General features: G+C 42.8%; 7 protein-coding genes, 1 long non-coding RNA gene and 1 pseudogene across 11 annotated transcripts; 2 read left to right on the forward strand and 7 right to left on the reverse strand.

The window, feature by feature from the left end:
- Window positions 1-4,962: 4,962 nt before the first annotated feature.
- Window positions 4,963-11,655, reverse strand: LOC115594680 (von Willebrand factor A domain-containing protein 7-like). Its single transcript, XM_030438882.1, has 15 exons — window positions 11,427-11,655; window positions 11,044-11,313; window positions 9,535-9,628; window positions 9,286-9,405; window positions 8,913-9,099; window positions 8,639-8,805; window positions 8,241-8,353; window positions 8,013-8,129; window positions 7,672-7,878; window positions 7,450-7,582; window positions 7,010-7,159; window positions 6,773-6,865; window positions 6,414-6,688; window positions 5,626-5,919; window positions 4,963-5,541 (listed from the first exon to the last, which is right to left on the reverse strand). Exons 1-15 carry the CDS (start codon window positions 11,637-11,639, stop codon window positions 4,963-4,965), a joined length of 3,012 nt encoding a protein of 1,003 aa, XP_030294742.1. The 5' UTR covers window positions 11,640-11,655.
- A 14,037-nt stretch (window positions 11,656-25,692) lies between these two features.
- LOC115594681 (von Willebrand factor A domain-containing protein 7-like) lies at window positions 25,693-32,887 on the reverse strand. The gene is made up of 15 exons (XM_030438883.1): window positions 32,672-32,887; window positions 32,287-32,559; window positions 30,114-30,207; window positions 29,873-29,992; window positions 29,537-29,723; window positions 29,268-29,434; window positions 28,857-28,969; window positions 28,639-28,755; window positions 28,279-28,488; window positions 28,057-28,189; window positions 27,632-27,781; window positions 27,395-27,487; window positions 27,038-27,312; window positions 26,224-26,517; window positions 25,693-26,139 (listed from the first exon to the last, which is right to left on the reverse strand). Exons 1-15 carry the CDS (start codon window positions 32,885-32,887, stop codon window positions 25,693-25,695), a joined length of 2,889 nt encoding a protein of 962 aa, XP_030294743.1.
- Window positions 32,888-43,201: 10,314 nt separating this feature from the next.
- On the reverse strand, window positions 43,202-51,353 carry LOC115594383 (von Willebrand factor A domain-containing protein 7-like; annotated as a pseudogene).
- Window positions 51,354-55,938: 4,585 nt separating this feature from the next.
- LOC115594382 (von Willebrand factor A domain-containing protein 7-like) lies at window positions 55,939-63,973 on the reverse strand. Its single transcript, XM_030438440.1, has 16 exons — window positions 63,862-63,973; window positions 63,391-63,658; window positions 62,860-63,132; window positions 61,630-61,723; window positions 61,380-61,499; window positions 61,042-61,228; window positions 60,767-60,933; window positions 59,863-59,975; window positions 59,636-59,752; window positions 59,319-59,525; window positions 59,097-59,229; window positions 58,678-58,827; window positions 58,440-58,532; window positions 58,090-58,364; window positions 57,217-57,510; window positions 55,939-57,129 (listed from the first exon to the last, which is right to left on the reverse strand). The coding sequence occupies exons 2-16, from the start codon at window positions 63,628-63,630 to the stop codon at window positions 56,749-56,751; spliced, it is 2,844 nt and encodes a 947-aa protein (XP_030294300.1). The 5' UTR covers window positions 63,631-63,658; window positions 63,862-63,973; the 3' UTR covers window positions 55,939-56,748.
- Window positions 63,974-66,268: 2,295 nt separating this feature from the next.
- LOC115594218 (protein ABHD15) lies at window positions 66,269-72,085 on the forward strand. The gene is made up of 4 exons (XM_030438121.1): window positions 66,269-67,046; window positions 67,915-68,144; window positions 68,239-68,957; window positions 71,489-72,085. The coding sequence occupies exons 1-3, from the start codon at window positions 66,321-66,323 to the stop codon at window positions 68,942-68,944; spliced, it is 1,662 nt and encodes a 553-aa protein (XP_030293981.1). The 5' UTR covers window positions 66,269-66,320; the 3' UTR covers window positions 68,945-68,957; window positions 71,489-72,085.
- Window positions 69,787-92,839, reverse strand: LOC115594217 (serine/threonine-protein kinase TAO1-like). 3 transcript variants are annotated; one of them, XM_030438118.1, is made up of 21 exons: window positions 92,223-92,839; window positions 84,026-84,284; window positions 83,338-83,409; window positions 81,832-81,933; window positions 81,686-81,731; window positions 81,466-81,562; window positions 81,260-81,373; window positions 80,818-80,909; window positions 79,978-80,071; window positions 79,671-79,752; window positions 77,715-77,882; window positions 77,249-77,455; window positions 76,869-77,003; window positions 76,466-76,702; window positions 76,182-76,310; window positions 75,715-75,798; window positions 75,391-75,510; window positions 75,073-75,312; window positions 74,772-74,984; window positions 73,982-74,164; window positions 69,787-73,692 (listed from the first exon to the last, which is right to left on the reverse strand). In XM_030438118.1, exons 2-21 carry the CDS (start codon window positions 84,155-84,157, stop codon window positions 73,192-73,194), a joined length of 3,048 nt encoding a protein of 1,015 aa, XP_030293978.1. In that variant the 5' UTR covers window positions 84,158-84,284; window positions 92,223-92,839; the 3' UTR covers window positions 69,787-73,191. The 3 variants fall into 3 exon arrangements, with proteins under 3 accessions (XP_030293978.1, XP_030293980.1, XP_030293979.1); XM_030438120.1 differs by lacking the exon at window positions 92,223-92,839 and adding an exon at window positions 91,928-92,056; XM_030438119.1 differs by lacking the exon at window positions 92,223-92,839 and adding an exon at window positions 91,644-91,863.
- Window positions 92,840-95,354: 2,515 nt separating this feature from the next.
- smg6 (SMG6 nonsense mediated mRNA decay factor) lies at window positions 95,355-108,637 on the reverse strand. Of its 2 annotated transcripts, none has more exons than XM_030438117.1 (19): window positions 108,523-108,637; window positions 104,839-107,230; window positions 104,469-104,661; window positions 103,998-104,108; window positions 103,617-103,723; window positions 103,135-103,213; window positions 102,792-102,902; window positions 102,181-102,396; window positions 101,195-101,256; window positions 100,913-101,058; window positions 100,593-100,706; window positions 99,910-100,066; window positions 99,026-99,245; window positions 98,709-98,885; window positions 98,428-98,595; window positions 98,131-98,275; window positions 97,666-97,922; window positions 97,470-97,551; window positions 95,355-97,379 (listed from the first exon to the last, which is right to left on the reverse strand). In XM_030438117.1, the coding sequence occupies exons 1-19, from the start codon at window positions 108,611-108,613 to the stop codon at window positions 97,249-97,251; spliced, it is 4,959 nt and encodes a 1,652-aa protein (XP_030293977.1). In that variant the 5' UTR covers window positions 108,614-108,637; the 3' UTR covers window positions 95,355-97,248. The 2 variants fall into 2 exon arrangements, with proteins under 2 accessions (XP_030293977.1, XP_030293975.1); XM_030438115.1 differs by having other exon boundaries at window positions 99,910-100,069.
- A 10,198-nt stretch (window positions 108,638-118,835) lies between these two features.
- On the forward strand, window positions 118,836-123,865 carry LOC115594219 (uncharacterized). The gene is made up of 2 exons (XR_003986440.1): window positions 118,836-119,012; window positions 122,053-123,865. It is a non-coding gene; the product is annotated as an uncharacterized LOC115594219 (long non-coding RNA).
- A 7,533-nt stretch (window positions 123,866-131,398) lies between these two features.
- Window positions 131,399-133,403, reverse strand: ovca2 (OVCA2 serine hydrolase domain containing). Its single transcript, XM_030437151.1, has 2 exons — window positions 132,998-133,403; window positions 131,399-132,152 (listed from the first exon to the last, which is right to left on the reverse strand). The coding sequence occupies exons 1-2, from the start codon at window positions 133,137-133,139 to the stop codon at window positions 131,635-131,637; spliced, it is 660 nt and encodes a 219-aa protein (XP_030293011.1). The 5' UTR covers window positions 133,140-133,403; the 3' UTR covers window positions 131,399-131,634.
- Between the last annotated feature and the right edge of the window lie 9,261 nt (window positions 133,404-142,664).

The raw sequence follows: 142,664 nt of genomic DNA on the forward strand, positions 1-142,664 counted from the left end.
AAAGTGGGATTAACTGTACGGTATATGTCTACTAGATTAAGAGATGACAAAAAGTCCTGCAGTTCCCTAGAAGCACATAATTGTGTGGAGGTGGAGTATTGAGAAGATTTATCTAATACTACATTAATGCAGGCATTCATATCTGCTCCTATGATTAGTGAGAAATCATGGAGGTGTCACAACACTGTAGTAACATTGGAGAAGAAATCTGGTTCATATTGAGATGGAGCATAAATAGAGATAAATGCAAATTTGCGTCCTGAAATAACAGTTTTGATGTATGCAACCCTGCCATCTTCGCTGCCAAAAGTATCCAATATATTTAATGAGAGATTGCGTTTAAGTACTATTAATGAACCCCTAGTTTTGGAGTTTAGGGATGCAGAGGCTGCGACATAGTAGTGCTTGTTTGCAAAGCGATGGGAATCTGCAGTTCTTAAATGGGATTCTTGTATGAAAGCAATATCCACAAGTTGCCTACGTAGGAAATCTAAGCAAGCAGTTCGTTTAATTTGGCCGTTAAGCCCATTAACATTCCAGCTTATGATATGTAAATTAGCCATGTTTAACTATATCAGAAAATAAGACGTAGCATATGGGACTGGAAATAGAAAGACATAGTAATAATAAAATACAATATGTCAAGCAGTGCAACAGTGCAAGTGTAAATAATCCAGTAAGTAGAGAAGGAGAGATAGAGACCCATACCCACCCTAATAACCCCGTCGCCATAAACCCAGTCCTCTCCAAAGAACAGGAGAGAGCATTAAAACACACACACCAAACCTTATCAGAACTATAACAAACCCCCCTATTAGAAACCACTCCTAGGTGTAGTGTACATGTATCCCTAAACGTTGGACCCGTAATCCCTGAGTAGAGCAACATTCCCACCTGCTCGCAGTCCACTCCCCATTATCGATATCTTATCAGATACCGCAGTATATAAAAGAAAAAATGAATATTTTGGTCAATAAGCAATGTAAAAGCATAGGCCTAACGAAAAATTGTTATGAAAATGAAAGAAACACAAGAAAATAAGAGCATGTTTTCGCCATGTCAACTCACTAGATGAACACAATATTCCGGCTCATGGCATTAGTCAGTACAGCCTCAATTTACCATATGGCAGTTATGTAGCAGCCTAAGTAAACATTTATTGAATGGAAAAAAAAAAAAAAAATACCTTGCTTTTAATGAAGAACGAAAGATAAATAATGTTCTTAGTCAGCATTGAGAGACCCCATGAAATCTTTAGCCTCTTCTGGAACACTGAAGAAGTGGCTGGTCCCTCCACGCGTTGCTTTCAGGCTCGCAGGATAGAGGAGAAAAGTGCGGAAGCCAAGTCTCTGAAGAGCATCCATCGAGTCGGAAAAGGCCAGCCTGCGTCTGAAGGTCCGTGTACTGTAATCTGGAGCAAAGCGAATAGCCGTCCCGTCCACCTCCACTGTAGTCTTCCTTGCAGTGCCCAGGATTCTGTCTCTATCGGTGAAACGTAGCAACTTCAACAGAAGGGTGTGAGATGTAGGTTTGCTGTTAGCATCCAACTTTTCCGCGCCAACCCGATGTGCACGCATTATCTCAACTGAGCCCAGCTCTGGGAACCACTTTGGGATGGCGCTGGATAGATAAGCTAGCGGATTTGACGTCTCTGTGCTTTCGGGGATCCCGTGTACACGCACATTGTCTCTGCATGATCTGTCTTCCATGTCGGTTAGCTTATCTTCCAGGCTGGTGCACAGTGCTGTTAGCTTGCTCACCTTGGCAGAGAGGTGGCTATCCAATGCAGACAGCTGGGTTTCATTCGTCTCCACACACTCCATACACCGTGCACTATCAGCTCGCATGGTCAGCATTTCACTCCTAAATTCTGCCATTTGCTCAGCCACCATAGCTTGCGTTTTCGCTGAGAGTTGAGCCACCACATCCTCCACGAATTTAGGGATCGCCTCCTTCATAGCTTTTGCGACCGCTAGCTTAACAAGCTCAGCTAGCTCTTCATTGTCGACCAAACGCGAAATTGCCTGCTTAGAACCAGTCTTCTTCGATGAAGTCACCATAATTGAGAGTTGAATACGTTTAGATAAACTAAACAATCGACCAAAAGGTAAAATATGCGGTTAAAATGTTATAATATTGGGGGGATCTGCAGAGCTGTAGTGAGAAACTACCGCATCCCTCACGACGATCACGTGACTCCAACAAAAACATTTTATATGGTCAACCTGAACTTATACATAGGACCGCAAGAATCCGCAGTGGCAGTGACCCTGTCAATTGAACTGCAACCATGGTCCCAGGTCACAAATCACGTCGCCTTGGACCCATGATGAAGTCAGTAACACAAATGCAGCAATGGCTGCCAGCACAAAATACGTATACAATATATGAGAATATATCATTCAGGACATGTGATGAAAACTGTTAGTGAATAATCATCCTCCCACACAGATTATGGCATTGATGAAACAGGCTCAAACATATATCACAGGCAGTATGGTCACAGCGCAAAACAGATGTGCCTCGTGAGGTCAGCAAAACCCATCCAAATCAAAACTTGGATTGTGCTGCCTTATCAGGGACAATATCCTCTAAGACAACAAGCTGTAGACGGTATCAGGCCAACAATTGAAGGCCTGATAAAGGCAGGAGTACTCATGAAGACTTGCGGTCCCTGCAATACACCAATCTTTCCAATAAAAAAGCCACACTCAGATGATTATCGATAAGTACGTGATCTGCAACCTATCAACTCCATTGTGGATGTTGAAAGACCCATTATCCCAGATCCACGTACACTACTGTCAAACATCCCACCATCAGCTCAATGGTATACAGTGATTAATTAGCCTTCCGCATTTTTCAGAGTCTCATAATGTGCACGTCTCTGATCAATTTGAAACTAGTAGCAAAAACAAAACAAGAACAATGGATGGAATGTGCACTTGCAATGGTAATATCTGCAGCAGAACAGAAGAAAATACCCGTGGACACAGTGATAGAAATCACATATGTAAAATCAGCTACGCATAACCAAGCACTGATCACAAACCTAAACAATGAATGGTAGCACGTAGCTTACACAACAAATCTCTTCCCTTAAAATTTAAAAGAACAGTTTTCTGTAATTTCAGTTTTTTTCCTCTTCATTTAATTATTCAAAGGTGCAACTCTATCAGAAGAGAACGATCTTCATTGTCTGATTTGTTATGCCTAAACATACAAAATATAATTATTCATTTCATTCATGACTGAAAAAACTGTACAAACAAACTAGTAAGTTTACGTACTTGTTGTGACAGTACTTTTACAATTATGCAGAAATATGACGTAGTTTTTACCCTCTGATGATGTAATGTGGCACTGCGAGGCCACCGTACTCCCAAAAAATACAGTGAGTGGACACAACTTTTTTTTCAGCTTTATTGTCTTATCCTTTACATTTATCTGTGAAGCAAGCCTCAAATCAAAAGTATCTGTGATTTTAAAAGGGGCTTTGCGGAAGTTATTTATACATGTTAATTGCTCAAAATTGTCACACATGCCCCTCTAAATGATCAAAAACTTTTAAATCAACAATAGCAGTACACAACTTAATGTCAGAGAATCTTGATTGTTACTTGATTATAATCGACAACTGACATGATCACGTGACTAATGTCTTAATCATTACATAATCACAGCCCCATTATGCTTTTTATGATTGCATCAATCACCTTACGATACGTAGAGTACATGCCGTTCACATTTCATAGCATAAGCATTGGTTTTACAGTAGTATTATTCACCTGGTTGTACATACACTCAGTTGCCAGGTTATGAGGTTTACTCATAAATCAATTTATTTCAAAAAAGGAAGGCCAAATATTAATAAACAACTCTCTGTCTAACAATAAAACACATAAACAACAGCCCCGTGCATAGAAACCGTGAAGGGTAACTCCACCAATTTTACACATTAAAGTGTTTTTGCAGGGTCTTGGGGTGGAACCTGAATGTGTGGAAAAGTATCATGGAGCTGTTTGTGGCTCCTGAGGAAGCTGACAGTAATCTGAAAAGTTGCCTCCAGTGATGCCTCTCAGTGGTTGAGTTGCACTGTTGGTGTGGAATAGCAGTCTATTAACCATATGTACAAAGTGGCCACTTTCCTCTGACATCCCACTGACAACCAAATTCTAGCTAAAGTTACTGTTCGATGCAACTGTTTTGTAGTGATATAATAACAAAAGGTAGAAATTAATTCAGAATTACCAACGCAAGTCTCAGAGACATTTGTCAAAACCTGGAGGTGAAACACAAAGGGTATAATAATGAATCTGTAATGTTAGCTAGGAAGTTGTTTAATGCCGACATCTACTAAAGCATAACAAAATATGTTGTTTTACCTTGAAATATTTCTGAATCTGCCTTCAGATATTTACTATCCTTTATCTATCAGTTGCTGATCAACTGGGAGGCTGTAAAATAATAACAATTTGCCCGATTACCTACGCTTGTTTCCCAAGCTTTGTGGCCTCATTATGGGCGGTTTTAAAACAAATGATTCAAACTAAACCAGAATCAGAGATCACCTTTTTAATTATGTACATTCTTCTTCATTTTCAAATCCTGGTTCTTACATTACCCACAATGCAACTTTGAGACTGAGTGACATCACTGGAGGAAATGTATCAGATTACAGGCAGCTTCTTCTGGTGCCACAGAAGGACTTATACTACTCTTCAAAAAACGTAAACACATGGTTATGTATGAAACTGGTGGAGTTACACAATTTAATGCTTTGCCATAGTACACTTTCATCTCCAGCAAACTAATTCATAGGGTTTATTGCAGTGCTTTTGTATAAGACTGCATTATTTAAAGCTACGTATACCTAATAAACTGGCAACTGAGTATGTATTTGATTTTCCAAAGTCAAGAGAGCTTCTAAACGTAAGTCTTGCAACATTAATTTGTCGACATTCAGTTGATTCCCATCTCAAATGGTAAATTGAGCCCAAGGATCGTGATTCCAATGCAAAGAAGAAAAGACTGAACCGCTTTGGTAGAGAAAGACCCAACAGATGCTGCTGTCGGAGTCTGTGAGGGGGCTTGTGAGGGGGCTTGTGAGGGGGCTTGAGAGGGGGCTTGTGAGGGGGCTTGAGAGGGGGCTTTTGAGGGGGCTTGTGAGGGGGCTTGTGAGGGGGCTTGAGAGGGGGCTTTTGAGGGGGCTTGAGAGGGGGCTTGTGAGCTGTTGATGGAAGTTTGCCGGACACTGTAGGAACAGGAGCCAACATTACCCACTCCATCAACAATCAGCAGCTCCACATCAGGAGAACAGCAAGATGCAGTGTAGGACACCAGCGTTATGCTCTCGTTGCCAGCGGCCAGGCTGGTGTTCATGGTGCCATTGCCCTGGCTGAGGCTAACACGGTCGATACCTGTCCCGTTAGCCCCATCAGTCACTTGAACTGAGAGCTTCCATGTGGACAAGCTACAGTTTTCAGTGCAGTTAGACTGCAGGCTGGGCAGCTTACACAGCGGCTCAGTGAAATCAGTCACCTACAGTATGAGGAGAAGAAAAAGTCAGAAAACAAAAAGCTAGAATTATTATTCACTGCCTTCACATTTCAACTGGAGACTTACCGTTTTAAGGACAGCGAGACGCAGCACAAGGTAGTTGGTGTCTGCTCCACCTGGAGATTCGGCTTCAATAGTCAGGGTGACGTCGGTACCAGACGTAGTGTTAACAGGTGCTGTGAGGTTCACTGTACCGTTAGCACTACCTCCAGTGCCCAGGACTAAACTGGATGGGAAGGCTGAAGTAAACCCTCTGTCATTAGTAGCTTGGATAGTGAAGTTTCCTCCTGCACCGCTGGTCTTCACAGAGAAGGGAACTGATAATGTTTCTCCTGGTGCAAAGACGCCATTTGTATCATCCTCAAATGGAAGGAAGAAGGGAGAACAATTAATTTTTTAACCTACCTGCTGCAAGAGCAAATTTTTCTCGCCTACTCAGTCGTAATAAAAAATAATTATCTAGCATTTTTTTTTAACTGTAGCTAGACTTGCTCAAAAGGCTGCCATCTCTTAGCTGTGTACCTTTTATTATAAATAGACTGTGCTTGTGAAAAGGTATTTTTCAGTGGAGTTCTTCCTTATTCAAATACAGGATCTAAGGAGAGAGGGAGTGTCGCTGTACAGATTGATAAGCCACCTGAGGAAATGAGATTTCTGATTTTGTGCCACGTAAATAAAATTGACTTGACCTGACTAGAAAGCGCAACCAAATCATTACCCCTGATGATAATTAATTAAAATAAAGCACTACAAATGGTGTTAGTGTACTGGTAGCAATCATATATTCATACTTGACTTGAAAGGGCACCCAATTTTAAAAGTCATATCTGGTTTTTAGATGAAGTTTTACTTACAACAGTAACAGTCAAAGTCGAGGCTTTGATGCTGCTGGTTGACTGCCTCTGAAAGGTCCCCGAGGATCTGGAGGAACTGTTGCTGTTCTGCCCCTTCATGAGCACAACAAACTGCTCTGATGGTACCCCGTTAAACACCACCAAGTAGTCTCCTCCACCTATAGCTGTCACATTGCCATTGACATTTCCTGACCCTGATGATTCAACCAGAGTCACTTCTGTCACCATGGCGGAGGTACTCCCGGTGACCGTCAATAACAGAGTACCATTAGAACCTTCAGAAAAAAAGTGAGAATGGGCTGAAATATACTGAAGTTAATCAAATGTCAAATGCCTGGCGCAAAGTCTGTTTCCTTTACCAGCTCTGGGACGATGGTCTATGACATCAAAACCTCCAAATAGGCCTTCGGATACTTCCAGAAAATCAAACAGGAAATCAATGGAACTCTCACCTGCAAAAAACCAAAAGTCACAAGAAAGGACAATCAACCAATGAGGGTACATGCTGAACATAAACATCAGCTTGATCAGTACTACATCTGGAGGGACATCAGTATCTCTCATGTGATTCATCAACGTTATCATGGAAATCTCACCTACGACCTTCAAAGTGTAGGGACTTGTTGACATCATTTTCATTTGCCACAGTCCCACTTCTGTTTTTAGCTTCAGAGTCTTGAAATTCCCCACTGTCTGGGATGCAGTGATCAATGATCCTGTTGTGTTGGTGCTTTGCTGAGAGACACCTGATTGCAAAATCAGTCAAAAAATTAGGCACACTGGTTAAAAGACTGAGAGTTAAACTAACTTCCATTCTTTTTTTAACAATTAAACATTTTATGAGATCAGTTGTAAATTAGTAGCATGCATTATTGCAACTGTACTTAAGTGTGACACTGAGTACTACCACCAGATGGTGCCAAAGTCAGTAAATTCCAAAGCTTCCATAAAATGGCTTCAAAATACCTATTAATGGTTATTGGCCATGACACAATTAAAATATTTTAAAAGATTTAATCTCCAAAAGCAGTATCACCTGATGGACTGATGAGAGTAAAGGTGACTGATCTCCCAGTGATGTAAACTGTGAGGTTTTTTACTGACTCATCAACTGTGAAGGTGAAATTGTCAGCCTTTCCTGGACTCCTAGCTGCCTGCAGGAGGGTCACCTAGAGGGTTAAAAGAAACTGGTGACACAACTGAATATCTGAAACAAGTAGAAATGTCAGTAATTGCCAGTGAGAGCATTACTTAATACCAGAGAGGAGCTGGATGACTCTGTAATGATGCTGACGGCCTCAGGGAGCTCACTCTTTGTGACTTCAATAGTCTGACCTCCTGAAGTCTGAGCCAGGTCTCTGTAAAGCTGGGCATCTGATGTCGCCAACCGACTCTGTTGTTGTTGATCGTTACCAATCTGTCTTCTACGACGAAATAGCCCTCCACCTGTAATCATGAAGTTCACCTGAAAAGAAATAAATTGAATACAACATAGAGTTCACTATGTAGTTTTTGGGAATAAATTTGCTTGGATTAGATTGGATAAAGTGGGAAAGATGACATGTCTGTTTTTTTAACACTGATTCTAAGAAAACTCACCACTGTCTTGGTGCGCTCTATGAGTGCAATCACTGTGCTTCTCAGGTGTCTGTCTTTAGCAGCTGCATCCGTGAAGAGGAAGATCTCAGAATTAGGAGGAGCACCAGTTAAAGCCAGCTATGAGAGGAAGAGACGATCAAAATTATCCATTAGTTTGACTTAACTTTTTTCACATCATTTCATTTTGCAGAGGCTGATTTTGACGTGGCATCAAAGACATCACTGCACCTGCAGCCCTGATAGACTCATTTCAGGAGCATCTCCTCCACCAGTTGCTGATAGTGAATTTATAGCGTTCTTGAATTTGTTTGGGTCTGTAGTCCTCGTCAGCGGCCCAAAATCTGGGTGTAGAGAAAACCATTGTATTTCTCACGTTGTGCTTGTGCTTTCCAAGTGATTTAGAGACACTGATTTTTTGTGCACATTATTAGAGCAATCATAATTGTCCAACAAGTTTTTAGCACATCAGTCAGCATACAACAATGTGCGGGTCATTTCAGTTAATTAAAGTTCAGAAGGCAAGCAGATAAAGAGCAAATTCATAAACTTCACAGCACAGATATCCATTTATTTCACTTAAGAGGAAAATAAGGATTAAAACTCTAGTTAGGGACTATTCATACTACCTGGATCATTGAAAGGTACAAGAATGTAAACTGAGGGCTCATCTTCTGTTCCCACTTTGCTGTTGATTATAGAGGAAGTGACAGTCCTCACTGCTGCAATGTCATCACTCATGCTTCCTGTTGTGTCGATCACAAAACAAAGAGCTTTACCGGAAATTCCCATCATCCTGAGGGGAGGACAGAGACAAATAAAACAGACATGAAATACATAAAAAACATTTGCTTTGCCTCCTTCAGTACATAACTGAAACAGAATGCAGAATAGGTTTCTTACTGTAAGAAAGTTCTGTCACCAGCAGCCCCTCGAATGTCCTCCAGTAGCTCACTGGTTGCAGCTACCGCCATGTTTGCTGCTTCCGTATGGAGATGTCCATGCTCAGCAGTCATCTTGTCTTTGTTGATCCCACCTTTAGGCTCGATATTTTTTGTTTTATCAAAAAATCCTCCATGGCTGCATTTTCCTGTGCAAGGAGGGACAACATGTCAATGTGTGCTTTTTGAAACTAGCAACAGTTTTTTTTTAGCTGTAGAGCAGTGATTTATAAACGGTTTATTTACAAGCCTAAAGACAAAGTGACATTTTCTTAATAGTCTTTGTACTGTAAATTAAATCCAGTTCTTATGGTAGGCACTGGCAGGACATTTACCATCTGGTTTACTAGAACCAAAATATCCAGAAGTAAGAATCTTTTCCTGTTTGATATCCTCCAAAATGTTGTTCGTGCAGTCATCTCCATCACAGTTGCGACAGGTTTCTTTGCCTAAAGCTGTGGGAGATAAAATCCACCAGACATTTTGAGTCTTTTCAGAGTTTTGTTTTGAAAATTATCTCTTTAATCAAATTTCTCACTCTTTTGGTAACACAACCAAACACTGACATTGCGTGAGCTCTTTACCTGCTAGGTTACCAATGCTGGTCCGTGATCTGATCAGATTGGTATTTGGGAGAGTGTTTCCCAACTCCACCCAGTTACTGTGACTGTAGAAATCCTGTTGTTTGAAAAGAAGAACAAGGTACATATCTGGAATAAGATATTTAATTGTTTTAATAGGACATTGAAAAGTACATAAACTGCAGAGCATACACTGTAAAGTCTAATCATCCTTACTTAATGATAATAGATTTGATCTATAATGTTCTTAACAACATTAGAAAGTGCTGTACAAAAAAAACCTTTAAACAAGACCGAGTGCCATAAAAACAGTAAAGTAGAATAGAATTAGGCTTCTTTTTTCAAACGACCATGTAAACATAAGTTAAAAATGTGTGCAATCCAAAAAAACTCCAACTGGAAAATCCATCCCCTTCCATTGCATACAAGTTACAACACCGATGCTGTTGCCAGTTTGTAGTAGCTAATGTTGCTAACGCTAGCTAGATATGCCGGCACATACTGTGCTGTAGAAATCAGGCATTCTACATCATTTTTTCACAAACGGGGAACTACCAAGACTTCTGATGCTACATGGTACAAACAGTAGTATACTATTGGCTGACAGACCTTGTTAGAAGCTGAAACTAAAGGCAAGAATTCTTACACAGAAATAAATGAAAGAATCTTGTTGGACCTGTCAAACATTGTGAAGTTACTGATTCACAATCATAACTATGGTCTTTAGAAAAAAAAATGTGTGTTGCACTTTTCTACAAGCTCTGTACATGTATTTAGAAAAAGAGAGATTTGTCTACATGGAAATTTTAGCAAAATGACATTCAAGTGCTTAAAACAGGCGTCATTCATTAATGATAAATAAACAATCTTAAAGTGGTTTTTTTTTACAATCTTTGTGGAAGGGGCACATTTTAGAAGAACCCAGCCCTCATAGTTTTCCTTTGCCTTCGCCTTCTTCTAGCTACACTTCAGTGCATCACAGCCTCACACTTGTGTCACATTAATTTTTCTTCTCTCGTCACTTAAATTTTTTGAAGTTAGCGTCACTCAAAAATAATGACTGAATTGTTTTATTTACCTTGATACCTGTAACTTGATAAAAAAATACATTTATATATTAAGGAGCAGTACCAGAATTGTACGGAGCCCTGGAGGTGACATCGATGTGTTTGTTTGTTTTTTTTACTTTTAAGATAGTGAGTGGCACTCGCGAGATAGCAAGTATTAAGTTGACATCTCCTCCATCATCATGTGTAGCATAATTACACAATGATAATAATTATAATAATAATAATGATAATAATAATACACTTATTAATTTTTATTAATCAATTAATACAAATTATGAGATGGTCTCAATCCATGATAATAGTCCTGCATTTAACCGACCACAACTGTTTAATTACATCAAAGGGCACATGAAGTTGCATCTTAACAGCGTAAAATTAATTAAAAAAAAAATCTTTTTTATGGAAAAATAATGTTATGCTGCTGAATGATAACAGACAGTACCTGTAAAGGGTGTGTGATTTCTCCAAGTTTTTCTCTTGCTGCCTCAAAGTTCATTTCCTTGTTGCTGGCCTTCACTATTGCCAATCCTCCTGTGATGATTCTCCTTCCCTCTGCAAACTTTTCATTGTCAAAATGGTATTCAGGGTCAAAGACATGACGAGCATCTACGAGCCGATTCATTCGTTGAATTAATTTGATGCTTTGGTGAAATCTCTTGGAGGATTTTGATTGACAGGCAGCAGCAACGGACTCAACTGTAAAAGGCTGAGGCTGCACGCACACACACACACACACACACACGCACACACACACACTTGTAGTGTCAAATCACATAAATTAATTATTGATCTGAAATGTATAATTTATTCAGACTGAACACTTACAGGAAAACTGAAGTCTTTGCCATCAGCCAGGGCCAGAGCACGACATGCCTGCAAGGTGGTATTTAAGATCGCTCTCTCAGTGATGTGTTCATGCTTTTGATTGGCTGGTTTACTGCGAAACAAATCTAGAATTAACTGAATACGATCAATTTCAAACCCATAAATTCCAGTCTGCATGAGCAGGAGACACAATGCCACCGAGCCAGGAGACATCACTGCTCAAGCTGTGTCTGTTTCAGTGCTGAAAGATGAAAAAAACACAGCATTAGTAAAGGTCATTGAGATCAGTACTTACCCAGGTCATCTATCTATGTAAAAAACATTTAACATGTATTTTTACACCCTGAAGAATCAAAAACACAAAAAGTTGACTAAATTGTTTTATACAAAAAAAAATTCCATATATTCTTGAAAAAAATCTCTGCACAGCAAAAAGAGAAATGTGGTGTGGAAATTCTTCTCATAAAAAAATTAAAAATCTTACTTACATGAAATTGTATTTTTGTAACACAATAAAATGTTGTTAGATGTGAGAATATTGTATCGTAGGTCCTGATTTTGTCTCATATGCGATTTATTGTTTGTGTCAACCTAATTTATAATGCTCCACATCCAAGGTGGAGTCATTACTGTGCAGAACCTGTTGGACTTGTTGCATGTTGTTGTTTTTGGTACTGGCCTTTACGTCAATTTTGGACATGATTTCAAACCCTGATAACCCTGTGTTTAATGTTACAACACTATGAACTGTGGCTATTTCTCTCTGGCAAAGTCTGCAGAAATGTGGACTTATAAAGTGTCCAGAAAGGGCTCAAAATGTCTGTGAGGGAGCCCTCATGCCCTTTACCATTTGACAGATGGACAGCACTCACACACAGTGGTTATCTCTGGAAACCAGAGCTTGTTTTTTTGAGGTAACAAGAACAAAAATTTCACAAGAAAACAGATCTTTGTGATCATTAGATGATAGCATTAATAAAGGTATTGAACCTATGACCATTAAGGGCTTCAGTTTATAATACAGTCAGCTCATCTGCCATTTTTTATGTGGCTTGTGCAAATGTGTTCAGAATCTTATGTGTGGGAGAAACTGTTTTATAAAAGTAAAAGTAGTTGTTGGTTTGTCATTTGCACATCTCCACATTCATTATTTTGAGAAACTGATATGGAGAGGGGTTTGGAGAAAAACATAAAATACACCAAGACATAAATAATATCAACCAGAGGCAGATATTGAGATGTAGTCCTCCTGTAAGATCAAACAAGCGAAGCACAAATCCTCCTGCTGTATATTTGAGTTATTTCACCTAATGTCTCATGCTCGCAGGTCGGATGAGATGACTGCTTTGCATTAATTTTGTCCCGACAGCAGAAGCTGATGTGTGAAATATGTGTTGAATTTACAGAAATCTGTCAAATTCTCATGCTTACAAGTTGGGTGACCTGAACTTTTGGTGCAGTTGGTGCGGATGTATAGGAAGTGACTCATGTGGGAGGATATACAGAATATAAATTTACACTTGTGAATATTCTCATTTAAATGTAGTGTTGTGACATTTCGGCTCACTTGACCATTCAGGAGAGATGAAGTTAATTCAGAGACACCGATGGCTTACGTTGAAGTAATATATAAAAACTTGCAAGTAGGAACAACATGACAACACATCTGTCTGCACAGTGTGATGCAATGTGAATCCTTTCGAGTCTCTGCAATGTTCAGATTATATCTACAGCTCAGAAAACATCCCTCCTGTAGCAGGATAAGCATTTTGTCTTGTTTCCCCTCTTGCCCTTTGTTTACATTTGGTTACTATGGTTTCCGCTATGCATTGGGGTGGGCCAGTATAAAAGCGGTAGTCTGCCCACCGGTTCGTCCTCTCATCATTTCCGGGTCGGCGGTTGTGTGCCCGACAGGTATGGCTGCACGCTGCTTCACCTCGCTGCTCGTTTTATTTCGATCATTATGTTTTAGGCATTTGTGTTGTGTTGTAGGGCGATCGTGTGCTGCTGTGTGCTTCCTGTCCGTGTGCGCCGCTGTGATTGTTTGGCGGTGGTGAGTGTCATCTCTCTCTCTCCGTTGTGGTTGATGCTGCTAGGTGGCTAATGCTAGTGTGGTCACAGGTAAATGCTGGCGGTTGCCTGGAGTCCTTTCTCCCTCCCTCCTCTCATGAGTGTGTGAGTGTCTGTGCTACTAAAAAGGTATGTAGCCTATACGTTAATGCATAACCTCATCATTTTAACTTAGCCAATGCTAATGATGGTTTTCCTTAATTAGGTGTTACTGTAGCCACCTCCCTGGGCCGCTGCTGCTTTGAGCGTTGTTTACTACGTTCATCTCGTTCATATTTGCTGCTGCTGCATGCCGTACGGTGTTGTCCTGCGGTCATCGGAAGTGTCGGCTTGTACAGGACAGTTGGTCGGCCGCACGCTGCTGGGCCCGACTATCTGTTTTACTGGGGACTGGTGCCCCTTATGTGAATGAGTGTATCAATGTGTGGATCCTGTTTCATTATTTTTGAGTGTGTGTTTGAGTTCATTTTGGATTCTGTTTATGTAAATCTATTTTGTAAATCTCGTTAATTGAATTTGGTAACTGAGTTTTGTTTTCTTTCTTTTTTTGGTTATATCAGCAGTTAAGTGATATATTGTGATTTTAGGGAAGGGGTCTGTCTGTTATGGTTTTGTTAGGTTTTCTTTCATTTTGTGTGTGTGTGTGTGTGTGTGTGTGTGTGCAACCCCACTAATTTGTTGTTTCCTCCCTTTTCAGTTGCTGTAGGCCGGTGGTGGCGTTGCTGGTGACCTGGTGGTGGCATCCTCCCTTGTCTTGTCTTGCTGTGTCCCTTGGAGTGGGTTTTTCTTCACTGAGAGTGTGTCTGCCACGTGTGCCCGGTGACTTAAGTTTGTTTCTTTATTTTGGTGGATTCCTCCCCTGCACTAGCCTTCGTCCATCCACTTCGGCCTCAGCCCTGATTAGGTTTGTCTTTTGTGTGAATGAGTTAATTGATTTTTAAGAATATATTAAAATAAAATGCATTTTAAAACTTTGAACCACGTCTCTCGCCTTTAAGTAACTACGAACCTGTGTGCCTTGCGTAAGAAAATAATTCTCTGGGTGAAATTCCCAGGGTGGCGTTGTTGAGCTTTTAGTATTTTTCCTTTCTTTTCACCTCCTCCTTGCCACAAACTTGGCGTTGTCGGCAGGATAGTTACTGTAGTAAAAGGCAGAGACGTGTGTTTCATTGTTGTTTTCTTTTGATTTATACAAAGCAGCAGCGGTTCTTTATTCAAATCTGCACTCATGGAGGAGGAATTGCAAGAGCTGCGAGACCTGGTTGCACAGTTGAAAGCGGACAATGAGAAGCTACGTCAAGAGCAGGCCCCTGCTGGACCCGCCCCTAGTGCCATACCTTCAACCTCATCAGCGGTCCCTATTGCCAGTATCCCTGTAGCAGAGAGGTTGGTGTTTGTGCCTCGTGACAGGAAGTGTCCTATGTTCAGAGGAAGATCAGGGATAGCGCTGGTTGAATGGGTTGAGGAAGTGCAGGCATGTATGAGGGCCCGTCATTTATCCCAAGCTGATCAGGCTTTCTTTCTCTTCGATCATCTAGAGGGGGAAGCACGTGAGGAGGTTAAATACCGCCCCAGTGTAGAGCGTGGGGATCCAGCTAGGATAATTGCTATACTTCAGGAACTCTATGGCTGCTCTGAATCCTATGTAGTCTTACAAGAGGCTTTCTTCTCCAGAAAGCAACATGAGGGAGAAACGTTGCTGGAATTCTCCCTCGACTTGATGAGTCTCATGGAAAGGGTTAAGCAGCGTGCACCGACCAGAATGCCTAATGCTGAGGTTTTGTTGCGGGATCAGTTTGTTGAGCAGGTTGGAGATAACACCTTACGACGAGAGCTTAAACAGTTTGTGCGTAGACAGCCCACAGCTACATTGCTTGATGTCAGGGGGGAGGCAATTAGGTGGGAACGCGAGGGTCTATCAAGTGTTGTGAGAGGCCGCAGTAACTCTGTCCCCTCCATTAGTGGTATTCAGTATGGAGTTCAGGGTGCTCACCCAGTTGCTTGTGTTCCTCCGTCATCTGAAATGAGTGAAATGAAGGAAATGTTGAGACAGCAGCAAGAACAGCTGAACCAGTTAACTCAAACCATTGCTCTGATACAGCGTCCTCTTCAACATAGTCTTTCAAAGCAGCATGGGCCTGTAATATGTAGACGCTGTCAGCGACCTGGCCATTTTGCTAGGGAATGTGATGGTGTGCGTGCTCCCTCTCGCTCTCAGTTCTCCTCGCAAGCCTCCCGGCCCTCAGCTAGGCAGCCAGAATCCGTCCCAGCTCCGGAAAACTAGCACCCACCAAACTTCAGAGCCACAGTTTGGGTGGGGTCTCTACTGGCTCAAATGCAGTGCAAGGTGAATTGGCTGTGTCAAAACTGGTTTCGTCTTGTCCCCATTTAGAGGTTAACATGGGGGGAGTTAAGGTGCCATGTCTAATTGATACTGGTTCTATGGTTTCCACTATTACAGAGAGCTTTTTTCGCCAGCATTTTGAACCATGGGGTCAAGAGCGCCTTAAATCATGTAACTGGTTGCAGCTTAGGGCAGCTAATGGGTTGGATATTCCTTTCCTTGGTTATCTGGAGTTAAATGTTGAGTTGTGTGGCAAGTGGATCTCGCAGTGTGGTATCTTGGTAGTGAGGGATCCTCCTGGTGATGTTTCCCTTCAGGTCCCTGGTGTGATGGGAATGAATGTGATCCGGAAATGCTACCAAGAGCTTTTCGTGCAGCATGGTTTAGCACTGTTTGAGCTGTCTTTTGTCACTCAGGCCCCTCGACCCATCACACAGGCGTTACAGAAGTGCCACCAAGTGACCACGCAGATCCCTCCAGAGCTGATGGTAAAGGTAAAGGTCAGAGGTAACCGTGCACACCGCATTCCAGGTGGTGTAATTAAAATAGTAGCAGTCACATGCTCAGAGCAGTGTTCTGATACTACTGTGTTGTTTGAACCCCTGGACTGTGGTTTACCTGCTGGCCTGCTGGCTTCTCCATCTTTGGTGAGGGTGGTTAGGGGTACAGCATACATACCCATTGTCAATGTTGGTTCCATCGAGGTTCTGTTATACCCACGTACAGTTGTTGGCACTCTGGAACAGGTGAATGTAGTGAGCTTGCCTACAGGAGTCACAGAGGTTCCATCCACAGTAGCCACTGTAGCATCTCAGACTGCTCTACCTACAGTACAGGACCAGATGGAGGGTTTAGATCTGTCGTCGTTGTCCTCAGAAGAGCAGGGTCAGGTGAGGGCCCTCCTGAGGAATTATATATCTGTTTTCTCTGCCCATGACAGTGATTTAGGTTGCACCAATCTGATCTCTCATGACATCCCTCTTGTAGATGAGACCCCTGTCAAACAACGCTATAGACGTGTCCCTCCCTCCGATTATGAGGCCGTAAAAGAGCACATTAATCAGCTTCTTGCAGCACAGGTGATCAGAGAAAGTAGCAGCCCCTACGCTTCCCCCATTGTGCTAGTTAAGAAGAAGGATGGGAGTCTGCGCATGTGCGTTGATTACCGGTCATCAACAGGGTCAGTCATTGCTTCTTTACTTGGATGACATTGTCGTGTTCTCTTCCACTGTACAGCAGCATTTGCAGCGACTCGAAGCGGTATTGGGTCGGCTTCAGCAGGAGGGACTGAAGGCAAAGCTCTCCAAATGCGCCTTTTTCCAGCCGGAGGTGCGTTATCTGGGCCACGTAATCTCTGCTAATGGTGTCTCCACAGATCCATCCAAGATAGACGCTGTGGCAAAATGGCCACCTCCCAAGACTGTCTCTGAGCTCCGGTCTTTCCTGGGTTTTGCAAGCTATTACCGCCGTTTCGTGGAGGGCTTTGCAAAGCTGGCAGCTCCCCTTCACCGACTGGTAGCTGAGCTGGGAAGTACTAGGACCAAGCGGAGGTCCACGCAGATTGCCATCGAGAACTGGAACGAGGAGTGCCGACAGAGTTTTGAGGCACTGAGGACAAAGCTAACTAATACCCCAGTGCTCGCCTACGCAGACTTTTCTCTGCCCTTCGTACTCGAGGTCGATGCCAGTCATGGTGGGCTGGGAGCAGTGCTCTCCCAGGAGCAAGAAGGCAAACTGAGACCCATAGCTTATGCTAGTCGTGGACTGAGGCCCACAGAGCGTAATATGTCAAACTATAGTTCAATGAAATTGGAGTTCCTGGCCCTTAAGTGGGCAATGAGTGAGAAATTTCGAGAGTATCTGTTGGGCCACCGTTGCATTGTTTACACAGACAATAATCCACTCAGTCACTTATCCTCTGCAAAGCTCGGTGCTGCAGAACAGCGCTGGGCAGCCCAACTGGCTTCGTTTGACTTCGAGCTAAAATTTCGATCTGGCCGAAGCAACAGAAATGCAGATGCTTTGTCCCGTCAGCACTCACCTGGCCCATCAGACTTCGAAGCCATGCTGCCTGGCACCTCGCTTCCCAAGCCCCTCCAGCAGGCCCTGAACATGGAAAAGACGGTAGTAAATCAAGCAACTGTGATGGTTTTGCCTCAGAAAACATCTTCAGACATCTGTGCCCTTCAACATGCTGACCCAGTCATCCAGGAAGTCCGGAGGTACTGGGACCAGGGGCGGCGTCCCAGCTATGAAGAGCGGCAGCAACTTTCCTCACCTGGGCTCATCCTGCTGCGTCAATGGAGCCGGTTCGTGGAGAGGGATGGGATCCTGTATCGGCAGATCTTCCGCCCTGATGGTGCTGAGCCGATGTTCCAGCTACTCCTGCCTGCTGTTCTAATCAGGGAGGTGTTAACTCAGGTCCACCAAGAGCATGGCCATCAGGGGGTGGAATGGACCCTAGCTCTTTTACGATCCAGATGCTATTGGCCAGGTATGTCCACAGAGGTTGAAACATGGTGCCAGGCGTGTGAGCGGTGTCAGTTTGCAAAGGACAGCCAACCCACTGCACGGAACCCCATGGGACATTTGTTGGCATCCAGGCCAAATGAGATTCTGGCCATCGACTACACCCTGTTGGATCCTGCTAAAAATGGTACGGAAAATGTGTTGGTGATGACAGATGTCTTTAGCGAATACATGCTTGCCGTCCCCACCCGTGATCAGCATGCCAGTACTGTGGCCCAGGTTTTGGTGGTAGAGTGGTTCTCAAAGTTTGGGGTCCCAGCCAGGATACACTCTGATCAGGGACGTAACTTCGAGAGCGCCCTCATCCAGCAGCTTTGCAGTCTGTATGGCATTCAGAAGTCTCGCACCACCCCATACCACCCAGCCGGCAATGGCCAGTGTGAGCGCTTCAACCGAACCCTCCACAACCTACTGCGCACACTGCCTCCATCCCGAAAAAGAGACTGGACCACCTGCCTCCCTCAGGTCCTTTATTGTTATAATACTACCCCCCATCAGGCAACCGGTGAGTCTCCCTTTTTCTTAATGTTTGGGCAGGAGCCCAGACTCCCCATTGACTTCTTGTTGGGTAGAGTTCCAGACCCTGTGAGTGGAGAGGTTCATGAATGGATTCAGGAGCATCAGGCCCGATTACAGATGGCTTTCAATGGTGCACAGGAACGACTGAAGACTGCTGCAGCACGCAGAAAGAAAGCTCATGATCAACACATTCGAGGTGAACCCCTGAAGCAAGGTCAGTTGGTTTTGCTGCGTGATTTCAGTGCCAGAAGGCGGCACAAGCTGCAAGACCTATGGGGCCCCACAGTGTACCGGGTCATCAAAGCACCTAAGGAAGGGGGAGCTGTGTATTCTATCGCCCCAAGGGATGATCAATCTAAAGTCAAGCACGTTCACCGTACTCTGTTAAAGGCTGTGATTGGAGTAGAGTCACCTGGTTGTGCTGCTGCCAGTAATCTACCTCTCCTGAATACGCCAGTCTCTGATGAGTTTTCCTGTGGTGATGATGACCTGCTGTTTCTGGTCCCTGAAACTGCTTCTGTGCCCATCTTGCCAGCTACCAGAGCCGTAGCAGAGACTCAAGCCACCTCTCAGGTGTCACCCCATTCAGCTGACCTGGTCCCCACTGCACCAGGTCCTTCCAGGCCTTTGGTCATAGCCCCTGCTCAGCCATCCACCTCTCTGGTTATTCCATACACCAGCTCCTCTGACACCAGCATTACGGCACCATGGAGATCAGCACGATCAACTGCTGGTCAGCATTCCAATGTCCATCGTGTCCCAAGGCCAGTGGGGGAATTTGCGTTGGGGGCTGCAACCTCTCAGGGTTCTGTATCACAGGCTGTCACTGCTCTTTTTAGGCCCTGGAGCTAGTTGTGGTTTTAGTTCATCGTCGGGGCGACGATACAAAAGGAGGGGGTAGATTGTAGCAGGATAAGCATTTTGTCTTGTTTCCCCTCTTGCCCTTTGTTTACATTTGGTTACTATGGTTTCCGCTATGCATTGGGGTGGGCCAGTATAAAAGCGGTAGTCTGCCCACCGGTTCGTCCTCTCATCATTTCCGGGTCGGCGGTTGTGTGCCCGACAGGTATGGCTGCACGCTGCTTCACCTCGCTGCTCGTTTTATTTCGATCATTATGTTTTAGGCATTTGTGTTGTGTTGTAGGGCGATCGTGTGCTGCTGTGTGCTTCCTGTCCGTGTGCACCGCTGTGATTGTTTGGCGGTGGTGAGTGTCATCTCTCTCTCTCCGTTGTGGTTGATGCTGCTAGGTGGCTAATGCTAGTGTGGTCACAGGTAAATGCTGGCGGCTGCCTGGAGTCCTTTCTCCCTCCCTCCTCTCATGAGTGTGTGAGTGTCTGTGCTACTAAAAAGGTATGTAGCCTATACGTTAATGCATAACCTCATCATTTTAACTTAGCCAATGCTAATGATGGTTTTCCTTAATTAGGTGTTACTGTAGCCACCTCCCTGGGCCGCTGCTGCTTTGAGCGTTGTTTACTACGTTCATCTCGTTCATATTTGCTGCTGCTGCATGCCGTACGGTGTTGTCCTGCGGTCATCGGAAGTGTCGGCTTGTACAGGACAGTTGGTCGGCCGCACGCTGCTGGGCCCGACTATCTGTTTTACTGGGGACTGGTGCCCCTTATGTGAATGAGTGTATCAATGTGTGGATCCTGTTTCATTATTTTTGAGTGTGTGTTTGAGTTCATTTTGGATTCTGTTTATGTAAATCTATTTTGTAAATCTCGTTAATTGAATTTGGTAACTGAGTTTTGTTTTCTTTCTTTTTTTGGTTATATCAGCAGTTAAGTGATATATTGTGATTTTAGGGAAGGGGTCTGTCTGTTATGGTTTTGTTAGGTTTTCTTTCATTTTGTGTGTGTGTGTGTGCAACCCCACTAATTTGTTGTTTCCTCCCTTTTCAGTTGCTGTAGGCCGGTGGTGGCGTTGCTGGTGACCTGGTGGTGGCATCCTCCCTTGTCTTGTCTTGCTGTGTCCCTTGGAGTGGGTTTTTCTTCACTGAGAGTGTGTCTGCCACGTGTGCCCGGTGACTTAAGTTTGTTTCTTTATTTTGGTGGATTCCTCCCCTGCACTAGCCTTCGTCCATCCACTTCGGCCTCAGCCCTGATTAGGTTTGTCTTTTGTGTGAATGAGTTAATTGATTTTTAAGAATATATTAAAATAAAATGCATTTTAAAACTTTGAACCACGTCTCTCGCCTTTAAGTAACTACGAACCTGTGTGCCTTGCGTAAGAAAATAATTCTCTGGGTGAAATTCCCAGGGTGGCGTTGTTGAGCTTTTAGTATTTTTCCTTTCTTTTCACCTCCTCCTTGCCACACTCCCATATATGATTATCTGTTTACCAACAAAGAAAGGAAACCCTGTGTGACATCTGTTGCAAACCATTGTGAACTAACTAACTCCCCTTTTCCTATGTCTGTAGTACCAAGTGTCACTTGGGCCAGCACAAAGAGGAGAGAACAACGAAATACAGAGCTACCATCGGGGTGGAGCCACAAGCCAAACACTGCATATTGTGTACAACTTTTACAAACCATACATTTTTCTCCTCATTATCAGCACAATTTTAAAACACTGCGACATCATAAAAGGAGGACAATGAAGTGGGTTGTGTTAGTTGTAGGGAGGCACATTGATGTACTACAAAGATTAAGGAAATCCGTTCCAGAAGTGTGTGCGTCACATTTGACAATAGCAAGTTGTGGAGGTAGCATGATAGCATCAAGCAACTGTTTAATCAAATCATGATGTTTAATAGGTTTTCCGGAAGATGTCAAAAATCCTCTAATTTTTTTAAATCTGTGCAAAATCTGATGATGCCAAGAAAGCATAACATGAGTCAGTGTCGGTATTGGTGTCTGCATGAAATCTGGTCTGGGAGATGTGCTGGTTTCAATCACTAGATCAAAGTCATGTTAAGCTTCAAACTCTATGTGAGGGAGGAATGTGACTAGATTTAGAGGTGGTGAGCATTTTACGGTGATGTGTGGGCTTGATAAAATGATCACTTCATAACCTGAACGACATGCAGCTGTCATGTGTTGCATAGTGGAAGTGTTCAAAATGTGTAGCACTGAATTTGGAACATGTACATCACAGTCACTGGCCAGTACAACAGGAGCAGATTTATCTATCACGATTGGAACAGCAGCCTCCAACCTGAGAAACCCTGGAATTCCCAGAACGACATGAGAAAGCTTTGACAAGTAGTATGCGACAGGACAGTAAAACAGCCCACGATCCAGGCAAAACAATCCCTCTCACAGACATGGAGGTGAATTTCTGTGCAAGTCGGGAAGACCCTAAGCAGGGGCCGCCTTGAGAGCAAGCCTTCAGATCCTGGAAAGCAATGTGCATGTTTACATTCCACTGCACAACCGAGGGGGAGTTTTGTGGCTGCATGTGACACAGAGTCCATTGCAGCGTACTCACAAATATAATGATGACAGTAGTTAGTCATGCCAAGAAAAGAGAGGAGTTGCTGTTTTGTTCGTGGCAAGAACATGTTGGTCAGAAGTTTCACTCACTCAGCAGACAACAGTCACTGACACATGACGCATGACCCAGATAGGTGACCCTTATGCTGACAATACTGCAGTTTCTGTAAAGAAGCTTTGTGGCCACACTCAAACAGTCTTATCAGCAACAAAACAGAGTCAGGGTGGCAGGTCACTTGAGATGGAGAAGCAATCAACAATTCATCAGCGTACAGCAACAGCGTAACGTCTTCAGAGAAGTGCGAATCCTGCAGATTGTGTTTCACTACTGCAGTGTACACTGTTTAACATAACCTCTCCATTTGTCAAGTTGGTTTGGTTTTGGAATGGGTAAAATCAGAGTGTTGCGTTGACTTCATGTCTCTTTCAACACCCTGATGAAGAGAGACTGAATTACACCCTGCATTCCTGCAATTGATCAGTGTGGCAAATGATGTTGTCTGATTATTGGAAATATAGCATTAGCTTTGAATGTCACATTATGAGGCAAAGCAGATGTCACAAAAGGAGACAGTCATAATGGATGTTAGCTGAGAAAAGACCACATAAGTAGCCTCATGCAAGGAAAACTGTTGTCAGCCAAGGAGTTGAACAAAGATGAGTGATTGGATGAGCCATGGGGCCCATCGAAGACGGGGCTCTTAGTGACTGTTATGGTTCCTGCCGTCATCTGTCTGTAGTGTGTGTGTGTTTTTTCTTTCAGCCAGAGTGAACCTCAAAGATCGTGTGGCTCCCACACCCCATTGGCTTCGCATTCCTAGCGGGGCAGCAAGGGATTGGCCAACGCAGGAAGCGGGGACTTCAAAAGCCTATGCTGCCCGAAGATGCGAGTGGATCACTATTGCGGAGACATCTACCGAGCTGAGAGATTGTACTGTGAAAATAAGTGTATGACTAGCTAAGAGTTTGTTTGTTCGTCTGAGTTGTTTGTGAGTGTGCGTGTGTTCTGGGTAAAACCAGATCAAGAGTGTCTGTGCTCCGGGAAGCAGCAGGGGTGAGGGGTTTCTCCTGTTTTTGTTATTAGGTTAGGGAGTTAGGTTTAGCACTTGTCTTGTTGTGTCTGTGGTTTTCTGTAGGGATTAGTAAGTTTCATGCTCCAGAGTTTAGATCAGTGTTTTGCTTGTTATTTTAGGCCCAGGCTCACCCTGAAGCCACGCTTCTTGTATATATTGCACCATTATCACTGAACATATTGCACCTGTTGTATTGTTGTAATAAATTGTATTTTTAACTTAACTTACACCGTGTTTGGGTGTCGGTTATTTATGTTGGGCTCAGCTCCCTAGACCAAGCGTTATCTTTATTCTCTTTATTCGAAGCCAGATAATTTTTTCATAGGCATTGTCTCATTTGATCTCATGTTTTACTGCCTGCAATAAAGCATTACCATACTCAGCTTTGAGGACTCCTGGGTATGATTTTCATTGGTGACTTTTGAAACCCTTTTTGAACAAATAAAAGAATAAAAAGTTTTGTCACAGCATTTTGGCGACCAGGCAGGGATGACATTGAGCGAATAGAGGGGTCTGCCAGAGGCAAGGAATAAACCTGTATTTCATCACCACAGCCTCCAAAGTTTAAAAGGTGAGCAGAGCCTTTAATGTCTGCACATTTCAAATGGTGACTGAATGCAGGTTTGAGTTCCACCAAAAATAAACCCCCACTCATCCAACCGTAATCTGATATTAGATTGACTAACTGAAGTTACATCTCCATGAAGAGGAGAAGCTGGGGGACAGATAAGAAAGAGAGGTAGCTCCTATCACAGGGGACAAGGCCATGCCAGAAATCAATACATCGTTAACTGTCCCAAAATCACTTGAATATGGAGTTTTTACCCTCTGATGATGTAATGTGGCACTGCGAGGTCACCTTACTCCCAAAAAAAAAAAGTGAGTGGACATAACGTTTTTCAGCTTTATTCTCTCATCCTTTACATTTTTCTGTGAAGCAAGCCTCAAATCAATTGAATCCATAATTTTAAAAGGAGCTTGGGGAAGTTATTTTTACATGTTAACTGCTAAAAAATTGTCACACAGTGCCCCTCTAAATGATCAAAAACATAGAACAATTGAATCAACAATAGCAGTACACAACTTAATGTCAGAGAATCTTGATTGTAACTTGATTTATGTATTATAATCGACAACTGACATGATCACTTGACTAATGTCTTAATCATTACATAATCACAGCCCCATTATGCTTTAAAAGTAAGTTTTACAATTGCATCAATCACCTTACGTTACGTAGAGTACATGCCATTCATATTTCATAGCAGTAACATTGGTTTTACAGTAGTATTATTCATCATCATTGTACATACACTCAGTTGCCAGGTTATGAGGTTTGCCCATAAATCAATGTATTTCAAAAAAGGAAGACCAAATAATAATAAACAACTCTCTGTCTAACAATAAAACACAGCAAACAACAGCCTCCTGAATGGAAACCGTGAACGGTAACTCCACCAATTTTACACATTAAAATGTTTTTGCAGGGTCTTGGGGTGAAAACCTGAATGTGTGGAAAAGTATCATAGAGCTTTTTGTGGCTCCTGAGGAAGCTGATAGTAATTTGAAAAGTTGCCTCCAGTGATGCCTCGCAGTGGTTGAGTTGCATTGTTGGTAATGTAGGCGCCAGGTTTAGAAAAGCAGTCTATAAACCATATTCACAAAGTGGCCACTTTCCTCTGACATCCCACTGACAACCAAATTCTAGTTAAAGTTACTGTTTCACACAACACTGTTTTGTTGCGATACGATAACAATATCGTAACATTACCTACGCTTGTTTCCCAGGCTGAGTGAAGGAAAATGGCCACCATGTGATCTTTTAGTCTAGAATTGAACTCCTATAACACTGTTGGCCTCATTATGGACGGTTTTAAAACAAATGATTCAAACTGGACCAGAACCAGAGATGTCACCTTTTTAATGCTGTATAATCTTCTTCATTGTCAAAACCTGGTGCCTACATTACCCACAATGCAATTTAGAGACTGAGTGACATCACTGGAGGAAATGTATCAGATTACAGGCAGCTTCCTCTGGTGCCAAAAAAGGACTTATACTACTCTCCAAGACATGTAAACACATGTTAATGTGGGAAATTGGTGGAGTTACACTTTAAGGCTTTGTCATAGTACACTTTCATCTCCAGCAAACTAATTCATAGGGTTTATTGCAGTGCTGTTGTATAAAGCTACATATACCTAATAAACTGGCAACTGAGTATTTATTTGATTTTCCAAAGTCAAGAGAGCTTCTAAACTTAAGTCTTCCCAACATTAATATGTCAACATTCAGTTGATTCCCATTTCAAATGGTAAATTGAGGCCGAGGATAGTGATAACAATGCAAAGGAGAAAAGACTGAACAGCTTTGGTAGAGAAAGACCCAACAGTTGCTGCTGTCGGAGTCTGTGAGGGGACTTGTGAGCTGCTGGTGGAAGTTTGCCGGACACTGTAGGAACAGGAGCCAACATTACCCACCGCATCAACAACTAGCAGCTCCACATCAGGGGAACTGCAAGATGCAGTGTAGGACACCAGCGTTATGTTCTCGTTGCCAGGAGCCAGGCTGGTGTTCATGGTGCCATTGCCCTGTCTGAGGCTAACACGGTCGATACCTGTCCCGTTAGCCCCATCAGTCACTTGAACTGAGAGCTTCCATGTGGACAAGCTGCAGCTTTCAGTGCAGTTGGACTGCAGGCTGAGCAGCTCACACTGCGGCTCTGTGAAATCAGTCACCTACAGTATGAGGAGAAGAAAAAGTCAGAAAATAAAAAGTGAGAATGATTATTCACTACCTTCCCATTTTAACTGGAGACTTACCGTTTCAAGGACAGCAAGACGCAGCACAAGGTAGTTGGTGTCTGCTCCGCCTGGAGATTCAGCCTCGATGGTCAGGGTGACGTCGGTACCAGACATAGTGGTAACAGGTGCTGTGAGGTTCACTGTACCGTTAGCACTACCTCCAGTGTCCAGGACTAAACTGGACGGGAACGTTGAAGTAAACCCTCGGTCATTGGTAGCTCGGATAGTGAAGTTTCCTCCTGCACCGCTGGTCTTCACAGAGAAGGGAACTGGAAATGTTTCTCCTGGTGCTAAGACGCGATTTGTATCAGCCTCAAATGGAAGGAAGAAGGGAGAATTAGTCATTTAAATATAGATGACATATGAGATGTTAAGGAGGTATGCACTAACACTTCACAGATGTTTTTTTCCCTCACTGCTGTAAAATAGCTTATTTTTCTTGCCTAATTAGTAGTGATAAACATAAACCGAGGATATTTTTTGACACAGTAGTTAAACTTGCTCAAAAGGCTGCCATCTCTCAGCTGTGTACCTTTTATTGTAAATAGACTCTCCTTATGAAAAGGCATTTTTTAGGGGAGTTTTTCCTTATTCAAATACAGGGTCGAAGGACAGAGGGGGTCAGTCGCTGTACAGATTGATAAGCCTCCTGACTTGAAAGTGCAACCAAATCCTTATCCCTGATGATAAATAATTATTAATGATTAATGTTGCACAACAAATAGTGCCCCATGTCAGGCAATGTACTGTTGGCAATCATTCATTCACACTTGAGTTGAAAGGGCAACCAATCTTAAAAGTCCTGGTTTTCAGATGAAGTAAATTTACTTACAACAGTGACAGTCACAGTCGATGCTTTGATGCTACTAGTTGACTGCCTCTGGAAGGTCCCCGAGGATCTGGAGGAGCCGTTGCTGTTCTGCCCCTTCATGAGCACCACAAACTCCTCTGATGGTACCCCATTAAACACCACCAAGTAGTCTCCTCCACCTACAGCTGTCACATTTCCATTGACATTTCCTGACCCCGATGATTCAACCAGAATCACTTCTGTCACCGTGGCGGAGGTACTCCCGGTGACCGTCAATAACAGAGTACCATTAGAACCTTCAGAAAAATAGAGAATGCGTTGAAATATGCTGAAGTTAATCAAATGTCATATGCCTGTCACAACATCTGTTTCCTTTACCGGCTCTGGGACGATGGTCTATGACATCAAAACCTCCAAATAGGCCTTCGGATACTTCCAAAAAGTCAAACAGGAAATCAATGGAACTCTCACCTGCAAAAAACAAAATGTCACAAAAAAGGACAATCAACCAATGAGGGTCCATGCTGAACATAAACATCAGCTTGATCACTACTAAATCTGGAGGGACATTAGTATCTCTCATGTGATTCATCCACATCATCAAGGAGTTCTCACCTACGACCTTCAAAGTGTAGGGATTAATTGAAACCATTTTCATTTCCCACAGTCCCACTTCTGTTTTTAGCTTCAGATTCTTGAAATTCCCCACTGTCTGGGATGCAGTGATCAATGATCCCGCTGTGTCGGTGCTTTGCTGAGAGACACCTGACAGCAAAGTCAGGGCAAAAAATGAGGCACAATGGTTAGAAGACTGAGAGTTAAACTAACTTTCTTTTTTAACAATTAAATGTTTTATGAGATCAGTTGTAAAGTAGTAGCATGCATTGTTGTAACTGTACCTCAGTGTGACACTGAATACTACCACCAGATGGTGCCAAAGTCAAGACATTTCCAAGCTTACATAAAATAACCTTTCAATGCTTATTGACAATAATACAATTAACACCTTTTAAAATATTTAACCTCCAAAGCAGTATCACCTGATGGACTGATGAGAGTAAAGTTGACTGATCTCCCAGTGATGTAAACTGTGAGGTTTTTTACTGACTCGTCAACTGTGAAGGTGAAATTTTCAGCCTTTCCTGGACTCCTAGCCGCCTGCAGGAGGGTCACCTAGAGGGTTAAATGAAACTGCTGACACAACTGAATATTTGAAACAATTAGAAAAGTCAGTAATTGCCAGTGAGAGCATTACTTAATACCAGAGAGGAGCTGGATGACTCTGTAATGATGGTGACGGCCTCAGGGAGCTCACTCTTTGTGACTTCAATAGTCTGACCTCCTGAAGTCTGAGCCAGGTCTCTGTAAAGCTGGACATATGATGACACAGACCGACTCTGTTGTTGTTGTTGATTGTTATCTATCTGTCTTCTACGACGAAATATCCCTCCGCCTGTAAGCATGAAGTTCACCTGAAAAGAAATTAAATGAACAAAAAATAGAGTGCACTATGTAGTTTTTGGGGAAGAAATTTTAATTATAGGGGAAAAATTTGCTTAGATTGGATGAGGTGGAAAACATGACATGTCCGTTTTTTTAACATTGACACTAAGAATAGTCACCACTGTCTTGGTGCGCTCTATGAGTGCAATCACTGTGTCTCTCAGGTGAGTGTCTTTAGCAGCTGCATCCGTGAAGACGAAGATCTCAGAATTAGGAGGAGCACCAGTTAAAGCCAGCTATGACAGGAAGAGAGGATCAAAATTATCCAGTAGTTTGAAATAAGTTTTTCACATCATCAGAGGCCGATATTGAAGTAGCACCAAAGACATCACAGCACCTGCAGCCCTGATAGACTCATTTCAGCAAAATCTCCTCCACCAGTTGCTGTTAGTGAATTTATAGCATTCTTGAATTTGTCTGGGTCTGTAGTCCTCATCAGCGGCCCAAAATCTGAGATTCAAGTGAAGAGAAAACCATTGTATTTTTCACGTTGTGCTTGTGCTTTCTAAGTGATTTAGAGACACTGATCTTTTTCTATATATTATTTGAGCAACGTTGTAAAATAATTTTACAACAAGTTCCTAGCGCATGTCAGCATACAAAAACCTGCAGGTCATTTCAGTTAGTTATAGTTCAGAAGGCAAGCAGATAAAGAGCAAATTCATAAACTTCACAGCACAAACATCCATTTATTTCATTTAAGAGGAAAATAAGGATTAAAACTCTAGTTAGGGACTAGTCATACTACCTGGATCATTGAAAGGTACAAGAATGTAAACTGAGGGCTCATCTTCTTTTCCCACTTTGCTGTTGATTATAGAGGAAGTGACAGTCCTCACTGCTGCAATGTCATCCCTCATGCTTCCTGTTGTGTCGATCACAAAACAAAGAGCTTTACCAGAAATTCCCATCATCCTGAGGGGAGGACAGAGACAAATAAAACGGATATGAAATACATATGCAAATGCTTTGCCTCCTTACGGTACATTACCAAATCATGCGGAATAGGTTTCTTACTGTAAGAATGTTTTGTCACCAGCAGCCCCTCGAATGTCCTCCAGTAGCTCACTGGTTGCAGCTACCGCCATGTTTGCTGCTTCCGTGTGGAGATGTCCATGCTCGGAATCCATCTTGTCTTTGTTGATCCCACCTCTAGGCTTGAATAGTCTTGAAACATCAAAACCTCCTCCATGGCTGCATTTTCCTGTGCAATAAGGGACAACACATTGATGTGTGATTTTAAAACTAGCAACAGTTTTTTAGCTGTAGAGCAAAGACAAATGGACATTTTCTAAATAGTCCTTAATGTAAATTAAATACAGTTCTTATGGTAGGCACTAGCAGGACATTTACCTTCTGGTTTGCTAAAACCAAAATATCCAGAAGTAAGTATCTTTTCCCGTTTGATATCCTCCAAAATGTTGTTTGTGCAGTCATCTCCATCACAGTTGCGACAGGTTGCTCTGCTGTAAGCTGTGGGAGATAAAAATCCACCAGACGTTTAGAATCTTTCAAGGGTTTTGTTTTTTAAATTATCTCTTTTCTCTCTCTTTTGGTAACACAGCCAAACACTGCCATTGCATGAGCTCTTTACCTGCTATGTTACCAATTCTGGTGCCTGATCTGATCAGATTGGTGTTTGGGAGAGTGTTTCCCAACTCCACCCAGTTGCTGTGAGTGTAGAAATCCTGTTATTTGAAAAGAAGAACAAGGTAAATATTTTCAACAAGATATTTTATTGTTCCTTTTTAACATAATGTTGAAAAGTAGATAAACTGCAGTGCATACACTGTAAATTCTAATTATCCTAACTTAATTATTATAGATTTGATTTATAAAGATCTTTTATTAACAAAGTTAGAAAGTGCTGTGGGGTAGAGTCAGCGTCTTGTTCTCTGAGGGTCGCTGGTTTAATTCCCCTGGTCTGCATGTTGAAGTGTCCTTGGGCAAGATACTGAACCCCAAACTGCTCCTGATGTGCTTGTCAGCACCTTGCATGGCAGCCACCGCCAACAGTGTATGAATGTAAGTCTGAATTACTGTCAGTTGCTTTGGACAAAAGTGTCTGCTAAACACCCTAAATGTAATTGCTTTACAAAAGACAAATGACCCATTGCCTTAAGAAACAGTAGAATAGAATTAGGCCTTCTTTTTCAAACTACCATGCCACCTTATTCCTGACTTCGAGTGTTTACCCATGGTTCATAGCGGTATTCGGTTATGCTCTTCTGGTTGAACTGCTTGAATTCTGTGTTTATGCTAGCGTAGCTGTCATGCTCGCTCTAAAAACCGGCCTTTAACACAAAGAAAGCGTCAGAATGGATAAAAATTAGAGGTGAATACACAGTACGGATGTTTTAATAAGTCGTGAGGACAATTCTCACAGTGCCTCACCCATCAGTTCTCAAGGAGTGGGCAGATGACATGAAGCATTAGCCCGACATCAGCTTTATCGACATAATTAATTATCTTATATTTTCGTGTTGATGGCGGAGAATTACGCAGTTACAAAAGCACAGAGGCATACAACTACCTGCACAGTAACAAAATAACAAAAAAAGAACTGTTGAAGAAACACAGCGAGTTTATATTTCTGAAGGCAGCAGTGGAGTCCAGCCACAGCGTCAATCAAGCTAAACATACAGCGTGGATGATGCTGAATGAAAGTAGAGTCGTGGAGACAGGCAGCTGCTCATGCATTGCCGGGTTAGGTAAGTCATGCAGTCATGCAGCAGCTATTCTGTGGAAGATATTCATAAACCCAAATATTTATTTTAGTGTCAAAGCCGCGAGCGACGCTAGTCTCCATTCCTCCTTCCTCAGCATGGCGTGTAGGGCACGGACATGTTTGTCGAAGTTGTTGATGTTCTACACGAGAGGTTTCTGAAAAAAAAACTTTTTTTCACAATTTTCCTGAATTGTTGTGGCAACCAACAGTGGCACATGTTGCACCTGAACTCATTTTAAATACAATTCAGCATTTATGACATAACGCTAGTTGTTTAGGGCTAGCTTAGCAGCAGCGGCCATCATGCAGTTGCAAGGCAACCGGAAACAGAAAACCGCCGGTGGAAGTAGTTATCTGTCATGGCAGCCCCCATAGGCTTCTGAGGAAACAGGTGGATAAGTGAAAAATAAGTGTATTCTAAAAAAACTCCAACTGCCAAAACCATCCCCCCTCCCATTGCATTTATGTTATAACACCGCTGCTGTTGCCAGTTTTTTTGTAGATAATGTTGCTAACGCTAGCTAGCTAACACTAAGGTTGCAAATGTTTTCTGCCCTAACACGAACATTAGGGCAGTACAATATGCTGGACACATACTGTGCTGTAGAAATCAGCCATTCTTTGTTATTTTCCACAAAACAGGGAACTACCAAGAACGTTGATGATAATATTTTCACATGGTACAAATTGTGTTATGCTATTGGCTGACAGACCTTGTTAGAAGCTGGAATTAAATGGCATTCTTATAGAGATATATGAAACAATCATGTTGTACCTGACAAACATTATTGATTCACAATCATTACTATGGTCTTAAGGAAAAGATAGAAGTAGTACAAGTAGTGATGATAACTGCGTTAACTAATTAATTTAAGTCAGGAGGAGTAGTCTTTACAGTCTACAATTTAAAAAAAACCCACTGGTTTATGGAAATACACTGTTATGCTGCTTGCTGAACTTAAGTGAGTTTTTTTGAAGTGCAACATTTTTGAAAGAAAATTTAAATAAAGATGGGAACTTAACAAATAATAGACAGTACCTGTAAAGGGTGTATAATTTCTCCAAGTCTTTCTCTTGCTGCCTCAAAGTTCATTTCCTTGTTGCTGGCCTTTATGATTTCCAGCCCTCTTGTGATGATTCTCCTTCCCTCTGCAAACTTTTCATTGTCAAAATGGTATTCGGGTTCAGAGGCATGAGAGGAGTCTACGAGCCGATTCATTCGTTGGATAAATTTGATGGTTTGGTGGAATCTCTTGGATGATTTTGATGCCCAACAGGCAGCAGCAACAGACTGTGCTGTAAAAGGCGGAAGCTGTACACACACACACACACACACACACACACACACACACTTGTTGTAGTGTCAAATCACATATATTAATAGCTGATCCAAAATGTATAATTTATTCAGATTGAACACTTACAGGAAAAGTGAAGTCTTTGCCATCAGTCAGGGCCACAGACCGACACGCCTGAAGGATGGTACTTAAGATCGCCCTCTGAGTGATGTCTTCATGCTTTTGATTGGCTGCTTCACTGCGAAAAACATCTTTAATAAACTCACTATCGAGCTCGATGTCAAACCCGTAAACTCCAGTCTGCATTAGCAGGAGACACAATATCACCGAGCCAGGAGACATCGCTGCTCAACCTGTGTCTGTTTCAATGCTGAAAGATGAAAAAAACACAGCTTTAGTAAAGGTCATAATAGCTCAAAATATTTATCAATATAGTAAACGTTTTCACATTCTCAAGAATCAAAAACACAAAACAGTGACTAAATTGTTTTATGAAAAATGTAAGTTAAAAATAATTTTAAAAATTGTTTTTAAATTTGACTTACCTCAAATTGTATTTTTTTAACACGAGAAAAGTTATCAAATGTGAGAATACTGTATAACTGGTCCTGATTTTTTCTTGTATGCGATTTATTGCTTGTGACAACCTAATTTATAATAGTCCTCATCCGAGGTGGAGTCACTACTGGGTTGAACCTGTTTGACCTGTTGCATATTGTTGTTACTGGCACTGGCCCTAATATCAGATTCGGACATGATTTCAAACCCTGATTACCCTGTTTTAAATGTTACATAACTATGAACTGTAGCTAATTCTCTCTGGCAAAGTCTGCAGGAATGTGAACTTAAAAACTGTCCAGAAAGGGCTAAAATATCTACGAGGGACCCTCATGCCCTTTACGAATTGACAGTTGGACAGCACTCACAAACTTAATCGGATCGTCATTAAAGTCTGTGAGTGTGTGAGTGTGGACACTGGGGTTGGACCATTGTACATTCTTCAACATTTACCATGATGTTGTCTCCTTTTTGTTGCGATGTCTGGAGCTGGGCCGGCTTAATCTTATCCTGGTTATGATTTTATTGCGAGACTCTAAAAGTAGCCACTTTTATTCAGAAACACACTAATCAGATAAGATTCAGTGGTTATCTCTGGATACCAGAGCTTGTTTTAGACAAAAAAATTAAATTCTCGAATAAACTGATCTTTGTGATCATTAAATAATAGCACTTATGGCCATTAAGGGCTTCTATTTATAATACAGTCAACTAATTTTTTAAGAGTCAACTCAAAGCTTTCTGTTGTGTGTTTGAGTTCTGTCATTGTCAGGTCACATGCTAACACGTTGGGTGAGATAACTGCTTTGCATTAAAAAAAATTTTCCCAACAGTGTGGAATCAACAGAACACTTTCATGTTTTAATGCTAACAGGTTGGGTGACCTGAAATCTGGGTGCAGTTTCCCGACAGCAGCAGCGGATGTACCAGAAGTGACTCATGTGGGTGGATATATTTAAGCTGACAATTATGAATATTCTCATTTAAATTTAAAGAATGTCGCTTGAGGGCCCCACAGGGAACAGACCTAGCCCCTTTTCTGTTCACCCTGTACACTACAGACTTCTCCCACAAATCACCCCACAGCCATCTACAAAAGTTCTCTGATGACTCTGCTGTCATTGGCCTCATCAGAGACGGGGACGATGGAGCCTATAGAGAACTTAATAAGGACTTTGTGGACTGGTGCCAGCAGAACCATCTCCAGCTCAATGCCAGGAAGACCAAAGAGCTGGTGGTGGATTTCCGCAGGCACAAACAACCCTGCACACAGGTGAACATCCAGGTAACAGACATTGAGAAGGTGACATCTTACAAGTACCTGGGAGTTCATATGAACAATAAGATGGACTGGACTGATCTATTTTCTATGGGGTTGTCTGCTGGAGCAGCAGCATCTCAGCAGCAGGAAGGAATAGACTGGATAAACTTTTTCACACAAACTAGGCAATTTCACATACCCATATCTGCTACAATTACACTGTTAACAGCAGGGTGGGAATTTCGCAGTGGCCATGGCCCCACACGTTGGCCTTGATGCCCCAGGGAAAAAAAATCATTGTACGGCCACAGTGGACTTTGTACCCCTGGCCCTATCCAAGTTCCATGTAAAAAGCACCAGTGCAGCATAATGGGCTTGCCTTGAATAGAATTTCAGTGAGTTCGCGGTTTGCGCAGGTGGAGTCTCATCATCACATTGATGATCTCACATGAAAGCCTAAGTCTCTCAAACAGCAGCAGCATCTCAAAATGGAAGAACGACACTTACAGCACAGCAAGAGAGCTAAGCTGGTTTTGATATGATACTTAACTGACTTATGTGGTAGAATTTAGTTCGGTAAAGTTGGGAATATATTCACAACTTTACCATTTTTTTTTTAAAATAACTTAACTATTATTCAGTGCAGTGTCACCAAAATCACTCCACACATCAATGGTCCTCTTCTGGGTTATTCTACAACTATTTGTTTGGAAAAAATGTAATAATTGTAAAAATTGAGGGAAATCTCTAGTGGGAGAAATATTCAATAACTTCAATATTCAGTGTAGTGTCACCAAAATCACCTAACCCTAACCCTACAAAAAAAAAAGTCTAATGTAACATTAACTTGATATTGGTATTAAAAATGTTTTTTAATACATAATCCATGTCTTATTATAAATTAGGATGTTGTGGTATCAATCTGAAAGGTAAAACCATCAAATTTTACTCAATGGCCTTTGTGCCCTGTCATGTGGCCTTGGTGCCCCTAAAAAAAAATAAGTGAAGGCCAAATGGCCTTGCCCCTAAAATTACGAAATTCCAACCCTGGTTGACAGTGCCAAACCCTATTTATATACAATGTATATGAGAGTTATATTTTGTATTTACTTACTTTTTATTGTATTGTTTATTCTCTTATTATTATTATTGTTTTATGACAAAACCCTGTCCTTTGGTTGCTGTGATGGAAGAAATTTCCCCGTTTGCAGGACAAAAAAATAAAAATCTGATTCTGATTCTGAGTAATTTAAAACAAAATGCAACCTCAAATATCTTTAAAATCTGTGACAAATATATTGGCAAACATTATTTTTGCTCTTTACTGGGGTGAGCATGCAAAAGAAATAACGTCAGGAACGGTGTATGGAACAAGGTCAAAGGGTTACAATAAAGTTAACATTAAGGGGGTAGATTTGTGTGGCCTGTGTTTGCTTGCTGTAAATGATTTATGGAGTTAAGGGAGGAGGGAGAGACAACCATTTACATGTCAACAAGGTCAGAAAACAGAAGTCTGTCAAAAGGATTTAGGAGTACTGGTGCAGACATGAAGTAAAGTAGTCAAAAGCCTTTTTGGTTCCAGAGGAAGCTGCAAGTAATCTGATTTACTGCCTCCAGTGATGTCACTCAATGGCTAAGTTGCATTGTGGGTAATGTAGGTGCCAGAATTTGAAAAGAAATAAGCGTGTGTTGAATATAGGAGGTGGTATCTCTTATTCTGAAATAAAAAAGAATCTGACTTGCATCAAATTTCCGTTCGTTCGTTTTCTTTTCCGCTTTTCCTTCAGGGTTGCGGGATGTTGCCACTTTTTATCCCCCCGTGGGGGGTTGCGGGGCTTACTGGGGCCAAATCCAGTTTGACTTATGGGCTAAGGCCAGGGTACACCCTGAACGAGTCGCCAGCTCATTGCAGGACCCTTACTGACGGCAGTGGCTGCCCTACAGGGTGCCAACTGCACATCAGGAGCAATTCTGGGGTTCAGTATCTTGCTCAAGGATACTTCGGCATGTAGCTCAGTCCCACCCCAGGGGAGCCGGGGATTCGAACCAGCAACCTTCCGATCACTGGTCCACCAGCTCAACCCACTGAGCTACAGCCGCCCCTGCATCAAATTTTATTTTGTTAAATATGTAAATATGTAAAATATGCGAGTTATTGTTTGTGACAACCTTATTTAAAATGCTCCACATCCAAGGTGGAGTCACTACTGGGCTGAACCTGTTGGACCTGTTGCATCTTGTTGTTATTGGTACTGGCCCTTATATCAGGTTCGAACATGATTTCAAACCCTGATAACCCTGTTTTAAATGTTACAATATTATGAACTGTGGCTAATTCTCTCCAGCAAAGTCTGCAGAAATGTGGACTTATAAAGTGACCAGAAAGGGCTCAAATGTCTGTGAGGGAGCGCTCATGCCCTTTGCGATTTGACAGTTGGAAAGCCCTCACACACAGTGGTTATCCCTGGATACCAGAGCTTGTTTTCTTGAGATAAAAAGAACAAGCATTTCACATGAAAACAGATCTTTGTGATCATTAAATAAACGCATCCATCCATCCATCTTCTTCAGCGTTATCCGGGGCAGGGTCGTGGGGGCAGCTGCCTGAGCAGGGACACCCAGACTTCCCTCTCCCCGGACACTTCCTCCAGCACTTCTGGGAGGATTCCAAGGCGTTCCCAGGCCAGCCGAGCAACATAGTCACTCCAGCATGTCCTGGGTCTTCCTCGGGGTCTCCTCCCGACGGGACATGCCAGGAACACCTCCCGAGGGAGGCATCCCGGGGGCATCTGAAACAGATGCCCGAGCCACCTCAGCTGGCTCCTCTTGATGTGGAGGAGCAGCGACTCTACTCCGAGCTCCTCCCAGGTGACAGAGCTCCTCACCCTATAAGGGAGCGCCCCGCCACCCTGCGGAGGAAACCCATTTCAGCCAATTGTATCCCGGATCTTATTCAGGTCTGACTTACTGCTGGCAATGCGACCGGTAATCCTTCTCCATGGCCTCCCCGAACTTTTCCCAGACCCGAGTTTTTGCTTCTGCGACTGCCCGTGCTGCCGCACGCTTGGCCTGCCAGTACCCAGCTGCCTCAGGAGTCCCCCCGAGCCAACTCAATAGGACTCCTTCTTCAGCTTGACAGCATCCCTTACTTCTGGAGTCCACCACCGAGTTCGAGGATTGCCGCCACGATAGGCGCTGGAGACCTTACGGCCACAGCTCCGGACAGCCGCGTTAACAATGGAAGTAGATAACATGGTCCATTCGGACTCAATGTCCCCAGTCTCCCTCGGGATCTGGTCAAAGCTCTCCCGGAGGTGGGAGCTGAAGACCTCCCTGACAGAGGGTTCCGCCAGACGTTCCCAACAGACCCTCACGATGCGTTTGGGTGTACCAGGTCTGTCCAGCTTCCTCCCCTGCCAGCGGATCAATAAATATATATAACCACATTAATAAAGTTATTAAACCTATGACCATTAGGGCTTCAGTTTATAATACAATCAGCTCATCTGCAAATTTTTGACAGTGACAGTATGACAGTCATTTCTGGAATGGGATGCCACTCCTTTTATTCAAGGTTACTCAACCAACGTATCAACAGAAAAAAAACTTTTAGAAGTTTACACTTTTGAGTATTCAATGTGATAGATAGAACAGTGTCAGCAGTTACAAATCAATGAGATAATCAAAATCAACTTAATGCAAATGTGTTACTGTCCTGTAGGCTGCACCTTTTGTTCACCTGTAGGGAAAATAAACTACTTTCATCAGTGGGTGTTTGAAAGCTATGGGCCAATAAAATGTATATTAAAATAACGAAGCTTTTTGTACATTCTGATGCTTTGATCAATCATGGTTATCTCTGGATGCCAGAGCTTGTTTTCTCAAGTTAAAAAGAAAAATAAATTATTGGGTAAATTGATCTTTGTGATGATTGAATAACAGCATCTATGGCCATTAAGGGCTTCTCTTTATAATACAGTTGACTCATTTTTATGAGTCAACTCAAAGCTTTCTCTTGTGTTTTTAATTTCTGTCATTGTCAGGTCTCATGCTACCAGGTTGGGTGAGAAAACTGCATTCAACTTTTCCCAACAGTTGCATGCAGTTAATGCTAACAAGTTGGGTGACCTGAATTCTGGGTGCAGTTTCCCGACAGCAGCAGCGGATGTACAGGAAGTGACTCATGTGGGAGGTGTTGTAGAATTTCGGCCACTTGACAATTCAGGAGAGATGAAGAAGACACAGAGACACCGATGGCTTACATTGAGATAGTTATAAAACAAAATCTTGGAGGAAAAATATTATATCACGTCTGTCTGCACAACGTGCTCTCAAGACAATCCTAACCAGTCTTCCCCAAGTGTCCAAATTACATCTTACAGCTTCAGGAGGAAGTGCTTCCACACATGGTTATCTGTTTAATAACATAGCAAAGGGGTGATTTGGCCAGAGGACTAAAGCCTGGTTTATGCTTCTGCGTCGCGTCGACGGCGTAGCTACGTCGTCGACCCTACGCCGTCATTGAGCATTCGTAGATCTGCGTCGAGGGAACGCGTTGTTCCGCCAAGCGGCTAGGGGGTGTGGCTGTGTCTTTGTTTGGTTTCGGGGGGTTCATATCAGATTCCTTGGTTTTCTTCCGGTCAGACGGTAAACAATGGCAACTGAGATGGTGCAGGTGTTTTTGGAGATGGAGCTTGTGGATATTGAACAACAAATGTGGTGGCGGTGTTGTTATACTGTTGACCGGAAAAGCAACTGCCGGAAATCACGTTCTGAGCGGACCAATCACAGTCCTTGCCGTCCGACCTTGTGTCACATGGGCCAGCACATGGAGGAGAGAACGAGGAAAAACACGGCGACCATCGGGGTGGAGCCAAAAGCCAGACACTGCATTTTGTGTTCAACCTTTAGGAACCCATACTTTTTCTCCTCAGTATGCTTTATTGCCAATAAAGCGTTACCATACTCGGCTTTGAGGACTCCTGGAGATGATTTTACTCAGTGTGAGGTGGAAGTTCTTGTCGGGGAGGTGGAGAAGAGGAAGGCTATTTTATTTGGTGGACACAGTGCTGGGGTCACCAATGCCAAAAAGGCTCTGTAGTGGCAGCATTTGGTGGACAATGTCAATGCTGTTGCCTCAGAAGGTCGGAGTGTGGCCGAAGTAAAAAAAAAAGTGGTGTGATATAAAAGTAGACGCAAAAAAGTGCCTGGCGTCACACAGGCAGAGCGTCTGTGCCATGGGTGGGGGAATGGGCCAACCAGAGCTCACCCCGCTGGATGAAAAACTGGCAGGGATCATCGGGGACTCCATCCTGAGTGGAGTGGTGACGGAGGTGGAGGGGGACACCGATGCCGGCCCACAAGGAGCAGAAGAGCCCGGTATGCAATTTGTATTCCCATATTTGAAATGAGTGTAAACCAAATGCATTCAAGTTGTGTTCACACATTTGTGTACAGAAACAATAGAGACCCCATTCACAAAACAAGTGACTTTATTCAAAAAATTTCTTTTAGCTGCTGTGGGTCCAAGTGATGTCAGCGGTGCTGCAGCTGAGCCATGTGCACCCAGCGTCTCCACTGCACCTTGTGCATCCCAGCCCTCCGGCCGTGTCCTCACAGATGCAGTCTTGCAGATGCAGAGAGACAATAAATGATGTTGCCAAGGAACTGCGGGAGATAAAAAATGTCCTTGAAGGAATTCATAAATAAATGATTGATTTGAATTTGTTTCCATACCTGTGTTTTTACAAGCAACACATCACATCCAAACGCTGGCACATGGCAGCAGCGTTTGGCTCAAATGCCTGGGGATAGGGGTCTGGGTCGGGGCCAAGACGATCAGCATCGGGGGGCAAGGCCACATCTTTTAGCTGTGCCACGTTCTGTAGCACAGCACACGCTCTCACTATAGTGCAGACCTTCTCGGGCTTGTAAGATAGCGTTCCTCCTGTGCTGTCAAGACACTGCCACCTGCCCTTCAGGAGCCCGATGGTGCGCTCCACAACAGTACGCGCCTGGCTGTGGCGCAGATTATAGGTCCTCTCCTCTGCGCTCTGTGGGTTGGGAAAAGGGGTGAGCAGCCACCGCTTGAGGGGGTATCCACTGTCGCCTGCAAGGTCGGTGAACGGGTTAAACACGAGTAAAAAAAATTCCAAGTCTTAGGATTTCCACATTAATTAGCCGTACCTTGAAGCCACCCATCATGTACAGCGCCGGCCTCCAGTCTGCACCCAACAATACTGTGTCTCAGTATGAATGAATCATGGGTTGACCCAGGCCACCGAGCCACTATATTTGTAAACAACATGTCTGCATCACATACAGTATGAGTTGGACATTGAGGGAATGAAAATGCTTACGATTAATGAAAGCAAATTCATTCTCACTCGGTGCTCTTATAGCAACATGAGTGCAGTCAATGGCACCGATTACATTGGGGAAACCGGACATTGCTGCAAATTGCGCTTTTTTATTTGCCTGTTCACCCACCGTATAAAAAAACTTTATGTACTGCTGTGACAAACCAATTATACCTCCTAACACGTCTGGCATGACATGGCTAAAGGTTGGCTGGGATATCCCTGACCTGTCAGCCAATTCCCTCTATGCCGGTTGCCAGAAACCCGAGTGTTGTGAGCACTTGAAGAGGGACTGGTACAGCGTGGTTTTGCGGGTGCTCCTCTCCAACACTGGGCCCAATAACGCACATAGATCCAGGAGGACACTCATCATTGTTGGCCAGTGGATCTTGCTGGTCTCTGAAGTTCCGCTTCCTCCGTATCCTTCCGTTTGCCACATCCTCCAACAGTGCCAAAGGAGCCATTGTGCGCCATTAAGCATTGTGAATACATGCCTTTATATACCCAACTATTAGATAATATCTGCTACACGTGTGAGAACTGCCCTGATTGGCTAACAGTCCTTCAGACTAACAATATAAGATAATTATAGTCTTTATTCATATGGCACCAAAACACAGTTACAAAGTGTTTTATGCGTTATGCATTGAAAACGAAGATGAAACGAAATGGGCTATATGATATAGAATATTAATATATTAAACTGCATTCATATCAGTATAAACATAATTTGTCCTACTGTTATCTTACTATTGTCCTGAATCATATGTTTCCCGTGTGCACTCCAGAGAGTATGTTTGTTTATTCATTGTAGATTTTTTTTATCCATGTCTTGCAGACTGTTCATGAAAGGTAATATTACTATTTATTTTATATGATCAGTATCAGTTTCACACAGTTTCTCCTGTTTCTTTCTTCTGCCATCAGTGGCATTTTTCTGTCAAGTTCTCTTTTTATAAATCCCACAGTGTGCGTAGAGAGTGGCGGATGCCTTCTTTTGTGCGTACGCAACGTTTATAAATGAGGCCCCAGGTTGATGATCAGGTCTGCTGGGGATGTGGCAAAAAGGGACATCGCCAAAGAGACTGCCCAACCAGCCCAAGGGTAGGACTACCGAGGGAGTGACAATAGAGTGACAAGGGGGAGCACATGCCACCAGTTGTCTCCATGTAACCACAAGATGAGCCAATCTAATGGCCCTCAGCATCAGAATTAAAATGGAGATGGGAGCCCTGGAAAAACTGGACTGTGAGACAATTGGGAGCTGCATATAAACCACAAATGCCACTGTATTGCACCATGATATAGACACACAGAGATAATAAAGAGTGCTGGGAAAAACTGATCAACAAGAAAACATTCTAAATGTCAGCTTGAATTTATACATAGGACTGCAAGGATCAGCAGTGGCAGTGACCCTTTTAACTAAACTGCAACCATGGTCTCAGGTCTTAGGCTCCACCCAACATGTCACTCTCATGATAGTAGACAAACACCAATCACATCACCTTGGACCCATGATGAAGTGAGCATTACAAATGCAGCAATGGCTTCCAGCACAAAATAAGTAAACAATATATGAGCATATATGATTGAGGACATGTGATAAGGGGACAGCAGAAAAATTGTTACTGAATAACAGTGGTGTTGTGCCTAAACAAACAAAATAAACAAAACTATTCATTTTCATGACTGAAGAAACTGTACAAACAAACTAGTAAGTTTAAGTTTAAGTTTTTTACTTACTTGTTGTTACAATACTTGTTACCAATTATGCAGATATATGACGTAGTTTTTACCCTCTGATGATGTAATGTGGCATCATCAGAGGGTACCATACTCCCAAAAAATACATTGAGTGGACATAACTTCTTTTATTTTCAGCTTTATTGTCTCGTTTTCCCTTTACCTTTTTTCTGTGCAAGAAGCAAGCCTCAAATCAAATGCATCAAATGTGTGTATTTTAAAAATGGGCTTTGGGAAACTTCAGCATCAACACCAAACAAACATCTACAAAGTCACATCCATTTGACTGTCGTGGAAAATCCATCCTGAGATGTGGTAAAGAGCCGTCCAATGGATCACGTCGTGATACAATCCTCTCACATATGGGAAATTAAAAAAGTTACTTATACATGTTAATTGCTAAAAAAATGTCACATATGCCCCTCTAAATGATTAAAAACATTTAACAATTCAATCAACTACAGCAGTACACAACTTAATATCAGAGAATCTTGATTGTATCTTGATTTACATATTATAATTAATCTGACATGTCTAAATCATTATGTAATCACAGTTCCATTATGCTTTTAAAGTAAGTTTTATTATGACATGCAGTTCACATTTCATAGTTTAAAAATTTTAGCATTGGTTCAACAGGAGTACTATTCACCTGGTTGTACATAGTACACTCAGTTGACAGGTTATAAGGTTTTCCCATAAATGCTTTCATTTAAAAAAAAAAAACTCTGTCTAACGATAAAACACAGCAAACAACAGCCTCCTGAATGGAAGCTGTAAAGGGTAACTCCACCAATTTTACAAAAAAGTATCATAGAGCTGTTTGTGGCTCCTGAGGAAGCTGACTGAAATCTGAAAAGTTTCCTCCAGTGATGCCACTCAGTGGTTAAGTTGCATTGTTGGTAATGTAGGCGCCAGGTTTGGAAAAACAGTCGATAAACCATATTCACAAAGTGGCCACTTTTCTTTGGCATCCCACTGAACCAAATTCTAGCTAAAGTTACTGTTTCACACAAAACTGTTTTGTTGCGATACGATAACAATATCCTAACATTACCTGCACTTGTTTCCCAGGCTGAGTGGAGGAAAATGGCCACCGTGTGATTAAGATCTTTTGGTCTAGAATTGAACTCCTATAATACTGTTGGCCTCATAATGGACAATTTTAAAACAAATGATTCAAACTGAACCTGAACCAGAGATATCACCTTTTTTATTTTGTACATTCTTCTTCATTTTCAAAACCTGGTGCCTACATAACCCACAATGCAACTTGTGTCACTCACTGCAGACTGAGTGACATCACTGGAGGAAATGTATCAGATTACAGGCAACTTCTTATGGTGCCACAAACGGACTTATATTACTCCAAGACAAGTAAACACATGTTAATGTGGGAAATTGGTGGAGTTACACTTTAAGGCTTTGCCATATTACACTTTCAGCTATAGCTAACTAATTCATAGGGTTTATTGCAGTGCTGTTGTATAAGCCTGCATTATTTAAAGTTATATTTACCCAATAAACTGGCAACAAAGTAAATATTTGTTTTTCCAAAGTCAAGAGAGCTTTTAAATGTAAGTCTTCCCAACATTAATATGTCAACATTCAGTTGATTCCTATCTCAAATGGTAAAATGAGCCCAAGGATCGTGATTCCAAGGCAAAGAAGAAAAGACTGAACAGCTTTGGTAGACAAAGACCTGAAGGAACAGGAGCCAACATTACCCACCCCATCAACAACCAGCAGCTCCACAATAGGGGAACTGCAAGATGCAGTGTAGGACACCAGCGTTATGTTCTCGTTGCCAGCAGCCAGGCTGGTGTTCATGGTGCCATTGCCCTGTCTGAGGCTAACACGGTCGATACCTGTCCCGTTAGCCCCATCAGTCACTTGAACAGAGATCTTCCATGTGCACAAGCTGCAGTTTTCAGTGCAGTTGGACTGTCGGCTGAGCAGCTCACACATGGGCGCAGTGAAATCAGTCACCTACAGTATGAGGAGAAGAAAAAGTCAGAAAAGAAAAAGCTAGAATGATTATTCAGTGCCTTCACATTTCAACTGGAGAGTTACCGTTTTAAGGACAGTGAGACGCAGCACAAGGTAGTTAGTGTCTGCTCCACCTGAAGATTCAGCCTCAATAGTCAGGGTGACGTCGGTACCAGACGTAGTGGTAACAGGTGCTGTGAGGTTCACTGTACCGTTAGCACTACCTCCAGTGTCCAGGACTAAACTTGACGGGAATGTTGAAGTAAACCCTCGGTCATTGGTAGCTCGGATAGTGAACTTTCCTCCTGCACCGCTGGTCTTCACAGAGAAGGGAATTGAATATGTTTCTCCTGGTGCAAAGATGCGATTTGTATAAGCCTCAAATGGAAGGAAAGTGGGAGAATGAGTCATATAAAATGTAGATGACATTTGAGATGTTAGAGGTATGCACTAACACTTTAAAGAAGTAGTTTTTACTCACTGCATATCTAACTTGTGCACCTTTTATGTGATTTCTAGATTTTTTTTGTACAAATAGATGGCATTAGATTCAAAATTGACTTTTTACTCAGGCTCCCCCTGATGGGCCACTGGCTATCTTTTATCATTTTCTTGAATAAGACATTTTTGTTCTCTTTAGGGGTTCTCAGTGAGGTTTCTTCCTTCTGAAAAGTTATTTTTAGGGTTTTTCCTTACTCAAATACAGGGTCTAAGGACAGAGGTGGTTGGTCGCTGTATGGATAAGGCCCCTGAGGCAATGAGATATCTGATTTTGGGCCATGTAAACAAAAATAATGCGACCTGCTTTGGAAGTACAATCAATCTTAAAACAAAGCACTACAAATGGTGCCCTGTGTGGGGCATTGTACTGTTGGCAATCATTCGTTCACACTCGCCTTGAAAGGGCAAAAAATCTTATAAGTCATATCTGGTTTTCAGATGAAGTAGTTTTACTTACAACAGTAACAGTCAAAGCTGAGGCTTTGATGCTGCTAGTTGACTGCCTCTGGAAGGTCCCAGAGGATCTGGAGGACCCGTCGCTATTCTGCCCCTTCATGAGCACCACAAACTCCTCTGATGGTACCCTGTTAAACACCACCAAGTAATCTCCTCCACCAACAGCTGTCACATTGCCATTGACATTTCCTGACCCTGATGATTCAACCAGAATCACTTCTGTCACCGTGGCAGAGGTACTCCCGGTGACCGTCAATAACAGAGTACCATTAGAACCTTCAGAAAAAGAGAGAATGCAATGAAATATGCTGAAGTTAATCAAATACCTGTCGCAAAGTCTGTTTCCTTTACCAGCTCTGGGACGATGGTCTATGACATCAAAACCTCCAAATAGGCCCTCGGATGCTTCCAAAAAGTCAAACAGGAAATCAATGGAACTCTCACCTGCAAAAAAAGTCACAAGAAAGGACAATCAACCAATGAGGGTACATGCTGAACATAAAAATCAGCTTGATCATTACTAAATCTGGAGGGACATTAGTATCTCTAATGTGATTCATCCACATCATCAAGAGTTCTCACCTACGACCTTCAAAGTGTAGGGATTTGTTGACACTATTTTCATTTCCCACAGTCCCACTTCTGTTTTTAGCTTCAGAGTCTTGAAATTCCCCACTGTCTGGGAGGCAGTGATCAATGATCCCACTGTGTTGGTGCTTTGCTGAGAGACACCTGAAAGGAAAGTCAGGGCAAAAAATTTAACACAGTGGTTAGAAGACTGAGAGTTAAACTAACTTCCTTTCATTTTTATCAATGAAATGTTTCACGAGACCAGTTGTTAAGTCGTAGCATGCTTTCTTTTAACTGTACCTCAGTGTGACACTGAGTAATACCACCAGATGGGGCCAAAGTCAGGAAATTTCAAAGCTTACATAAAATGGCTTCAAAACACCTTTTCAATGCTTATTGACAATAATACAATTCAAACCTTTTAAAAGATGTAATCTCCAAAGCAGTATCACCTGATGCACTGATGAGAGTAAAGGTTATAGATCTCCCAGTGATGTAAACTGTGAGGTTTTTTACTGACTCGTCAACTGTGAAGGTGAAATTTTCAGCCTTTCCTGGACTCCTAGCTGCCTGCAGGAGGGTCACCTAGAGGGTTAAATGAAACTGGTGACACAACCGAATATTTGAAACAATTAGAAAAGTCGGTAATTGCCAGTGAGAGCACAACCTAATACCAGAGAGGAGCTGGATGACTCTGTAATGATGCTGACGGCCTCAGGGAGCTCACTCTTTGTGACTTCAATAGTCTGACCTCCTGAAGTCTGAGCCAGGTCTCTGTAAAGCTGGACATACGATGGTGCTAATTGACTCTGTTGTTGATCGTTACCTATCTGTCTTCTACTACGAAATCTTCCTCCGCCTGTAATCATGAAGTTCACCTGAAAAGAAATCAAATGAATAAAAAACAGTTTTTGAGAAGAAATTGTAATTATAGTGGAAAAAATTGCTTGTATTGGATTGGATGAGGTGGAAAACATGACATGTTTGTTTTTTTTAACACTGAAACTAAGAATACTCACCACTGTCTTGGTGCGCTCTATGAGTGCAATCACTGTGCTTCTCAGGTGTCTGTCTTTAGCAGCTGCATCCGTGAAGAGGAAGATCTCAGAATTAGGAGGAGCACCAGTTAAAGCCAGCTATGAGAGGAAGAGAGGATCAAAATTATCCAGTAGTTTGACTTTTTTCACGCCATTTCATTTTGCAGAGGCAGCACCTGCAGCCCTGATAGACTCATTTCAGGAAGATCTCCTCCACCCTTTGCTGATAGTGAATTTATAGTGTTCTTGAATTTGTTTGGGTCTGTAGTCCTCATCAGTTGCCCAAAATCTGAGATTCAAGTGTAGAGAAAACCATTGTATTATTCACGTTGTGCTTGTGCTTTCCAAGTGATTTAGAGACACTGATTTTTTTATGCATATTATTAGAGCAATTATAATTTTCCAACAAGTTCATAGCACATGTCAGCATACAAAAATCTGCAGGTCATTTCAGTTAATTACAGTTCAGAAGGCAAGCAGATAAAGAGCAAATTCATAAACTTCCTAACACAAACATCCATTTATTTCTTATTTAAGAGGAAAATAAGGATTCAAACTGTAGTCAGGGACTAGTCATACTACCTGGATCATTGAAAGGTACAAGAATATAAAGTGAGGGCTCATCTTCTGTTCCCACTTTGCTGTTGATTATAGAGGAAGTGACAGTCCTCACTGCTGCAATGTCATCACTCATGCTTGCTGTTGTGTCGATTACAAAACAAAGAGCTTTACCAGAAATTCCCATCATCCTGAGGGGAGGACAGAGACAAATAAAACAGACATGAAAAACATACAAAACTTTGCTTTGCCTCCTTACAGTACATAATGAAATCACGAAGAATAGGTTTCTTACTGTAGGAAAGCTCTGTCACCAGCAGCCCCTCGAATGTCCTCCAGTAGCTCACTGGTTGCAGCTACTGCCATGTTTGCTGCGTCCTTGTGGAGATGTCCATGCTCAGCAGTCATCTTGTCTTTGTTGATCCCACCTCTAGGCTTGAATAGTCTTGAAACATCAAAAAATCCTCCATGGCTGCATTTTCCTGTGCAAGGAGGGACAACCTATCAGTGTGTGCTTTTAGAAACAGTTTTTTTGGCTGTAGAGCAGTGATTTATAAACATTTTATTTACAAGCCTAAAGACAAAATGACATTTTCTAAATAGTCTTTGTACTGTAAATTAAATACAGTTCTTATGGTAGGCACTGGCAGGACATTTACCTTCTGGTTTGCTAAAACCAAAATATCCAGAAGTAAGTATCTTTTCCCGTTTGATATCCTCCAAAATGTTGTTTGTGCAGTCATCTCCATCACAGTTGCGACAGGTTGCTCTGCTTGAAGCTGTGGGAGATAAAAATCCACCAGACATTTTGAGTCTTTTCGGGGTTTTGTTTTTAGAATTATCTCTTTAATCACATTTCTTTCTCTTTTGGTAACACAGCCAAACACTGACATTGAATGAGCTCGATACCTGCTATGTTACCAATGCTGGTGCCTGATCTGATCAGATTGGTGTTTGGCAGAGTGTTTCCCAACTCCACCCAGTTGCTGTGACTGTAGAAATCCTGTTATTTGAAAAGAAAAACAAGGTAAATATTTTATTTTATAAATTTTATTGTTGTTTATTGTATTGCTTTTTTTAAAGGATGTTGAAAAATACATAAACTGCAGAGCTGCAAAGATCCTTACTTAATAATAATACATTTTATTTATAAAGCTCTTTTATTGACAAAGTTAGAAAGTGCTGTGGCTCAGGGGTAGAGCCAGCGTCTTGTTATCTGAAGGTCGCTGGTTCAATTCCCCTGGTCTGCATGTCATAGTGTCCTTGGGCTAGATACTGAACCCCAAACTTCTCCTGATGTACTGGTCAGTACTTGCATAGCAGCCACCACCATCAGTGTATGACTGTGAGTGTGAATTACTATTCTGTCAGTTGCTTTGGACAAAAGCATCTGACAAATGCTTTACAAAAGAACTTTTAAATGTGACTGATTGCCTTAATAAACAGTAAAATAGACTTAGGCCTCCTTTTTCAAACAACCATGTCATTGTAAGTTAAAGGAGTCATCACCTGTTTTTTTACATATCCAGTCCCCCTTGGATCGCTTTGGATCAATTCTTAAAACTTATTAGAAAAAAAAAAAATCAAAAAATCAAACATAGAGCTTGTTCTGACACTTTTTCATACCGCGACTTTCTCACGCGAGATTATGCGTGAGGTTTTGACTGGTCCGGATGTGCATTGTATTAATATGTAATGAGGCGTGCGTTGATTGGCCGCAGGAAGGACAGAGCCAGAATGAGAGGCTAGCCTGCATGCACACAAACTCCAAAACATAAACAGCCCCCGGTCATGGCGCACACACTAAATGACGAACCTTACAGAATTCAGGCATTTATGTACGAGCTGGAGTCGGAATCCGAACGGGAGAGTGAAGAGGCAGAGACGGTGGAAGAGACACGTTTACAGCAGGATGTCTCTGAATGGTAAATTCTTCTTTTTTTTTCCTTCTTACTTTTCACACTCGTGTTTAACATGTGAGACCTGAGTTTTAATGCTGGTGGTCACGATGTATGGCGTGAAAATGCCAGAGAAAGGCAGATTCGGCGTGCTCACTCAGAAAGTCTGGCTGAGGACGGCTGTGAGCCGATGCTTATGCAAGTAGCCTCCTGTGGTAACGTCACCACAGGAGCAGAGTCAAAATCTCGTGCTTCAGGAATACGCACCCTTCTGCGCTATTCCTGTTCAGAAAAAGAGCCAAAGCGAAAAAAAATGAGCCACTTTCAAACTCCAGCTTTTCAGGCAAGTTTCAACTGAGGTCCAATACCAATATGCATGTTTTAACAAGAGAAATTGTGATTTCCGGGTGATGACTCCTTTAAAAATGTGTATACCAAAAAAACTCCAACTGCAAAATCCATCCCCCCTCCCACTGCATTCATGTTACAACACCACTGCTGTTGTTGCCAGTTTGTTGTAGCTAATGTTGCTAATGCTAGCTAGCTAACACTAAGGTTGCAAATTCTTTCTGCCCTACCACTAACTTTAGGGCAGTACAATATTATGGGCACTTATTGTACTGTAGAAATCAGCCATTCTATGTTATTTTTCCACAAATGGGGAACTACTAAGAACGTTGATGATAACGTTACCACATGGTACAAAAGGGTGTTATGCTATTGGCTGACAGACCTTGTTAGAAGCCAGAATTATTACACAGAGATATTTCAAACAATCATGTTGGACCTGGCAAACATTATTGATTCACAATCATCCATATGGCCACAAGGATTAGTGGGGGGTTTTGTTTTGCACCTCTACAAGCAAATTTTAAAAGCAAATTTTAATAAACACAGGAACCAAACAAATAATAGACAGTACCTGTAAAGGGTGTGTGATTTCTCCAAGTTTTTCTCTTGCTGCCTCAAAGTTAATTTCCTTGTTGCTGGCCTTCACTACTGCCAATCCTCCTGTGATGATTCTCCTTCCCTCTGCAAACTTTTCATTGTCAAAATGGTATTCAGGGTCAAAGACATGACGAGCGTCTACGAGCCGATTCATTCGTTGGATTAATTTGATGCTTTGGTGGAATCTCTTGGAGGATTTTGGTGCTCGACAGGCAGCAGCAACGGACTCGGCTGTAAAAGGCTGAGGCTGTACACACACGCACGCACACACACACACACACACACACACACACTTGTAGTGTAAAATCACATATATTAATAACTGATCCAAAATGTATAATTTATTTAGATTAAACACTTACAGGAAAAGTGAAGTCTTTGCCATCAGCCAGGGCCAGAGCCTGACACGCCTGCAGGGTGATATTAAGATCGCTTTCTCAGTGATGTCTTCATGCTTTTCATTGGCTGCTTCACTGCGAAAAAAGTTACTAATAAACTGAAAACCAATCTTACGTAAAAACTCAAGATCGAACTTGATGTCAAACCCGTAAACTCCAGTCTGCATGAGCAGGAGACACAATGCCACCGAGCCAGGAGACATCGCTGCTCAACCTGTGTCTGTTTCAGTGCTGAAAGAAGAAAAAACACACAGCTTTAGTAAAGGTCACTGAGATCAGTCCTTACCCAGGTCATTTATCTCAGTAAAAAACGAAAACGTAAACCAATGACTAAATTGTTTTATTAAAAAAAAATGTAATTTAAAAATAATTCCAAATATTCTTAAAAAAAAAATCTCTGCACAGCAAAAAGAGAAATGTGGTGCAGAAATTCTTCCCATAAAAAAATTTTTTTTTTTTACTTACATCAAATTGTATTTTTTCAACACGATAAAACGTCATTAGATGTGAGAATATTGTATCGTAGGTCCTGCTTTTTTCCCAAATGCGATTTATTGTTTCTGACAACCTAATTTATAATGCTCCACATCTAAGGTTGAGTCACTACTGTGCTGAACCTGTTGGACCTGTTGATGTCTGTGAGGGAGCCCTCATGCCTATTACGATTTGACAGTTGGACAGCCCTCATGCACAGTGGTTATCTCTGAATACGAGAGCCTGATTTCTTGAGATAACAAGAACACAAATTTCACAAGAAAACAGATCTTTGTGATCATCAGATAACAGCATGAATAAAGTTATTGAACGTGTGACCTTAAAGGGCTTCAGTTTATAATACAGTCAGCTCATCTGCAATTTTTTATATGGTTTGTGCAAATGTGCTCGGAATAACATGTTAGAGGGAATCTGTTTCATAAAAGCAAAAGTAGTTGTTGGTTTGTTATTTGCACATCTCCACATTCATTATATTGAGAAACTGATATTGATTGATTGAGAAGCGGGGTACAAATCCTCCTGCAGTCTATTCGAGTTTTTTCACCTCATGTCTCATGCTCGCAGGTTGGGTGACCCGTTTTGCTTTCACTTTCCCGACAGAAGGAGCCGATGCACAATATGACAGTTATCACTGGAATGGGAGGAGACTCCTTTCACTCAAGGTTACTCAACCAACCTACCAATAGAAATAAACTTTTAGAAGTTTACATGTATGAGTATTCAATGTGATAGACAGAACAGTGTCAGCAGCTAAAAATCATTGAGATAATCAAAAATCAACTCAATGCAAATGTATTACTGTCCTGTAGGCTGCACCTTGTGTTCACTGGTAGGGAAAACAAACTATACACATCGGTGGGTGCTTGAAAGCTATAGGCCAGATAAAATCTATATTTAGATAAACTTTATGTACATTCTGATGCATTGATCAATAATGGCTATCCCTGGATACCAGAGCTTGTTTTCTCAAGTAAACAGGAAAAACAGATTTTCAAGTAAATTGATCATTGTGATGATTGACTAACGGCACCTATGGCCATTAAGGGCTTCTTTTTGCTATACAATTAACTAATTTTTACTAGTCAACTCAAAGCTTTCGGTTGTGTGTTTGAGTTCTGTCATTGTCAGTTCTCATGCTAACATGACCATTCAGGAGAGAGAAAGAAAACTCAGAGACACCGATGACTTACTTTGAAGTAGTTTATATAAACTTGCAAGGAGGAACAACATAACAACACATCTGTCTGCACAGTGTGATGCTATGTGAATCCTTTCGAGTCTCTGCAATGTTCAGATTATATCTACAGCTCAGAAAGCATCCCTCCCATGTATGGTTAACAAAGAAAGGAAACCCTGTGTGATGCCTGGTGCAAACCATTGTGAACTAATTATCTAATTTTGCTCCCCTTTTCCTACGTGTGTGGTACCATGTGTCACTTAGGCCAGCACAAAGAGGAGAGAACAAGGAAAAACAGGGCGACCATCGGGGTGGAGCCACAAGCCAGACACTGCATTTTGTGTACAACCTTTACGAACCCATACATTTTTCTCCTCAATATCAGCACAGTTTTGAAACACTGCGACATCATAAAAGGAGGACAATGAAGTGGGTTGTGTTGGTTGTAGGGAGGCACATTGATGTACAACAGAGGTTAAGGAAATCCATTCCAGAAGTGTGTGCTTCACATTTGACAACAGCAAGTTGTGCAGGTAGTATGATAGCATCAAGCAACTGTTAAATCAAATTATGATGTTTCATAGGTTTTCTGGAAGATGTCAGAAATCTAAAAACCTCTAATTTTTCAAATCTGTGCAAAATCTGATGATGCCGAGAAAGCATTACATGAGTCAGTGGAGATAGTAGCCACTCTGTCCTTGGCTAGTGTCCAGGCTCTGATAAGACCAAAAAAGTCTGCAGCTTGTGCTGAGGTGCCATGAGGAAGTGTCCAAGCTTCAATCACTTCCCAGTCACTCACTACAGCATATCCAGCCAGACGTATGAGAGGATCAGTGTACAAGATCAGATCAGAATTCGGTATTGGTGTCTGCATGAAATCTGGTCTGGGAGATGTGCTGGTTTCAATCACTAGATCAAAGTCGTGTTCAACTTCAAACTCTATGTGAGGGAGGAATGTGAATAGATTTAGAGGTGGTGAGCATTTTACAGTTATGTGTGGGCTTGATAAAATGATCGCTAAATAACCTGAAGGACATGCAGCTGTCATGTGTTGCGTAGTGGAAGTGTTTAAAATGTGTAGCACTTAATTTTTCAACACAGCCAATGGCCAGTACAACAGGAGCAGATTTATCTATCACGATTGGAACAGCAGCCACCAACCTGAGACACCCTAGCATTCCCAAGGCAACAGGAGAATGCTTTGACAAGTAGTATGCGACAGGACGGTAAAATGACCCATGATCCAGACAAAAAAGTCCCTTTCACAGACATGGAGGTGAATTTCTGTGCAAGTCAGGAAGACCCAAAGCAGGGGCCGCCTTAAGAGCTGGCCTTCAGATCCTGGAAAGCAGTGTGCATGTTTACATTCCACTGCACAACAGAGAGGGAGTTTTGTGGCTGCACGTGACACAGAGTCCATTACAGCGTTCTCACAAATCCAATGGTGACAGTAGTTAATCATGTGTGAAGAAATCATAGATGGTTAAAAATTTATATTATTCCACATCAGCTGATTGAATAAGCACCTAACAGTTAAAACGCTGTAATTCAGCATTAGTCAGCATTCAGTCAGCATGTAAGTCAGCATTACAAATGCAGCAATGGCTGCGAGCACAAAATAAGTAAACAATATATGAGAATATATCTTTGAGGACATGTGATGTAGGGACAGCAGAAAAAATGTTAGTGAATAATCGTCCTCCCACACAGATAATGGCATCAATGGAACAGGCTCAAACATATATCACAGGAAGTATAGTCACAGCGCAATACAGATGTGCCTAGTGAGGTCAGCAAAACCCATCCAAATCAAAACTTGGATTGTGCTGCCTTATCAGAGACAATATCCTCTAAGACAACAAGATATAGACGGCATCAGGCCAACAACTGAAGGCCTGATAAAGGCAGGAGTACTCATGAAGACTTGTAGTCCCCGCAATACACCAATCTTTCCAATTAAAAAGCTACACTCAGATGATCATTGATTGGTACATGATCTGCAATCTGTCAACTCCAGTGTGGATGTTGAAAGACCCATTATCCCAGATCCCCATACGCTACTGTCAAACATCCCACGATCAGCTCAATGGTATACAGTGATTAATTAGTGTTCTGCATTTTTCAGTGTCTACTAATGTGCACCTTTCTGATCAATTTGAAACTAGCAACAAAAAGAAAACAAGAACAGTGGACGGAATGTGCACTTGTAATAGGAGCAGAACAGAACAGAGGAAAATACCAGCTGACACAGTAATAGAAATCACATACGTAAAATCAGCTATGCATGACCAAGCACTGATCACCAATCTAAACAATGAATGGTAGCGTTTAGCTTACTCGACAAATCTCTTCCCATAAAATTTAACAGTTTTCTGTAATTTTCCTTTATTCCTCTTCATTGAATTATTCAAAAGTGCAACTTTATCAGAAGAGAAAGATCTTCATTCACTGATGTGTTATGCCTAAACAAACAAAATAAACAAAACTATTCATTTTCATGACTGAAGAAACTGTACAATCCATCTTGTAAGTTTAAGTTTTTTACTTACTTGTTGTTACAATACTTGTTACCAATTATGCAGATATATGACGTAGTTTTAACCCTCTGATGATGTAATGTGGCACTGCGAGGTCACCTTACTGCCAAAAAATACACTGAGTGGACATAACTTCTTTTATTTTCAGCTTTATTGTCTTGTCCTTTTTTCTGTGCAAGAAGCAAGCCTCAAATCAAATACATCAAATGTACATATTTTAAAAGGGGCTTTGGGAAACTTCTCCATCGACACCCAACAAACATCTACAAAGTGACATCCATTTGACTGTCGTGGAAAATCCGTCTTGAGACGTGGCAAAGAGATGTTCAATGGATCACGTCATTATACAATCCTCTCACATATGGTAAATTAAAAAAGTTACTTATACATGTTAATTGCTAAAAATGTCACATATGCCCCTCTAAATGATTTAACAACATACATTTTAACAAACATTTAACAATTCAATCAACTATAGCAGTACACAACTTAATATCAGAGAATCTTGATTTTATCTTGATTTACGTATTATGATCAATCTGACATGTCTAAATCATCATGTAATCACAGTTCCATTATGCTTATAATAAGATTTATGATGACATCAATCACCCTACAATACATAAAATACATGCAGTTCACATTTCATAGCTTAAAGATTTTAGCATTGGTTCAACAGGAGTACTATTCACCTGGTTGTACATACACTCAGTTGACAGATTATGGGGTTTTCCCATGAATCCATTTATTTCAAAGAAAGTAGACCAAATATTAAAAAACAACTCTGTCTAACAATAAAACACAGCAAACAACACAGACTCCTGAATGGAAGCTGTAAAGGGTAACTCCACCAATTTTACACATTAAAGTGTTTTTGCAGGGTCTTGGGATGAAAACCTGAATGTGAGAAAAAGTATCATAGAGCTGTTTGTGGCTCCTGAGGAAGCTGACTGAAATCTGAAAAGTTTCCTCCAGTGATGCCACTCAGTGGTTAAGTTGCATTGTTGGTAATGTAGGCGCCAGGTTTGGAAAAACAGTCGATAAACCATATTCACAAAGTGGCCACTTTTCTCTGGCATGCCACTGACAACCAAATTATAGCTAAAGTTACTGTTTCACACAAAACTGTTTTGTTGCGATACGATAACAATATTGTAACATTACCTACGCTTGTTTCCCAGGCTGAGTGGAGGAAAATGGCCGCCATGTGAATAAGATCTTTTGGTTTAGAATTGAACTCCTATAATACTGTTGACCTCATAATGGACGGTTTTAAAACAAATGATTCAAACTGAACCTGAACCAGAGACATCACCTTTTTTATTCTGTACATTCTTCTTCATTTTCGAAACCTGGTGCCTACATAACCCACAATGCAACTTGTATCACTCACTGCAGACTGAGCGACATCACTGGAGGAAATGTATCAGATTACAGGCAACTTCTTATGTTGCCACAAACGGACTTATACTACTCCAAGACATGTTAACACATGTTAATGTGGGAAATTGGTGGAGTTACACTTTAAGGCCTCGCCATAATACACTTTCAGCTATAGCAAACTAATTCATAGGGTTTATTGCAGTGCTGTTGTATAAGCCTGCATTATTTAAAGTTATATTTACACAATAAACTGGCAACAGAGTAAATATTTGTTTTTCCAAAGTCAAGAGAGCTTTTAAATGTAAGTCTTCCCAACATTAATATGTCAACATTCAGTTGATTCCCATCTCAAATGGTAAAATGAGCCCAAGGATCGTGATTCCAAGGCAAAGAAGAAAAGATTGAGCAGCTTTGGTAGACAAAGACCTGAAGGAACAGGAGCCAACATTACCCACCCTATCAACAACGAGCAGCTCCACAATAGGGGAACTGCAAGATGCAGTGTAGGACACCAGCGTTATGCCCTCGTTGCCAGCAGCCAGGCTGGTGTTCATGGTGCCATTGCCCTGTCTGAGGCTAACACGGTCAACACCTGTCCCGTTAGCCCTATCAGTCACTTGAACGGAGATCTTCCATGTGCACAAGCTGCAATTTTCAGTGCAGTTGGACTGTCGGCTAAGCAGCTCACACATGGGCTCAGTGAAATCAGTCACCTACAGTATGAGGAGAAGAGTTAGAAGTTAGAAAACAAAAAGCTAGAATTATTATTCACTGCCTTTGCATTTCAACTGGAGAGTTACCGTTTTAAGGACAGCAAGACGCAGCACGAGGTAGTTGGTGTCTGCTCCACCTGGAGATTCAGCCTCAATAGTCAGGGTGACAACAGTACCAGACGTAGTGGTAAGAGGTGCTGTGAGGTTCACTGTACCGTTAGCACTACCTCCAGTGTCCAGGGCTAAAGTGGACGGGAACGTTGAAGTAAACCCTCGGTCATTGGTAGCTCGGATAGTGAAGTTTCCTCCTGCACTGCTGGTCTTTACAGTGAAGGGAACTGAAAATGTTTCTCCTGGTGCAAAGACGCGATTTGTATCAGCCTCAAATGGAAGGAAAGTGGGAGAATGAGTCATTTAAATATAGATGACATATGAGATGTTAAGAAGGTATGTACTAACACTTTACAGAAGTTGTTTTACCTCACTGCATATCTAAGTTGTGCACCTTTTATGTGATTTCTAGATTTGTTTTTGTAAAAACAGATGACATTTGATTTAGAATTGACTTTTTACTCAGGCTCCCCCTGGTGGGCCACTGACTATCTTTTATCATTTTCTTGAATAAGATATTTTTGTTCTCTTTAGGGGTTCTCAGTGAGGTTTCTTCCTTATGAAAACTTATTTTTAGGGTTTTTCCATACTAAAATATAGGGTCTAAGGACAGAGGTGGTTGGTCGCTGTATGGATAAGGCCCCTGAGGCAATGAGATATCTGATTTTGGGCCATGCAAACAAAAATAATGCGACCTGCCTTGGAAGTACAATCAATCTTAAAACAGAGCACAAATGGTGCCCCGTGTGAGTCAATGTACTGTTGGCAATCATTTGTTCACACTCGCCTTGAAAGGGCAACAAATGTTAAAAGTCATATCTGGTTTTCAGATAAAGTAATTTTACTTACAACAGTAACAGTCAAAGTCGATGCTTTGATGCTGCTGGTTGACTGCCTCTGGAAGGTCCCCGAGGATCTGGAGGAGCTGTTGCCATTCTGCCCCTTCATGAGCACCACAAACTCCTCTGATGGTATCCCGTTAAAGACCACCAAGTAGTCTCCTCCACCAACAGCGGTCACATTGCCATTGAAGTTTCCTGAACCCGATGATTCAACCAGAATCACTTCTGTTACCATGGCGGAGGTACTCCCGGTGACCGTCAATAACAGAGTACCATTAGAACCTTCAGAAAAAGAGAGAATGCAATGAAATATGCTGAAGTTAATCAAATGCCTGTCGCAAAGTCTGTTTCCCTTACCAGCTCTGGGACGATTGTTTATGACATCAAAACCTCCAAATAGGCCTTTGGATACTTCCAAAAAGTCAAACAGGAAATCAATGGAACTCTCACCTGCAAATAACAAAATGTCACCAAAAAAGGACAATCAACCAATGAGGGTCCATGCTGAACATAAACATCAGCTTGATCACGACTAAATCTGGAGGGACATTAGTATCTCTCATCTGATTCATCCACATCATCAAGGAGTTCTCACCTACAACCTTCAAAGTGTAAGGATTTGTTGACACCATTTTCATTTCCCACAGTCCCACTTCTGTTTTAAGCTTCAGAGTCTTGAAATTCCCCACTGTCTGGGATGCAGTGATCAATGATCCTGTTGTGTTGGTGCTTTGCTGAGAGACACCTGACAGCAAAGTCATGGCAAAAAATTGAGCTCACTGGTTAGAACGCTGATGGTTAAACTAACTTCGAAATGTTTCATGAGATCAGTTGTGAAGTAGTAGCATGCTTTCTTTTAACTGTACCTCAGTGTGACACTATATACTACCACCAGATGGTGCCAAAGTCAAGAAATTTCAAAGCTTAAAATGACTTCAAAACACTGTATCAATGCTTATTGACAATAATACAATTAAAACCTTGTAAAAGATGTAATCTCCAAAGTAGTATCACCTGATGGACTGATGAGAGTAAAGTTAACTGATGTCCCAGTGATATAAACTGTGAGGTTTTTTACTGAACTGTCAACTGTGAAGGTAAAATTGTCAGCCTTTCCTGGACTCCTAGCTGCCTGCAGGAGGGTCACCTAGAGGGTTAAATGAAATTGGTGACAAAACTAAATATTTGAAACAATTAGAAGAGTCATTAATAGCCAGTGAGAGCATTACTTAATACCAGAGAGGAGCTGGATGACTCTGTGATGATGCTGACGGCCTCAGGGAGCTCACTCTTTGTGACTTCAATAGTCTGACCCCCTGAAGTCTGAGCCAGGTCTCTGTAAAGCTGGGCATCTGATGTCGCCAACCGACTCTGTTGTTGTTGATCGTTACCTATTTGTCTTCTACTACGAAATCTCCCACTGCTTGTAATCATGCAGTTCAACTGAAAATAAATCAAATGTAATGTAGTTTTTGGGAAGAAATTTATTGAATTTGATGAGGTGGAAAACACGACATGTCTGTTTTGTTAACATTGACACTAAGAATACTCACCACTGTCTTGGTGCGCAACATGAGTGCAATCACTGTGCCTCTCAGGTGAGTGTCTTTAGCAGGTGCATCAGTGAAGAGGAAGATCTCAGAAATAGGAGGAGCACCAGTTAAAGCCAGCTATAAGAGGAATAGAGGATAAAAATCATCCAGTGTTTTGACTTAAATTTTGTCACATCATTTCATTTTGCGGAGGCTGATTTTGATGTAGCTCAAAGACATCACAGCACCTGCAGCCCCGATAGACTCATTTCAGGAGCATCTCCTCCACCTGTTGCTGATAGTGAATTTATAGCGTTCTTGAATTTGTTTGGGTCTGTAGTCCTCGTCAGCGGCCCAAAATCTGAGGTTCAAGTGTAGGAAAAAATAATGCGTTAACACAAAATCCCCTTAACGGCGTGATTTTTTTTAACGCGCAATTAAAGCTGGGTATTAAGAAAAAATTATACTGTATTGTATGATTTACAGCCGCCGATGGCACCTGTAGTCTTCATCCAGAGGGTGGCAAAAGAATAAGAAGGGGAATCAGAAGAAGAAACAGTGTTGGTGGTTTGGGAAAAACAAAGTGGACTGAAAAGTGAAAGGAAATGGAGAAAGGACTTATGAACGGCCACTGTAGGATGGTTCAGTCGATATCACAAAAGTTTTCTGCACATACTGTTGACATGAAATGAGTTAGCACTGGCAGATGCAGAGAGCCCATCCCCTTGCTAAAAGCAGTTGATCCCATTTAGGGGGATGTGGGAGTTTTTGAGCCTTTTATTTTCTTGCATGGTTTGAAGTGTTGAATAAACATTTTCATAAAGCAAGCATATTTGCCCTTTCTCATGGTGTTAAAAGTATTAAGAACATAAAAAAATACATTATGGTACATTTAGAACAGAAAAAAATGTGCCAAAAAAATTGCGATTAATCACGGGTTAACTATGGACAAAATGTGATTAATTGCGATTAAAAAAAATGAATCGTTTGACAGCCCTAGTCAGCATACAAGAATAGAAGAGTCTTGTCAGTTAATTACAGTTCAGAAGGCAAGCAGATAACGAGCAAATTCACAAACTTCACAAATATCAATGTATTTCACTTATGAGGAAAATAAGGATTAAAACTCTAGTTAGGGACTAGTCTTACTACCTGGATCATTGAAAGGCACGAGAATATAAACTGAGGGCTCATCTTCTGTTCCCACTTTGCTGTTGATTATAGAGGAAGTGACAGTCCTCACTGCTGCAATGTCATCCCTCATGCTTCCTGTTGTGTCGATCACAAAACATAGAGCTTCACCAGACATTCCCACCATCCTGAGGGGAGGACAGGGACAAATAAAACAGACATGAAATACATAAAAAAACACTTGCTTTGCCTCCTTCAGTACATAACTGAAACACAATGCAGAATAGGATTCTTACTGTAAGAATGCTTTGTCACCAGCAGCCCCTCGAATGTCCTCCAGTAGCTCACTGGTTGCAGCTACCGCCATGTTTGCTGCTTCCGTATGGAGATGTCCATGCTCAGCAGTCATCTTGTCTTTGTTGATCCCACCTTTAGGTTCGATTTCTTTTGAATCATCAAAAAATCCTCCATGGCTGCATTTTCCTGTGCATTAATGTGTGATTTTAGAACCTAGTAACAGTTTTTTAGCTGAACATTTTATTTACAAGCCTAAAGACAAAATGACATTTTCTTAATAGTCTTTGTACAGTAAATTAAATACAGTCCTTATGGTAGGCACTGGCAGGACATTTACCATCGGGTTTACTAGAACCAAAATATCCAGAGGTAAGAATCTTTTCCTGTTTGATATCCTCCAAAATGTTGTTTGTGCAGTCATCTCCATCACAGTTGCGACAGGTTGCTCTGCTTGAAGCTGTGGGATATAAAAGTCCACCAGACATTTTGAATCTTTTAAGGGTTTTGTTTTGAAAACTTTCCCTTTAATCACATTTCTCTCTCTTTTGGTAACACAGCCAAACACTGACATTGAACGAGCTCTTTACCTGCTGTGTTACCAATGCTGGTGCCTGATCTGATCAGATTGGTGTTGGGGAGAGTGTTTCCCAACTCCACCCAGTTGCTGTGAGTGTAGAAATCCTGTTATTTGAAAAGAAGAACAAGGTAAATATTTTCAATAAGACATTTTATTGTTCCTTTTTATTGTAATTTTGAAAAGTACATAAAGTGCAGAGCTTACACTGTTAATTCTTATTATCCTTATTTAATAATAATAGATTTGATTTATAAAGCTATTTTATTAACAAAGTTAGAAAGTGCTTTACAAAAGAACCTTTAAACATGACCGAGTGCCATAAAAAACAGTAAAGTAGAATAGAATAAGGCTTCTTTTTTCAAACAACCATGTCAGCGTAAGTTTGTTTTGCATTTCTCTACAAGCTTTGTACATGTATTTAAAAAAGAGAGCGATTTCTCGACATGGAAATGGTAGCAACATGACATTCAAGTGATCAAAACATCCATCATCATGCATTTATGATAAATAAACAATCTAAAGTCTTTTTTTACACTCTTTGGGGTAGAGGCACATCATATTACCCGAGCATTCTCAAGAACAGAATGTTTACTGCACATGCTCAGAACCCAGCCCTCATCTTTTCCTTCGCCTTCTTCTCCTGAAAAGTAGCAACACTTCAGTGCACCACAGCCTCACAAATCATTATTTCTACTGTTCTTACTTTGCATCACTCAAAAACAATCACCAAATTGTTTTATTTACCTAGATACCTGTAACTCGGAAGTAGTACCAGTATTTTATGGAGCCCTGGAGGTGACATGGAAGTGTTTTTTTAGTTTTAAGATAGTGAGTGGGACTCCTGAGATAGTAAGTGTTAACTTGACAACACCTCCATCATCAACAACAACAACAACAACAACAACAACAACAACAACAACAACAATAATAATAATAATAATAATACACCCATTAACTTTTTAAAATCAATTAATAAATATTATAAGATGGTCTCAGTCCATGATTATAGTCCTGCATTTAACTAACCACAACTGTTTAACTGGGTCAAAAGGTGCATGAAGTTTCGTCTTTACAGTATAAATATATGTTTTTTAAAAACAGAAATAAAAAAAAAACACTGGCTTCTGGAAATTTGCTCTTGTGCTGCTTGATGAACTTCCTTCAGTTTTGATTTTGAAATGCAACATTTTTGTAAGAACATTTTGATAAACACACGAACCAAACAAATAATAGACAGTACCTGCAAAGGGTGTGTGATTTCTCCAAGTCTTTCTCTTGCTGCCTCAAAGTTCATTTCCTTGTTGCTGGCCTTTATAATTTCCAATCCTCTTGTGATGGTTCTCCTTCCCTCTGCAAACTTTTCATTGTCAAAATGGTATTCTGGGTCAGAGGCATGGCGAGCGTCTACGAGCCGATTCATTTGTTGGATGAATTTGATGGTTTGGCGGAACCTCTTGGAGGATTTTGATTTTCGACAGGCAGCAGCAACGGACTCAACTGTAAAAGGCTCAGACTGCCCACACACACACACACACACACACACACACACACACACACACATGCACATACGCACACACACACCCACACATACACACACACACACGCGCACACACACACACACAGACACACACACATACACACACATGCGCGCACACACACACACAGATACACACACACACACAGATACACACACACAAACTTGTTGTAGTGTAAAATCACATATATTAATAACTGATCAAAAATGTATAATTCATCTAGATTGAACACTTACAGGAAAACTGAAGTCTTTGCCATCAGCCAGGGCCACAGCCCGACACGCCTGCAGGGTGATATTTAAGATCGCTCTCTGGGTGATATCTTCATGCTTTTGATTGGCTGCTTCACTACGGATTAAATCACTAATTATCTGACCAATAAAGTTAATTGCAAACTCACGATCGAGCTCAATGTTAAACCCGTAAACTCCAGTCTGCATGAGCAGGAGACACAATGCCACCGAGCCCGGAGACATCGCTGCTCAACCTGTGTCTGTTTCAGTGCTGAAAGAAGAAAAAAACACAGCTTTAGTAAAGGTCACTGAGATCAGTACTTACCCAGGTCATCTACCTCAGTGCAGCTACTTTATATTTCAAATTAACAGAAATCTTTGTCAACTCAGCTGACATTGAATTCACCCTGAAGAATCAAAAACACAAAACGGTGACAATTTTTTTTTTTTTTAAATATGTGAATTAGAATATACCAAATATTCTTGAAAAAAACCTCTGCACAGTAATAAGAGAAATGTGGTGCAGAAATTCTTCTTATAAAAAAGAAAAAATGAAAAAAAAAAAAAACAAGATAAAAAGTTATTAGATGTGACAAAAGTGTATCGCAGGTCCTGATTTTGTCTTGTTTCCTGTTTGTGACAACCATATTTATAATGCTCCACATCCGAGGTGGAGTCACTCCTGGGCTGAACCTGTTGGACCTGTTGCACGTTGTTACTGGAACTGGCCCCCACCTCAGTTTCTGACGTCCCCTGGTAACCCCATGTTAAATTTTGCAACACTATGAACTGTGGCTAATTCTCTCCAGCAAAGTCTGCAGAAATGTGGGCTCAAAATATCTGAGAGGGATCCCTCATGGCCTTTACGATTTGACAGTTGGACAGCACTCACACACTTAATGGGAACGGCCTCAAAGTCTGTGAGTCTGAGTGTGGACACTGGGATTGGACCATTGTACATTCTTCAACATCTACCATGATGTTGTCTCCTTTTTGTTGTGGTGTCTGGAGCTGGGCCGGCTTAATCTTATCCTGGTTATGATTTTATTGTGAGACTCTGAAAGCAGCCACTTTTATTTGAAACAGAGAAACAGTAAGACAGATATGATTCAGTGGTTATCTCTGGATACCAGAGCTCGCTTTCTTGAGATAACAAGGACATAATTTTCACAAGAAAACAGATCTTTGTGATCATTAGATAACAGCATTAATGAAGGTATTGAACAGATGACCACCAGGGCTTCAGTTTATAATACAGACAGCTCATCTGCAATGTTTTTTATATAGTTAGTGCAAATGTGTTCAGAATCTTATGTCCAGGACAAACTGTTTCATAAAAGCAGTAGTAGTTGTTGGTTTGTCATTTGCACATCTCCACATTCTTTATTTTGATAAACTGATATTGATATGGGCTGAGAATAAAACATAAAACACACCAAGACATTAATAATATCAATCAGAGGCAGATATCCAGATTTACTCCTCCTGTAATATTACTATTAAAACAAGCGGAGCACAAATCCTGCTGCTGCATATTTGAGCTCTTTCACCTCATGTCTCATGCTTGCAGGTCGGGTGACCTGTTTTGCTTTTCACTTTCCCGACAGAAGGAGCAGATGCACAGTATGACAGTTATCTCCGGAATGGGAGGACACTCCTTTCACTCAAGGTTACTCAAAGTTTACGCTTTCGATTATTCAATGTGATAGATCAGCGGCTAAAAATCAATGAGATAATCAAAAATCTACTCAATGCAAATGTGTTTCTGTCCTGTAGGCTGCACCTGTTGTTCACTGGTAGGGAAAATCAGAATAAGAATCAGAATTCCTTAATTTGTCCCGCAAATGGGGAAATGCATTCATCACAGCAACCAAAGAACAGTAATATTGCAATAAACAACATAATAAAAAGGTAAGAAATAAAAATAGATTTATATACATTCTATATACATATGTATAAATACATATACTTGTATGTATTTATACCTTATACTTTGAACAGTGTAATCGTAAGCAGTGTGGCAGTGTGTTGCTGTTAATAGATAATAAACTACACACATCAGTGGTAGTTTGAAAGCTTCAGGCGAATAAGATATATATCTAAATAAGATTTATGTACATTCTGATGCATTGATCAATAATGGTTATCTTTGGATACGAAAGCTCGTTTTCTCGAGTTAACAAGAAAAAGAAAACATTCTCGAGTAAACTGATCTATGTGATGATTAAAAAACAGCACCTTAAGGGCTTCTCTTTATAGTACAGTCAACTCTTTTTTGCGAGTCAACTCAAAGCTTTCTGTCGTGTGTTGGACTTCTGTCAGCGACGCGTCTCATGCTAACAGGTCGGGTGAGATGACTGCTTTGCGCTCAGTTTCCCGACAGCAGAAGCTGATGTCAAAGTGTTTGAATCACGTGTGGAATCGACAGAAATCTTTCAAATTCTCATGCTAACAGGTTGGGTGACCTGAATTCTTGGTGCAATTTCCCGACAGCGGGAGCAGATGTACAGGAAGTGACTCATGTGGGAGGATGTATAGAAATTTTCACTCTTGAATATTCTCATTTAAATGTAAAGAATGTCGCTTGAGTAATTTAGAGTAAAGTGCAACCTCAAATGTCTTTAAAATTGGAGAGTGATGTATTGGCAAACATTATTTTTGCCCTTTACTGGGGTGAGCATGCAAAAGAAATAACATCAGGAACGGCGTACGGAACGAGGTCAAAGGGTTACAACAGAGTTAACATTCAGGGGACAGATTTGTGTGGCCTGTGTTTACTTGCTGTAAATGATTTATGGAGTTAGGGGAGGAGTGAGAGACAACCATTTACATGTCAACAAAGCAGAAGTCTGTCAAGAATGGGAGCAAGATGTTTATAAGGAAAATCGCAGCAAAACTTCCCGGAGGAAACATTAGATCTCCTGTATTTTCCAATGGCATCATTCGTACAGGATTGTGTGTTCTGTTTGATTCCATCACTGCTGCTTCTGCTGCTGTGCTTGGCCCTCCGCCGGCCCATGGTGCACCGTTGGACGAGGCAGGCTGTCAAAGCTGCAGCCTGGACGCTCTGGGTCTTTATTTGCCTGATCCTAGAGCTGCCACTGGACGTGAATACAAGATCATGGACGGATGAGGCTGGATCACCAGGGACCGATGTTTTGTCTGGGTCAGGTCGGGCCTCAGATGGCCCCAGGCTCATCTGCAAACAAACTGCGCTGGCCAAATATCTGCTCCGGCACTGTGGCTGTCTGGCCTGGCCGAGACTGGCCTTGTGGCCCAGGGGAGACCCCCATATACAGACTCTGTCCAGCATGCTGTGTGGACAACATGGAGACAGTTTACAGTTCACTAGAGACCATCTGCTACTGAGAGATGGGGGTATTATTGCTCTGGACTGGGGGGTTGAGAGGAGGAGGTGGGAGGGGAGGAAGGAGCATCAGTCAGGGGGAAAGGCGCTAGGCTGTTTCACCACGACGCCTCCCGTCCTGCTCGTCATCCCGCAGTTCTGGGGAGGGATGACCCCCCACCTAAAGCTACTGTGCCATGAGGCCGTGCTTCAGGGCTTCTATGTGGTGGTGTTTCACGCTCGAGGCACAGCGGGGTGCCCGCTGACCACAGCAAGGCTGACTGAGTTTGGAGACCCCGCCGATCTTGAGCAGGTACAGAAGCATGGCCGGTGAAAACGCAGTTTTTAAGTTGTGTTTCGGGCGAAGTTAAAGGGGAACTCCACCAATTTGACATATTTCAGTGTGTTTCGGGAGTACTGGTGCATATATGAAATAAAGTAGTCAAAAACCTTTCTGGTTCCAGAGGAAGCTTCATGTAATCTGATTTACTGCCCCCAGTGATGTCACTCAGTGGCTTGATGCATTATGGGTAATGTAGGTGCCAGAATTTGAAAAGAAAGAAGAAGGTGTTGAATATAGATGGTGATATCTCTTATTCTGCTGTATCAAACTGTATATAATGAGTCCAACAGGGTCATAGGAGTGTGATGCAGGACCAGTGGACGACTGCCTTCATTACCTGCTGTCGTGAGCACTCAGTGGGACGTCAGTCGTGCTTAGACAGGAACACATTCTCAATCATGGAGGAACTTTATTAACACATTGACATTCACGTTCAAAATGTCTCAGCTTAGGAACGGCAGTAGGAGTCTGTAGCCATGTTAGCATGCTGATGTTAGCATTAAGCTCAAAGCAACACTTTGCTGAAGTACAAGCATGTTGCGCCATCTCATTTTAGCATATTAGCATGCTAATATTCACCTACTGTCACTAAACATAAGCACAGCTGAGGCTGGAGGGGACATCAGTAATTAGAGTAGCATTAAAAGAAAAATTATACATTGCAATCCGCTAAACATTCGGAAAGTTTCAGTCTGGGCCAAAGCGAGCAATTGAAAAAACTTTCCATAGAGGCGTCCTGCTAGCTGCTGTTAGCGAGGCCAAAACTGACATTTTGTTTATTCTGTGTTTCTGTATTTTTACCTTAAAATGATGCTTTATTTATTGTCTTCCATATCAGGCGGTGGTTTACGTCCACAGCCGCCACCCGTCCTCTGCGCTGGTTGCAGTGAGCGAGGGTTCAGGCTCAGGGATTCTTCTTTCCTACTTGGGGGAGTCTGGGTCAAGTTCATACCTGAAAGCAGCTGCAGCCATCTCACCTGTGCTGCTGGGCCAGCTGTGGTTTGAAACAGCCATGCCTCCTGTGTATCGCTGGGGGGCTTTATTTCACAGGAAAATGCAGCTCAGCAGGTGAGAGGAATCAAAAACAAACAAATTATCAGTGGTTATGACTTGTATGCAACATGGATAGCTTCATAAAAATGTTATTTTTCCCTCGCATAAGATATGAAAGTTCCTTCAGAGGAGTCCTGGATGTGGATCGGGCCCTCAGCTGTTCCTCCCTCCGAGCCTTTGAGGAAACTTTGTTCTGCACTTCAGCCCAGCTTCAGCAGAGGGCCCCCAGACCTCCACCGAGCTCAGGATCTCATTCCCCACAGGGCCTGGCCCCCTCAGTGGCCTGGGCACTGGGCGAGAGAGCCTACCCAGCCAAAGACTGGGACGGCTACTGGGAGAGAAACGAACCTCTGAGAGATGCAGACGAGGTGGCCGTCCCTGTGCTCTGCGTCTGCAGCCGTGATGACCCCGTCCTCCCGCCTGCCTCCACCTTACCCCTTTTCCTTTTCCAGAGCAATCCTTATTTCCTCCTGGCCCTGACAGACAGAGGGGGGCACTGTGGATTCGCTCTGGAGCGGGGGAGGACTGGAGATGAGGAGCTGGAGGAGGGTAACTGGAGTCATATCGCAATTCTTGAGTACTTCAGAGTGGTGGCCGATTTCCTGAAAGGGGAGGAGAGGGACGGGTCGAGCTGCGGTGGCACATCAGGAGAACACAGTCAGGCTGGGCAGAGGAGCAGGAGCAGCCACGCCGCGGCTCCCCCTCGCAGGAGGAGAGCCACTGTGACAAGGAGACCGAGACTGCAGACACCTGAGCAGAGCGCTGTGGATGCAGAGGGAGGGAACTTCACCTGGAAGAGGTCGTACACGCGCTGAGGAGGAAGAGACGGTGAAGATCTGCAGATAGAAACATTGTTGACTTTGGACAATATTTAATTTTTCCTTGATATTCTGTCTCACACACACACACACACACATCACCCAGGTCATCAGCCTGCAGACCTGCAAGAGCCATCTAGTCTAATGAAACACGAAGATTTTTTTATTTTTATAAAATCAAATAAGGACCAACCAGGAGCAGCATCTACCTGACCTGATGTCTATCAAGGCATTATAAATGTCTCAGGTGTTGAGCTCAGTTTCAACTTGGAGCACAGGAATGTAATCGTCCCCAAAAAGGGAGATAAATATCGACTACATATCTTCACACGCTCAATAAGGCGCCTCTGATCAGGTTTTTCATCGAGAGGTCACTTTAGGTAACAAACTTTTACATCTTTACTGAGCTGAATGAGTTCAATAAATCCGGGGGACAGGTAACTTTTGGTAAAGAGAAGCATAAAGGACTTGTTATAAAAACATGGGTTCCCTTTTTTTTTCAAACAATAATAACAAAAAATGAGGGGGGACATTTTGCATTCATCAGCATTTATCTAAATGTGTTACTTATTAAGGCAAAACGTTTTTTGGCAACGTCGCTGCTGTTTGCTTTACGAAATCCCCCTCCGAGGCAACAAGAAGTGAAGGTTACACAAATATTTGAAGAGCTGAAACTTTGAGCAGAAGTGTGGTAATGTAGTACAGTTAAAACATGTATTACAATAATACAGGCAAGTTTAAGGAATTCAACAATTTAAGGGTGAAATTTTAAGCTTTAAAATACACCAACTTGCTCCTCACACAAGATGAAACAATCAAAATCAAACAATGCGACAAAGAAATATTAAAATTACTTTATTACAGATGATTCTTTATCCAGTAGCCCTCTTCCAACAAAAAATAGTAATTACAAACAGAATATTACATTTATCCCCTAAACTTTGTTTCTGAATTTCTTTTATACATTTTAAATCACTTTGTCATCTGTAAGGAATAGCTTTTCTCTTCTGCTATGCGACATTCAGCTTTTTGCACAATCTATACAATTGAATACAGTTTAATACAGGTCTCTGGACTACGGAGAATAAAACAGCAAGATCCACCAAATGACAGGAGAGATAAAGGGAATACTGATAAACAGACTGTACAGAGACATAACCCTGCCTCCCGCCTTCTTTCAACCAATGGCAGCCGTCCCTCGGCACGCTAAGGGGGGATCACAGCAGACTCTTTAATCTGGTCAATCACTTGTGCAATCAGTGCAACTGATCCAGTTCAGAGTGACCGAGGTCTAAAGCTAGACTCTGCCCCGACTGCCTCGCAAAACACCTGGGAGTTCTAGTAAACACAAGAGAGGGTCGAAAAAATTAAAAAAATCCACCACTCGTTTGGCCCTCTGCAGACGTCATCTGGAAATTAAAATGAGCCTTTCTGGCGTAAAAGTAAATAAAACACTACGGCGCCGGGAGAACGGGCTGATAAAAAGATGTTGGGTACAATGGCATACTGGCTGAAGAAAGAAGTGGGACCACCACACTCTGTTGTTTCTTTTTTTTTTTTCTGTCATCAGAACCGAGCCAAGAAAAACGACAGGATGATAAATTCTGAGTGCAGGTGGTGGTCTTCGTTTCTATTTTTCTTTTTAAAAAAAAAAAGGCAAATACTTAAGTGCAGTGTGAAAATGCTTCGTGTAGAACCACAACAAAAGAGGGCGCGTGTTTCATAAATCGGAAATAAAAAGTCCAAATAATAACCGTGGACCCCACAACACCGAAGAGTAACCCTTTGTAGATATCAAACAACAGATATATTTTCACTGTCTTGTGCAAGAATTTGGAAAGAATTTGTGGAGCTTGTGGAGTGCATCAAATATGGATTAGGCAGCCAAACACGATTCAGCAGTTTTTTGTTTTTTTTCAGATTTTACAGATCTTTGAAATAAAATTCTCTCTCTCTCTACGTCTTCTAAACACCATGAGACACCTAAAGAGACAGGCGAGTCTACATTTGGGTATCATAATGTCAGTAAAACATAGCCAGTGCTAAAGCAAAGGCTACACCTAACTACATCTCAAATTATGTGCAAAATCATCCTCATTCAGCATTAAACAAAATGTTGCCGTCTACTCGAGGCAACCTGCCCTACAGTTGTGTTGTTGTCAGTCACAACAGAATGTCTGTGACACGTTTTTCGGAACCCGCAGCTGCAAGTGAGACAGTGAAAACCCAGCGGCTGGGAATTTGAACGCCGCCGTCATAAAACCACGTCACTGCGTCCGCATCACAACAAGTTAATTTTGTCTTTGATTTGTCGATCAGATTTCCATATTTTCAAATTCAAAATATACAATATTAACAGGTTTCCTGTACATCTTCACCTCCGAAATTCCATATAATGCATAACCTCTGCATTTCACAATAAGACTTCCACCTTTATCTCTAGTTCTCTATAATCCTTCTTTTCTTTTTCTTTTTTTTTTTTTTTTTTTTAAGATTTATATAATAATACATATATTTTTTCTTCTTTTCTTTCACTTGAAGAGCTCTTCCCAAACAGATCGGGGAGGAGGCGAATACCACACCAGGCTCAGGAGGGGAGGAAACGGAGGTAGAAGGGAGGCGGGGAGATCGTGACCAGGGGTGAAACAGAGCGGGGTGTCAGAACGGGGGGGAAGGTTGCAGGGGCATGGCAGCGGAGATCACAGCACCACCGCCCATCCACCCACGGAGACATTCAGCAGTCGCCAACCAGCAGAGGGCGGGTGAAGCTCCTCTTTCACGCTCCTTTGCTCATTCACTACATCTCTCTGAGCTCTTCAAAAATCTAAATCTAATGCGCTCCTTTTCACACTTTTATGTCCCAGTATTTACCTCTGTACATGCATTCATCAGCCAAGTGTGCAAAGGGACATACTGTCAATTCAAGAACCTTTGTATCTATCTATGTGTGTGTGTGTGTGTGTGTGTGAATGTCGGATTAACATTTAGTGTGATGTAGAAGGCCTGTGCCAAAGTGCAAGTCATTGTCCAGTCACGACACCCTGTGGTGAAGCTCTACTCGGTGATCTTGAGGTAGACCAACAGCCATGTTTTTTTTTTTTTTCCGCGTAGTTAATCGCTTTCACCGACCAACACAGTGCCAAATTAGACCTGGAAGTTAATGCAAACGAGAGACGAGTGAACACCAGTTTGGAGAAAAGTTGGAGGTTAGGCGCTGCTGAAATACCCATCCATGTCGCGAGGGCGCGTGTGAGCGGAGTGCAGAGGTCTGTGGAAACCCAAGAGCCGGGCCAACGAGGCCGAGCGTGCACGAGAAGTGACTCCAGCGACAAATGCATCACATAGAATTATACTGAACGTTCACTGACATCTCTGGCACAATCTCTTTGAATACATTAACAGTATGTTGGCATGGATAATGACAAATCTGACTCTGCACCTTTTGGCATCTTTGCAGTAAAACACTGCACCTGGTGGTCAGATCTGCCCTCTGCTGGAGGATAAGCCTCCCACTTATATTGCATGCTTCCTTGCCTCGGTACTCACTTACAGCAACCTTCGTCCTCCTCTCATTTTCCCTCTACATCGGTCCGGCACGTTCTCAAACTGCTCTTCAGTCATTCATCCTTCTCACCTGCCTGCAACTGCACATAAACTATAATCTCAACAACTGTCTATTAGTGAGATGTCTGTTCTTTAATCGTGAGCGGTCTGAAGGAGTTTGCACACTGACACCTTTTAATGCTAATCAAAAAACTGCATACTCAATTTTCCCCATTCTGCTCACTATTGTGCTGCCTTAACATCCAAAAGCATCAGATTAACCCCACTCGGTGTGTAAAACAGCGTACTGCAAACAGACAACTCTTGATAATAAACTCCTTGAATATGACACTTTGGGTCTATGGCAACAGAGACTAACATGGCGAATACGAACACACATAATAGCGCTGTAGGCTGCGGTAAATATGACACTATTGCACTGTGGCGTACTGTAAATGACCCTCGGCCATCTTGGATTGGACTCTTGGGCTTCCACAGACTGTATGTAAGATGTAAGAGAGCAGTGGTGGTGGGAGAGGAGCCGGGTCGAGGGAAACCCAGTCTCAGCACTGTGCAGTGTGCGTTGTATGCGCGGTGTGTGTGTCTGTCTGTGTACAGTGTTACCTCGGTGCACAAGAATTTTACTTTAAGACAATTACTGTGTTGTGTGTGTGTGTGTGTGTTGTGTGTTGTTTTTTGTTCTAGGTGTACGACAGATGGGATCCGTTGGATATCTGAGAGGTGATGCTGGCGCTCCTGCTCATGCCCTGTTCATTCCTCCCCCCTGATGACGTCCTCCTCATAGCCTGCGGGCTGTTCCTCACCCCTCCCGCCCCTCCGCCGCTCCCCCTCTGACTCCCACCTCCCGGGTGGTGGAGGCTCCAGGGCGGCGGGCCCCCAGCCAGCATGGGGTGTCCCCAGGGCTGCTGTGAGCTGGAGCCCCCCTGGTGGTGATGACTATGGTGGCCGCCTCCGCCGCCTCCTCCGGGCCAGTGGCCTCCCCCCTGAGCCCCCTGGCCTCCTCCACCTCCTCCCCCCCAGCCCCCCTGGGAATCGGGAGCCAGGTTAGTGAGCACCATGTTGCTGAAGCCCAGCCGCATGGACTCCGAGTCGAAAGCCTCGATCTCTCGGGCCTGGCGCTCAAGCAGCGAGCGGATTCGCTCCAGACGCTCGTTCTGCAGGGCGAGCATTTCCTCCTCAATCTGTGGAGATGAACACAATGAAGAGATGAGTTCAAGATAAATAACAAGAACATGAGACTGCTTTGAAAGGACAACGGATTAATAAATTCTTGGTTAAAAAAACAGAATGAAGCCACTCAACTAGATATTTTCACACTATTGACAAAAAGAGGGCAGTAAAATAATAAGAAAACTACGCAGAATCATCCGTTACTAACCCACAGACAAAGTATGTCAATGTCAACAATCATCACTGCTAAACCTATGGATACGCGTCTTGACGCTGGACAGAGTTGAGCGCCTCTCTTACTTTCTGCTCCAGCAGAGCCCTCCGCAGAGAGACCCTCTGCTCCAGCTCCCTCCTCTCCTTGTCGTGCTGAGCGTCTGTTTGCATCTTGATCTTGCTCTGGTAGGCGTTGAGCAGCTCCAGCTCCTGCTGCAGCTGCATCCTCAGAACCTGACACTCCCCCTCCTGAGCCTCGTCCAACCGCAGCTGAGAACGAAGAAGAAAGACAAGAAGTCACAAATACAGAATAACTCATTTTCATCTGTGATAACTGACAGTGACTTTGGACTCAATAATACTGCGTCTGACTGAGAATGATAATATTTAGTAGCATTTATGTGGGATCTTATAATGTTAATAGATGTTTTTTCTATAACTCAAGGACTTTTAAGGACTTTGCAGGACCCGTTTTAAAAAATTCAGCGACTTTACTTTAGGATGTGCTGTGGCAAGATGGGACAAATACTTAGTGAACTGTACATAAGGACCAAAATCTTGCTTTCATGTTCTTCCATGAGATATTTCCAGATTTAAATAATCTTTTTGACAATTTGTGACAGTATTTTGTTGTTGTCAAGACAGAATTTAACATTGATGCCTATGAGAACTGTAGCTTCTTTGATTTTAAAACATTTTGTCAACATTCTTAAGCTCCTTAATGTTATGTTGTGGTATGGGGGGTGGGGGGCATCATTTATTGGCAAAAGGTACTGATAATTTCCTTCAACGGCAAAGAGGTGAGCTTAAAACTAAATTAGGGCATTTTCGTATGTGTGTTCCACAACGTTTTCGGGCCTCCTCTTCAGGTACTCACAGCCTGCGTAGAGAGCATTTCGTTGATGGAGTGGTCGTACTGCTCGGCCAGGATGGCCAGCTTCCGGGTCTGCTCCTCCTTCAGCCTCTTGAGCACGGCCTTGTGATCAGACTTGGGTGTGGTCTCCAGCAGGTGGTTCCTGAGGGCCTTGTACTGCCTGGTCTGAGTTTTACAAGTCTCCTGGAACTGCTTCTTAATCTGAAGCTCTTTAGACTGTAGACAGAAAGGAAACAAAGATGTCGAGTGAGGGAGAGTGTGTTGTTTGGAGTACAGTCAGTTACAGAGTGGCATGTCAGTTTACCTTCAGGCTCTTGGGCTGCTGTCGGACCTCCATGACATGCTTGCGCCTCAACTCCCTCTCCCTCCTCTTGTTGTATTCCAGCTGGTTGGTGAGCTCAGTCTGGTGCTGGGTCCTGATCAGCTCTGCCCGCGCCTTCTGGATCGTCCCCAGGTGTCTGAACTCCAGCTCCTGCATCGACTCGTGATGCCTGAGCAGCATAGCGTGCTCCAGGTCCTTCTGTGTCTGCCGTTTGTTTAGCTCCTGAAAAGGAGGAGGGAATGCTGGGTGACAGCAGTCACATCAATAACATCAAACATTGAATTCACAGTGACTAAGTACCTCTCTGGCCAGGTCCTGCTCAACATTGTGTCTGGCGATGAGGATCCTGCGCTTGAAGCGCCGACACTCTAGCTCCAGGTACTGCCTCTGTCTCCTCAGCAGGTTAGCCTCCTCCTCCGCCTGAGAATCAACACCATGTGGCATTATGTGACGTGCTGTCATGTATATGGGAAATAAAGTTCAGGGACACAAATCCAGGAAGCAGGGTCTGGCATGGTTAGCAGTTGGCTGGGAGATCAAGTTGAGTTAATGTCACAGGTTCTATTGACTGTTAAATCATCATTTTGTCTTGGCAGGTGTTCATGTTGTGTGAGAGATCCTGACCTGGAAGTGCTGGATGTTCTCTTTCTGCTTGGACAGCCACTCCTGCTTCTCTTTCTTGGGAGTCGATTGGTTCTCACTCAGTTCCTGCGACACATTCAGTTTTATTTCCGTTTGTCAGGGCATTGTCATTACTGCATTTTATGGATATGATAGCATATTGACATTTAGGAGTACAATAATGGGCAGGTTGAGCGCCTTTTCAACTTCTTAAAAAAAAGGACGGGGCAAGTTATTTACCCCAACTTCAGTAGATATATCTCTGCAAAACAATTCATGGATGTCACAGTTTGAAAGGTAAAATCCCCAATTGTGTCCCACATCTTTGTCCACAAATATAAAGAAATAGGAGCATCACGTGTTGAAAAGAAGTTTAAGTATACACTGTGTATGTTTTGTTTGTATTTTTTGGTTAATGGACAAAACCACCATATGTTGTGGTGAAGATGTCCACTGTGCGGTTGTGTTACCTCTTTGAGCTGCTCCTTGCGTAGTTTGTATTCCCGCTTCTGTGACTCCAGGAAGCTGCTGAGCTCCTTCTTCTGCTGCACCTGGATGTGCTGCTGGAACTTCTTCTCATCGTTGGTAAATGTCTTCAGCTAAACAAAACAAGAATGTTGAGCAAGGGACAAAACAGCACTTGCCTCAAATGTAGGAACACGTTTTGAAAAACGGGAGTAGCTGCATACTTCAGTACAGACATTTAAATGAATATTTAGTGTCCGTTTTTTTATGAAACGTCTTGTCTACATACATCTTTGTCCAGAGCCGCCTGGTGTTTCTTGAGCAGCTTCTCCATCTCCTGGGTGAAGTTGTTCCTCTGACTTTCCAGCTCTTTGTCCAGCCTCAGCCTGTGCTCGTCCATCTCCCCCTTCAGTTTGTTCTCCAGGGCCATCAGGTGCTTCTGATGTTGCCGCCTCATGCGTTTGTAACCCGACATCTGCTCCCGCAGCTCAGAGTCCTGCTCGTGTTCCTGCATCTCACGCGTCACCTGCAAGATGTGGACGCAGCGCCGTAATTCACATTACTTGAAAAATACGACACGATATAGAATTTCGACTTGGTGCTTGTAAAGAGGGATAGAGGCATCGTGTGTGTAGGTGTGACAGCCACTAAAAAATGAAATTAGTAAGTGAAATAAGCAAGTGTGTTCTCACAAGTGACGCTGTACGTATGGTGGCAAAGTGCTCTCTGTTGCGGTAGTGCTTCCTCGGGACCTGAGTTGGTGTTTGCTGAGGCTCAGAGGGTTGACTGGTGGCTGCCTGCTCCCCGGAGAAACTCTCCTCTTCCTCCTGCAGATATAAGGCAGCGTAATTAACATATTGTCTTATTATAGCACTTAGCAGGACCTAAAGAGAAGCATTAGAAGCATGGGAAGGTACAACCGTGTACACCAAATTTAACAGAAAAAGAACCACATAAGACATTATCAAATGATCTGCATGTGTCAAATCTGTGGATTGCCCCGTTGATCAGGAACAAAAATAACCCTACATCCTTCCTCTAATTAAATGTGTGTATGTGCCACTTCACCCACCGGTTTGAGGTGTATGACGGAGCTGTTGGACATGACCGTGTGGTCTCCCTCCATCAAGTCCAGCTCGCTGCGGCTGTCCTGGGCCGCTTCGTTCAGACTGTTGACAGAGCTGCTCTGGGAGCTGGCGCTGATGGACATGCTGGGGATGGACTGATTACTGCCGACACTATTCACGGTTCCCGTTCGGCCTCCGCCCGGCTCCAGCTCCTAGAGACAGAGTGGAAAGAGCAGAGAGAGGTAGAGACAGAGAGGGAGAGAGAGACGGACAGAGAGGGAACAAGAGAAAGAAACAAGAGACACAGACAGACAGACAGGAATACAACCCGATGCACGCTTGGTTATTTTTTCTGCACGATGGAATGCCATGAAAGTGGCAAATGTGAAGAAGAAGAAAAACAAAAAGGGATAATCTCTTATTCTAGCTCCATTACTTTTGTCTGATTCTAACATAGAAGATTCCACAGACCTCGTCTCCATCCTGGACCTCTGCTGTGGGTCCGTTGTGGGCTTCCTGAAGGAGGATCTTCTTCATTTTGCGGTACTGCAGATTGTCCAGCTCTCGCACCGCATCCTTGGTCCTCTGGATAAGATCCATCAGCACAGAGTCTGGACGCTCACGCTGCAGAAACGCATGCTGCACAAGAAGGAAAAGACAGAACAGTGAGAACGGAGAACACCCAGGAGTGGAAGGAGCGAGGTGGAAGGTCACGGACTATTAGAAATTCACAGTACAATCTTATTTAATTCAAAAGTGTTACTGAAATGTTCATCTGTATTAGTCAGGTTTCTGGATGACGTCCACATGTGATTTTGTTTTTGGACCATAAACTACACAAATCACAAACATCATGGGTTGAAAATGTTGAATTTCCTAAGAAGGAGCCCGTCCCATATATATCATTAAATATGTATAGATCATATTTTAATCATGTTACATGTCTGTATATATGTTCTTACACTAAGAATATATAAACACACATTAGGGCTGGGCAATATATATGATACATGATCACGATATAAGACTATACACCGTCTGAGATTCTGGATCCAGTTATATCACACAACACACATCATGAGTGTTGTCGGATCCTGTTTACAGGCTGCGTTACAGTAAAGTGATCTCATTTTCTGAACTTACCGGACTGTTTAACTAAGCCATCCAGCTATAATATGCCCATTACTGATGATTATCATAAATGTCATTGTGTTGATTTTTGCAGAAGTGCCAATAGTCATACCTACAATATTATCACTATGTTAACTTTGAGGTGTTTGGTCAAAAATAAAGTAACATGATGTTTAATCCTAACATGTATGAAGTGCTTTTAAAAACATTTTTGAAACATATATATATCATTTATTGCAATACACCCTAAAAATACTCTCACATTATGTTATAGCCATATCATCGAGTATCCAGTATTTCCTTCATATTTATACCGAGCAGCTATCCTGTGTTATCATTTCTAAATCTATTTCTATACTTTGTCTTTTGTATATTGCTGCACACCATGTTTGTACGACAATTATGGATGATTTTTCCCTCTGCTTATGATTCTTGAGCTGTTATAACAAGCAAACGTCCCCAGTGACCTTATACCAGCCCTGCTATTGTGTGGAACATATGTCACGTTAGCCATCCAGTGCTAGTGGAGCTCTTTGAACATGTGGCGCATGACACATACACATTTACCTCTAAACATCAATTCAACTGGTTTCCAACTAGTTTCTTTATGTCTGAATACTGAAAATGTCCACACAGAAGCTAACATCAATTTTGGGCCCCTCCATGTAGGACAGTGGGTCACGCAGATGATGACTTATTGTCAAAATCAACAAAGAAATTGCAAACTATGAGAATAAAACCCAGACTGACAAAACGCAGCAGTTTATTCTGAGATTAGCATCAATTGTCTGTGCTCTTTGCTGGAAAATCAAAGTGGAGCCTGAAGTGCAATTTTAGAAGATCACATAGGAAATCAGTTAAAAAGCAAATTGTAACACTTTTTTGTTTGAGAACAGGTATTGTTTTGGAACTTGACATTTAAAAAAGACAGAGTGCAGAGCTCGTGTACCCTGAGGACACCTTCCATTAGCAATAGTGAGTCCATTAGTGAGCTAAGTGACAGCTGCTCAGTTACTTAACGATGGACACAGAAGTCACATCTCTACAGTAATTACATCTGTGTTCTTTCTACAAAACCAAGCTTTGTGCGTGTGTGCGTGTGTGTGTGTGTGTGTGTGTGTGTGTGTGTGAATCCGGAAGCAGAGGATTAGTGAATCAAAATAGAAGCTTATGGGGGAGAGAACAGAGCTCAAACATCAGAGAGATTTATCACCGGAGGGGCTTTGTCAGTCTCCCATCTTAACACACTGACCCTGCTCTCTGTTTCTGCGTCGCAGCGCTACAGTGTGCACTTACACCCAGCATGTCGTCGGAGTGTGGTCTGTCCTGGGGGATTTTCTGAAGGCATGAATCGATAAAGTTTCTAAAGTAATCCGACCTGGAACAGAAGAGGACAACAATGGAGGGTCAAAACAGAGCAGACACACAGACAGCCTTTAGCAAAAGAGTGCACGGAGCAAAACATAAGAAATTACAGTAATGGCCGTGAACTGGATACAAAGTCTTTCCACAGCCTTAAACGACTCGCTTCTGCACAAGCTTTCACAATATATTACATGTCGGTGTGTGTGTGTGTGTGTGTGTGTGTGTGGTGGCACCTCACCATTCACTGGCTTGCAGTGTAGGGCTCTCATTCTGCGCTATGTGGTATAAGGCACTCATTGCATTCATGTTAAACAAGGGAGGCTTCCTCTCCGCTGGAACAGACAGGACAACAGTCAGCACATGCTATTATTAAAACACACCGGAGGGGAATAAACTGTTAAATCAACACATTTGGAATATCAAGAACACTTAAGAACACTAGGAATGTAGATGAGCGTAAATTAACAAGTAAACAAAATAAATAAGTAAGTAAAAACATCTCAATACCAGTCTACAGACATCTAGATATCTTAAAATCACATGTGAACAGTCACAGTCTGTACAACCTGCTGCCGTGGGGCAACAGATACAGAAGTATTCGCTGCCGCGCCACCAGAATACTGAGCAGCTTTTTTCCTCAGGCTGTGAGACTCCTGAGCTCATCTCAGCACTCCACCATGAATAGTTCATTTATCTGACTTGATTATTATTCATTATTTAGTGTGTGGAGTTTTTTGTGTGTTGCTTAGAGAAATCTGATTATACAATCTTGTGTTGCATAATGACACATTCATCTTGACTCTAGAATCTTGAATGCAAATCTATCAGCAGCCCTGAATGCACCATAAGGACGGCAGGCAGTCAATAGAAGCGGCAGCTGTTTGCAGCTGTTTGCTTACATCAAAGCAATCAAATGTAGTCTCTGACACTATTACTTGGATCTTAAACATCCTGTGTTTAAGGCAGATGTCGGGTCCATGGAGCTGTTCACATTGGATCACAGTTTGCGCTTTTTCTGGGGGTTTAAAATAATTATTTTATAGATAAATGTTTTAATAGACACAATACTGCCACCTACCTAATTCTATACAGGTGATCCCTAAGGACCAAACATCCACCTTCCCGTCGTACTGGCCCTCGTCCATAGCTAGAATCACCTCTGGGGCCATCCTGGATGAAGTGGAGGAGACAGATAAAGTGTGTGTGGGAAATAGAGAAGGACAAACCTCTCAAGATGTAGGGAAAAAACTCCAAATTAAAAAGACACCGTCACTTTATTAAATAACAGGGCTTTTCATGACTCATCTAAGTAGTTTCTCAGCGGCATAAATAACACCAAAAAAGGAGAAGATGATGCACGAATCCTGAGCTAATCACTGCAGCTATGCACTTGAATATACCAGCAGGAATTCATGAATCAATGCCATTTCAAGCTCAACTAGCAACTCTTCATAAAGTCAACATTTTGGTCATCTCAATATTTAGAAAACACGCAAACAATTCCTTCAGTTTCCACTTACCAATATGGCGTTCCCACAAAGGAGTTGGCGGGTGAGGCGATGGAGGCAGAGCCGAAGTCGGCCAGTTTGACCAGCCCAGGCTCAGTCAGCAGAATATTACCTGCCTTCACGTCCCTGAGAGCGAGAGGAACGAGTGTGTTTGAGAGGTATGTAGGAGATGTAGTGTTTACAGAAGCCTCTTATTAAACAAAGCAATAAGAACTCACCTGTGGATCATATTGTGGGAATGAAGGTAGGCCAGCCCCTGCAGAGCACCATGTGTGATTGCAGCAATCTCCACTTCTTGCAAAGGTTTTTTATGAACTGGAGGAGTAAAAAAAAAAAAAAAAAAACAGTTTGAAGAGGAATCAACATCAGTGAATGAAAACGTATCAAAGTCAGAGCTCAGGCAAAAAAAAAAAAAAAAGAAAAGGAAAAACTGCTCACCTTCTAGCAGATCGGAGGCTGAGCCAAGACAGTATTCCATCACCAGCTAGAAGCGAAAGATAAAGTCGAGGATGCGTGAGGCCCTTTAATGTAGCAGGACGAGATAATCTTCCAACGCTGTGCATGTACAGTAAACAAGCACTCACCCATGCTGTGTGCTCACGGAGGTAACAGCCTTTGTACTCTATACTGTTGGGGTGCCGGATCCTCTGCAGGAACTTCACCTCCTTTATAATGTCCTGCCATTTCTGTCGGAGAAGGAAGGGATTTAAAAATAAATCAGGCAATGCTTTCTTGGCTTTCTGTGCTCGAAGTGGCTGTTTGTGTGTGCGTGTGTGTGCGTGTGTGTGTGTGTGTGTGTGTGTGTGCAGAAGATTGTCTTTCAGTGTAAAAGGGGTAAGGTGGCTCTCTTCACAGATTATGTGTAATCTGATTATAGCTAATCTGAAATCATGAGTAGAGTGGACCGTCTCTGGGACAACGACAGTGAAAGTGAGCAGGCAGGGGTGACCTTGTTGAGACCGTCAGGTTCAGTATTTTAACATCAGACTTATGATGACACCAAACATTACCAGTGTAGTCCAGCAGCTATTTATCTGGCATCTGATTATGATGCAAGATTAACAAAACGAGCAGCTCTAATAGCTACAATCAGAATATCTGAATTTTAAAAGGGTCATCTTTCTGTGGTAGTTCTGCTGAGTTATGTATATATCTGGTTATATTCAACATCGACACGGAGACGAGCAATCAGCTTAGTTAACCACAGCTAGCATTCATAACACGTCAGTAACTTCCAGCATACTTAATAAGGACTCAGCGCTAACACCTCGATAAAACCTCCTCTACGGTCTACGGACTGATCACACTGCATTGATGCACACAGCGACTCATTAACAGGCTGTGCTATGTTGCTTTATTAACCATGCGTTTCCATAGACAACTGGCTGTGTCATGAAAGCAGCTGTTCACATACTCGCCTATACACGTCTTAGAAAACCTCTGCCATTGTTGTCCCTGCCGTTGTTGACCCCTGACCCGGTAACATCCCTATACGGGCCTTTCACTGCCCCATCGTTCATGTGCGTACCGCATCTTGCAGCCGCGTAGCACTAAATCCTGAGGATCCGCACTAGGGACGTTAATCGCTAATCGATTAAGACAGTAAGAGTTTAACCAATTAAAAATCTATTAATCAGACAATAGACAATCAGAGACGGCCACAAATACATCATAGAGTAACTTGCTTAAAAAAAAAAGAGATCCAAACAAAATACATCTTCTGAGAAAATGTATTTAATTAAAATAAACTGAGTGGGGTGAAGTTCCATTGTTTTTTTTATTCAAAAACAAAAGTACGTTGATTAAAAAAAAGGCACGTGAGCATTTCATACAACAACATTATGTCTTCCTACCCCAACAGTCTGCCGAAGTGCTGCTGAGTAAACAAACTGTCAGTTCTCTAGATTGCTGAGCTCAAGGCCTTTTTCTTCTACAGCCTCTACATTGATTAGACCAGCACACACTGTTAAACAGGCCGTGTTTTACACTGCAACGTAACGAAAGCGTAAAGAGTTAACGGTGAATGTATGATGTGAATTTTTTAATGGGGGAACTGAACTATCATATTATTATAATCAATCTTTTCTCACCTCATTAGACTGCTTCCCATTGTAGGACATCTTTTTAATGGCCACCACCTCGTTAGTGCGCACATCCCGTGCCTGAGAAACACAGATTTTCAGTAACACACACAATCAGTTCACACACTTCAACTAAAAAAAAAAAATACAGTACATCTAATTCTCTGTACAGCTCTGTGCTTTTTAAACCTCTCTGTGTGCAGCGTTCAAGAACTGAAGTCAGATCAGACTGCCGGGGTGAGTCACATCACTCCGCTGTAGCTCGGCGCTATTAAACCCCACCACGGGCTGGTAAAAATAACTTTGCTCAAATAGTTTCTGTTCTTTGCCAAAGAGGATCAACAGCTTAATTTTGTTATGATCGTGAAGCAAACTCAGGCTCGTTTAAGCCCACAGATGTGTTAAACAACATTTAAGACGTATTTGATTCCACTGCTAGCTCTAACTAGCCTTAAGGTTCTGTATTATTCACAGAAAGGAACACAGCTAATTAGATATTGAGGCAAAGTTGGATCAAAGAATTGATCACTTCAGCTGCACCATGTGACTGTGTAGAGACTTCACTGACTCAGAACTGACAGTGATTGTGTATTTAACTGATTGTATCCCTGGTTATCATCGATGACGTGTGTCCACAGATGAGTTGGAGTGCATTTCTCTTTTGTGCGAGTCGGTGTGAGGATGTTATCTGCCGTACAAAGTAGACAGCGCCGAAGCTGCCATGGCCGATCTCTCGGAGGTCAGAGAAAAGCTTCTCTGGGTCTTCTTTGAAGAAAAGCTCAGCCACCTCCGGATCCTTCAGGCTCCCTGCCCTTACAGAGGAGGGCATCCTGGTGAATGTAGTCCCTTATCACCCACGCAAAGGGGACGGGACTATCTGGGTGCTGAGCTACGCCACAGCAGCTGAAGATTCATCTGCGGTAATGGATGGGCCTAAGGAACCAGCACATGGGCACCTAGACGGACAGAGGGGGGACAAAGAGAGAAAGACGGGGGTGTTAAGAAGGACAAGATGAAACATCCTAATCATCCTGCTGAGGTGGGATTGAAGATACCAGAGAGAAAAGTCGATGGGCAGACTCTGAAAGAAGAGAAGAGGCAACTTCTGCACTTTTGATCTCTCGACATGAATCAAAGTCTAAAAACATGATCAACTCAAGTCTTGATTATTGAAACTGTAAGTCCACCAAAATATACTGAACGATTCTAAGATTTTATATATCAGATTGTTTAACTAGTGGATCTACCCTCCGTCTCCCGTCTCCTGTCAGTCACACATTTCATCCCTCCTCTCCTGTTTAATATAGGCCTACTCATGCTGCTGTTGTGGTGTCGCTCGGTTCACGATGGCTTTGATCGGCTACATGATTAACGACAAGCTTCCTCCGCGACCTTCCTTCGGGAGTTCACGCACGACATTTGGCCACATCCAAACATTGAGAAGAGGGGGATCTGGCTCATAATGTGGTCACTTTTTAAAACTATGTATGAATTCTCTTTGTATTTTGCATGCAAAGTTTATTTTGGAATGAGGAATAAACTGAAGGATTATCCCAGTCCAGTCACAATATCCTATGTTCCTTGATAATATACAACCACACCCTGTGAACACCCACACTAATCAATTACACATACGCGCCCCTTATCCCACTGATGTGTTTAACCTTTGGTAAAAGACACAGATGGCTCCGGACTGCTGAATGGTGGCATTTAACATCGCCAGCTAAAGATCACACACAAAGGATATTCAGCAGGTTCAGGGGCTCCTGATGTACTGTAAACAGTGATTCTGACCACCGCTCACACCTTCAAGTGCTGACCCTGATATAATCAACTATTTGCAGACTCATCAGTTCAGACTGCTTCAGCTACTGGAATGACTGGGCAATGCAAATATCCCAGCTCAGGGATTGATTTCATGTCCATTGCTATGAGGTGGCCTACACTAATGAGGGGTGAGCGGCATCAGATGATCAATTAGACGACGTGGGGTCAGTTTGTACTGTGCAGCGCACTCCAAACTGGATGCATCAGTTTCGCACTAGTTAATTCAAGCACCGTGCATGTTAGATTAATGATGTGTGTTGTGTTTGCATTGTGTGTTTTTGGTCGTGCTCGTTTTGTTGCATTTTTAAGCTACAATAATCAGCGAACCATTTCATGGTTGTGACTTTTACCATCACCAACCGTCTATTGAGTAAATTACCATTATATAATCAAGCTTGCAGACCTGCAGCATCCTTTATTCCCCGAGTAAACATTTGAACCTTCCGAGCAGAGGAAGATGACGCTCAGGATGAGCCTATAAAAAAACTTTTTGTGCCTCACCGCAATTTTCTGATGACTTGATGACTAATATCCTGACACGCTCAAGAGATCTGCAACAACTGATCAATTTACTGACCAGTTTTAACTATTTGACAATTCGTGATAATTCCAGATTCCAGATTCTTAAAGGTGAACATTTTCTGGTTTATTTATCTGACAGTTCCCTGACTATAACAAGACATTTGAGGACTTCATCTTGGGAAATGCTGACAGACTTTATTCTACATGTTCTGACATATAAACCAAACAATTAATAAACAAATTGACACACTGATTAACAGTGAAAACAATCCTTAGTTGCTGAGCTGCAACACTTGGGGACTAAAGGCCTTGATGAAGAGCACCTTACCATGTGGCCAATATATACAAAATTGCATAAAGTATCTCAATTGCCATTTGTTACATGTCATCAGAATACTATTCCAACCTAAATCTATAACTGATGACATTGAATGGTCACCCAGCTCTATGTTCCGATCGGTGACCACAAACAGGGGCTACACCTAAAGACTGGACAGGAAATATACAAAGCACTCTCCTCTTGTAAAAGTATGATCAAAAGACAACCATCGCCATGCAGCCTTAGAGTTTGACTCCACCCTCGTCACTCTCATGTCCCTTGTCTCGTCTCCAGCCAATTCTCAAATTGGCAACCACCTCCTCCATACTCAAACACCACACATATGCAATTACAGAAACACTCGGTGGGAAAACTACCAGTTTGCTCTCTCGGTTTATCTCTGAGTCGGCAGCGCCGCTAACCTAGCCAGCTACAGTTATCAGTGCAGGCCGCTCCACCAAAACCACACTGCTGGCTGAATGTCACAAGGTTTCGTCCGGCTGAAAAAGCCATCCAGCTGACTGAGGGGGAAAAAAAAAAACTGAAAGAGTGAAACTTATACAACGACACACAGCCCTCAAGGACAACAAATATCTCAGTGAAGACAAGCTAAGAAAAACTGCTGCTGGTAACAAACTTCAGTTACACCGACCAGATCCAGTCTTTTTATGTGGGATTCTTGAGAACAACGCCAAACTTTGGCTGTTTGAGTTGAAATAAAAGTGTAATGTTGTTGTCAGGTTAATGCAACTGCACTGAATGCTCAGGATGTGTCTCTTATCTTGAGCTGGTCATGTGCAGAGTCACTTCAGGCTAGCACTACCTCTTTCTGAGAAGACATGCCATCTTATCTGACTCGTCGTAATGTGGATTCAAATGATTCATTCTTTTAGCCGGACGGGGCTGTTAGGTGTTCACCGGTGAATGTGGCAGACGTATAGGCAGTCATGGGAGAAGCAAAGAGAGAACCAGACAGCATTACAGAGAAGGAGAAAATGTACAGTCTGCGAAAATAACACATGCATTCGTCGAGCTGATGATCAAAGCAACAAAGTGTGCTCCAGCATTGGGCAACACATGAGAGCAATTCTTAATAAGTGTTGCAACAGGCCGGTGTGCAGCGGGGATATGAGAACGATGCAACATATTTAAAAGACGTTATGAATTCAAGCTATAAAAAGTAAATGGTGACATTCAGTATATTTAATTGACAGAACCCTCCGTGTGTTTGTGTGTGAGAGAGAGACCTGATCATAAATGTTCAATGGGCTGAGATTGCGTGCTTTTTGTGTGAAAGGCAGAAAGTCTTAGAAATACTGTTGACAAAGTAAAATCACCGCTGCACTCTACATGATTAATATCTTAGCGTAGATAACACCGACTGTCTCTGCTCCCCCCCGAAAAAACAGAAGGATACAGTAAACTGACACACATGAGAGTCAGCAGCAAAAAAACAAACTGGGTAAATAACATTGTTAAAGATGATGAATTTGCTTAATTCAGCACAAACTGATTTGTTTCAGTCTTCCTAACCCTCAGTGTCGCTACAATGAACACTGGTTGAGATAACTTACTCCTTATAGCGATGTTATGATTCATTTTACAGTTTAAAATCTGCCAGAATCCCTTTGAATTTTTTTTGCCATTTAAAAATTATGCAAAATAATCACATCTCCATCACAATAACTCATTAATACACGTTTAGAATTGTCTGTGCAAACTCACTGAAATGTGCAATGACTAAAATCAGTGTATACGATGGAATAGCAGCATTATAATGTGCCATATTCTTTCTAAGAAGAAACCTGAACTTAAAGTTGGACTGTGTGTACATTTCTATTAGAGTGGATAACACAATGTGTAGGAAGACACAAAAACAAAACACACTCTCGCACGCATGCACAGTGAAACAGAGCACTAAACACCAAGTCACAAGACTGAATCTGGAAGACATACAGTGGACTGCAAGACACACACACACACACACACACACACATTATCACAAAGAACAGTGTGTTCAAGAAATGCACCGAAAGTTGTTTTGCTTCGCTCCTCAAGAAAATGGATTCTCTCTTGCTGTATTATGTGAATTGATTTCCTCTGCACTGTAAAATCACAGAGAGGCCTAATGAAGAGGCACGCGATACGCAAAGCTGAGTAACAAGGGGCGCTACAGAGAGAGAGAGAGAGAGAGAAATGGAGACGGATACTAAATAATCAAATACTTTATTGATCCTTATGGTGAAATTCTCTTAGCTGCGCTGGGGTCAGATACAGAAGAGCAAACACGGAGCGATCCTGCTGTCTGCTGGTTTATCAACACGCAGGGATAAGATGTGTATACACGAAACCCACACAGGTCAGGCACAGCTTTCCGAAAACCCTGCCTAAAACATCCATCCACCCATCATACCGCATGTCTTGAAGTGCACAGTTCAGGACAAATACGCCAACTCTGTTACACCCCTGCTACTCAACCATCAGGCCTATTACACCTCCTCTGTGCATTCTGTACTTGAATGACATCTCCCTGACCCTCTGGGTTTTGTTGCACCTGCTAAAATTTGGACAACTTTCTCACACCGTTGACTCTTTTCACGTACCGGGAGCTGACCTCAGCAGAGCTCCAACTTTAAATGTCAGGCTGAAAAGAAATCTCCTCGAGCAGAACAACTGACATCACCTGTGTGGGTGCGCAGGGCCTTTAAACTCACTCTACAGGACTGTTCGAAAACAGAAGTCATTTTGATTTGCTTCAGCTCCTTTAAATTAGACCTACTTATTGGTCCCTCTGTGTAAAATTGTAACAACACAGCCTAATAACAATATATTTAAAATGTTCACATATGTTGCGTGCACTCTTGTGCTACCTCAAACAAGGAAGAATGACCCCAGACAGCTTCAGTGAGGTCGAAAAAGAAAAAAAGAAAGGGACATCATCAGTCAAGTCCCCAATCCAATACAAACAACACTGTAGCTGTGTGCTCAGTGACGATATTCATTTCATGACCTACATGTACGCTCTCGTTCAAATGGCTTACACGCTACGTTTCTATCCCCCAAGATAGAGGGTGGGGAGTCCACGCTCCTGCTTCCCAGACTGATTACAGATTGTGGCTTTCAGTGAGTGGAGGAAGTGACAGAAGAGGGGAATGGAGTGACCAAACACTAAGAGGATTTGACCCATCCCATTTCACTCACAGAGCTCCATTTACACTCTTCCTGTTGGGATAAATGTCACGAACATTAACAAGACACCGCGTCTCTATTGGACAAGACTCGCTTAGGTTAAAAAAGAAGACAATGTCCCTGCGGCACCTTGAACGAGACACGCAGGCATCCGAATACTCATCCCCACTCATCTTAGTGGATGTGGTTTGTCCAATCGGACGGAAGAACTAATGGATGTTGGAGTAACTCCGGCTGGAGACAGAGTCAATTTGACTGCTGAAATAATTCTCTGCAAATGTTTCAAATGTAAGCCTGAAACTGAAACTGATCACGAGATTTAATCTGTAATGTGCATCCTATTTCCTTTTTAAAAAAAATATAAACTGTAACATTTTTGGACGTTCCTACCCGTAACCTTTTTTCTTCTTGCTCCCAGTCTGACTCATCAATTTCCAACTGTTCAGCAGCCAGCCTCAAAGACCTTGACCAGATGCTCAGGGAAGTCCCATTATAGGGCCGAGAATCTCTAGACACTTCATGAATCAATACAGGTCCGATTCAGAGGGTTGAAATCTTAAACGCATCTCGGTTCTCAGTGCAGAAAGGTAAATCATCGGATATTTAAAACCCAATTCTGGAAGGTTGATCGCTTGTAACAGTTTAGCAGTTTGCATGTTTCTTATGGCTGAAAACAATTGAATGGTGAAACTTAATGGACATATAAATGTGCAGTGTCGTGTCATGTTTATGTTCCATACAGCTGAACTGACTGTATAGTGAAATATAACAGACCTAAAACATGTGCGTCACTGTGTCGCGTTTGTGTTTTCGGGTTGCGACGAAATGACCCGACAGCATCTCAACAGCAATATCAAGTTCTCACAGTAAACAGTATTATACAATTATGGCACGCAAATGTAAACAGTATGATAATTGTCAAATTTCATACTACTGTATACCTTAGAAAACAATATATCGCGTCACCTTTGATTGACATTTTAAAATTTCATTTTTACAGGAAAAAATATAAAAATGATTGTGTGACTTTCGCTGGAGTCTATACCAAATACAAATGTTCCCTGTCCCACATGTCTGGAGAACATGATTAGTAGGCTTGGACGTCTCTGTATCACCACAATGCTTCATTTCTAATGGTATGTTGTGACATTTACTTCAACTGGAAGCTTTAACGTAATGTTTACATTCTGCACTAGGCTACTTCTTGAGTTTTGGAGAGGATCACCTCACTTTTTTTTTTTTAAATTGCCAACCCACTGATGCCCCTTGTTGGTCGGATTAGTCCACACAGTTAACGGTTGTTAGATTAGCCATTAGTTTTGCCAAAAAATGAGAATCAATATTCAAAAGAAACACTGCAGCGTTACAGTCAGTAAGCTAAATAGGTCCATTCATAAGTACATTACATAACTCCAACCACCAACAAATATAAATATGGTGGCAACGCTGCAGTGGATCATCTTGAGGAACCAGCACTTGTTCTGCAGTAGCTGACTGTCACTGACTGACTTGGATCTAGACTTTAGCAGGCAGGGCAGGCTTTGCTCCAGTGTCTAATCCATTTTTCCTGGGAGACGCTTAAATCCATTATGCAGTGTGTCCACATTCAGCACCCCCTGATATAACACTGCCACACGAGCAAACACAACTTTGCGAAGGCTTCTCCTGCACCGAGATATGCACAGTCAATAAACAGCTGCGTGCCTCTCACCATCAGCTCGCAGCCCATGAAAGTGAAGAAGGGGAGCTGTTCCAGCCTGTGAAGCATGCAGAGACGTAAACGAACAGATGACAGGTGTGCAGATCGGCACAGGTTACAGAGAATACAGGAAGGCAAGGACAGGCAGCCTGGCAGAGATCTGTGATACCAGAGGAAGAGGACAAGTTGTACCTGCCTCCAGGATCTAGACCACAGCCTGCATTTACAACATGGACAGTTCATCGCCGTCTGAACACGTAAACAAAGAAAGGTGGAGTGCTCATACTGCAGTGCACATAAACCATAAAGCACATGTGTAGGTGTTGGGGTGGATCAGCCGTCAAAACCTGGACATTAAATCTGACAGATCACCCCAAACAGAGAGCAGCTTCTTGGTCAGATGGATGTCACAACACTGGCGTTATGATTTAACCACAATCAAAGTGCTGTGTTCAGTCCTGGTGTGGCTGATTCACTGTGTCATGCATAAGTTAAGCGGCGAAGTCACAGATAAGCCAAGCAGAAGAGTAGCCTGCTGAGTGATAGCCAGTGTTACGCAATATCAACACAGAAAACTGAGGAATGCGACTCACGTCAGTGCACAAAAACAGCCATCAGCGGCAGATGGACGCGAGCCCGCTCACACAATGATCATCACAATGATCTGACACACTCTCCTGACTAATGCTGCTTGTAAACACAATGTCAGGACACAAGCGAGCGACGGACAGTGAAAGCGGCTTGACCAATGTCACCTACCGTGACACTGCTAACAATTCAGACGGTGTGTGACTCATGATGATCCCTTCCAGGTGATCAAACTTCCGAAACAGACACATCCGAAGCCGAGTTTCACTTAACGCACAGCCACAGTGGACAAAAACAAAAACGAGGGAGTGGCACTGCTTGCAACGATAGTTGCATAAAGCGGATTAGCAAGCTAACGCAGCTAGCTAACGCTTGTTGGGTAAAGCAATCTGTTACCATTATTTACAACAAACCAACCCAATGACAATGTAGCTCACCAGCCTTGCCCAACGTACATCGATATGATATGCTGATGTGTTGCATTGGCATTCTCAACAAACACCCCTGTGCTAACGAGGAACCACTCAAGTTGCCCAGTGAGGCAGACTAAAATCTGTCGATGCGACAGACCATACAAGTTGTGACAGCAACTTTTGCTTTAGCTGGCGAATAGCAAGCAATCTAGCTGGCTAGCTGGCGAGCTAACCTCTGTTGAAATCGAGCTCCACTGCAGCATGAAGCGCCCGGAGAACAAACCCAGCGTTACCAACCGTTAGTTAGCAGAAAAGCTCAAGTTAGCGACCGACTCACCTGGTCAAGATGAGTCCAGACCGGATGAGAAGTGGGGTATAAGCGGCTGATTAATCCAGTCACCCTGTGCACGGTCAGAGTTGGTGGCTGACGCTAAATCACAGACGAGGCAATGCAGTCCAGAGAAATCAAAGTGTGAATTCGCTAGCTTATAAGTTAGCAATGCTAATTCGGTATTGTAACCGTTACAACTGCCCTACCCAATACAGACGGCTACACTGACTCCAAGTGTAGCTCGTTCAGCAGTACGCGTCGTTTTTGTCATGTATACTGACCGGCCGCAGGGATAATTCACACCAACGTGAGGCAAGCTAGCCCCGCTAACGACTGTCAAGCGTCAACTGTCACAGCCGAACTGGCAGGCAAGGCTACTCGCCAACTAGCTAGCTGCTAACGTGAGGCAGTAGCTAGCAAACTTTCTCTTCGATAGGCAGTTCCCTAAAAATGGCGGCGAGGAGAATCACCTCCCTTCCATCGTGAAGGCATCAAGGAGCGAATGAATCGACTAGCGGAGAGTGGGAGCGATGGAGTCAGCTCTAACTGGGGAGAGAGTACACGTATGACAGGAGCTGGAGAGGCTCGCAGAGCTACTGTGTGTCCTGCGGGCTAAACGGAGCCCCCTCCCCGGCCTGAGTCTGTCTGGTGCTGCTGTGGCCCCTGAACAGCTGCAAGCATCTGGATGGAGATGCAGGCAGAGACTGTCAACACAACATGACCCCTTAACCCCTCACAGTAACCAGGTATTACTCACATCCCTCTCCCCTGTGTGTGTGTGTGTGTGTGTGTGTGTGTGTGTTTAGCCTCATGCACTTTCAGTCTCCTCAGAGCTCCTAACCTGATTAACAGTTTGAGTCTTAATCTGGCCTCTGCTATAAATAGCCTGGCGTTAACTCAGAGACTAAAAAAACTGTTTTGTATATCTCTGAATAACAGATTCCTCAGGGTGTCAGGAGAGATCTAACCGACATTTAGATGCAGTTACCAGAATGTGCATCAGTCACCATCTCCAGATTAATAAAAACAATTTGTTCCAGTAAACAGTAATAGTAATATGATTGCAGTGCTATGATTAGATCCTCAGACAGAGCTGTCAGTCTGCACTGTGAATCATGTAGTTGCATGATTATAAAACATGAGGTTTGGGTTGACAGTGAAGCTGACGTGCAGATGTCATACCCAACACCTCTGCACTCAGACCCCCAACACATCTGACACACGTCTATTAATGTGCTCCGGACGTCCTGACACTTCTTTCTAAAATCATGTCATGTTTACATCACTGATGCACACATGTGACCATGTGTGCAGCTGAAGCCCCAGTTTATTCTGCATTCACACGAGAACTCTCCATTAAAAGTGTTCTGCCTCCTGCCACGGACAACAGCTCATCATTACGTCAGCGTAAACACGCCACTGTATCTCCAAGGATTACACATGTAGGTGTAATCTGCAGGAGAAAACTATACAGGACGTATGCACTGTGTGTGCATGGCAGCAGAGAGGTTAAAGATGGGCATTCCACAACAGGCTGCAGGCCGAGAAGCCAATCAGCTCGCAGAACGGGGCTCAGAGGGCTTTGATTGGTTGCTCGGTAGTCCTGTTGTCATGATGATGGGAATCAGGTCCTGCCTGTGTGGTCTGTATCCAGGCGCAGAAGTATACCGGAGCAAATGATATGGATGGATAGGCTGCAGAACTTTCTGTTCCTGACAGACACACACACACACGTATATATATATATATATATATATATATATATATATATATATACACACACACATATGATGTGAATACATGAACCCCATTGAACATAATCATAGATAAGCACTCAAACTTACAGTAAACATATGTGTGTTGATGGTGCCTGAGTTGATGCTGGAGCATCAGTAGCTTCTTGTTGTGGTGGAGTGAGTTACATCATGTAACAGTGAACAGTACGAACCTCTCCGAGCGCTGACTTTATGCCGTTTCCACTGACTGACTCTGAGCCTCGCTCTTCATTATTAACACTGGGAGTTTGAATATTACCATATATCAGCTCTAAGAATAGAATTTCAGGACTGAACCAGAGCAACTCAGTCTTTTGACGGATGTCTGGATAATGATCACGGACATTAAACTTCCACAGATGTCATCTTGCTCATTACAGGATGGCTGACTTCTACTGTACATTCGCTCATGTTTGCCTGTTTCATCACTTTATCGAGACTGTCCCTGTATTGAAGTAAAGACTGAACACTCATTGGTCTCATCACCACCTGTGTCATCTCCAACTACCACATGAGGGCACACATGTAATGTTATCAATGATTTAGATTTCACTTTCTGCAGATTATATGCATCTGGTATGGAATCTCTTGCAATAGCTGTATATTATTTGAGGATAATGGCTTCTATTTCATTTGTTCTGTCCAATTTTTAATTTTAGAATCTCAATGTAGCCATAATTATAAAACCAGTAAGAACAGCAGGTTTTGATGATCAGGCTCTTAAACTTTAAGGATTAAGATGAAGTTTATATTGAGACTGTCTTTACGCACTTTGGTCCTTTTTTACAGCATTGTTGACGTGTCACAGGAGGAGTACAGGTATGAATAATAATGAATCACGGCTGAATTTCATTTCCTGGTACTGTGCATGCTGTTTTACTGGAACAACTTTGCTAGTGTAAATAAAGGAGCACTATTTAGTTTTGGAGTAGAAATTCAAACATCGATTTTTGACATTTACAGTATTAATGAGGTAATAATACAAACAGAAATATTTTTTGTTTTCATAACTGAATAAACAAGCTGTTCTCAGAGGACAAGAAGGTCCCAGAATAGTTTGTGTCTAGAAAGGTGGCAGGGTCCGCCACATGTAAACAATAAGCAAAACAGTGTGAACTTGTGTTGCCCTTTAAGGTCAGCTTATTTAGTCTAGAAAACAAATAGTTTGTTTTAGTTTGTTGAGGCATAAGAAATATCAGTCAAAGAAGATCTTTGTCTTCTCATTAAAATGTCCGTCTGTAAACTGTGCAGTGAACCTTTAGAAACATCTCGGCCTTTGATATTAAGCCAACTCAAACTGTCTGCTGTGAAAAAGGCCGGATCACATTCTTCATTTGCACATTAATGAGGTCAAAACAAAACAAAGACTTTAAAACATTTTTAATAGTGGAAGATGAAAAGCAAATCTTGGTTGAACTGATTATGGGTTTACAACTGCTCCAACACTAAAACACTGCAGCACTCGACACAGTAGATAGTACTGAACACTACAGCAGCACCAGAACAGAATAATCAAACCTGTCGGACGGTTCGCACAAATACACAAACATCAACTGCTGACAGAAGCTTTATAAGCCGGGCTGAAACGTTACAGGACAAACGGAAAGCAAGGTAGCCACTTCTACGTACGGTATTACTCTGAATCCATATGATCAAGCTGCTATGAGGAAATGATGAATTATGTATGATGCAACATAACAGAGGACACAGGTGTACATTACATCTATTTTAAGCATCCAGACACAAAGTCTCAAATGAACACAGAAACAAACACAAGTATCGCTCAGAATCTCCTGAAGCGATGTGGAGCAAGCAAAAGCACCAACACTCCCTTTGTGTTAAATGTTTGTTGAATGTGTCGGAGAGCTGCTGCTGTAACGCAATGGAAATTTTACAGGCTGTGATTTATGGTGGTGCACCTAACGCAATTTGTTACAACTGAGTGGATAGTGGGAGTAAATGAACGTGGAAATAAAGTGTCACTCTGCAGAGAAGAATAGGTATTGTGATTAAAAAAAACATTTCATGAAAAACTGTTGTGGTTGTATGAACTCAAAAGCACAAAAAGACTGAAGATGAACAAACTGTAAAGTGAAATAGTCAACAACAATACTCGATATTTAAGGATCTGCAAAGTCGTGGTCAAGACCAAACCACCTCTGAGTGTTTGAAAAGCTCTGTTCAATTTTGTTTTGAGTGATAGAACATTTCTCAAATAACAAAAATCCCGTAATTAGTGACTGTATGATATGTAGTAGTGTTGATATATTAAATTTGCCAAACTGCAGTCATTAATAATTCACGTTCACAGTTTTTGTCTGGAAACTTTGCAGGTGCTTTTTTTTTTTATCAGAGTCAACAAAACAAAGGAAATCGAGAAGGAAACAAAACTTTTTACACACATGAGCTCAAAAAAAAAAACAAGTAAAAACAACAAAAACATAAACTATCAATGTTTTTTTGTTGTTTTAAAAACATTTTCTTAAAATAACCTCAATGTTAGCATCAAGCTGGAGGAACAACCCGAGGTACCAAACAGGCAGGAGGCACCTCCTGGTTTTGGCAGGAAATACCATACCTGCGTGAAGGTGTTGAGATTGCATGATGGGTCTTGGTTAACCTTCTCTACAATTAGCCACTTGTTATTGTCCTGACAAAGACCCTCCAGCTGTGCTCCTCTCTGCCTAGCTTTCTCTCAGCTCTGCAACACAGGCCAACGCAGTCAAACGTGACTGGGCCCACAGACAACTGTGAAAGTGCCAGTTATGGCCTTCATTACTGCCGTCTTTTATCAATTAAATGACCATTAACTCTCTCCCTCTCTCTCTCTGCCTCCTCTATCATTAGCCTTAAATTTTAACACTGCTTGCAGAGTACACTCACTAACTAGGAGCAGAGGCTCGAGGCTGGGCCACTCAACTTCCAAATCAAATCACTCCATTTTCACCTCCCTACTCCCTTCCAATCCAGCCTTTCCTGAGACTTATCATGTCTCCCGTGGCTCTTTCTGAGGAAGCTAGCTGATCTTAACACATACATACACACACACACTTCATAACGAGGGGGGGAAAGCTTAATGAGACCACCCTGCTCTCACTACATTTGCTTGTATTTCATAAGAAGTGGTTCTTTGCTTTCTTTATCATTTCCTCTCCCCTGCCATCTCCTCTTCCTCTGCTTAAGTGTGTCTTCTCTCCTTGGCTGAGTGGCAAGCAGGCTTCAGCAGTTGGGCTCCTTTGATTCCAGCTTAGCCTAGTTCAGCCCACTTTGGCCCAGCTCAGGAAAGCAGGGATGTCTCTGACTGGGACGTTTCGGGTCAAAGCTTTGACGCGGAGGTTACGGTCGTCTGTAAGGAGTACCACCTCCCTCTGGAGCCTCACTGTCCCATCTGTGTGTTTGTGAAGAAGAAAAAAGAAGTAAGAATTTGTAAGTGTTTTCTTGTGTGTGAGGACATGTGAGGACAGTCAAGGTTACACACTTCTCTGATCAGGCATGAAGTCTTTAGCCTTGTCTTTGCAGTAGTGAAGACAGCAGGACAGAATCACATCATCATTGTTGCCCTGAGAAAGAATAGAACACAAAGTTACCAAAAAAAGAGTAGAAACATTTGATCTGATTGGTATCACTGCTTACCAGCAAAAGAAAAGAAAACTAATTATGAAAAAACATCTCACCTGCTGTCCAGAGGTATCTTCACTGCGGAAGGAAATTGACTCAAGCTGATTTCCTCTGCTCGTCAGGGCTCGGAGGCACGGCTCCCTGGCTTCAAATCCTCTCTCTAGGAAAGCCACTGCCATCCGGGCCTTCTCCTGCACGGCTCGCACATGGGTAGCACTGACATTGTAGTTGCCACGACTACCAGTGCTGCGCCCTCCTGACCCTCCACCAAAATTGTCCTGGCCTTTAGCCAAGCCGTCCAACTCTGTAATCACTGCGAGAGAGAGAGAACGAGCATCACACTACAAGTACACAAACAAGGATTTCCTGTTTCTACAGTAAACTGCAGACACGTGGGACATTCTTATCATTTCAAACAAGTCACAAACCACAATTTAATCCTCCATCATATCTCTTACTAGAGAGCATACTCATTCTTACATTTCTTTCCTATATTCTCAGTCTATGTTTTTCAGTCTTACCGATGAGTGGCACAACTATGATGTATGTTCCACACTGAAGGAGTTTGGTCAGACCTCCCAAGTGATCGATGAATCCATTTGTGTCCGGAACCAAAAACAGAGGCCTCACTTCCAGCTCCAACTGCCCGCTTGTCTGCAGCACTGCCTGGAACACACACACGTTGTGTTTGATGTCAAATTCAGCTCTGCAGCAAAACGGTTTAACAGCATACACCTGCCCTTCTCAATTTACACTTAATGTTCTCCTGATGTGAATATTTACTGTTAGATACATACAAACATACATGTCAGTTTTACCTGTATTTTATCCCTGCGCTTCTGTTGCTGTGCCAGTTTGTTGGCGAGGGCGTGGCGCCGTGCCTTCAGCTGTCTGATGTCATTCTCACTGTCTCCTGCCTCCTCTGCATCATCCTCTCCTTCAGATGCGGAGAGAGAGGATTCTGCCTCGACTATGACGTCATCAGCCTGCAAAACGGACGCAAACATTGGATAAGACACAGAAAAGATGCAAAGAACAGAGGGTGCTAAGCGAAGAGGGGATGTTATCTCGTGGGGGAATGTAGGCGAAGGACAGTCACCTCTTTTTCTGTGAGAGAGTCCTGCCTGCTCCCTGTTTCCATCGAGTGGTTAGGTGGAGTAGATGCCACAGAGATGTATTTTCCTCCCTTGAAGGCCAACAGAGGCTCTTCCTGTCCACACAAAGCCTCCAAAAAGTACTTCAGCACCGTGACTCTCTTACAATCTGCTGCTATTGCCTGAGGAGAGAGGATGAAAGTGTAAATGCATGTGAACAGGAAGAGCATGATGTAAAATCAAACACTCTAAAGGTGAAAGAAGAAGAATGACTCTGCATCAGTACTGCTGAGCTGAATGAAATGGAACACTGTCCACTCACCATGTCAGTGTGTTTATCTGTGTAACAGGGCTCCTGTGGAGCAGCCAGCAGTGGTACAAAGCCAGCAAGGAGCCTGTCCTCCTTTAATTGCAGCACAGTCAACTCCTCATCTCCCTCACTCTCATCAGTTTCGACTTTGTACAGCGGCACTTCCTCGTGGTCCACTCGAGCCAGCACGTTACACAGGTCAGCCAGACACTGCCAAACATCAGGGCAGCAACTTGACAGAGAGGAACAACCCAAGTGATGGTGAGGACTGAGTATCTTATATAACTGCCATGAGCAGAACAAACAGATTACGTTGAGGTAGTAATTTAAAGCTGTTCTAATCAATATTTTCATGACGACAATATCAGATGACAAGGTGTATTACATAGCTAGTAGTGATGAACCTACAGGAAACTATTCTCTGCATGTGCAGAGGTTTAAAGACACTTTCAGATCATTTTTTAGCCGTCTGACCCTCAGATGTTCTGTTCTGGTTCACGCTCACTACTCTCGTATCACAACAGGCAGCCAGTTTTTAGCGTAAAGGCTAAAAACACTGTACACTATCTGTTTAATACCAAAAGACAGCAGCAAGACTCAGTAACTAGCTGGTGAACGTCCTGGAGCATGAAGTAGCTTAAGAGCCAGATATTCCCCCTCAGGATTTGGTAGAGTCCCATTACAGAGCTATAGAGAGTCAATATTAGACTTGCACATCTACAAATTAATGATAATATTGCTACATATGAATATATTAAAAAAAGTTTGGTTCTTAGAACTGTTTGGTAGCAGGTTACCATATCAACTTAAAACTTAAAAACTGTGTATATGTTGTGTTCATTACTTGTTTCCACTGCCTCCAAATGCATCAGTTATTACACATTTAAAGGACTCACTCTATGGTGCATGGTGGTGGGTTCCACTGGTCTGGCTGTCCCAACATCCAATCAGACCAGACCTTGATGCTCGGCAACAGTTCTCTTAGGTCCGAGGGGAAGGCTGAGACCCTCACCATGCCCTCCAGCTCCTCTTCTCCATCTGCCATGGGAACTGCTTCTGAAAGAGACAAAGAGAGGTGTTAAAAAACACAGCCCTTGTAAGTAATCAATGAATCAAAAACAACTGAAACTCCAATTATTGGAGATAAAGGATTACGTTTTAATGCAAATCAGAGCTGCACAAATAAAGGATTACTTTATTTGAAGATGTTAAGTCCATTTGATGTTAAGACATCTTTTTTGTCGTACAAAATATTTTCAACTATATTACACTGTTAGAAGGTTAAAAAAAAGACACTTGTCAAGATTAATTAGCCAACTACATCAATGTATTCTTTGTTAAAAAGAGCTGTAGCTGATACTTCAAAGCCAAAACTGACTGCATGTTCAACTACACTGTTTATTAGGTAGCTCTCTTGTGTCTTTTAACAGTTCATTTGATATTGATGCAAACACCTAAATACTAATGTTGACCTTAATTTCAAAGTACATGAATCGGAGTGTATTGCCACAACTTTGATACATGCTGCTGATCCAAACTTGAACTGAACGACTACTTGTGGATGTTACTGTGTGTGTACCTGCAGCAGTATCTTTGAGCAGCTCTGTGCAGCGCTGCACCAGTAGTGCAAACATGCTGAGACCCAGAGCAGTGCTTTGCTCCTGTAAGACGGACCTCACTTCTCCTTCTTCACCTGACAAGGACAGACAAGAATTTGAATTTTTATGTGAGAAGATATAAAGTGGGTCAAAGTCAAACATTTTACACAACAAATACAATCCATATTCATCACCTGCGTATAAAAATAAGTTGTTCCACTGCCAGTTTAGCAGATAATGTATTAAGCCTAGACACAGTATTTGTTTTTTGATGAATAATGGTGCGTGTGTTTAGAATTACCTCTGCCGTGGGCATTGTGTATGGTGAACATGTTGATGGTGATGATCTGCAGCATGTGAGTGCTTCCCAGTAGAGAAGGGCCATGCTGTAGCAGTGTCTTGAACTCCTGCAGAACACGGCTCGCCACTCCAGGAAAGGATTCCATCCTGTACAGGAAAACATTCACATTTATAAAAGAAAAGTATAAACAGCTACAAGGGCACATACAAAAAATGAACAAAAAACTCATATTCTGTTTCAGTCCATGAATTTAAGGGCTGGAATACTTGAGACATCACTCACCCCACTTTAGTGAAGAGCTTTCCATGTGCATGCAGGAAACTCAGAATGAATCTTTTATTTAGCTGGAGAAAAAAAAAAGAGAAGGCCATGAGAAGAAATGTATTAGTAACAGTTTTATTTAGCTACAAACCCTGGAGCACAGCATATGACAAGAAAACACATCTTCATCCATTGACAAAGCACAAGGAGAGCTTTGGAGCTGATGTCACCATTTAAATGCACCCGGGAATTTGAACAATAGGGGTGGGAGGAAATGGACTGAAAGGCCACGGAAGCTGGAAAGAGCAAAGAGGACGCACATAAAGATGCCTCTATCAACAGGATACTCTGACAAATGGTGAACAGAGGCCGAGCACATTGGAAAGAGACAAAATAGATTTGTTGTAAAGTCAAGAAAGTAGCACACGTTAACAGGATACCATTAGCATAATCGCTGAGACTGCTATACAGACTGTCAAAAAAACAAAAACAAACCCACAGTAATCAAATGGACTCATGTTCAACTACACCATATATATAGTTGAGAACACAGCCCGTTTCGCTTAGTAAAACCATGGTGAGTCATTACGAGCCAAAACAAAAAACAACCAAAAAAAGGACCAGATAACTAAATATGAAAGAAGAGCTGAAGTAGGGGGTTAAAAACATCCTTGGACATAAAACAATTTTGAAAACCAAAGGATAGCACTCAGAATCCAAGGCCCAGGAAATAGTGAATAAGTAAAAATGAAATGACGACAGAACACATAACAAAATTAAGGTAATCAAAGTAGAGGTCATAATGAATTAGATTACAAAGAGAGAGGGGAAATTAAATTCTATAAAACAGTGTGGTAGACGTCAGCAGGCACTAGAGTCTTTAAGTGCTTTAAAAAACTGCATAAAAAACAAACAGTGTCTCTGAGTGCGTACATGTTAAGGTGTATGATGCATCAATGTGCAATGAGCGTGTTTGTGAGAGAGCCAAAGAAAGAGAAGGACCTTACATCACTAGCGCTGAGACTGCCCAGCTCTCCATCCTGTTCAGAGTCTCTGCTGGATTCACTACCTCCTCTCTGTGAGGAAGGGGTTGCTGCTTGTCCGCTGGGGCGAATCCAGATCTCCACACGTGCTCCATCTTCCCCTCTTCCTCTTCCTCTTACGGCTGGACCCTTGGAGCCTCCTTCATGCTCCTGCCTCCTCCTTCGCTCAAGCTGCTCAACCTAAAAAAAAAAACAAAGTATGTAAACAAGAAGGACCTTACGCTGCCTGAAGTCTTGGTATACACAAAATTATAAGCATGTGGACCAGTTATGCTGATATGGTAACCTTTACGTATAAATATTTCTCTTTATACTGGGTGTAATATTTGTATGAACTCAGGGACATGCTCTGTTGGTTCTGTTCTAAATAACGTTGTGAGATTATAGCTCTGTCAAACCAACAATTATTGTCCACCATGGTTCATTTCCAAGGTTTTGACTCGAGCTATTTTCTGAGTGTATCCGCCCCAAGGCTATGAACTGAGAATTAAGGAGACCTTGAAATACTTTTAGTCCAAGAAAAAAAATTGTATAAATAGTCTGGCAAAAGTTAATGACCGAAGTGTATGTCTCACCTTACGCTTTGCTTCCTCAAACAGACTCATCAGGCTTTCCTTCGCGGTCAGAATGGGGTTGGAAGCTGCCAAGCTGCGCATATAATAATACACAGCATCCAACTTCCGCTTCTGTGAGGGAGAGAGGTGGGAAGAGAGTAAGAGGAGGGAGGTGTCCTACAGAAGGACAAAAACTAGGAAGATGCAAACAGACCATTGGTCAAAATTGTTGTCTTTTAACTTATCCCTGGAGCATGCCAGAAGAGATACAACTTAACTCCAATTATCTAATTATGTCTCATACAATTTTTCGCTAAATATCAAACTCAACTTTCCATCCCGACTTGAGCTACATATTACTTACTGTATAGAATGCCAGCAGGGCCAGCTGGTTATATGGTCGTCCATTTTTGGGTGCAATCTGTTGGGCCTTCAGGTACCAGCTAAACAAATGGAAACATGTCATCATGAGATACAATCATGGTAACTGTGTGTGTGCTTCTACCTTTAAATTATTTGGCTTTCATCTAGTCTGTCAAATGCAACTGAGAAAACATGTTCTCTATTATAGTTTATCTTGTTTATTCTGTTTAGGAGGTAGAATCTCAGGAGAAAGACTGCAACAGGAATCTTCTAAATATTTAAAGACTAAATAAAAATTGTATGGGAGAAATTTAAACAGGTGTGTTGTCCTACAGCAAAATGGCTGGTCCTGACTACTCATTCTTGAACTTAAGAGTTACCACATTTTAATTAACTTTTTTAATGCCAATGCAAATCCTGTATTCTTTAATATGTCTGTCATTTTTTGCACAATACCCAGAGAATGCTCAAATCACAGCCTACCTGCGAGCCTTGCCATAGTTGGCGGAGTCACTGGCTTGTTCCCGGTAACGTGCTATATCTCCTAGACAAATCATGCAGCGCTGAGCACTGATAAGTGCATACTTTACCTGAAAATAGACAGAACAAAGAAAACCATTTAGCACCAATATAAACTTTAGCTGGGGCATAATTGTTTAAACAACAATGAGTAGTAAACAACAAAGTCACTGCGTATAACATGTTTATATGACATGACTTTGAAACTTTTTTTTTTTTAAGCTTTAGGTTTTTTTTCATTCCACTATGCATTTACATCTCATCAATATTATTTCTGATTATACCATAAATATTTGAACACACGTCAAGTGCTCATACAAGCACACAGACGCAGTATTGCTGTACCGTTTTGCGTAATGGCCGAGCCCTGATAGCCATGCCATCCATGTACTCCTCCAATTTAAACTGGTACACTGTCTGCAGCTTCTGAAGCAGCGCATCAAAGAAAAGTGCTCCCTGTAAAAAAACAAAACAAAAAAAACAATGATCACAACGGACAAAGAAAGTTATAGTGGATTTTTTTTTGTGTGTGTAGCCATGTAAACAAACTTCTAAAAGTGTGATAGTAATTGATTTACTCTGGTCTGTTACCACTACAACAAATGAACACTGTCAACAGGTTTTGGACAGAAATATTTCCAAGATTCACAGGCTGTAAAGAAACAATCATACTAAATTGGGGTTTACTGCTCAGTGCTTAAACTAAAGAGACAGTAGATGTATCCAAATGTATCCTGCATATACACTCAGTGTTAGACAAAAACCTCTTTATTTTATGACACCCTGCAAGGTACAAATTTACCACACATTCCTTACCTCATCAAGCAGCGTGAGCAGCATGTTCCTGATATGAGGGGTGTTATCACAAGTGGGATCTTTGAGGAGCTGCCTGAAGCGCTCTATGACCTGGTAAAAGACGTTCTTCCACAAAGCTTGATCCACGTTCTGAGAGTCTGATAACTCGATGTCATTCAGGATGACCTGCTCATACAGCCCCAAAAGTTCAGCTCTAGAAAACAAGAGGGCATAACAGGATAGTGCATTTTCAGTATGCAAACTGGTTCAGTTCTGTTGAGTTTATTATTAATTAGTCCAAAGTGGCAACTCAAAGCTACAGACCAGTGTAAAATATAAAACACACACCAAAAAAAGCCACCAACACACATCTTTTCCCCTGAATCCTCACCTGAACTGAGCCATACGATCCAGTCCATCAGCACTCACTCTGTCTCTGGAAAGCAGGTTACTTAGCTGGAGCTCCTGTGCATCTGCAGCCCTCAGCAGCCTCCCCAACTCCCCTCTGGCTTGCTGCTCCACCTCTTCATATGTCACAACACCTCCTGCACCTGACTGAGCATAACCTGCTCCCCGCAAACTCCCACAAAACTGACCCACACCAGGGCCTGTGTACATGCCATTAGTGGGAGCCATTTGGTAGGGCCCCATATGATAAGAGTTAGGATAGCGCTGGCTGGTGGCTGCGCCGGGATTATGTGGATTGCTGGCGGGCATGGGGTAGCAGTATGGGTTGTCAGAGTTTTGGAATTTGTAGTAGGACATGGCAGCAGCCTGCTTGGATCGAAACTGCTCACCATGCGGGACCGGAGGACTGCCTGCTACTTCATCGTCTGTGTCCAGAAAGTGAAGCTGTCCATATCCAGTCCCTGTTTGAAGATATACAGGCTGTTGGAGAGATGAATGCTGTGAGGATTGGGTGCTGGCAAGAGCTGGTTTCTGGTCAGGATTATTAGGATCCCAGAGTCGTCTCACTCCCCCTCCTCTGCCTCCTCTGCTCCTAGAAGCTGCTCCTCCCCTTATTCCACCAAAAAGAAGCCTTTGCCCAACCTCAGGTGAATTAGAGATGTCTGTGCGGGCTGGAAGCACCAGAATACCCCCTCCTCTGCCACGAGGCACCAAACCTTGCTTGCGATGTTGTGCAGCCCCACTAGGGGGTGAGTTATCCAACTGTTTTTCGAGAGAAACCCTCAGGATTCCTCTACCTACACCTCTGTTTCCCTTTGGTCTGTTCCTTTCTTCCCTCCGCCTCTCTGCACTTTGCTCCTCCTCCCCACCTCTTCTTCTCCTCCTTCTATCTTCTGCAATGTCACTCATCTCACTCCCTTCCCGTGATTCTGTAGATGATTCCCCATTGGCTGTCCAGCTTTGTAAGTGACTTCTTCGTCCTTCCCCACTATTAACCACCCCGTCTTTGTTGTTGTGTTTAGGCTGCAAGCGTGGCCACTTGGCACTCTCTTTATCTTTTCCCAGCCCAGGACCATCCAGACTTGTCACACTGCTGGCTGAGCTGCTGCTGTAAGTTCGATTCCGTGAGCGCCGAATATCTGATTTGGAGTAGCGTTTCGAGGTTGGTGTTGGGATGTTGGCATTTGATTGTTTTCTATCATCTCTTTCTACAGCCCTGTCTACATTTCTTTGTGTCTTAGCATCTTTCTCAGCATCTCTGAGTCGGTTGTTGTTGTTGTCTCCTCTGCTGCTTTCTCTGCGATTTTCTCTTCCTTTGCTTTGGTGTGTCTCTCCCGTCTTTCCTGGTTTGTTATCCCGATCGGCTTCTGATGATCTCTTGTCTCTTTCCTTTTCAGCTTTCCCCCAGTCACTCTTTCCCCCACCAGGTATTTCATCTTCTCCTCTTCTGGAATCCTGATTCCTCTCTTTTCCTTTCTCCCCTCCTCTTCTCCTGCGATTTCCCCTTTCCCTCTTCTTCTCTACCTTTTCCCCCTCCTCTTTTTTTCCTCCCCCATGGCCTTTCATTTCCTCAGTCGATTCCCCTCTCATGCAACTTGGCTCTTCAACAGCTTGGCCCACCTTGCCTTTCTCTTTCACACTAAGCTTTTCTACTTTGCGAGTAATTTTCTCCAATGAAGCATCAGTTGGTAACGGAGGTTTTTCCATATCTTGGCTTCTTTGCTTTCTGTTTCTCTCACTAGATTTAGACAATTTTACATTTTCCTGTATACATTTTACTTCTTTCTCTTTTCCGCCCTGATCATGTAGAGATGCTTTTTTGTTCCCGTCCCCTTCCCCTGTACTCAATTGGGGTTCTGGTTCAGTTTTCTGGTCATGTTTCCTGGGGGAAGGCTTATCTTCCTCTCTTCCAGCTCCACAGTCTTTTCCCTGAATACTCCTCCGGCTCCCAGGTTGATAAAATTCTCGGTCTGGTTTGCGGGCTTTCTTTGTCGGCTTTGCCGCTCCAGCAGGTTCCGGATTTTCTCTGTCATTTTGGATAAGGCCTTTTGCTTCATTTGCTTCAGTTTTCGCCTGTGACTGGTTGCCCTTTCTACAGTTCTGAGTGTTACTACCATCGCCTCTCATCCTGTCTTCTTCCCTTATCTCAGTAGCTGTCCCAACGTCTGTGCATTCGTGTCTCTCTAAAACTTTTTCAGGCACACGCTTTTTATCACTCTGTGATGGTTGATCATGCTCATGTGAATCAGTAGCCAGGGAATCACTTTGACCAGTTTCTCCCTCCTCACTGTCAAGGTGACGCCGCTGGTAGCGCTGGAGTTCAGGGCGCTTTCCTTCACGTCTCCCTTGTCGCTTTTGTACGTGGTGCTGCTCCTCTACAGAAAGAAAAGCACGCAGAAGAAAATAAGATGTTAAGAAACAAAGTCAGTCATCAACACAGTAAATTGTGTATGGTGTGTATGGGGTTTATGAGGCCATCATATCCTGTTTCTATACGTGTCAACAAATCACATGAAAATAACAATTTCAACAATGCCTTTGACTGTCTCTCAGTACTTTCCAACCTCCCTACTCTGCCTGTGGCACTCCGCGCCAAACCAAGGGTGTAAATCTTTAGATGAGCGTCCCAAATAAATAGTTGAATTTCTAAAAAGGGCTCAATAATTTACTAAATCAATTGGTCACTAAAGTTTATAGCCCTCATTACACAAACAGGAGTGAAAAGAACATTTGTTGTGGCACTATTATCAGCTGTTGTAAATATGCACTTGGTGCTGTAGGAAATACTAATGGCAGCCAAACAGTGCATGTTGGATCAACTCGAACCATCAATCATCACCATGCAAATCGAGAGTTGTAGTCATGTGTTTTAACAGTTTTTGACTCACAACAAAGGGACATTTTACAGAAGAGAATCATGCAGAGCATCCTTCGAGATTCAACAACTTTAATTCTGCTTTTTTGGAAGCAAGTCACTGGAGATGAAAAGATTTAAGCTATCAACGAGGTGTTCAGAATCACAGTCAATGAGGGAAACAGATGGGTGCATCGTCATAAACTAGAGCTACTCACGAAACACTACATTATTCACACTTAGGCCAAATGAAAGATAATAGTCCCTGTGTGAAACTGTGAAAGAGTACACATGGGAAAATTGGCAGGTACTGTTTCGACTACTTTTTAAATATAGTTTTTCAAATAAACCGTGTGCTCTCTTCCCTGGAAACGAAACGCAAATGCTGGCGTTAGTTGACGTCAGCTAAGTGAATTCTGACGTTAACTAACGGTTAATGTTGTCAAGAGTCGAGCTCATGTCATCGGTCGCAAACTCACTCAACATCATATTCTAATATAATGAACACATTTCGTCCACTAATATACGTGCACGTACAAATAGAAATAGCACGAACAGCCCGAGGAATATTTAAAAAGTGTTAAATTCGTGACACATAAATTCGCTGGTGTCGTTTTGAAGGGGGCGTTTAAAACAGACCGCGCGCCACCAAAGAATGGGCAGGTAGTTAGCTTACTAGCTAACAACATTAGCTGGTTAAAAACTTAGCAACTCCGTGCGCGACTTTCAGCTAACTTGGGACATCGCTTCGCTCGAATTTATCACTTTTTCACGAACGTATTCCGGCGAAGTATTTAGTTCACTTCCTCTTACCTCTCTGACAGTCTGTAATAACGATTGCGTTCGACGCCTCAGCTCGGAGTTCCGCAGCTGAGATTCGCACTCTGTCGAGTTCGTTCGCCATCTTTGCTTTCACTAAAACAAACACAACAAGTATGGTGGCCCAGCTGGATCAAACATATTCAACGGGTGACGTTTCCGCGAAGGCAGTCGGGTAATGTTGTACGGGCCCCCCCCTTTCAGGTTAAACAGTTTCCTCTACTTAAATAATAAAAAAGACTACTTAATAATTTTGAAATATTTAATTATATTTAAACTGCAATCAAGATTTTGCTATTATATTGTTATTTTACACTTTCGAAGCCAAATGAAGAACAACAACATAACTTATTACTGTCTTTAACTATACAGAATATACCTTTTCACTTATATTACTTATATGTATAAATTCCTGGTATTATGTTAGGCCTATGTAAAGCTCCTATTATCCTCTATGTATACTCTACTTAATATACCTTTTAACATTTTAAAGCTGGTATGGATTTTGTGCTGCCTGTTCTGGATACGTCCGGAAATTCATTGCACATAGCTGAACTGCTTTGACTGTGATTATTACCCTTTCAACTAAACTCATGTTTAATCTGAAATTGACTTGCATGTATTTCAAAATGTCTATGAACATTCTCTGGTACAATCTGTGGCAATCTAAAATGTGTAGTCACGTAATTCTTACGTAGGCCTTGACCTACATATGAGTCCTGGGGAAGGGGGCTAAAAGGTCTCCACATTATGTAAACTAAGAAACAAACAGATATGCTCCATACATACACACCCTCAGTTCCACACAGTATCCACTAGATGTCAGGATTGATTACTTATTCTCAGTTTTAGCTCAACGCTCCTTTTTCTCCAGCCGCTTGGATTGGCCCAGCAACGAACTTTCTCTCTCCTCCACTTTTGTTTGAGAGAATTTTCCAATGTAGTGCCGATTCTGTGCCCCATCACTTCAGTTTGACGTCTCCTGTCTCCACTGATGACTTGGATGTGAACTGACAAATTGCACGAGGACGTGTGGAGGGAAACAAATGACAGAAAGCACACAACGACACTGTGTTGTGTGTGTGAGTGAGTGCATGTGCATATGAGGTGGGGGGGGTGAGTGGAATCTTCATGCAGACATCTTCAGTGGGGCTGATGCTAGAGTAAACAGCTTCATTTCCCTAGCAACACCAAATTAAAGGGCCAGAGTCTCTTGTCCTTCCTATAAATCTCCCACACATGATTCTTCACCCGGAGACAAACCTCCTCTTTTTCCACACGGCTTCTTCGTCATGTTACTAAATTATTCATCCAAGGTGCTTGGCTCACTTCTTTGGAATAGTAATCAGGCCGGTCTACACACGCTTGTGTGGTGTGTAGATTACTTCTTACAGTAATAGAAGTTACTTCCGTCTGACTGAGGCACCACAGTGAATCATAAAGCAGGCAGGCGGCAGAGAGGGGGAATACAAGCCGGGACTGAAGTAATGACACGATTTTACACACCATTTGTTTAGTTATTTAATTGCATTTTTTTGAATTCATGAATTTTATACAAAGCCCTTGAAAGAAAGGTTCAGTTAAGATAACACTTCTGTTATTATTTCACCGATTTTTAAATCGCCGTCACGCCATTAGCTGTTTCTCTCATTCTCACTGTGTTATTACAGTTATTCCCCCGCGCTGTAAACAATACGCCACATCGTATGTGAATGCAGAAGCCTGTTTTGATGTAGCGCTCGCAGTGTCTCTTGATGAAGCACTCGCACACCAGGGGTTGTAGAATGTTTCGTGTCTGCAGTGGAGAGGTGTGAGAGAGGGAGGGGGGGGGCTGCCGGAAGTGGTGGGCGTGTGTCTCCCTGTGTGTGTGTGTGTGTGTGTGTGTGTCAGAGAGAGAGTCTCTGTGTGTGTGTGTGTGTGTGTGTGTGTCAGAGAGAGAGTCTGCGTGTGTGTGCGTGTGTGTGTGCACAGTTCTGATTGTCAGTGCTGCACCACAGTGCAGGTGGAGCAATGCAGGATGATAAGAGACACAGAAGGACAAGAGAGGGGGAGGCAGGGAGATGTAGTGAGGGAGGGAAGGAGGGAGAAGCCGAGAAAAAGAGGAAGCGAGGGAGAGAGAGGTGAGGAGGCATGATGCAGGAGGAGAGGAGAGACTGTGAATACAGATGAGGAGAAAGCGGGGGAAGCAGGGAGTTTTTGCAGGTGAATTTCTGACACCAGGGGGTTCCTCCAGTCCAATCATATCTCGATCTCTCCTGCCCCCATCTCATTCTCTCTCTCCCTCTCTCTTTCTGTCTCACTCTCTCCGTCTCCCCCCACTGGGACACCGGGAGGTGGGAGGAGATGACTTTTAGAGATGACTGGAGTGGAGGAGGAGGAGGAGGAGGAGGACAGATGGGGGAATACAGTCAGCAGAGAAAGGTGGAAGACAAGATCGGGGACATGGTGGACGAGGATGGAGCAGAATGGAAATTGCAGGGGGGTTGAAAAACGGGTAACAAAATAAAAGAGAATGAGAGTGGCAGGGAGATGAAAGAGAGATGACTGGAATGGGATCCACGTCTCAAGTAGTGAGAGACACAGAAATGAAAGAAGGCGTGTGTGTGTGTGTGTGTGTGTGTGTGTGTGTGTGTAGGTGAGAAACAGACAAAAAGGCACAGAGAAAAAGAGTCTGAGGCCAAATGCTTGCATGACGCATGTTAGCTGGCACTAGATGTTTAGAGCATGTCCATTTCAATTTTAATGTATAATTTACAAAAAGCAGAGATCAGCGGGAGTGACAAAGGAGGAAAGCAGCACGTCGAGCGATGTGTCAATGCGGAGAGCCAAGCAGAATATAGAGAATATTTGAATCCAGGGCAGTATGTGACAATGGAAGCCACCGACTGCATTTCACGACCTCGTTCAATTAAAAGCTTTATTAAAGACGCTGGACCCAAACTAAATTTCATTACTTTTGACGATGTCGTGCACTTGATAAAGAGATTCTCCCCTCATTTCTCCTTCAGCAGCTTCGGGGTTGTTCAAACACCGTCTGACTGGTTCCATTGTCTGTACGAGCTCTCTTACTCTTGAAGCAGAGTACAAACTTCAATCCCCCCCAAAATGTTTTTAATGGCTGCACTTCTCCCTAAAATTCATCCTGACATATTTGGTATCTCTTAAAACTTTAGTCTGAGATCTTCACTGTGAAGTTCTGTGTGTTTGAGCAGTGCATGGCCGCAGCCAGGAACACTGTGTTCAGGAGTGGACTCCAGTATAATGGTACCGCTATGAGGAACCTGTTGAACAGGCACGTATGGGGGACTGATAAAAAGTTACACAGAGCTTGCAGAAAGAATTGAAGTATCTTTTTTCCCCACATCCATTATTATGAATATGACTTAACAACGATAAAGTTTGATAGCTAGCATCAGGAGCGTTAGCTAGTGCGACAAACTGGCGACCACTCGGGGAGGCAGACGGTTCGAACAACAGTGAGGTGAGTGTGGGCGCCACATTTAGAGACTGAACGTTATCAGTTACACCTTTGACGTCTCCCTCCAGTGTGTTTTGATGTTTTCATAAGAGTTCTTTCCTGGCAATGATAATGAGCCACACTGCTCGCCAAATATTTTTGACGAATAAAGTAATTTTGTGCTCAAAGTAACTAAATCTAAATGTGGAATAACGGCGTATAACTTCAGTAGAATCTGGTCATCCTCGAGTAGGAGTAATAAAAGCAGCACAGCTCCTTTAAGAAACAGTGTGTAGAGTGTGAGCGGTCGAGCAACAGAAGCAGAGAGAGCTACAGCGGTTTCTCTCAGGCGGAAAGTTTGAACTGACTGTTTTTTTCTCCCTAGTTAGCAGAGTTGACACCACAGACTGTGTAAGAAATGGCCAAAGCTTCCAGATTTTGAAAACTGAATTCTTGAGCCTGCCTTCTTTCTAGTAGCCAGCAGGGGGCGACTCCACTGGTCTCAACAGGAAGTCCAATTAAAGGAGTCATCACCTGGTTTTTTACATATCCAGTCCCTCTTGGATCGCTTTGGATCAATTCTTAAAACTTATTAGAAAAAAAAAAAATCAAAAAAATCAAACATAGAGCTTGTTCTGACACTTTTTCATACTGCGACTTTCTCACGCGAGATTATGCGCGAGGTTTTGACTGGTCCGGATGTGCATTGTATTTATATGTAATGAGGCCCGCGTTGATTGGCCGCAGGAAGGACAGAGCCGGAATCGGGGGCACACAGACTCCAAAACATAAACAGCCCCCTGTCATGGCGCACACACTAAATGACGAACCTTACGGAATTCAGGCATTTATGTACGAGCCGCAGTCGGAACCTGAACAGGAGAGTGAAGAGGCAGAGACGGTGGAAGAGACACGTTTACAGCAGGACGTCTCTGAATGGTAAATTCTTTTTTTTTCCCTTCTTACTTTTCACACTCGTGTTTTACATGTAAGACCTGAGTTTTAATGCTGGCGGTCACCATGTATGGCGTGAAAATAACAGAGAAATAGGCAGATTCTGCGTGCTCACTCAGAAAGTCTGGCTGAGGACGGCTGTGAGCTGATGTTTATGCAAGTAGCCTCCTGTGGTAACGTCACCACAGGAGCAAAGTCAAAATCTCGTGCTTTAGGAACGCGCACTACTGTGCGCTATTCCTGTTCGGAAAAAGAGCCAAAGCGAAAAAAATGAGCCACTTTCAAACTCCAGCTTTTCAGGCAAGTTTCAACAGAGGTCCAACACCAATATGCATGATTTAACGAGAGAAACTGCGATTTCCGGCTGATGACTCCTTTAAGTGTAAGTTCATGAGAAAGAAGGACCCTCGCTCTCACTTGATTTACGTTTCCTGATGGGTTTACCGTCTCAATCGCTTGTGTGACGCCTTTTTTAAAAGCAGCACGATGTTCATTTAGTAAATTAAAGTCCCATTTAGAGCGATAAAGGTGATAAAGCTGTAGGGCGTGGCTACTTCGTGATTCACAGGTCGCTACTACAGCGTGAAACAGGGCTCTCGGTCGGATCCAATCAGGACATCCTCCCAGGCTCCACCCTCCTGTCCAAATATGGTCACTTCTGGCTCCAAGAAAAGAGGAGGAAAAAAAAAAAAAGATGGTGATGACTGTGATGCCCAGTGGTATTCCACAAACAGGTGGGTGACGTCATTTGGTAGATATTGAAATGCAGCACGAGTTTGTAACCAGTGTCCCGCTCGCAGGAGGTCAGTGAGTTTACAGCTGGTTTTGAGACAAACTCCTGCTGCGTGAAGACATACATATGCTGATATGCAGCATACGTGATAGTAGGTCATGGTGGGCTTTGGCTCATAAACACAAACACATATGCTGCTTCAAATAATGTGGCGGTCTGCACTGATCATTCAAATGATCCCCACGCCGAACTCACGCAAACAGATGCACTCACTCAGTCACTCAGTCACCCTCACACTGATGACACCCCTCTCCAACACATGCGCATGCACAAATGACTGCCCACGCTTACAGACACACACACACACACACTCACTCACACACACACTCACACACACACATACAGCTGGCATTGCGCGTTAATTACATTCAGCATATGACTTTGGCATAATGTTGTGAAGTTTGGTGTGAGTCACTGTTGGAGTTACAGCAGACGCGAAGAGATGGCATATGACTTTGCAAAAGGACAGCCCGTCTCGGCATCCTTTGCCACAGATGCTCCCGTGAATGTAATGGAATCACAGCAATAACCTCATCATGCCATCTCAGGTAAGGCAATTTTCCTGGAGCCGTCTAATTGGCTCCGGTGGCTGATGAACGCACGTCGCCGAGGAGGAACGCGCGCCGTTACACGCTTCCTCCTCCGCCTCCGTCACGCAACCTCAAAGAAAAGACACACACACATGTTCAAAGTTTCTGAGGAGAGACGGGTTCACAATAACTGTTTCTTCTTCGGCGTGCGTGCGTGCGTGTGTGTGTGTGTGTGTGTGTGTGTGTGTGTGTGCGTGGGTGGATGTCGAGTTGCGATCTCGCAAATCTTGTAGGCAAGAGGAGCACAGAGACAGTGGAGGGAACGACGTGGGGGCGAGAGGGGTTTCACCAATACACACCCACTCTTTCTAAACCTCCGCCTCACTCTGACACACACCCCCACCGTCACAACACACACACACACACACACACACACGCTCTCCTTTGACAGAATCCTCATTACGGGCACGTTTTGGCAGCACAGAATCTTCCTCCTCCTCCTCCTCCTCCTCCTCCTCCTCCTCCTCCTCCTCCTCCTCCATGTCTCCATCCCTCCGCTCCTCTCTCTCTCTCTCTCTCTCTATCCTTTTTCATTTGCTCACTCTCTCTCTCGCCCTAGCTCATTGCGTTTTCGAGCCAGCTTGGCAATCAAAGGGAGAGAAAACACAAATGAGAGCGGAGGGGTGGGGGAGGCAGGGAGGGAGAGGGAGGGAGAGAGAGAGAGAGAGAGAGAGAGGAGGCTCGCTGGGATTTCAGTATGAGTCAGAATGGGAGAAGGGGAGGTGGGAAGGCAAGGTAGGCGGTTGTGAGGAGAGAGAAGAGTGTATGGGAGGGAAGAGTTTTTTTCTTCCTTTCTTTCTTTCTTTCTTTCTCTCTTATCTGACTGCATTCTCTGTTTGGAATACAGATGAGGAGATAAAAAAGATAGCCAGCAACTGGGCTTGACAGACGGATAAGAGATTCTGAACAGGAAATAATCTGCATCCTGATTCACAATCAGGCTTTGAGGCTGAAGTTGAGTGTGGATGGCCTCGGGGCTGATCACTCAGAGTCAAAACAAAGAAGCAAAAAGGGTTCACACACTGGATACGTAATCTGGAACTAAAAAGATTAGATGTAAAGATAAAATAACGAACATGACACCGCAGCAGTGTGTGTGTGTTGGGATGTGTGTGTGTTTGGTGCCGTGGTTCCAGTGATGACAGAAAGCTTTAAATGTAGGAAGGAGTAAATCGAGGAACTAGTTCATTCACACTATTCCAATCATTCATCCACACACACACACACACACACACACACACACACACACTCAGATATTCATGTGGGATGTATTATGACGAAATCGGATTGTGTACGCTCGTGCACACCGCGCTCACACAATGCTTGCCCTCTCCCTCGCGTCAGCACATTCGCTGTTCGGTTGCAGCGAGTGGAGCTTCTACATTTTCGGAGAGATTCACACTCCTCCTCCTCCTCCTCCTGCAGTCGTTTCTGAGGTGAATTCTGTCTAAAAAAAAAAAAAGGAAGAAAAATACCAAAGTGTAAGAACGTCTAATGTTGCACTCGCCTCTTCTGTGGGTGTATTGTTGTCCTGATTTCTTATCGGGCTGCAAGGGATGTTTCTTTTTCTGTTCGGTGATGAGCGCGCGCCCCGGTGGGATGCCTCTGAACGTAGACCTGAAAGTGAGCAGTGGTCTGTACATGCGTTCATATCGCGTCATCCTTCAAACATCAATGTTAAGACGCACCTCAACAAACTGGGCCTATGCATGCTGTATTTATGATCACTCTGAACCGACGTCACTGACACTGATCTCTGGTGGGAGTGAAACAGCTACTTTAAAGGATCAGGTCACCCAAAAATAATAATTCAGTCATCATGCCGCTGAAATGTTGTCACCCACAGAAAGATGTTTTGGATCTACACAGTGACACGCCGCCGGACCGTTCTCCTCAACAACTGAACGAGACGGGGAATTGTTTTAAAACATAAAATCGCTCCACACCTCTTGTGCAGCGCAAAGTCTCCAGAAGCCCCAAGATCCTAAATTGATTTGAAAAGACTTAATTTACATCCTTTCAGAGCTAAAAGCGTCCAGTCGCAAGCGGGTGCAGGAGCTCGACCACATGTCGTGGGTGTCAGTAACATCTTTTCAAATCAATTTGTGATTTCTGGACAGCTGGACAGTATGGAGTCCCCATCTACTTCAGTCGTTTAGCAGAATGCTGCAGCGCTGTTCTGCTGTGAAGATCCAGAAACGTTCTGTGGACAGCAGAACATCACTCAGCTCTCCATCAGCAGGGAGGTGAGCAGATGATGACCGAAACTTTACTTTTGGGTGAACTTTTCCTTTAAGCCCCACGTCTTCACGTTTAATATAAGAATACATTTTCATCCAGGCAGAGCGCTGAGGGAGCTCTGTTCTGAAATCACAATGACAGCTTGTCATTAGTTGTACCTGAGTCCATTTACATTTAACTGATGTCTTCCGCTGTGAGCTCACAGATTTGGATTTTTATCTGATCGTAAGCTGTGTGGTTCAGAAAATCTCCCGATTCTGCAGGAAAATCACTCTGGACTGCAGCAAAATGTTCCAAGTGTTGGTACTTGTCTGTTCAAGGATGATCTCTGGACTCCGCAGCCATCCATCGATCCAGCCTTCTTATACGCACAGAAGAAATGCTGAGGGACGTGTTTGAAAACTCCAGAAAAAAGCCAAATAAATCTCCTGTTTTGAATGTTTAAGCGCACATATGTGTTCTCAAGGTTAAAAAATCAGCCTCTCAGCTCTTCGGTTTTGGAGTTCTGGCAGCCTCTAGGTGAAGGTTGAGGCCCAATCAGAGCGACCTTGAGAAACAGAGAGAAGTAGCAGTGAAGGTGATGAAGGAGGGGGAGCTCGAACCAGCTCACCATCACTACAGGCTGTGTCCTTTCCACCTCATTTAAATTCATAACATGAGATTATGAATTTTTGGGTGTAGCTCCCCTCGTTTGCTGCATGTTGCTCGGACACACGCACCCTCAAATTGTGTTCTATTTGGGGGGGGATGTTCATTTTAAAAAGTTTTGAAATCACACCATGAGACTGAGAGGAGGTCTCTCTCTTACATCTGCCCACCTTCACCTGTGGCATCTGCAAACTGAGTGACAGTCTGAGAAACTTTTCCTTTTGAAATCCGCAGTGATTAAGAGGAGAATCATCTCCAGTTCATTCAGTAATGCCTGAACAAGAGAGGCGTGCGGGGGTGGAGGTGTAGGTGTAGGTGTAGGTGGAGGCGGTGGCCTGCTGCCCTCCCCCCTGCAGGAGTCATCCAAGTCTCATCTCAACTTCCACTCGGTGCCTTCTCAACTCCGCGGGCAAATCTTTTCTTCCTCCTCGTGTGTCCGAGGTGCGTCTAATTTACAAGAGTCTCTCGCCGCACGCGCCTGCCTACGCACGTCTGACACACTTCTTTACGCACGAGGGTCTCCCCCAAAAACCTCCCCTGAATGAGTTGTGAGTTCAAACTCGCGTCTGGGTGGATTTTACGCACGACTCGTGTCACGTCTCCTCTCCAACGCTTCGAGTGATAACGTGAAATCTGGGCTGGATATTTGGATGCATTTTATTATTCATACATCAATATTTAAAAAAAAAAAAAAAAAAAAAAGGAAAGAAAGAAAAAAATCTGTGCACTGCAGCAAATATTTTCAGTCAGTCTAAGCAGGCAGCTGCAGTGAATCATCGCCTGATCTCAACATCACGATTTGATCTTCACCTTGTAAACAACAACAAAAAAGATTTTTTTTTTTTTTTTTAACGTATGCTTCTGTCCAGCCTGCTTCAGTATTCTCTCGCAGATAAAAGTGCAGCGAAGGAGAATCGAAGTGTGAGATGATTTTTATTGGAGTTTCGTGATCATCTGATCGGTGTTCAGCATCGCAAAGACAATAAACTGTTGATGCCTCGGATGATTCTGTCACCGCAGCAACAGATCAAATCCTCTGACAGGAGAAAAAATTACAGCATGTTCTGCGAAAAAAAAAAAAAAAAGAAATCAGACAATGAGAAGCTGAAAACACACACACACACACACACACACACACACACACACACACACCCTGCGAAATTTACCAGCAGATAATTATGTAATAAACAGGCTGGTATAGGAAGACTTGGAGACGGAGACGCGCTGCAGCTCACTAATGAGCACCGCCGAGACTCCGAATGTCTTTATTTTACAGGAATCGTCTCGCTCGATGCTTTTAATATTTCACGTCTCAGCTGTAACGGAGCTCACACACAACAAACATGCTATTTTCATCCTCCCGTTTCAAGAGTGATTCAGGCTATACTTTTCCTCCCCCTTTATAAATAGCTGCACTCCGCTCAATGACGTGGGATACGCACGTACATGTGTAGGTGAATCTTTGAATGAGCTTCTCCCTCACCACCACCAGCACCACCACCGCTGCCGCCGCCCCCCTCACCCTCTTCCTCCCCTCCCTCGTCCTCCCTCCCTCCTCCGTTCCCTCTACTAGTTACTACGGGATCTCTATAAAAAGCCTACGGTTGATGGGAGAGCCCGGTCTGTATGGGAAGCGACTTTGGGAGAAGAGGGACGACGGCGGCGTCTGCGCGCCATGAAGGCAGCGTGGCACAGATTTTCGCGCTCACAGTCTCGTGTTGGCGAAGACAGCGAGGTTAGAGATCGGACAGACATATTTCTACAGCGAGGAGCCGCTGCCACACAGGGAACTTTGACTGAGGTAAGTTAGATTTTTTTTTTGTTTCGACTGACTACATCTTGTGTCACTTCATCCAAATCTTGGGAGGAAAAATCAGTTTGTAATGCGGGTCCACAGGGCCCCCGTCATAAGGAGCCTCATATAGAGTGATAGAGTGCTTTGACTGACACGGTGCTCATCTGGACTCGGTTGGAAGTTGCTGCAGTGTGACTCATTTTCTCTCCCATGTGGGCAGCAGCCACCTGGAGAAAAAAAAAAAAAATCACGGATGAGTCGGAAATTTAAAAAACAAAAACGACTTAAAACGTCTTGGCTGTCAGAATCTGGCTCTCTGCTCCGGTTACGCGCGGTGCAGATGTGTATCCACAGACACAGACACAGACACACACACGCGCGCGCAGCGAGTGACCGTGTGTGTTGTGTGATCCTGTTCACCTGTCGGTTCGGTGCTGAACAGGTGGGCGCTGTTTTGGAGCCTCTGGTGCAAACTGACACGTGCGCAGACACGGACACGTCTCTGGTGCCGCGACGTGTGTGTACGCGGGTTTCTGTGGGAGTGTGTGTGCGTGTCATGGGGGGGGGGGGGGGGGGGGTGAAGGTGGGTGAGTGCTCCTCGCCAACCCCGCTTCGTTCTCGGGAGCGCGTGGCACCGGAGGTTTCCGGTGATAGTGATGTCATTACTGCCATCACTTTCTTCCGGCGTGGCGGTCCACTCCTCGCCTCCTCCACCTCACACCCCTCCTCCCTCTCTCTCCCCTCTCTCTCTCTTTCTCTCACTCTCTCTCCCCCCCCCCCCTCGTGCACTTCCGGTCGGCGTTTTCCTTTAAACTTTTTCTTTTTTTTCTCCTCCAACTTCTGTGACGTCGTCAGCCGGTGAAGTCAGCCCTGCGTCATTCTTGCGCACTTTGCAGATGATACGCAGTCACCTACTATAACCCTTTTAAGGCGTTGCGCGCACGCACGCACGCAGGCAGTCACGCACGCGCGCACTGACGCGCACACCGCAGTGTGATCCTCCGGCGTGCGGGGGTGTGAATGCGCAGTGTGAGAGGCTCGTGCACGGACAGCACGAGGGAGGAGTGGGTGGAGCGAGTCAATGAAAACCCCTTGTTCATTCACAACTCGTTGTTGTTGCCACTGCTGGACTGACTTTGATCAGACAGTGTTAATTATGCGATAGTAATGAACACATTTGTTATACGAGAATCTATAATTTAGTAAAATTAGTATGTACTGTGTAAATATATATAAATGAAACAATAGTTCATCATGACTCTGGTTGTTAGTTCTGTGTCTCAGGACAGAGCGCGTCTCTAACAGCCGAATGCTTACGTCTCCTTCTCGTGACGTATGTTTCTGTGACGTACAGGCAGAGAAGATCACCTGTTCAGTCACGGCTGACTCTTTTATGATCTCCCTCCGTCGGCACGGAGCGGTTTCTCCCCGGCGCCATGGAAACCGAGCCAGACCAAGCCGCTGCCCACGCGCGCTGATAAGCCAGGCGGCAGAATGAGACGCGTGCCCATTGGTTCGCTCGCCAAGTGACGCCACGCGCCCGTACCCCTCGGGCACGTGACTCGGCCGAGCTCGGAGACGCGTGACGACAGCCTCCGCGTCACCTGACCGACGTGGAGTCGGTAATGAGAGCAGAGAGCGCAGAGCCCGCGGGCCCGCTGCGGAATGTAGGCCACGATGTGTAATCTGGTGTTTACACTGTGTAGATTTAAAACGTCTCGTTAGGTTAAAAACTCACTCGAGTGTTTGAGAAATCACAGCAAACTGAAATAAATCACGTGTGAGTGGAAACATGAGCCATCAGCTGCCGCTCCGCTGTTCAGCACCGCGGACAGCTCCGAGCACCGGGACGCGGGTCGCTGTCCGGCAGCGGTGGTGCTGAAGCAGGTGGAGGGACCTGTTGCAGAGACTCCTCCTGAAGAGACGTGCTAATCAGAAACACAATCATGATACCTGAGTTAGAATTAAACAAACATTGTGAGTGAAACTGATTGAAGTTTCTACAGACTTAATAGTCCTCTTGAGAATTCTTTACCATGACAGCTTTTAAAGTCATAATCAGGTACACCTCAGTGTCCAAGGGCCCAAAACACAGAAGTGTCGGGATGCTGAGGGAAAGAAAGAGAAAGGAAGCTGGCTCTTAAAGTTTTCAAGCTGTTTGAAGTTTTATCAAACACGTCAGTATTCTAAAATTCACGTTCGACAGTGGCTCGTTTGAAGATACGGCAGCCGTCATCATCGTAATCATAAGAGTTGTTCAATGAATTCCCAACAAAGTTCCTGTTGTCCTCAGGGAGAGGTGACAGACTGCTGCATCTGTTGTCTCGCTCTGTCCCAACTTTTCATGCATGCATATGAACACTAACTAAATCGGAGACAGGAAAGAAACAGTGGGTGGATGATGCCTAATACCAACCCTGGCAAGAGTTTCTACATAAATATTCATAAAGTTTGAGATCACTTGTTGGTTTTATCTCCTCCGCTCGGCTGATGATTGACCGATCAGCACAGTGCTTAGATGATTAAATGAGGTGAAGTACCTGTGTTGTAGTCTGGACACTGCAGATGGTCCATTCACCTGTTGAGACATTAGTGTAAATGATGTCATCACCTGTAAATACAAACGCTCCCGTTGTCTTCCCGTCCTGACAGATTGAGGGCGACCACATTTGAGAATATCGCTACGGCTTCGAAATGTCACAGGACTGAACATTTGACTTGTCACAACCCGTCCGCTGATGTATGCTTGTTTTACATTCCAGCCCAGGCAGTCAAAGCGTATTTTGGACCGTCTGTAACTTCAGTCAGCAACATGTGGTTGTTGTAAACTTAATGCACAGGAATACAAATGCAGAGTCGCTGCTAAAACTGCAGCTAAAGCCCCAAATAAGAGGAAATATCAGCGTGATGGTTAAAGCAGTAGCAGTATAATCTCCTATTCAGGTCACTGGGATGCCTCTGAATGTCAAACACTGTATTATTGATCTCTGTGGAATTGTGTCAGGTTTGATTACACCCGTATCTTCTCCCCTTTGTGTTGATGCAGGTCTCCACGTGAGGAGCGTTCCCTCCTGCTCTCTCCTCTCTCCTCCTGCCTCGGCCAGAGCATCAGCACCTTGGCTTTAGACTGCTTACTGCTTATACAGTGTCACAGTACAGTAACAGTCTACAGTCATGGCTACTGAAGCCTGGTAATGCACCAAGCGGCTCGCCGGAGACGGTGGAAATCCTGCTCGCTGGCTTTTAAAATGGTCGACACGAGAGCTGGTGCATGTTGGAGATTTCTCTCCTCGCTGCTGCTCAGGAAGGAAACCTGTGTGGGCTTTGCATTGGGGGAGTCCTGCAGCCGTCTAAGTGCGTAGCATCCGCGCTCCAGCCAATGGGACCCCGCAGTTTTTCCAGTTGCCATGCCAACTCCCGCCCCGCCTCCTCCACCCTGCTGTCTCCATGGCAACCGTGGCTTTAGATTGTTACTCTAGCAGTAGCACCATGGTAACAGTCTACAGCCATGGTCGTTAGGGGCAGGTGTCATCAGGAGGGAGAGCAAAGGGAACGAAGGAAAAAGTTGAGTTACATTAAGTTTGTTCAGAAAGTAGGTCACTCATCCACGCACACGTCAGTCTGACTTCTGCACGGCTGCAAGTTTCTCTGTGGAGACGCCGATATTGTGGCTTTTATTTGATTTTATGTCGTGTAATCACAATTTTACACATAACTTAATCCATCCGATACAACAGACAGATTCAACAGTCAAGCAGGAGAGTTATTATAGTTTTGTATTATTCATTATTCTTTTTTTTGTTGTTTTCATTTCAGTTCAGTCACAGTTAGTTTCTGAAGTGCGTTTTGCTCTCTTAAGTTTGTTTTTTATTACTTTCAGTCTTAATTTGAAGGGTCACTGTGCAGTTTTTGAGAGAATATTCACACTCGGGGATATTTGATCTTTTATAAGAGAATAAAAAAGCTGTTCTCAGAGGAACAAAAGGTCCCCAGTACACTGTTCGCGGGGTGGCAGGGTCCGCCACCTACAAACAAAGTAAAACAGTATGAAACTTTCTTGTCCTTTAGGGTCAGTTTGTTTATTAGTTTATTCAGTCATGAAAAAGAAAAGTTTGTTTATTTAGTTTATCCTGGCAGAACATCCAGTCAGTGAAGATGTCGCACCTTTAAGGTTTATGTTATTATAAAATGGGGAAAGATTTAAGAAGCTCAGAAAAGTCATCACAATACAAACACAACACTTTTTTTTATGTAGACATCCCGTTTTCAATAAACATACGCACCGATTCCTCTTCATGCTTGTTGTGTTGACCCATTCGACCAACATGACAAAGACTAACGAGACATTTCCTGTGTAAGTGTCCCTTTAGTTAGTTGTTTAAAAAATAAAGTTTATACTTCCATATCAAGTACACTCAGACACATATTGCTTTTCACTTGTGCTTTATTGGCCATAATGTGCTTCTTTATGGTTTGAGTACAGTATTAAATGCAGCGAGCGCCGGCTGAACGGATGAGTCAGCCACATCCAGCACCTGTTCCTCTCTCTGTTCAGCTGCCTCTCTTCAAAGCAGCGCAGCCAGGAACTCCCAGTAGGCAGCGCTGTAACCTGCAGGCAGACACAAAGCGCAACTACGGGTCCCGCACTGCTCGGCTAACCCACACACGACAAACACACACGACAAACACATACACAAACAATGGGCCAGTTTTTGTTCACTGTTCCTGGAACACTGCTCTCTAATATCCAGAGCTACGCTGCCCTCTACAGGTCAGGATGTGTCTGCGTCTCTAAACTTCCCCCACTGTTCATGAGCAGAACATGTATCTGATTTAATTAAATAAACATGAAAACATTTGCCAGTGTTTTATTTATTGTTGTATTCTTGCTCAGGTAGCTGTTTCTCTGCTGCTGTACTGGATGTGACAGATGGTTTGTTGTTGGAACATCTGAGTAGAAAAAGTTGGTTAAAACAAGACAAACACTTTTTAAGAGACTCCAGATTCCAGAATGATAGAAATGTGGATTTCACAATCAAGTTATGCGTCACAGCTCCTTGATGGTGGAGTTTTTCAAAGTAAAAGAAAAAGTTAGAACACACAGTAAGTTGTTTGATTATATGTAAATCTTCTATCTAATTAAATAACTAGATGTTTCTTTATGTTCCAGGACAATAACACAACATAAACACGTCATTATAAAAACATATTATGTTTATGTAGTAAGTTTCCCTATAACTTTATATCTAATAACTGAATGAACACGTAAGTTTTATGTATAAGTCTGCATCGATTTAATTTAAATTATGCGCGGAAGCTGTCTGAAGTCTCAGACATCCGTTATGGTGGAGCTTTTCAAAGTAAAACAAAAAGTTAGCACAAACTAAAACAAGACTTTAATTGTAGTTTAACTAAAAGTTCATTTTACTAAAGTTTTAAATAAAGGGTCAGATTTAATGCAAAGTTTTTCTATAATGTTGAGAAAAAAAATAAACTAACTTTGTGATTATGTTGTTGGAGAATAACAACATAAAATGATAAATAAAACTTAACACTTTTGTGTTTAACACATGAGTAATAAAGGCCTGAAGAACACATTATATTTAAGATAAAAACACACATGCAATATATTTATAAGTCCATATTAATTTAATTGAATTATGCGTGGCAGGTGCCTCAGACATCTTTGATGGTGGAGTTTTTCAGAGTAAAACAAAAAGTTAGCAACACACGCAAAAACTAAATATTTTAAGTTTTAAATTACACATGAATTTTCCATCTAGTTCGACTACAAGTTCAACAAGGAAAATAGTTTTTTTTTTATGTTTTATATGCAACACTGTTATGTTTATGTTGAAGTTAAACACACACAAGGTTTATTTATAAGTCTGTATTAACTGAATTCAATCTAATTTAATCTAAGTTATTTATTTTATACACATTGACTCAACGTCATATATTGAAGTCATGCTACAGAATTTCATGGGAAATGTACATGTGAGTAAAATATACAGAATCCCTGTTGTTTCATACACAACATTTTAATTTGTGATCACTTGGATGATCGGTAACGTCACCACTTATCACTCAGCACACTAATTACAGAAGTTTATGAAGAAGCAATCTATTCCACTCTCCTTCAACACACATCGTCACAACGGCAGCATACATCACAGTATCCGCTGTGTTCTGACTGACTGGAGCGAAGAGAGGACGAGATAAGAGCGAACAAAGCGTGGAGGGAGATAAGTTGGATGAACAGCTGTTTATCCTCCGCCTCCCTGCACCGTAAGAGCTCGTGTGCTGACGGAGACACAACAGCACATAAACTCTTACTGTTCAGGGCTGAGGGGGAAACTTCTCTCTATCTCTAAACCGTTAATATAATAAATATCAGTATATCTGTCTACACTTCCAGCATCACACATTAGGTCCCAAGTCAGGGATGAAAGTCCGGCGTATGTGAAAATCTGTCAAATGTTATTCTTCATTACTGGAGGTTTGGTCGAGTATGAAAGCAAATCAACGGCCTTTACGTTGATTTATTCTACTTGGCGCTGGTCATTTCAACCTCAGAACACAACCACAGCACTCCTGTTTATCCTAAGTTTTTATAACTAGGCTGCAGAACAACGATTGATGATTGACTCCTTTTACACATCCCTCCGCCCCAAACCCCCTTTATTCTTCTCTCTCTCATCTGAAAACAGAAACCACTGGGGGCACAATCTGATTTAAGATCCAAGCGTATGAAGAGACGGCTCCCCCCACTCTGATTCTCAGCTCCCCCCGGTGCATCATCCATCCTTCCACAACCCCAGTTTCTCTTTCTCTCTTCCCTTCATCCCTCTGCCCTAATCCTTACATCCCAGCCTCCCTCCGGACCCTGAATCCATCCCCCCTACATCATATACATCCATATTATGTCTTTGTTAATGAAAGTATATTAAGACCTGACAAACGGGCTCTTCTTTAGAGTTTCTCCTACTTTCTCCCGCTCTGAATGGCTCGTGGTGCATAATGCACAGATACGTTGATACACAACGGAAGCCCTGAGGGGACAAGTGAGATTTTCTTTTCCTGGTGATAGATTTTCTGAGTCTGATCTAAATTATTGTCTGTCCTGTGTTTTTGACTGGTAATCTGGTGGAAAGCGTTCTAAATTTTAATCTTTCTAAACTCCTTATTTTTGTGCCGTAAGTTAAAAACAATACAGAATTCATAGAAACAAAAATACAAAAAACTTTTTTTATGTAAGGCTATTTTTTCTAATTTTGTTCCCTCCACAAACATCTCTAATGAAACTTTAACATTTTTTTCAGCTTTCTTTCCCCACAACAGGAGAAAACAATTAAGATCAGATAAGGAAATTGATTACCAGAAAAAAAAAACTCAATTGCCCCTCAGAGCTCCCGTTATAAGCACTTATCCGTGCACAAATCCATAAAGAAAACACACCCAATGTGACTTTAATCACTTCGGGAGCTCTTTGATTGTTAAACACATCCTCACTTTCTTTGGCCTGGACTGTGTTCAACTACAAATATTATGCAGCTACACAAGCAGAGCCAAGTCTCTGCACGGAATTAATGTAACGTCTCTTCTTCGCCATCCAAACCTCCTAATAATTGTCTGAAACCAAACAAGATTGCGCAAGTGTTCACATTTTTGGGATCTGTGAGCCAAGCCATGCCTCTCTCTCCCTCTCTCCCTCTCTCTCTTTCCTTCTCTCTCTTTCTTTTCTCTCTCTCAGACTCTACCACAGCCCTCCTCCGTCGTCCTGATGACTAATATTTACCCCAGTAGTGTCAGTAAGGCACCTTCAGAAGAGCCAAACCACATCTCTCCCCGCCAGCGCCCAGCCGCGGCCTCTAAAACAGCAAAGTACACGCGCAGACAAACGACTGCAGATGACCTCATACATCAAATGTCCTCTGCTCCGACTTCAGACGGCCTCATCCGTGTCCTCGCTTCACCTCTGTACCTCTGAGCACATTCACATCTGGCGAGGCGGACACACCCACGTTTAGCAGGATCGAGCGGCCAATCAGAGACAGGATGCTGCAGGAGATCAAATCAGTGACGGTCTGCCAAAGTGACAGGACCAAACAGGACGGATAGAGAGGATAATACGCCTGATGACTGGACCGGGGCGAAAAAAAAAACAAAAAAAAAACAGACCAAGTGTTGGCCCGAGCCAGAGAACACTTTGTCCACACAAACAAGAAAACCACAAAGTGGAGCAAAACCAGAAGTGTGTGAGTATGCAAGCATGGAATAACAAATGACCAAATCACACCCATATGGGGGGAAAAATATGCAGACACACACCCACGCAGGCACACACACACACACACATAAACACACACTGCCTGCTGTTTGGGCCGAGATATCACACTCACACTGCAGCGTGGATGTCTTCGCTGTGTAGTTCCACGACTTTAGCAGACATGAGCAGTTCTTTAAATAGCTAATTCAACTCCGTATACACTCGCAGAAAACAAAAACAGGAAGCAGAGAGGCACGGCTGAATCCCCATGTGATGCTGGACACGGGCCATACCTCTGGAGCACATCCAAGTTACATCACACCCACTGAAGCACACACACACACACACACACACACACGAGTTGTGATATTAAAATGCATTCATTTTTAGACAGAGGTGTGAAAATCCTCAAAAACCCAAAACACAACAGTCCCTCTTTCCTCAGCATCTCCTCTTACATTGCGTATTTGAAAAAATTAAAAAGGTACGTAATGGAGGTGAAAAAGCTGCAGAAAAAAGCAGGTAAATCCACAGGTCGGGGGTCAGGTGACGAAATCTCACGTCCTTGTAATCACAGGTTATTCCAGTGGGAGCTGTCAGAGCTGGAGGCTGTGTAGGCAGGACTCGGTCATCAGTGTCTGGACCGGCCCGGGCCCTGGGATGACCGGGCTCTTTGGAGTTTAAGTGCAAGTCTTTTATAGACGCACGCACCACGCGGCCCCTCCCCTCCTTCCGTCTCCCATAACAACAAACGCTCCGTAATCAAAATAGAGCCCATCTGTGCCGTGACACACCCCTCTGCCCCCTGCTCCATTCCCCCACACCCCGACAAGAGGGAAAAAGTGATCCCTCAATCGCGGTGGAGAACTTGAAGGCGCCCTGAAAAACTCTCCCTTTTTAAAACCGCAGCAGCCGGAGAGAGGGAGAGGGGAGATGGAGAGAGGGGGGGGGAGGAAGGAGGGAGGGTAACTCCACCCTCATCTGTCTCTGTCTCTCATTCCATTATTTCCCGGTTGTTGTGCAACAGGGGGAATGGATTCCTGAGAAGAGAGTCACGGCTCTGTTGTAAAACTTACTGGCAGGAGTGACCCTCTGTGTTTTTCTTTTACTGTTTCCCCCTGCTCGCTCACTCTCTCCGTTCGTCTTTGCTTGTTATCAAAACCATGTGTGTGAGTGTGCGCGAGTCTGCTGTGAGGTCTTGGAGGGACACAAGGGCCACAGGGGAGCACAGGAGAGAGCGAATGCGATGGCTGCGACGGTGAAACGGGACCACGGGGCCTTGAGGTGTGCGTGTCCGCGAGAGCGTCGGTGGAAGCTCATCGGACGTCGAAGCAGGAAGCACGATGTAAACATTCAGACAGATTGGTAAGGGTTAGGGTTGGTATAGGGTTAGGGTTAGGGGTAAAACCCTGTGCCGGGACAGTTGACCCTAACCCTCACTTTAAGAGGGAATTTCATCTCAGCAAGACAAACAACCACCCACAAGCAGCCCACGTGTTGTCTGCAGTCTTTAGATGAAGCGTGAGCTCTCTTTGAGCGATCCAGACCAACAAAACTATTTCGGTCCTTGTCATAAATGCAGCGGACATGTGAGAGTGGATACGTTGCGCCCAGAGCTGGTGACACACAGGATGTGGAAGGGAGGAGGTTGTCGAGGAGAGTTCGGAGCGAGGTGGAGGCCGGTGGGAGATGAAAGCAAAGAGGGGAGGGGAGAGAAGAGAGAGAGAGCGAGAGAGAAAGAGGTAGAGACGAGAGAGCACACATCTGGAAGCAATCGAGCGAGCGCAGTCTGACGTGCACATGCTTTCAGCTACAAAAGAACAACATGTCCTTGAACTTTGTGCGTCGGAGCGAGCGCGCTAACCTGCCCGTGTGTGAGGCAACACCTCCACAAGCAGGGAGATACTGTACATCAGCCTCTGGCGGCGGAGCAGCCGTCCTCCCATACATCGCAGCGCAGACTCACTGTGAGCGGAACCAGTCATTAACAACATAATCGTGTGTAAAGATTTTGGCGCCAAGACAATTTTTTTTAGTAACTATCTGCTGAGGATCTGTTGCACAGCTGTCACAATACTCAAGTCAAGTTTGCAAAATGTTAAGCAAATTGTTACTCAAGCTTATTAAATCAAGGTTTCCACTGTGGCGCTGATGTAAAATTCTTCTCATAACTTTCCACAATCATGGCAGAGTGTTCCCAGAACCCAACACTGTCTGTGCCATCCTGGCGCGGAGATGTTTTTATGAACGGGAAAACGCTTTTTAGCTTTCATATTGAAATGAATGCACGTACAGAGGCTTCGTCCTCGCTGCAGCGGCCCCGGGTCTGAGTCCCGGCCCGGGGCCCTTCGCCGCGTGTCGCCCCCCTCTGTCTCATCCTGCTTCCTGTTATCTCTGAAGCTGTCCTATCAATAAAGCCACACAAAAGGCCCAAATAATAATTTAGAAAAAATAAATCACTGCAGGGGAAAAATGGAAAATACACTCGTTGTTTCTTGGAAAATGAATGATTTATAATATGTTCCTAATATTCATCGTGTTCCCAAACAAATTTCGAAAATTTCCCTGATTGCTTCCATGTGACGCTCTGTGTAAAGGCCTCAGTACGCTTCAAACAAAGCGTGGGTTAGATCGAATTACAGTGTTTGAAAATGTTGTACCTTTCTGAGGCAATCAGGCTAACTTTAGCCAGCAGCTAGCCACGTGGGCTGTTTTCATTCTTCGGACACGACAAAATGATTTCTGTCAGTTTTGTTGTGCACCGACAGAAAGTGAACGCCTTTGATACGATGTGTCTGATTAGCTGTGCAAGAGTCCGAGTGCCCGTAAAACACAGCAGGCAGACGGACGCAGCCATGAGGAGGATAAGACATTGGTGGAGATACTTTGGCACCGAAACATTTGTTTTGTTGGAAGCGTTCTGAAGCCTTTAACTCATCTCGATTTCTTTCAACGTGGAATTCCTGAGTACTTTAGTTATTATGTTACTTGTCATGTCCAAGTTGGAGAAGATGTAAGAGTTGAAAAGCTGATTTAAATGTCAGCTTTTCATAGATTTCATAGATGTGTTAACAGCAGGAAAAAACGTGTGCTTTTCCTGCTGTGATGAATTTAAATATATTCCACTTATTATTATTAGCATCCAAAAGTTTGGAATGACCTGTTGTGTTTGTGTTTTTTATCCTTTCTTCAATAACAACAAATATCGATAAGACCAGAATAACTCTATAAATTAAATGATAGAACGTTTTGGCCCGAAAAAGTATTAAATAAACATTTATCTAGTCGACGTCGCCACCCTGTTGCTTGACAGGGAAAATTACTGTTGAGTCACTGTCTCCCAAACTACAAAATATTTTGAGTTGGTTTTCCAATACGGAAAAGCTAAATGACCTTGGATGTTTACTAAACCACAATGTTATGATTTGGTTCTGAATAAATCCATTAACCTGTTTTTTCTTTGGGCCCTCTGCAGTCGACTCAGCTGTTAGACTGAGCAGGTTTAAACTGTAACTTGTAAGGTCACGGTAAGTAATTCGTACATCTAGTTTGAATAGAGCTAACCCTCGACTGAAACTTTCTATTTTTATCTTTTAAGTTTAAAGAATACATGACACTGAAACAGAAACAGAAACTTATTCATAATTAAATATGCCCAGATTGTGATGCTTAATGTCCTCTTTCTTTTACCAATGACTGGTGATTAATTATATCATTATTTCACTGTTGCTCAGAAGTATCTTTGTCTATTTCTGCTCATTAGGTTGTCAGCCTGCTCGAGCCATGTTACAGCATTTTGTCTTTTAAAACAATGCAATGCAAACAATTCATACAAAATAATATCTATCTGTAAAAAGGCAGGTCATTCCAAACTTTCAAAGGGTATCATGAGTTAGCAAAGACTCAGGCAATGCAGTTTCAGTAAAGGTAGCTTGAAAGATATTGCACAGGAGGAGCACCTTGGCAGCTGTGTGATTGAAATGTGTGTCGCATGGCTGCAACGGTCACTGATAACCTTTGTTGCATGTCACACCTCGTTTCAATAAAAGGCCCAAAAATGCAAAAAATAATGTTTAAAAACACCAAGAAAAACTTACACCACTCCCAACAGAGACCAGAGAACATTTGATAAATAATTATCACTTAATTTATTATCTGTCAGAGGACGTCTTCCCTGAGATGGACAGCTGTCATTCAACTGTCATGGATGGATCAGACCAGAGGAGAAACGAAAACAGTGCTTGGACTGAACTTGGCATTTTAACTCAAACTGCCTTGTTATCACAAGTTTTCTCCATGATTAATAATCAATGTCCTTTGGGAGCCTTTGTCTTTGGGAATTCTCAGTGTTAATTTTCACTAGAATTTCTTGAGAAAATCCTGGTAGGTTTGTCTGTGAGCAGAAGCAGCTGGAACAAAATGGCCACCCGGATGTGTCAGAACCTGCGGGTCTTGGAAGGAGGGAAGCAGCTCCCTGCTCATGTTGTCAGGGATGACTCGGTCCTCCAGTCCAAACACATGCAGGGATGGGATCAGGAGGGGAGTACTGTAGAACGTCTGGTGTTCCTTACACGCGCTGCGGAAACCAGCGACAAGTATGGCAAAGCGGAAGTTGAACTCTGGCTCCAGTTTTTGCTCCTGAAGAGAGCAGACCATGGCCACAAAAGCAGCTCCCTGACTAAAGCCCAGGATGCCATCAAATGGACCTTGGACCTTCACAGCTTCTCTTACAGTCGTCAAGCTCTCGTCAAGTCCCAAGCTTTCCTCACACTGCTGCTGTGCGCTGAAACTCCGAGCCTGGACATCAGAAAACCACCAGCCCCTCTGGTCCTCATCGCCTCCAACTCCAGGACAGGAACCATTCTCCTTATCCGGAGCTTAGGAAAAAAAGAAAGAAGAAAGTGTTAATTTTACTCTATTAAATATACATCCAAATGGGACGCACTTCTGAAATCAAATCTTTGGACACAAATACAAACATTTACTGCTTAATTTACAACATTATTTCCTTATGAAAACATAAAAACCTAAAATGTCTGTGTTGTGAGTGTTGCCTGTGACATACTGAAGGGATTTTCGAAATTCTTATACATAGTTTGCATACAATAAGGAAGCTATTTTCAGATTGACCATGTACATAGTGTAGTATAGGTAGGGGAAGAACTGATTATCGACACTGGCAGGTTGGAGATAAAATAAACTAATTTAAAAACGTCCTCTCACACTATGTCCCGCTTACAACAATACCTGAGAGGTAACATGTCACAATTAATAGCTTTTATCTAACTGCTCATCTGAATCTGCAAAGCAACTCGTAACTAAGTGTATCAAATACATTTATAAAGAAGCAGAAACTGGAAATACTCAAGTAAAGTACTGCAAAATTGTAATTAACAGCACTAGAGTAAATTGTACTTCGTTAGTGGTTGATGGAGATTTTGACACAAGGTAAAAGGCAACTAATAAACACCAAAGAGCTACATTTATTAAGATAATCATGACTATATCTAAGAAGTAATTGAGTACTGTTTATGCCAGAGTTTGCTCTTCGGTTAAACTGTTTACTTTGTTCAAAACATACAAACACGTCGATGAGAAGTCAGTGTAGAATAAAGTGAGAGGAAGCTTCATGTCACCACTTCACTGTCAATAACATGAAGTCACCTAGCTAGCTGTCCTAGCTGTGAGTGTTCAGGGGGACAGTGTGAGGTGGAGGACCCACCTTGCTGCACACTGTGCGGTGCACTCAGGTAAACCAGCTCCACTTGTTTCTTCAGCAGCTTCCGCAGAGCTCCCGTCTTCTCCCGGAACGAGCTGCCGTTCTGACGGTACCCGTGGATGCACAGGACCCGGAGGGGCGCCATTCAGAGGTTAGCCTAGCTAAACTTAGCTATCGCTAGCCGGAGAAGTTAGTTTCAACTACAGCTCGGAGGACATAAAACAAATAACAAGTCGTTTTCATTAAGTTAAACACTTGAACTGGGCAGATAAAATAAACTGCTATAATATCTCAGGAGATATAAACGACACGGAGGAGCTGGTTACCTGTCAAAGATAATGAAAGTTCAACACGTTACAACGGCTGCTCGCGAGACCCACCGGAAGGAAGGATCAGTACTTCCGTTTATTCTTTTCAAATTAAAATCCTTGTTGGTAAATAAAAATAAAATGCAGTATACATTTTTCAAAAATTATTAGATTAGTGTTATTTGTTTGTATATTGATTGCTGATAAACTAAATTTATTTGAAAATGTGATACTTTGGCTCTGAGTCACTCATCCTGTAGTTCCCTTACCTCTCGATTGTATTTTTGATTTATTTGTATTTCTGATTTACTTATACTGCTGCTACGATGACCTTATTTCCCCTCAGGGACAAATAAAGCTATCTATCTATCTATCTATCTATCTATCTATCTATCTATCTATCTATCTATCTATCTAGTAATTAACGTTTTCAAACAAATGTAGTCGAGCCAAGTTAGGCCTTGATGCCTTTTCAAAGGTTTTATTTGTTGCATACACAAACAATATGTGTGGACTGTACCTGGACTAGGAGTAAAAAACATAAATGAGGTGAAAGAAATAAAAAGGATACACATTTAGACATGATAAGTATTTGTATTGTAGGTATTGAAGAGTGCATATATGCAGGAGGGAGCAAAGGACAGACAGAGTTCAGATCATCCTTGCGATGGCCTCAGTAAATAAGCTGTATAGTCTCTGGGTTGGACTTTAGAGGTGTTTACTAGCGCAGAGAAGAATTCATCAGACTGTCATTCAGACATCAACAGTCATTTTTCATCAGATAAAACAGCAACAGCTGAATTTTGACAGCTGTTCCTGTGTACTGCTGCCTGCCTGCCTGCTCCGCTTTCTTCAGCATTGGATATGATTAACATGATAACTGCAAATACTGATGATGCTGCAACCATTCACACCGGCCAGATGACCTGCTACACATTTTGTGCTTTTTTATATGCCATCCATATGCCATGCTAAAATTGCTAAAAAAAAAAGAGTATTTTTCTGTACTTGTCTGAATTACTCAATACTAGACATTCTTCTCTACAGTGTCTGCTACTTGGATTGATTGAATTGCGCTGATAAATGAATAGTGTGGGTATTGCATGGTAGAGAAAACCTGTCAGACTTTGTGATATCTTGGTTGAAGATGTCCTTTGGCTTTTGCAACATACTTTTCTGAGAAAGTTGATTACTGGAACCAAAACTTCACTCTATCTTTATTTGTCTATGAGCAATGGAAAACCATTCAAGCAAACAACAACAAAAGTCGTCCTCTTACTGTCTGACTGATGCAGGACTAATGGATACGGTGTGTTCTTGCATTTCTGGGGCAGAATAACGGAGTCTTTGCTACCTGGTGGGAGGCTGACCCCTAAAGACACGGATGAAAACGTTTCTTGCTGTGACATCGCAGACAAAGCCAGGTGATACAACGCAGCTACTGTAAAAATCATGAAATCTTTGAGCAATTAAATCTTTCATCTCTCTGCAGCAACACAGACAAAAATACCCCGACAAAGAACTTCATTTTCAACACACATAAAAGCGACATGCTAATTCTAGGCCACAGGAACTCACTTATCAGACTCACTTTCAACTTCAGCGCCAGCACAGTTCTCCCGAAGGACCGTGTCAGAAAAAATACAGACATTATCTTTGATCCGGATTCTCTTTTTGACAAACATATGAAGCCAATATCCCGAACACCACATTATCACTTCAGCAGTGATAGCCAGGAGCTGGCATTTAGCCCTTCCTCCTAAAGGGTTTGGGGACGGCTCAAAGCAACGACGGCTATAAAAGCCCAGCGCTCAAAGAGGGGAAAAATGGATGATGGGCGAAAAAATGAAAGGCCTTAATTAAGTTTGCATTAACTTTTACCGCACACCCTCTAGGCATCCGATGTGTACATATTTTCCCAGGTCCCATATTATGCTAATTTTAAGGTCTATACTTTTATTTTAGGGTGTTTACTAGAAAACGTTTGAATGCCTTAATGTAAAAAAAACCCTGAAAACATGATTTTTCTGATACTGCACATTGCTGCAGCACCTCTATTCATCCTCTGTTAGAAAACGCAAGCCTCAGGAAAAGCCCAGTCTGCTCTGACCAATAAGAGCAGAGCATGTTTTTACAGCAGCCAAGAGTCTGTAGGGGGCTATAAATGAGCGTAATAACTGCAAAGCTGTGACATCACAAGTTTCTGAATACAGACTCCATTTCTTCATTGATAGAACAAATTGAGACTTTCACAAGATCAATCAATGTAGCGTTGTCGTGTCAGTTTCTGTTAACGTATCTTTGACACTAAAATCACGTGGCTCCGGGGTCAACCCACTAAGATGATTACTGAGATGTCTTATGAGCATTTGTGTGTTATGAAAGCGCTCTGGTCAGGGTTTACCCAGCTGGGACTTTGTAATTGAACAGGGGCAGGACACAGACTGTTTCGTAGGTTCGGCCTTAAGGCAGGATTCTTCTCTCCTGCGTCTGTGTCCTATGTGATTGTTTTCTCTGAGGATGTTGTTCCAGTTTCTGGAATGCTCTCATCTACAGTATCTAACAGGCTCCGTCAGTTGGTTTCTAGTCAAGGTCTTTTGTTGTTGCTGAGAAGGAGCACGTGTTGCCTGTCCATGACGCACACGCATGCTAATTAGGAGGAGCGAAAAAGAAAAAAAAAAGAAAACACAATGCACCCGAGGGACGAGGCTGCTGTTGATGTTCTGGAGTGCTGGTGAGGAGCCATGTGTCAGAGGGAGCGCTGGTGTGGACAAACTGATCCTCTGTTTCATTTTTTATTTCTAATTCCCTCAAGAATTGGCTGCTGCAACACATTATTCTCCACACTGAGACATTTCCTGTTATCCAGAACTCAAACTTCAGATCACAAAGCACAACAATCATCATGGTGAACAAATAAACAGCCGCCTATTAAACATGAGGATTTCATCATGAACTACTATCATTACGCTAATGATCTAAAGCATAATATAATATACAACATTAGGTATAATGGTAATGGTAACATAATATAATGTGCATAATGAGTCTATAAATATAACATGAGGCCATAATGTGAGTCAGGATACACTATAACTAAAACCAAAAGTTCATTCATGAGCTGACAAGTCTATAAAAGCAGTTTAAATGAGTTCAAATGACTTTTTCTCTGTTTGATTTATCCTATTTTCAAATCAATCTAATTTCTTGGTCAAAGCAAAAACATTATATCACTTTTAGAACTGTCCTTCACTCTATATGTAAATCAAAGTGGTTTCTTTGATTATCTAGAACAGGTCCGCCGTAATTTTCTATAAACTCTATAAATACGTAAGATCCCTAATTATTGAAGGAAACATTAAAACGCCTCAGTTTTCTCATTCTGTACTGGGCTGCAGCTCTGTTTTCCCCCTCTGTCTGAAACACTCTGTTTTAGCAGCTGTCCCTTTAAGGCCCGCCCTCTGGAACACACACTCACCTCTGATTGGTCAGCTCACACACGCCTGAGCCAGCAGACAACAACAGAGCAGCTGTGCTAAATCAATTCTCACGTGCCAAACTAGGAAATATTTGGCCACCCCCAATACAGATTTCTGAACTTATATCTTTTCAGAAAACAGTGCTGTCAGACTGTTCACAATTTTGTAATTATTATCAGACATTTCTGATTTCTTGTCAGATTGCCGTCCAAAAGTCACTGTCTTTTCTTTCATTTTTTCTCTCAGATATCACTTCATTCATGTTCCTGACCCAGCGTAGAACTCCACATCATTTTTAAAATCAAAATTAGATGTAATCTTCAGTAATATCTGAGAGACTAAAACACAAAACAAACCCGTAAGAGTGTGATTGTGTAAAAGATTGAGGTTGCTGTCACTTTTCTGTGTGATGTGCTTCAGTAGTTGCAGAGTGTCTACAGGCACACTGTGGCAAATCTGCCTTTGTAGACGACTTAAAGAAGTTACCAATTATGACTGTGAGGTGAAATGAGGTCTCCCCTCTGGTTTCACTGCAGTCCACAGGGGGGCAGTGGAGCACCACGAGTGCAGGATGTGCCGCCGTAGCAAACCTCACAGCTCCCTGGCAGCACATAGCTCCCAGCAAGCTGAACCTACCGACGTGTACGAGCATCCAAGAGAACAAACCCACAGCAAATAATTGCACAGAATAATGATCAAGAGTGGAGTCATGCATAATGCTGTAATTACGAAAACTCAGGAAACGCTGTGATTCAAGATTGAACCGTTCAAATTAAAAGCAGCCGATCCACCCAGCAGAGTGAGAATTACAATATCTGTGCTGAGACAATCCTGAATGTATGTTCACTGTACAGCCAGCTGCTGAAGTGTGGCGGTGCAGCAGGGGCACGAGGACACGCAGGTTAAGCTTCGCAGCCGGAGCCAAGAACTAAAATAGGGGGAGCGGCCGGGTTCATAGAGGTCAGAGCGGCCTGCAGGTGGTGTCCTCCAGTCGAGGATCTGTGCTGCTGTCCTCTGCTGCGACGTTATTAGAGTCCCTGTCATTCTGCCATGTGATCTGTGAAGTCCGTGTGCGCATAAAGGAGGACAGAGAAGAGTATGACGAATGTCCTGTCTGCTTCGCATCCTCACTGGAGCCGGCAATGTAGGCCATACACAATGTGAGTGCCCTGGAAGAAAAGCAGATAGACGTGGGGAGGAAAAGAGCATCTTTATTCCCATTCAAAGTGTTTATCTTCAAGCGCTGCGTCGTATTCAGGAAGACACCCCTGTGATTCTTATCAGGACGAGCATAGTGCGAAAAACGGTGCGATAAAAGGCTGTTTTGTCGTTTGTATTGTTGGCAGCTGACGGATGTCATCAGGAGACAAAGGTGACAGGTGAGGCAGCAGAAGTCGGGGGCTGAAAGTGTCAGCAGAATGACTCCATTATCATTACTTGGTAAAACGGTAAGATAGTCGTCTCAGGCAGCTGCAAGCATTTCAGAAGTTTCCTCTGTGTTTGTGATTTGAGGCAGAGTCCCTCCACGTTTTTTTTTTTTTTTATCACGTTTTGGTCCTTGTGTTTCATTTCACATGTTTTCATTCCTGATATCACGTTTGAGCCACACAAGGCTCTGCTTTCCCATCGGGCTTATCTATGCCAGATTGTTTTGGCAAAGCAAACAGGTACCGCAGAACCCCAGTTATTATAAGCAGTGCAATTAACATCAAGCATAAAGCCGGGAGGAGGGAGACATCCCTCCCTGAAGTTTCAATAAAACCCTGTCAGTGGTATGTGAGATAAAGTGTGTGGATGATGAAGCGACTTCGAGCTCATCGGTGAACGTCCCTGTAATATAATAAGATGCTCTACTGAGTCGAGGTACTTCCTGTTGCAGAGCCTCTCATGTCTTCCTTTGGATGATGCGTATGGCGCTCTGAATAAGCAGGCTCACACCTTGCTGATACAAAGATGAGTTTACTGATCGACTCACGGACTATTCCTCCTCAGCAGCCCTGAAACCTGAGAGCTACTAGTGTTTATTTAAAGCTCTGAGTACGGTTCTGATTGACTCACATGAGAGGGACTCCGTGTGATCTCTGAGAGCGAACCGCAGCAAGTGACTCAACTGGTGGGAATGTGAGGAACACATCAGTTCACTCAGTCAATAACTCACACTTCACATGTAAGCTCATGAAGATCTGAGGTCCCTTTATTGATTATATCAGACTTTCCTGTAGCTAAGTAGTGTATGTTGGTTTATTTGTGGTTTAATGTAATGAATTGGAATAACTTTACTTTTTTAAGGACCATTTCTCCCTGTATGGACATTTCCACCATGGCAGCTGTGGACACAAATATCTGGACTCTGGGAAACTTTTTTAACTGAGCGTCAGTGAATGCATCATGACGGGTGCCTGTGTGTCAGTTGTTGAGTCAACTTTATGCAGCCTCATACTTCTACACCTAAATATGGCAGTTTTTGCTTCACTACATTTGATAGCTGTACTCTAAAATTAGCTAGCGTTACAGACTGGGAGCTCAGGGACACGCACAAGAGCTTTGGAACCTGAATTTTTAAAAATAGTTTTCAGCTAAAATGGTTACATATTGCACCTTTAGCAATCTGATGATATGAAATATTTTAATAAAACACTCAGGGGCCATTTTTCTGCACAATGTATGTTTTTTTGTGATACTTTTGGTTAATTTTACTGATAAGTCTTCTAGTTTAAAGGGATATTCTGGTGTAAATTTAATCCATGGTCTAAATCACCGTGAAACTGTGTTAGACTCCCTCTCGAGAGATCAAGATAGCAGACCGCTAATTTACGGAGTTTTATCAACCTCAGAAACGACCGCACGTCAACAATACACTGCAGAAAATGGATCCAAATATAAACCGCCATCAAAAAGCCACAAATAATGCTCAGAACAGCACCAAACTTCAGCAACAGTACAAATAGGGTCTCAGCACATAGTCCGGGGCATCTAACCTCCGCTAGCTTAGCTGGATTTCTACTGAAAAGCTGACTAAATTTACCACTCTTCTGCAGCAGCTTCCTGTTGACGGGAAGTCCCGACGAGTCGATTACCGAGTGCAGTAGAGTTCCGCGGCTCACGGATGAAAATGTATGATTATGACTCCATGGAAAAGCAATTAAAGTTCATATGTGTCTTACCTGCCAGTTTATAACAGTTATTATTGAGAGCAGACAGGGAAAAGAACAGGAATTGAGCATCTCTAACCGCACTCGGTAATCGTCGCGTCGGGACTTCCCCGACCCGGAAGCTGATGGAGGAGAGTTGAAATCTGTTTTTAGCTTCCCAATAGAAATCCAGCTAAGCTAGCGGAGGTTAGATGCCCCGGACTATGTGCTGAGACCCTATTTGTACTGTTGCTGAAGTTTGGTGCTGTTCTGAGCATTATTTGTGGCTTTTTGGTGGCGGTTTCTATTTGGATCCATTTACTGCAGTGTATTGTTGTCGTGCGGTCGTTTCTGAGGTTGATAAAACTCCGTAAATTAGCGGTCTGCTAACTTGATCTCTCGAGAGGGAGTCTAACACAGTTTCACGGTGATTTAGACCATGAATTAAACTTACACCGGAATATCCCTTTAAATAAATTAAAGCTTTTGAATGCAAGACTTTTTTTTGTAGGACAGGGAGATATGTACTTCCACCACATGTGCAGAACAATAGAATACAAGTTTATAAGAATGAAGACTTTGGATTTTACTTCCAAATCATTCTTTCCCAGTTGGGAAAAAAAAACCTCTTCTTTGTTGTGAAGCGCTACCCGACACTATTCTCTGGTGTGTGTTTCAAAATGATGCACTGATGCATCACTGTTCAAATCCACAGTCCACTGCCTGCTGCAGAGCTGAAGCAGAACTTCAGTGGATTTCAAGCGGTCCTGATGCTTTTGGCTGCGGGCTTTCATTAAGAAATAGATCAAAGAGATTGAATTGATAAAAGTCTAGAACGGGGGATAAACCGTGTCGCCACCAGAAATTAAATTTCATGATCAGACGCACGGGAATCAAACACTGAACATGGGAAATCCCACTCTTTTCAAACACGGCATCATCCGCTTCACATGCTGCTCAATTATTTAATTTTATGTTTCAGATATTTCAAGATCAAGTAATTAAAGTCAAACCGCCGCATATGTTATAAAACATTAACCCAGTGCGACTCCTCTGACGGCAGTAAAACAACAGCTTGAGCAGACTGTTGCTGATCTTCTCCCCCACTAAAAAGCAGAAAAGTATATCTGTTGTTTCTGGCCCGAACATTCAGAGAGACAAATGACCCCAAACTTGTTCACAATTGTATATTAGGGACATTTGGGAAGTCTTACCAGCTTGCAATGGAGGAGGCTGCGGCAGGAAGAGTGTCCGGAGGGAGGGAGAAGAGGAGACGGTCTGAAGATGAAGATTGAAGAGATGAACATAGAGGTACTGTATTAGTGCTCTCAGAGAGACAATGGAGAAAGACATCTCGTCTAACGTCTCCTGAAAGGGCTTCTGGTATTTCGCTTGCCTTGAGCAAATGGGTAACATAATGGAGGTTGGCAGGAATGGAGAGGAGAGAAAAAGTTACGGACTGTACTTTCTCACAATTTCATGGGACCTTGTCAGAGCTCCTTTCGGAGAGTTTCACCACCAACAGGCTCGACATTTTCTTTTCTTATTAAAGTCTGCAAAGATGGATTTTCAGATGTAACAATGAAGGACCAAACCCATCATTATATATATTATATTATATATTATAATATAATTTCTAATATAAATATAATATATTATATATATATATATATATATATATATATATATATATATATATATATATATATATTTTCCAAAGCAAACCATATATTTGTGGAATGACTTTTCTCACAGAAGTTGTAAATCAGAACTCTGACTTTAATAGAAGCAGTGGTAGAAGACATATTCAGATCTGTCAGTTAAACCGGCATTAGACAACTTATTTTTTAACTTATCGTCTTTAAGAAAATACTGACCGCACAGTGTAACAGCTGTAGAAGAACAACACCATCTGTACATAGACTGGTTCCTTATAAGCCTTGTTTACATTATGCCATTCAATCTGCCACCAGGCCGGAGTTTTCCCGGAAAAATGAAGGACAGAATCCGGTCTAGAATTTCACAAACAAAACAGGAAGAGGCATTGTTTTCCCTGGTAACCGCGGAACAACTGTAATAAATATTGAACTCTACATGGCAAAAGAAGAAGACGCCTGCTGACAGAGGCGGAGAAAAGAAGAGGGAGAGTGATAGAAACTAAATTAATACAACATTCGCTCAACGGAGAGTGCCAGTGTTGCGTCGAAGTTGGTTCCCCCACCGGGACTCGACATGGTTCAAAAACAACATTCTCTCGATTCAATCGTTGAGTAGCAAAACCTGCCTTCTTAATTAATACAACAAAGTGTTTTATTCTTCCTTTTCATAGCACTGAGATCAGGGTTTCTGGGTCAAATCGGTTGTGTTTGGCTTCGGTGTGTAGCCTTGCTGCCAGCAGCAGCCATGTTGCTAACGCTGTCTTTGCTTCAGAAGTCCCAACAGTAATACCACAGGGAAGTGCTGGGAGGGAGAGAGAGTTGAAGGGTTGTCTATTTCTGCTTTAAGTAAAATTTGCTCTACTACATATAATAGTCTTGCATTCAGAATGATAGTTAAGTAAAGGTTTTATCAGCAGAATGTGCCGTAATTATCAAAAGCACTCATTCCTCTGAGACCAAGTCCGGTCACACCGTCAGTCATACGATAAGATTGTTGAAACTCAGTGTGCGTTCGTCTTCTCTTCAATATATATCTTTGCCGTGACCGACATGTGTTCATTTACCAGACAACTCCTGCTGATTGGACCTTCCCC

The sequence above is a fragment of the Sparus aurata genome, chromosome 13 (assembly GCF_900880675.1).
Source record: "Sparus aurata chromosome 13, fSpaAur1.1, whole genome shotgun sequence".
In the NCBI taxonomy this organism is placed as follows: Eukaryota; Metazoa; Chordata; class Actinopteri; order Spariformes; family Sparidae; genus Sparus; species Sparus aurata.

Excerpts from the sequence above, each read along its gene's own strand:
- LOC115594680 (XM_030438882.1), bottom strand. The coding sequence starts at position 11,639 with ATGTCTCCTGGCTCGGTGGCATTGTGTCTCCTGCTCATGCAGACTGGA. Across the intron at positions 9,100-9,285 it reads TGGTTCTAGTAAACCAGATG|GAAAATGCAGCCATGGAGGA; the intron begins GTAAATGTCCTG and ends CTCCTTGCACAG. Across the intron at positions 8,354-8,638 it reads TGTACCTTTCAATGATCCAG|ATTTTGGGCCGCTGACGAGG; the intron begins GTAGTATGAATA and ends CTCTACACCCAG.
- LOC115594681 (XM_030438883.1), bottom strand. The coding sequence starts at position 32,887 with ATGTCTCCTGGCTCGGTGATATTGTGTCTCCTGCTAATGCAGACTGGA. Across the intron at positions 29,435-29,536 it reads GGTGACAAAACATTCTTACA|GATGATGGGAATTTCTGGTA; the intron begins GTAAGAAACCTA and ends TCCTCCCCTCAG. Across the intron at positions 28,489-28,638 it reads TAGAGCGCACCAAGACAGTG|GTGAACTTCATGCTTACAGG; the intron begins GTGACTATTCTT and ends ATTTCTTTTCAG.
- LOC115594382 (XM_030438440.1), bottom strand. The coding sequence starts at position 63,630 with ATGTCTCCGGGCTCGGTGGCATTGTGTCTCCTGCTCATGCAGACTGGA. Across the intron at positions 59,230-59,318 it reads AGTCATCCAGCTCCTCTCTG|GTGACCCTCCTGCAGGCAGC; the intron begins GTATTAAGTAAT and ends TTAACCCTCTAG. Across the intron at positions 58,828-59,096 it reads TACTCTCATCAGTCCATCAG|GTGTCTCTCAGCAAAGCACC; the intron begins GTGATACTACTT and ends CTTTGCTGTCAG.
- LOC115594218 (XM_030438121.1), top strand. The coding sequence starts at position 66,321 with ATGGCATCATTCGTACAGGATTGTGTGTTCTGTTTGATTCCATCACTG. Across the intron at positions 67,047-67,914 it reads ACCCCGCCGATCTTGAGCAG|GCGGTGGTTTACGTCCACAG; the intron begins GTACAGAAGCAT and ends CTTCCATATCAG. Across the intron at positions 68,145-68,238 it reads AGGAAAATGCAGCTCAGCAG|ATATGAAAGTTCCTTCAGAG; the intron begins GTGAGAGGAATC and ends CCCTCGCATAAG.
- LOC115594217 (XM_030438118.1), bottom strand. The coding sequence starts at position 84,157 with ATGCCCTCCTCTGTAAGGGCAGGGAGCCTGAAGGATCCGGAGGTGGCT. Across the intron at positions 76,703-76,868 it reads CCATACGTACAGCGTCACTT|GTGACGCGTGAGATGCAGGA; the intron begins GTGAGAACACAC and ends CACATCTTGCAG. Across the intron at positions 73,693-73,981 it reads GGGCTCTGCTGGAGCAGAAA|ATTGAGGAGGAAATGCTCGC; the intron begins GTAAGAGAGGCG and ends TCATCTCCACAG.
- smg6 (XM_030438115.1), bottom strand. The coding sequence starts at position 108,613 with ATGGCGAACGAACTCGACAGAGTGCGAATCTCAGCTGCGGAACTCCGA. Across the intron at positions 101,257-102,180 it reads GCAGTCTCAGCGCTAGTGAT|CTAAATAAAAGATTCATTCT; the intron begins GTAAGGTCCTTC and ends TTTTTTCTCCAG. Across the intron at positions 100,070-100,592 it reads GCTCAAAGATACTGCTGCAG|AAGCAGTTCCCATGGCAGAT; the intron begins GTACACACACAG and ends TGTCTCTTTCAG.
- ovca2 (XM_030437151.1), bottom strand. The coding sequence starts at position 133,139 with ATGGCGCCCCTCCGGGTCCTGTGCATCCACGGGTACCGTCAGAACGGC. Across the intron at positions 132,153-132,997 it reads ACCGCACAGTGTGCAGCAAG|CTCCGGATAAGGAGAATGGT; the intron begins GTGGGTCCTCCA and ends TTTTTTCCTAAG.